Source organism: Tauraco erythrolophus, chromosome 7 (genome assembly GCF_009769465.1).
Source record: "Tauraco erythrolophus isolate bTauEry1 chromosome 7, bTauEry1.pri, whole genome shotgun sequence".
Taxonomy (NCBI): Eukaryota; Metazoa; Chordata; class Aves; order Musophagiformes; family Musophagidae; genus Tauraco; species Tauraco erythrolophus.
The window spans coordinates 33,811,856-33,956,034 of NC_141471.1; the positions used below are offsets into that span (position 1 = coordinate 33,811,856).

General features: G+C 38.5%; 1 protein-coding gene across 1 annotated transcript; it reads right to left on the bottom strand.

Moving 5' to 3' along the window:
* Window positions 1-39,569: 39,569 nt before the first annotated feature.
* Window positions 39,570-106,381, bottom strand: SNX13 (sorting nexin 13). Its single transcript, XM_086614224.1, is given in 33 exon segments — window positions 39,570-43,101; window positions 43,488-43,600; window positions 45,055-45,123; window positions 46,913-47,058; window positions 49,557-49,628; window positions 50,826-50,987; window positions 52,160-52,270; window positions 53,173-53,280; window positions 56,007-56,179; window positions 58,819-58,888; window positions 62,858-62,895; window positions 63,616-63,748; window positions 65,286-65,390; window positions 66,928-67,121; window positions 68,080-68,179; window positions 69,971-70,027; window positions 70,029-70,060; window positions 70,534-70,672; window positions 72,979-73,028; window positions 73,031-73,071; window positions 73,477-73,519; window positions 73,522-73,554; window positions 74,204-74,245; window positions 74,248-74,304; window positions 74,462-74,494; window positions 74,497-74,560; window positions 74,562-74,583; window positions 76,506-76,561; window positions 76,563-76,631; window positions 77,030-77,119; window positions 81,510-81,612; window positions 87,535-87,647; window positions 106,300-106,381. Coding segments are annotated over 33 exon segments (2,898 nt in total). The 5' UTR covers window positions 106,312-106,381; the 3' UTR covers window positions 39,570-42,853.
* Between the last annotated feature and the right edge of the window lie 37,798 nt (window positions 106,382-144,179).

Consider the following 144,179-nt stretch of genomic DNA (forward strand, 5'->3'; position numbering starts at 1 on the left):
GCCTTCCCTTAGCAGCCCAGTGAATCAGAGGGTTGTTTGTCTGGCTTATCGTGGGACCGGCACTAATAGACAAACAGGAGGTAATTTGGCCAGTATACCAGCTCCCAAGTCAGGCGAGACCCTTGGGCCCGACTCCCCCTGCCGCCCCTTGGCAGCTCGGTGAATCGGAGGGTGGTTCGCCCACTTATTAGGGACCGACACTAGTAATACTATGGGCCAAATTCCTTATAACAAGTCAAAAGTTTCCGGAAACATACATATATATTTTATTTGTGACAGAATACGGGTTCAAGGATAGCTGGTGATAGTGACTGACTACGAAAGTAACTTTAATTAAAATACTGCAGTGATAATATAAAACTATTACTGATCAGTGATAATACTAAATAGCTAGCAAGGTGTTAGTAACTAAGTGTGCATAACACAGAGCTCTTACCCAATTGGCGTCCCTATGGGGGGGAGAAGAGAGGTTCAGCCCGTCGACTGATCTCAGACGTTCCGATGGGGGGTTTTGGTTTCTCCCTAGCATCCCCTTTGTCTTTTGCCATTTTATATTTTTTCTTTACTTTTAGGTGGAGCTCGAGTGACTCTAGTCATACATCATTTTATTAGGATTGGTGAAAATTTCTCTCGTGAGGGGTGGAGGTGTGATTTATTAGCTAGTTCGCCATTACTGCTAAGGCAGCAGTTGTGATTTGTCTTTCACCAAGCGCTCCCTCATCCCTGATAACAGGGATGAGCCATGGTACCTCCGTATCACTCTACTCCCCATTTCAAGGATATTGTGTGGACCTTGTTTGTAACAGGGGTTGAGCCGTGATATTTCCATATCACTCTACTCCCCATTTCAAGGATATTGTGTAAGCCTTGATTGTTCCTGGGAGCAGCAGCTGTGTCCAGCAGGCCATGTCCGTCCTGGAAGCAGCAACTGTGTTTCACTTCAAAGTTGCTCTAATATTGCAGCCTTTGAGCTAAGTTTTGCAAAGCCATATTTCTCCAATTTTCCCCAATTTCAGTTATTTTCCCACAGCATTTCTCAGGGCTGACGCGTTTTGTCCGTGCCTGGTCAGTAATAATGCCCATGAGGGGATCTGGGTGTTGGGAGGGAGGGTGTTTGTTTTACATTGTAGACATGGAGATATTTAGTCTTCAGTGGCAAACACATCAACCAATATTCCTAGTCAGGAACTATTTCAAGAATAAAAGCAGACTTAGTCTAGTCAGCCACTTCTATTTTTTGTACCAGGAGAGAGGCACAACATTTTTTAAAGCAGTTATTCTTCATTTCACTTGTCATGGCAAGAAGTGAATAACTTAAACAGGTAAGCAGAAAAGTTCAACTAATTGCTTTTCTCAGTTTGATGACTGATTTGAAGGAAACAAAACAGAGCAGAGTGGTTAGAAATAAAAATGCTGTTCTGCTGAGAGAAAAAAAAATGTTTTAAAAAGAAGGTGTTACAAACTGAAAAGAAAGTTTGATTTAGAGAAAGACTACTTCCTTCAAAGTATCTGTAGTAAGAGCCTCAAAACCAAAAAGTAAATTTAAAGAGAATGATTAACGCTTTCCCCTAATAGCTTGTTCTGGTTTCAGCTGGGACAGAGTTGGTTCTTCTTTTTAACAGCCAGAAGAGCTCCGTGTTTTGGTTTTAGTCTGGGACTCCTTGTGAGAAGAGTATCAATAGCGCACTGATGTTTACAGTTGGCACTGGGACTCAAGGACTTTCAGTTTCCCGTGTTCTCACCAGTGTGCAGGAGCACAACAGGCTGGGGGGGAGCATGGCTGGGACAAAGGGCCCACAACTGCCCTTATGATTTGAATGTAGACTTAGGATAGAGGGACAAATTGGCCAATGGAGTATTCCATATCATGCAGTGTCATGCCCAATATATAGATGAGGTTGATCGGAAAGAAGGGCTTTTGCTTTTCCAGGGGCTCTCACTCTCGGACTCTCGAAGTGCTCTCTCTATCTCACTCTCTTTTTGGGCCTTTTGCTCATCCGGGATTGTGGTGTTGAGACTCCTCTGTTTCAGGACCGTGGGGCTGGGCCAGGCCTTGGTCACTGGGCAGTGAGAAATTACACTGTGCATCACTTGTTTGCATATATTATTATCATTGTACATACGTATATATTCATATATTAGCAATAGTAGTACTAAATTGTTCTTATCTCAACCCAGGTATCTCTTTTCCTTTTCCCCTTTAATTCTCTTCCCCATCCCCGGGGGTTTGGGGAGGCTGTGTGGCATTTAGTTGCCGGCTGGCAACCACGATAGAGCTCAACAAGTAAAATAATGCCCACACCTATAGGGACTTCAGTTCCCTTTATTAAGGACTTTTAAATCTACATCATCTAGTTCCTTAATAACTGTCTGAACAACCAAGCTGCATATGGTATTGGAGAGGGTACCCTCAATTTCTCATTCATTTTCCTCACTTTACGATAAAACACAAGGTAATAATTGGAAATAATCACAGATCGAAAATCTGATTTCTCATCTTCCAAGGCAATGGACCTAATTATTAGGCTGGAAAGTAATTTTTTCTGTACTTCAAAAAATATTTAGGTAACTTGCATAAAGCAAAACACCAATGATAGAAGAGGGCAGTCTGTTTTAGGATACATGAGAGAAGACCACTAGAGCACTCTTCCGAGTGCAGATTAACCACTTTATGTGTACAGCGTTGTTAAAACCCTTTCGAGTTGAAAAGTGCTTAGGATCAGAATCTCCCAGTTTCTGAAAAAGTCTTCTAACATCTGGCTATTATTCAAAAGGCTACTCAATCCCTTTCTCCCAAAAACACACCCACCAGCTTGTTAATATCGATCCTGCAAGATTACTATGTATTAGGAACCCTAGAAATCACACGCCTAGAAAAAAACTTACAAAGAACCAAGGCAAAGGGAAGTTCAATTTCTTGACCGCCCAAACAACATTAGGCAGAAGGCAGGCTACTGACAGGAAATTAGTCAAACCAGACAAGCTTCTGCTGCACACCCAGTCATCATCTCAAGCAATCAAGAATCTCTTTTTGCCAGTCATCGCTGGGAGATGTTGCACCAGGTATGCTCCCAGGGGTTGGATCAGATTTCTACTCTCCGTCCTCTACATGTGCTCCAAAATTGCAGTTCAGCTACTATGGCTAATTTTAGCCTTCATGCATTTATCTAAAGCTTTGCAGTTATCAAAGCAAATTACAGGTTCTGCGTACACAGATGTGTTAAGAAAGGCCCAGTAAAACCATGCAATATTCTCCCAGGCTTCTACTGATTTCCACACACCAGCTGTCCACTGGAGCTCCACCCTACTCTGTGTCTCCATTACTAAGGCCAAGTGCAATGGTTGACCTTCTTCTCTTTCTCCAACACCTACATTATTAACACCAGCTCAGGAGTTGCACTTTACACTGTTCATTTCCATTTAATAGGTATTACCGTCAGGCCTTTAGCTGCCTGGTGAATTATCTTCCTTCCTTAGCAGCTGCATGCTAGATGGTGGTACTAAGGGTCTCAGCTTGTCAGAAAAGAGAAGTAAAAGGATGCTTCTAAACATATTTTGAGGTTCCAGTCACCTCCCCAGTAACAGAGAGTCAGTGTAATTAAGGACAGTAGAGATGATAGCGGAGGGAAGGGAATGGAGACCTCTCATGGTGGAGAGATATAAAGAGCAAAAGAAAACAATATATATGCATATATACATATATATAGTAAATAAAAATGGAAACCAATAAGAAGACAAAATGAACCTCAACTAAACTGAAAACAGAAACAAGATTCAAAGAAATGGTAGTGGAAAAGAAAAAAAAAAAGTGCAACAAAATGTAAGAAACAATCAATCACATTTTTAACAGTCAGGCTGAAATTAGAAGTTAAAAAAAACCTTTTTCAATTAAAAAGCTCTATTTAGAAAATTATTTTTGAGGGGTAAAATGACATTATGAAACCATATATTTTTATTGTCTTTAAAAGCTGTAAGTATCTTTCTTCAATTTTTTTCTTTTGTAAATAAAAAGCACTAACAAAAGGTATTAAGGTTTTTCTTTTGGTGCAGAAAAAAATACTTAGCTCCACTGAAGTGAATGGCAAAACTGGTTATGACCATTTCAGTACAAGAATGTCATCCATGCTTTTACAAAAGGTACAAACAAGACATTTCCAATCTGATCAGGTCACTAAAACTTGAGAAGTTATAATAAAAGAGGGGAAAACAGTATAACAGATTGAAAGAGTTTAATTAGTAGATCCTGATGGATTTTGTCAGTTTTCCTTCTATTTAAAATTGTCTCTGATGTAAATCTGAAGCTGACATGGACAGAATAATAATGATTAGGAGAAAATACAGAATAAATCCCCTTCTCGTTTCATTCTCATTTATGTATAGTTATATGAGTCAGTTGGCTCTCAAACAAATTAGGCAGTGGGAGAGATTTAAAAGAAGTAGCAACTCATCTCAATGGCAGTAGTTTTCTAGAATAAAGAGGAAAATGCATTTTATTTACAAAAACTCAGTTGCCTCAAAGTGGCAGAATATGTCTGCAAGAAAAAAAAACATCTATGGTGAATATATTTGAGATTGAAGCTTTACAATCGAAAAAGCCTCCCCTCTAAATGAATAAGACATATAGGAGATCTCTTTCCTCCACTGGTAATGGGCACAGACAGCGAAGCAGCGTCAGAGCTGCCCCTTCCCCATGTCAGTGACAGTAGTGATGCTGCCGATGAAAATAAGATTTCCCTGAGTGCACATAGTGTCTAAAAAACAAACAAGAAGGGACAGTGTCAATGAAGTTTTTAATAATCATAGAAATGCTGAGGAAGTTGTCGGGGAAATTAAGTTTGTGGGGAGACAGACTGCATTGAAGGCTGAAGGTGATATCCTGAAATTCTGGAGTCAAAGGCAAAACTTCCGCTGGCATCTGCAGGGCCAGGAGCTCATCCTCAACACATAAAACAGTGAATGGAAAACTTACTAAAGAGAGCAAATAATTTCCACATCAGAAAGAATTCTGTCAAAAATCACTTGCACTGATAAACCTACTGTGACATTTAAAAGCAAATCTTCTCATTGCCTACTAATGGGGATGTAAATGAAGCTTAAAATGACCACGAGAAAGAAGCTTCTGAAATTATGGGATGCCTGATATGACAGCATGTTAACTTGTGACAAAAGTCACAAGACTTCTCCCTAAGCTGAATAATTTGAAATAAATTTCAAAGCACAACAGAGGTCAATTCTGGCACCTCAAAGGAGTTACTGTGGAAAAACCACCTATGTACCCAGAGAGCAATATGAGTGAGGGACTTCCTATGATCTAACACAATTGAATAACATTCTTATTCAACATATTCCATAGGAATAACACATTTCTATGATCTAACACAATCCAATAAAATATCTGTAGCTGGCCTTAGTCAGAACACACACATTAATTATCCTATTTCACATAAGGACAGGAGCAAAGCTGCCACTAAAGTAAAATTTGTTAAGATGGCATTTAGGAACACCAGCAACCCAGAAGAGAATTAACTCGGATGAAAAGCTTACACCCCAGTTCCCAAAAGCTAAAATCTACCCCAGCTTCTTCCCTCTCTGCTCATTTTCCTCTGCTGAAAAGTGACAGTGATTGATGTCTTCTCCCACCCAAAATATGCTGCGGTTATTGCTCCTTATGGTTAGAATTAAGCTAACAGCCCAGCTCAAACAGTCACCCATTTAGATGAAGTATTTATTAGCCACGAATCCCTCTGTTCTTACACCACCTCAAAGTTCTTGTGTACGTCACTGAGGAACACAAAGGGAAGGACTCTGGCATTCAGTCAGAGGCTCCAGCACCAAAACCTCTAATAAGGCAAGCAGGCATGGAACGGCTTGGAAGGTCCAGATGTTTAAACCATATGAAGCTGCAGAAGAAAATAAAGAGCAGCTGAATTACAAAAGAGGGAAGGATACAATGTTTGTCTATGGTTAAACTACTGTAAACTTTGAAATCTGTATTATGGAATCCATTAGAAAACCCATAACTTTGATTTAAAAGTAATAGTCGTAAGATTCTTACTTCGCCATTATTTATGGTATAATGAGAAGGTACGTTACTAGAATCCCACAAACTAAATAGATGGATTTCATTAAGACTGTTCTGATGAAGAGTAAAATAGAAGGAAAAAGGAAATAACAATTTTTATTTGATGCCAATTTATTTTCATAGAGTGCTTTGCACAGCAGAAACCTAGGAAGATGAAAAGACAGGGAAAACTTTTCACTTTCTTCCATAGCATAGTGGAGTTTTTAATGGTATTTGAAGGGCGGAAATGACCTACTTCCAGTTGCTTCTATATTAAGAATCTGGCTACATATCCAAGACTTGCCTGAAGAATCAAAGTAATGTACAAATTCAGATCAGGATTGATTTGTCAACACATCGGTTAAATAGAAAATTTGTTGCTAAGAACGTGCTGTAAAAATGAGAACTTGAAAGTCTGCCCTGGTAGGGTCCTTCAGGGACATACCTCAGATGCTCGTGTTGCCTGCCTCCTGCTCTCCCTTCCTCTCTGCACTCTGATGGCTGTCCTGGCGAAGCAGGAATTGCAGAAGAATTATGATTTTGTGCCCCTTTTTCAGGTCAGCTTTTCACTTCAAAGGGCCCACAAACCAAGCTTGCACAAAGTGGAACCAGGACTGCTATGGGCACTGCAAGCTTCACAGGTGTCTGTCTCCCCTCTGGACTCAAGAGAGTCCCATGAGCTCACTCACTTACCCCTGCCCCAAAACTGCTCCTGCCAGAGTGGTTTCTCATAAGACAGCTCTTCTAGGAAGAATACCTTGACCACAGCAAAGAGATTGTCCTATCTTACAAACTCATTTCAAAACAAGCATCAGGCAGTCTGCTAGACTGGCCGAAGCCCAGAGATCTTGTCTCCTTGTTGCTAAACCAGTACTGCACCGATATCCACACAGGGCCTGCAGCAGAAAGGCTGCTCTTCTCTCCCACCTCCTCAAGAACATTATGTGGTAGTTTATACTCGTGGTATCAACACAGATGTTGTGTCACGTAGCACCACTTCTGGGTCTGGGGCCAGTGTTATTTAACATCTTTGTTGGAGACATGTACAGCGGGATCGAGTGCACCCTCAGCAAGTTTGCAGATGACACCAAGCTGTGTGGTGTTGTGGATACGCTGGAGGGAAGGGATGCCGTCCAGAGGGACCTCGACAGGCTTGAGAGGTGGGCCTGTGAGAACCTCACGAAGTTCAACAAGGCCAAGTGCAAGGTCCTGCACGTGGGTTGGGGCAATCCCATGCACAAGTACAGGCTGGGCGGAGAACGGATTGAGAGCAGCCCTGAGGAAAAGGACTTGGGAGTGCTGGTGGATGAGAAGCTCAACATGAGCCGGCAATGGGCAATGGCAGCCCAGAAAGCCAACCGTATCCTGGGCTGTATCAAAAGAAGCATGGCCAGCAGGTCAAGGAGGGTGATTGTGCCCCTCTACTCTGCTCTCATGAGATCCCACCTGGAATACTACGTTCAGCTCTGGAGTCCCCAACACAAGAAGGACATGGAGCTGCTGGAGCCACAAAGATGATCAGAGGGCTGGAACACCTCTCCTGTGAAGACAGAGGGAGTTGAGGCTGTTCAGCCTGGAGAAGAGAAGGCTCCAGGGTGATCTTATAGCAGCCTTCCAGTACCTAAAGGGGGCCTACAGGAAAGCTGGAGAGGGGCTTTTTACAAGGACATGTAGTGATAGGACAAGGGGCAATGGATTTAAATTGAAAGAGGGCAGATTTAGATTAGATCTAAGGAAGAAATTTTTCACTCAGAGGGTGGTGAGGTACTGGAACAGGTTGCCCAGAGAAGTTGTAGATGCCCCATCCCTGGAAGTGTTCAAGGCCAGGTTGGATGAGGCTTTGGGCAACCTGGTGTAGTGGAGGGTGTCCCTGCCCATGGCAGGGGGTTGGAACTAGATGATCTTTGAGGTTCCTTCCAACTCTAACCATTCTATGATTCTGTGATTCATTCTATGGATCCACCCCATGCAGAGTGTGGGTGGGAGAGGAATGGATGATCTAGCATTTGCACATGATTATCTCTTGGAGACAAAGGAAGGACACGAGCTTTCCTGAACTGTTAACTCCAGTCTTGTGTTATAATTAAGGTCATGATATAGTCTATAGATAGTTTTACAGTAAATAAAGGAGGTTTTGTCCCCAGACTCCATCCCTCTACCTTCCAGTTCAAATGTCCACTTCCCCCTACTAGGTCTGTGCTGCCATTTTCTTGCACCTTAGATCATGTTTCTGGCATGCTACAGTTGGCTTCCATGAGCATGCTGGTCCTTTTCCACTTCCAGTCCACACTCACCAACTTTCAAGGCAAAGAACCAGAGCCAGATGCAGCCTTCCAGGTGAGTGCTCATCCGACCTCACCTCAGAGCTGCTAAAGCCCTTCTGGTTTCACTGGAAACAACTCTTCTGTTTTATTCTAGGCCATACTTAACATTTTTCAATGACAGATTGTATCAGCAACTCAGTAACCACCATAATTCAAGTTTTCTTCTCTTCACTTGCTGCCTACCAATGCACTTCTGGCTTACTGACAGGCTGAGAGAGTTGGGGCTGTTCAGCCTAGAGAAGAGGAGGCTCCAGGGTCATCTTATTGCAGCCTTCCAGTACTTAAAAAGGGCCTACAGGAAAGCTGGAGAGGGACTTTTTACAAGGGCATGTAGTGATAGGACAAGGGGCAAAGGATTTAAACTGAAAGAGTGAATATTTAGATTGGATATAAGAAAAAAAATTTTCACTCTGAGGGTGGTGAGGCAGTGGAACAGGTTGCCCAGAGAAGTTGCGGATGCCTCATCCTTGGAAGTGTTCAAGGCCAGGTCAGATGAGGCTTTGGGCAACCTGGTGTGGTGGGGGGTTTCCCTGCCCATGGCAGGGGGGTTGGAACTAGATGATCATTGAGGTCCCTTCCAACCCAAACCATTCCGTGATTCTATAATATTGCATCTAGGTGTGAGCCTCTGCATTTCATTTTAATATGTATATCCTCTTCAGATGGTGAAGCCCTCATGCTCGTCCACCCTTGCAACACTGTTCCAGTTCTTACCCACATCAACATTTCCCAAATTTCTGTCACCCACTCATTTCGTAATGGCTTCCTGTGCATTGTGCTGAGACCCACAGCCCTGTGGAAGATGAAGTCTGCAAACAAACCACATCTCACTGAATATCTGGAAAAACAGGGGGTTTTTTTTGCGGCTTTTCACTATGAAGTTGCACCCACTGGTGCGCACATGTGCTTCTCAGATGTACCCCTGTGCGCACACACAGAGTATGAGCATTAAAAGATCAAGTTTTAAAACTGCTCGTTTGTTTTGGTAATTTCACACTCTTACCTATCAAACTAATGGCCTGAGCAGCTGAATTTTCTTTGGGATTACATGTTCTCAGACAGACTGTAAATTCAAATTACGAAGAAACTTTGATGCTCTCATTTCTTGTTCCTAGTCTAATGTTTCAAACTGTTGATGTTGATTTATTAGGAGTTAAATTATCATTGCAAGAAAATCAGAGCAATGAAGCCCTTTTCACTCATTTTTAAATCTGCAGACTTTTTGACCATCACTGCCTTACAGTGACACCTTCTGGAAAAAGCTAGGAAAGGGGAAAAGCTTCTCCGTAGAGGAACATGTGGAACAAGCATGAATCAGTACAAATCGGCTTTGGGGCACCTATTCCTGACAGACTTCTGGTGTTAAAATACCTGCAAAGTATTGTCATAGCTATAGCTATATTCTCTTTAAAAGAATGAGTCTATTGCTAGGTAATTAATCTGGTCATATCTGTTTTCTTCCTTAAAAGAGTACTCAAGTGTAGGATGGCAGGAGTATCATACCTTGATTCATATTTCACGGATGGGAAAAAAAAAAAAAAAAAGAACGTATTTTTGCTGGATAAAAATTTCTTCTTTTTCAAATCCTCTCTAAGAATATTGCTGTATTTTGAGAGTGACACTTGTGTTAATACTAAAAGTCTTTAAGGGAGAATATACAGACTTCTAGCTTGGTCAGGCAGGTGAAACGGGGGGGAAAAAACCCTCAAAATCCATTAGAGGAGAATAGCAGGAGTGAAAAATACATTTTCTATTTCTAGACAGCAGCTCAGCTGCTGACAATCCACTGTTGTGGCAAAGCTCCCAGTTTCATCTGCAGCTCTCTCAGTGCTTAACTCAGAAGGGAGTTACAACAGCATCAACAGTAGTTTCGGAGGCCGCCTACAATATGCTGTCGCTAGAATGCTCCCTTATGTCTCTCTAGGCTTACAAACAAGAAGGGCTTTGAGATTTGTTGCCATTTAAGCAAATACAAGTTTTACAACTAAGTTCTGGGATCTGAGGATGGCCATGTTTCGTTCATTAGCAGCGCTACGCTGAAGAATAGCTTGTGCAGGAATGGCGTAGGAGTAGAGACAGTTTATTATAAAAAGCTGAAATCTAACTGAAAGCAGAGCCTCAGGCCCCCACAAAGAGTACAGCAGGGTGATTTTCCAAATTCTCAGCTATGGACGTCACGAGTAGGAGCTCCAAAATGTCTCAACGTCCTTACTCACGTTGCCATTGATGACCCTGGTGCCATGAGTATCCATCCATTTGTGCAACAGTGCTAGCTGTAAATTTCCATGTCATTAGTTAGTGTACGTAAGCATGAAATCAGCACAGCCATGATGATTTAAACCAGATGAAGGTCTGACCTTTAGTTTGGACACAAGATCATGTGGGAGAGGAAATTGTATTATATGAGAAAGAGCCATTACAACTATCAAAACACAACACTAGTCAGGTGGGCTCGGTTGTACTTGTAGAGGACTGAAAATTGTGCCCAAGCCCACCAGGCTGGCTGGCACCGACTCAGCCCCGAGCGCAACACAGAGTGCTGCTACCACCAAGCCCTCGCCCCTAAGAGATGGGGCAGGCTGGGCACCACAACGTGGCAAATCCTGGCCTGATCTACTGCTTATGCAGATAGGCTCTGCCCAGATGTATCTGACGTGGGGACATCCCAGATTTTCGATCTCCGGAGCAGTTCAGGCTGCACAATTGGCCTGTCTGGTCTCGACGTGGAACCAGCACATGGCCAAAACCTGCATCCAGTCTCAAGAAACTGAAAATCATCCCAGTGCTGCCAGCAAGAGGGGATTTCAGTCTTTAAGAGTCTGCTAAATTCACAACAGAAATAGTTCTCCCTATGCCGACTAACCCAATTATTCATTTATTTATTTCCTTTATCCTCTGTGTTTTACTAGTTCCTTTTTCCAAAAGAGGACTCTACCAGTCCCAAAAATAAATTGTACTCACATCACAGAAAGGAGCTAGGGACACTTTGCCAGGCAGACATACTTTCCAGAAGACAAGAGGAAATAAAAAAATCAATGGAGCATTAAAAAAGATCTCATATAATAAGGATTGATCACGGAGTTGGTGTAAAATCCATGAAATTTCCAGACTTGTGTTTTCCATTCCTTAGAATTGATTTGGTTAGGTCCTCTAGCCTCATCCAGAAGATCAGGTCCTCAGGTGACAAACACCCAGCAGCTGGGAGTTTCAGAAATATCATGTACTGTAGGATTTGCCTTAAAGCATCAAATAGGCAACTCTGATTTTTATTTTTATATAAATCTAATCTTATTTTAAAGTACTTATATTTGTGTTGTTATTCCCAAGGCTGTGCCCTCTTGTACCAACCCACTGTGAAGGAGGTATATTATGGAGAGCGTAAAATAGAAGGAGACGTAACATGTTCTCACTGGAACAAGGGAAAGAGGGAAAAGCAGCAGGAACGATCTGAGACCAGTGAGGAGAGACCAGCACAGTGATTTAAATAAAAGGGGCTTAGATCTGAAATGCAAGCAGATGGCTAGCTACGAATTAGATTTTCTTTTTTTCAAAAATGATAATCAGATTTGTCACAATAAGCTCAGACCATTTTTTGAAGAATTGCAATGGCTGCCCTTGCTAAGGCTCTAGAAACACCACTGCAGTAGAAGCATTAGCGAAACTGAAAGAAGAAAAGGCTTTTGCAAAGAACAGCTTAAGACAGCAACTATGAGGTTTTCCTTCCCTTGAGATCTGCTGAACATTAAGCAAACATTATTCAAGGTACAAGGGACACACATATTTTTCACTGATAACTATGAGAGACACATGGCTATAACAAGAATTTTATTTCAGCCTAGATGTAAACCTTTGGTCTAGAAATCACAAAATTAAAGAGAAAAAGAGAGAGGGAGCCTGAGACCAAGAGAGAGAGTGAGCCTGTGTATTCGCAAAAGGACACAATGTCCTGGCTGGCATTGCTCAGAGAAGGACAGCAAGCCTTCTGTATGATATATAGATTTACTATAAATTGCCCCTCATAAAACACTTAAATGAAAGTTTCTTTTGAATTCAAGAAGCAGTCTTCAAAAAGGACCCTTTAACTCTAGTAGTAATCCATATTAATTTACTACAAAAATAACAGAAGTCAGTTTGCCAGTTGGTGTTTTTCTTTTACTATAAAGCTTGAAATGGAAACTGTGGCCTTGATGAAAACTGTAAAATTCCAGTAAATGGGATTAGTCATCCTTTTGTGTGTGCCCCAGTTCCACATATCAAGTAACAAGCAGTGACACCCTCAGCTACCAAGTGGAAGCAAACATACTTCAAAAAGAGAAAAAAAAAACACAGAGAGGATGAGTAACATTTGACATTTTCATATCCGGAATTTCTGTAAATGTCTCTCTCCCAGAGGAGAAATATCTTCCAAAATATTTAGCTCATTGTGGTATTTCTCTTTGATAGAGTACTTTGAATTCCAGAGGGGGGGGGGGGGAAGCCTTAATGAAAACATCTTAATGTTTAATTAACTCTTTGCAACCTGGGATGGTTTAAGACGTTTCAGATCAAGATTAGTATAGCAGATGGCAAAGGGGAGTGGATTTCAAGCTAAAAGATTCCTGGCGGTTATAGAGAACGTCACTGCTTGCTCTCTCCCCATCTAATAGTGCCCTGAGGCTTTTAATTTCATCCTCAAGAGAAGAATTCCATCAAAGAATCTATTGATCACACAAATATTGTATGCCTAATCGCTTCGGTTTTGATGGAATATGAATTGAATCAGCCTTTAGAAAGGATTAAAATTTCCACACTAAAGCTCAATGTTCCCAGTGGAAACCCTAAATATTCACATTCTACACATTGGTCACACAGTATGTTGAGTGAAAACCTGATGCATTCTGTTGCTTGTGCAATCCCAAGCAAGGCAACTGGATTGAAAAGGTTGCATATATAAGTTTGAGTTAATCATCTGTTGTTATTGAGTAAAGCACCCAACTTTCATAAGATTTCAGCACACTGAATGGATCTTAAACAGATTTCCAGTACAGACATGCTGCCAAGAACGTTGTATAACAGGGTTTCTTATTCTGATCTGTGGTCAAATTACAGGACAATAAAAATACATTGAAAATATGTAGTTACAAATTTCAACAATTGGCTCAAAATGAAATAAACTGTAGCAAACCCAAATCCCTTCAAGTACTTAGTGCTTTTGTTATTCTAAGTTCATGCCATGGATCAGAAATAAAAATCCCAACATAATACCTCACTAACGTCAGTTAAATCCTCACAAATACTGGTAACTCCACAGCATTGGAAACACCCTAAGTAATTTCTCTTCGTCTTGCAAGAAAGTCATGTTTCACAGCAATCCCGCTCTTCAGAATTTTTTCTCCAGAAAATCAGCCCTGAATGTCTTCCCTTGGTAATGTAGGTATAAAAGTCAGAATGGGAGAGCTCTGACCTCCAGGGTGCCCGTGGCCCATTCCCAAGTGGACAACCGAAGTTCAGAGAGTGGTACCTCTTCTGCGATGGCCATATCCCAGTCTTCCCACCCTGACTAACTGGCCCAACAGAGCAAGGTACAGGCGAAGAACAGACTGAAGCCCTCATAAAAACCACCTCCTCTGCTTCTCTTGAGCACCCACAGACATAGCTGTAGGTTTACACCTCAAAATGTTTTGGTTTAAATAGTAGTGCCAGAAGGGAGATGATCCTGTCTTTATCGCTGATGTAGACATTAGTTGCACCCCATTCCTATCAGCAAGGATGAAAATTTACCTTAACTTTTGAGATGAAGGGGAGAATCCATACTACATATCAAGGTAACTCTTTGCACATTGCATTCAAGTATTTAGCAGGCTTCGGTCCGCAGTATTTCACTGTTTGGTTTTCACAAGTTTATGTCATACATTTGATAGCCACTTTTCCCAAAGGCGAAGCAAGTTAAATGACGAAAATTAAGGTACCTTTAACTGTATTTACTCACAGACCATGACAGGCAATGCCTGTGGACAAAAGGACAGCCAACACAGGCTGGTCAAAGTAGTTTGTACAACAGCAGGAAAAGGCTGTGTTCTCCAGACTCAGAGCGATTGCATCAGAGAGGGCAGTGGGAGCACACACATGCTGCACAAAGCCTGGCAAACCCGAGTGGGGCTGCAGACAGAGCTGGCAGTGATGCCAGCAGAAAAATCTCTAATGCACTCAAAGTTCTCCTTTTAAGCTACAGCTGGCTGCCAACTGTTCAACAGCTGCAGAGAAGAGGAGGAGGAACAGGGAAACTTTACAATTTAAGAGACGATATAGCTTTGGTAGGAATAATTTCAGGGAGAAATGAAAGAAGGAAGAAAATATGTGAAACGTATTGCCTTCTCCTCCAATTTTAAAAGGAAAATGACGTGGTCATTTACAAACACCAGGTTTCTGTACCAGCTGAAAGGCCAGCAATAATGGAACAGCTCAGATTATGCTGTTTGCTAGATGGGACAAGGACTGGAGTTCAACTGCCCTACAGATGTCATAGAATCATAGAATGGTTAGGGTTGGAAGGGGCCTCAAAGATCATCTAGTTCCAACCCCCCTGCCATGAGCAGAGAAATCCTCCACTACACCAGGTTGCCCAAAGCCTCATCCAGCTTGGCCTTGAACACTTCCAGGGATGGGGCATCCACAACTTCTCTGGGCAACCTGTTCCAGTGCCTCACCACCCTCAATGTAAAAAATTTCTTCCTTATATCTAATCGAAATCTCCTCTCTTTCAGTTTAAATCCATTGCCCCTTGTTCTATCGCTACACACCCTTGTAAAAAAAAATATCCAAATTCTACACAATACAAATGCACAAAACTCAGAAATTTTGACATTTAAAGGAAGCAAAGGTGTACGAACACATGACTCAGGACACCTGAATCAGAGTACAATCACCAAATGAGACACAAGACCCATCAGTGCACCGCTCTAGGCTCATAGTATCCACTCATGGGAAGATGTATCACTCATTAAGCTAAATTAAGATACACAAAGGAAGAGTGGATGCTAGGAAAGAATTTCCACTGAAGTCACGCTGGCATGAGTAGAACAGATCACGTAGTCTGACACAGAGCAGACACACCACAGCATAAAAATCAGTATCAGAGCTTCATGGTTTCCCAGGCTTCCTGTTAAATGAGGCCAATAGGTACGGCAAGAAAGAGAAAACCCGGAGCAGCATGATGCTGCTTTTCTAAACATACTGATACGGGAGATTTAAACTCATATGCTGATGATTTCCTCATTAGAACAGTGCTATTGCACTATTTGCAGACTAAGTTACTACTCAGCATGTGCGCTATGTCCCTAATCTAGCCCTTAATAAGAACATATTGATATACACTCCACCAGATGGAATGCATTAGATGTTAAATATAAAAGTTGTTTTTGTTTTTAGAAGTCTATGCAACTTCACATACACACAAAAAAATATCCCACAGACTACATATTAATCATGTTTACTGATCTCTGGAGAGTATTAGTACACTTTGAAGTTAGGCTACTGTGCCAAGCCTCTGTCAGTTGAAATCATAAATTTCCTTCTTTGCTCCTCGTGTAACTTTTTCTTTCTCTCCCCCTCTCCCCCCAAAATGAAGCAAGGTTAAATTGGAGCTAGATACATTTCTACATTAGCCTGCAAGAGCTTACTACATGTGTGAGTGGGTGACTTCTCTTTGAAGGCACGTGTTCTGGTACCCAAGCCATCTTTTCCACCCAGTAAACTTCTCAAACAGGCATCTTTTTTGAATTGTTCTGCAACAGAATGAAAACTTTTCAAGAGTACAAATCTACTCACTAGCACATCATCAGATAGCCAAGCTTCAAACTTAAGGCCGCAAGTTAACTTTACAAAGAAGTGATTATAAATAAAGCATCTGAGATGTGGTTTCTCCCATGTTGTGAGGCATAGCAATAACACACCTCCTTTAACTGAACAGCCATTCTGAATGAGAATACAAAAATTCTGAAAAAAAAAAAAAAGATGCAAAACTTTTTTAAAAAAAGAAATAGCTGCTAGAACATAATGATAAGATGTGCTGATAAAACTGACCACTGAGTCATACAGCATTTCCTTCCTTAAGACACAATGCCATCTAGCAGTGGAAAAAGGCATTCTCTTTCAGCCATCAGCTGGTGTAGGAAGGCATGAACATGGTATCAGCACGGACATGGCATCAGCCAGTCAGCTCATGGCTGATGTTCCCGGCATCTCTCTGCAACTGCTAGTACAGTGGGAGTATCTCTTGAATGCCTCAGCAAGAGTCACTGAGAATTATAACAAATGCCATGTATGAAATGGCACTTACTGGATGCCAAAACATAAGCCCAGATTAGTAAGAGCAGCTCAGGGAAGTCAGTCTAAACTATACATGCTTCCACTGTCAACACCATCTTCAGCAGAGCAAACAAGTAAACGCAACACTCAAAAATATGATCCTGTTCCTTCATTCAGAAAAGAAACATGGACTGCATATAAACAAGAAAGGCACACAGAAATCTCCACTGTAACTAGCACACAAGTCAAAGTTAAGGAAGCAGGATGAATTTTCCTTGCAGCCACGTCAGCGTAAATGTGATTTGTGGCTGTGCGTAGTCAGTGTCTATATCCATCTATATTGCATCGGAAAATTCGGGCTTCTGATTCAGACTGTCTGAACTGTACTGAAGCAAGATGCCTACACTAGCCCAAAATCGGTGATGAACATACACGACCCTCAGTATATTTTTCATAGCAAAGAATGACTGCAGTCACTAGTTGCCATCTGACTTCAGCTGTTTAAGATCAAAGATAGCCATCTCAGCTGGAAAGGTCAAAAAAAAATCAAATAGCCTTGAAAGCTTATTGAGAGTCTTTTTCCTCTCTCTTCCAAAAAGATAGCCTGCCAATGCCTAATCAAACAGAAATTGAAAGACAGAGTGCACAGAAAGCAAAATAAATGCACATTATTCACAAGGGAGTATTATTAAGATAACAACAAGCCACCTGAACTCTGGATTCCCACTTTTTGAATTTTTATCTGAAATTTATCCTGGTAGGATTATGATTTAGTGCATTAAACAGAATGACCTCTTGGAAAAAAATACCCGCCAGCATGCTTATTGTTGCACCAATGTAAGCTCTCTCTCCCTGTTTTTAGCGTGCCAAGAGTGCTGATGCTTTTTCACCCACAGCCCAGTATGGATAAAGATAAAAGATCAGAGACTCTTTTGAAGGTTGTAGAATTTGTTTCTACTTTGAATGGGTTAGTTATCAGGGCTACAATACAATTCAGAGGCCATTTTCTGATGAAGCTGAAACGGCCACTCTTCTGGGCTGGGAAAGGATGTTACTTAAAGGACTGCATTAGTCACCAAAGCATTTTTCTCTTAAATGTGCAAGTTTTCGACCTTGGAGGTCAGTAACAGACTGTGCATCTGTTGTTGGTTGGTTTTCCTGAAGACTTGCATCTAGGTGCTCAGGCTGATGTTTCCCTAATTGCATTTCCTTTCTACAACGATTTGCTGTGGCCCCATTCAAGGAGTTCACCCAGCCTGGAAGTGCTTTTTGAGATGCTTGGAATAGAGTCTGCTCCATTATTTCTGGTGGAGAAAGCCCTGCCAAGCAGAGCAATCACAGACCTTTACATCCCAGTAAATCTAACCGAAGGGATCCATTCAGACTAGGGGAGGGGAAAAAATAGAACAATAATAATATATAACAATAACGTATAATAATAACACACAACTAAATCAGAGCCATCCCACAACAGGGTCCAGTCAGCATGTGTCAGGCCACGAGGGAGCTTTAATTTGCACTCAATTACAGGCAGGGCCTTCCTCACATATGAACAAGGGTATAAGAAGGGGAATGACAGCAATTGCTACCAAAATCAATAAAAACTGCAAGAAAGAAATACAGAAAATATTTTCCTAAATAATTCAAACAAATAGAGTGAAACTACAAAGAATTTCTTCTTTAAGAATCTCTCTCCTTGCAAAAGACAAATACATCAAAGCAGGAATCAAGCAATGTGATGCGTTAAGGTTATTAATGGTAAGTGTTCTCGTTTCCAGTAACTATTTTGATGTCAAATATGTGTTTCAGACTGCTTAAATAGAAGAAAAAGAAAAGAAAGAAAGAAAGAAAGAAAGAAAGAAAGAAAGAACGAAAGAGAGAACGAAAGAGAGAACGAAAGAGAGAACGAAAGAGAGAACGAAAGAGAGAAAGAAAGAGAGAAAGAAAGAGGCAAATATAGAGGCAATCTTTTATTTTCTTGCTTTTCCTTCCATGTTACTTGAATAGCTCTTTTGTGTGTGTGTATGTGCATGTTTTAAAACTAATACCTTCAAAAACCTGTTTGCATTCACCCAAGTTGTGATATACAATAAAGGCAGGACACTGAGCATCCTGTATATATATATTCTGCACGTCTGTAAGACCTAACACTTTACAATGCACTTCTTTGTGCAAAGATACACTATCAGGCTACGATGGAGAAGCTCAGTTTCTGTTTACCCTACAAGCTGAGCATGTCATTAGTAGTGAAGACAGTGCCTGAAATCACTCAGGATTTCATCATGTTAAAAACAGTCCCTCAAGAAACAGAAAGCATTCCTCCAGATCACCTTGAAGATGATAAATACAACATACAGCTTAATATTTTGAATCAAAACCTTAGATCTCAAAGTTTCTTTTTCTTAAAATAAAAAAAAAAAAAAGTCCATCTTCAGTTGATTTCCTCTGGTCGTATTCTTAAACCCTGACAGTGAAAATGTCACTCAGGAACAGCATTAAATGCACATTACTCCTGTGTGCATGTTTAAGCATAAAACAAGTTTGTACAGATACAGAATGAGAAACTTCTCAAAGAAGTCACGAAAAATAACTCATATTGGCTTTACGAGAAATTACACATCTGAAAAAAAAAATCTGTGATGTGATGTATATCACCTTGCAGCAATACTTTGCCACATAGACAAGCCTTTTGACAGCAGTATAAGTACAGTCGGTTATTCAAAGTCCAAGCATTTCAGGCTTGAAATCCAAGGAAAATATATTTACTTCTTAAAGCTACTCTTTTACACTTGACGATATTAATTGTAGAAGTTGTACTTTCCTTCCGCGGAGGGTTATAGAAATTTGTTAATTCTTCCTTATGCACTAGGTGGCACCATGAGTCCGTCAGACCGATGCCGACGATTGTAAAGCTCGTCGGCACTGTCTCGTATAGTTGTTGCAGATGTCTGTCTGAAAAGCAACACTGTTTTTAAGCTTTCTTTAAGAGCTCTTCTGGGTTTTAACTAGGCATGTTTTGTCATCTTGAGTGGGAAAGCACTTTTTCAGAAAGGCTGTGGAAATGAAAGCCACAAAATGCAGCACATGCATAAATCACTTTACATTTATAATGCTCTGAATGGTGATATAGCCACATAAACAAAAGACACAGCAAGGAGAGGGGGGGAAGGAACAACTAATGTGTGTCTGAAACTTCACCTAAACTCTTTATGCTTTGCACAAGTTTCCTGTGAAGAAAATATTGAAGGAGGGGGAAAAAAATATTCTGAAGCAGCAGAAAATTTTACCCATTTCTAAATGTTCGGTTGCAGAGCCTGAGCTGTAATATCGATACATTATACTCATTCTTTTTGTAGCCATTTGGTTATTAATTACTAAAACTTAAAGCAATAGCTCGTGTAGTATAGGTTTGCTGATCTTTGTTGGGAAAACAATGTGAAAATGAGGGGAACTGAAGTTAGAGCCTGAGTTTTCTTAATCTGAAGAGTTCGTAATGGGGGACACAACACCCAGAGCTTTCCACTGAGGATCATACTCTCACAGAGAGGGCAGATGTGCCAGCCCAAGGGTTTTTCAGTAAAGCATGGCATGACTGACCGTGCAGTAAAACGCTCTGACACCTGGTCTTGGCTCTAATGTTAGTCCGGTCAGTAGGGCAACGATTCACAAGGCTGATTAGAGAGAGAAAGGTGGAAAGAAAAAGCTGATTTTGCTTGGATGACAAAGGAAATCAGCAGTCCCTGCTGCATCCCTGCACCATTTCTCCAGCACATTTAGTAGATTACTTCTCCTGGAGACCCTTGCAGGTTGTCCACAGGCTATGGACGTGGTCAGTGCAGCCAGGAGCTGGCACGGTCTGTCCCTAGCACCAGGCCACGGAGAAGGAAAAGGCAAAGGAAAGCAAAAAATAAGAAATAGCTGTAGCACTCTTCAGTCCAAGCGAAGACCTGGTTGTGTTGCCCGTGAAACACCAGTGCCAGCTCCTCTTGGGAGTCTTCTCCTTGATGTAAAAGTCACGGACCGGTTCTGCTATAAAGCTCCTTTCCACTTCCACAGGAGAAAGGGCCTGTATGCACAAGGAACAGTTTTAGGTGGTCTGTGGTCTAGCTACAAAATAGAGCTAATGTTAGAGGCTGCTGTAGGTGATACCTGAAGGGGAGAGGCCAGAGTGTCAGGGCAGATCTGACAGGCACCCAGTAGTGAGGGAGGAGCACAAGCTCTTGCAAGGGCTTATGAAGGCCACAATTCATGTCTGACTGATGCATCACAGAAAAGAAAGGTCTATTCACACGTGTGTCCCGGACTTGCCACAGGACAAACTCTAGCCTTGCTCAGAGAATAAATCATGCACTGGGTTTCTGAATGACCAAGAAGCCTTTAGGATTATGTTTTCAAAGGCACTTACCAGTTTGGCTACTTCTGAAAATCTGAATCTCAGGTGATGAAACAGGAGATGGGCTAAAGCCGACTGAAGGTGTCAGAATCATAGATATTAGAGATGAAAATCCCTCTTAAATCATCCCTTCTATATTAAACATATTTCCAGTATTTCCACACAGGGCCTTTTTCTTTAATCATATATTAATATTCATGGGAATGGGTGCTTCTGAGTAATTCTAGAGGTCCTTTAAAAGTATTTATTTGAATGTTTTTCTTCTTCCAATTTGTCACTTGCTCACATATCAGAAGTTTAGAAAAAGGCACAGAGCACCACTGTGCTCACAACGAGCTCCCTGAATAGTCCTTCCGCAGCTGTAACTCTGCAGGAAAGCTGAGCTGCTTCGATGTGTTAATTAGTTGGCAGCTCTGCTCGAATTTTCAGCACTGATGCTTAGTGCTATAGGTCTGTCTCCAGGCACACACTTTCATTTTGCTGTTTTACCAAGAAAATCCTGTGAAAAGAAGAAAAGCACAGTTTAGTAGGAGTTAGTGCATTACTCTACAAGCTCTTCATGGTTGAGAGTCTAAAGTCTTCTTGTCAGTGATATAACTGAAACAGCTGCAAAACACTAGTAACAACCTCCATTAAATGAGTCAGTCGGTTCAATCCAACTCCCAGCAGATAAATAATGGCAGATATATCTACCCTTTAGCTATTTGACTCGGCTTTGGGAAGGAAACAATGTATGTGAGCCTCATCCTGCTGTATCTCCACACAACCAGCTGTACCCAAGTGAGTCGGTGTGAAGTTAACCCAACAACCAGGACCTTGCAGGCATAGTGTGACTGGATATCCCTGTCCCATAAACCACTGGAGAGCCTTGACAGCCTCCGACGCAGCACCAGCTCATTAAACATGGGACTTGGGCATTGTTTTGTTCTGTTTCTTGCTGCGTCAGGGGCTCATTGCATTGCCTCGACCAAATGCTTGATCACACAAAACTAAGATGAGGATTTTTACTTTTCTAAAAAAATTCAAATATCTGCAATGAAGAGTTAGCTCAACTGATTTTTTTTCAAGGCGAGATTTTTAAAAGTGCTTATTTTATACATTTAGTGAATTAACTTAAACATATTTTAGAGTACCGCGCTCGATCTTCTCAACACTGAGAGTACTTTCAGACAGCACATTACCCAGCACCTTCCACATGTTATATGCACTGCAGGAGGCTATCTCAGTTTTCAGAAACGTTTGGTAAAACCAAAGTCATGTAAGGGTCCAGTTTCCAAAACCTTGGAAATTTTCCTTTTCTCTGTTTCGTCGATAAGCAGCAAGTAGTAAGCACTCTCAGGATTATTTCTACCTCTGTTTTCTGGACATCTGTAACAAAATAGACACTGAAAAAGTTTCTTTCATGAATGGATTTTCTTTTACAGCTTTTCCTTATTGCAGAGTAACATCACGAGAGGACTTCAGTCAGTTGCATATAGTAATGAGTTCAGTTTACTTGAAGTGGCATATTGTAAGCATCACATATAATTATTTGTACTGGTGCAAAATAAACACATGAGGTTAAAACAAAATACAATGTGCTAACATATTCAGAGATCAGTTAAGGTAAACAGAGTCTTCCTGGTTTTTGTTTGGATGATACAGCATTTACCCACTTCTCATATACATTGGATAAGTGGGTTTATCCTTAGTTTGGATGTATGGCTATATAATCTCCATACAGTCTGTCTGCTCCTCCCTTACAGTTGAATAAAGATCAGTGAAGCAACTTCAGCCTTCATAAATAATTTTGCACTATGATGGTATGGCAAAAGTGCGATTTCAAGTGTCATTTGAATGGTAGAAAACAGCTGACAGCAAGTGTGGTCCTTCAAGACGAGAGGTCAGGAAGACCAGTTTATGTTTTATGCAAGACCTACAGAAAGTGCAAAGAGCCAAACATGCTGCTTATCTCTGTTACTAGCGTCCCAGGGGAGAGATCAGTCAGAGTGAGAACCAGCAGCCAAGAAAGAGCACGAATGTCATTCGGCAAGAGGGGAGAGGACCGGACACTGTCACCCACACACATTGCCAAGGCAAAAGCACCCACCAAGGAGAGAAGCCGCAGCGAGGCTCTCCAGGTACACTGATGCCAGCCAAGCAGCTTTGAAAAATATTTCCTTTAAAATTATTAAATAGAGTTTGTTTATAAAATTCTGTGTCATGAAGCCTGTGGCCTCGTTTTCTTCAAACTGTTCAATAGGAGTTAGTGCATTACTCTACAATCTCTTCATGGTTGAGAGTCTAAAGTCTTCTTGTCAGTGATGTAACTGAAACAGCTGCAAAACACTAGTAATGACCTCCACTAAACGAGTCAGTCGGTTCAGTCCAACTCCCAGAAATGGGAGCATTGCTCCCATTTATGCCAACTGTTAATATATATCTTTAAAAAGAGTATCTGCAGGAGAGTAAATGTGGCTTTGCTTGCTCCACTCGAAAAATACTAGACTACCAAATCAGGGAACTGATTCAGTTCTGATGTTGCAGCTTCTGCTTTTTAAGAAAGTCACCTTTGGTTTGGAGTTGAATAGATCTGCAAGTGTTTACCTGTACAGCCATACACCAAACACTGAGATATTATCACAGTGCTTAAACCAATATTTGCTAGATTCATTTCCAGGCATTAATCTGCAGAATTAAAAAGAAATTCTGAAAACGAAGTATAACTGGTAAACATCCACCTTGCTCATCAATTGATTTTCCAAGAGATAGTTTAAAGAGATTGAATATGAAATACATGTCTTTTCTTATTTCCACAGGAATATTTGAGGCAGTACAATTCTTTTTCCATTTTTAAAGTGGCAAAGACAGCTCTAACTGGTTGCACTTCCCACACCTATAATTACCTAATATCTTTAAATTGTTTATTATGTATGCCCCTCTGTATTCCAGGGCTTTCTAGGGTGCTCAGGTCTGCCTAAAGGTGGTGGACATGCTCCCTGTGATTGCAGCATCTTCCCTGCATGTCTCTCCCTGGGGTATCACGGACTCATCACAGCAGGGGAACCCCATCTTCGACTAGTCATGCAGTTAGTTAACACGTGGCTGGAAAAGCAGATACTGATATTTACTGTCATCTTAGATCTGTTAAAAAAATGAACCCCAAACTGCAACGCACCTCATTAAGCTCAGTTTCAAAGACCTTCCCAGAAGGTGGCAATCTTGTTTCATGTTTGTGCCATTCCCAGCCAGACTCCTGCAGCAGGACTGTGACCTATGGAACAAATAAAGAAAAACAACATGATTTTAAACCCAAAGCTACAGGCTTATTATAGGAACAAAATCAAAATAGAAGGAAAAAAAAAAAAAACACACTTACCCCTAGAGACAAAGATATTACAAAGTTGAGCAGTTTGACTGAAGACAACATCATTTTTAAAAAGTTGTTCTTGGTAACGCAGAATTATTTGGAACTGTACTTTTATTTATAATTACTTTTTAGGACTGAGAAACTGATCATAGGCCTATATCTATTTTTATAGGCAGAACTTTTTAAGTGGAAGTACGTTGAATAGAATGCTTTTGTTTCTTTACTGGAAGTGCAATTTGTCTACCTCACAAGGTGAGCACAAGGGAGCTCTGTAAGGGACAGGTGTTGTAACTTTTGCTTCCTGGAAGAACCTGCAGTAATACATAAGAAATAGCTGTCTGAATACACACACAAAAAGGTATTTGGAAAATAAATGAATACACTACAAAGCAATTCAACCCTGGTTTGCAGAGAAAATGGGAATAATTTCCTATGAACAGAGGGGAAGGAGCTATTTCTTGCACAGGATCTAACCCCACCTGAAACACCTTGGTCTCAGGAAAAATCTGTGAAGCAAATGAGAGATTTGCTGAGGCAAATTTTAGGATCCCTTTTGAACTGGAGGAAACTCGAGTCTGAGACTATTTTCACTCCTCAGGGCTACTCTTCTTCCAGTGCTTTTCTGTGCATTTTGGGATAGTTTGACCATTCAGCCCTTCCAAGGTCCTAGATGCAGACAGGGACGCAGCCAGACACAAAAGGGTGTCACAGAAAAGAGTTTTACTGGGGACGTTCACGGGCGTCACAGCCGCAGGCCTGGTTATAATTTTTGCGAGTGAGTGTGCTTTTGGAGAGATTGTATTATGTAAGACGCGCAATACTTCACATAGTTTGGTATTTTGCACCCCAGAAACATTCTCCAGAACAAGGTTCTCTTGAAAAAGAACTCCCTCTTGCAAGCTGTGTGTAAAACCCAGAGATGAATCTATACCGTTGCCTAGTCAGGTAGTAACAAACTACTTCCAATGTTAAAGATTTCAAAATGTTTAAGGCTAAAGGAAGAGCTTGTCCACAAACAGCACCGGAAGCTGAGGGTTCTCAGCAGCGTCCCATAAAGTGCCCGTTGGCAGGATTTCCCATTGTCATACCTTGGACATGTGCTGAGTCAGGCTTTTGGTGCGCTAATGTACATCTGCACCTACAAGGTGGCAGCCAAAACAAGTTGTTTTCTCCGAGACTCAGCAGTGCCTTGCAGCAGACGGTTTTTCATCATCGCATGAATTTTTCAAAGTCTCTCCCTGATACTTTGGGCGGTCATATTTTAAAGGAAATATGAGCACACAAAAGTAAAATAAAAGTATTTCTGGTTCTTTGAGGCATCATCTATTCAAGCCATGCTGTGGCTGCTGAACCACAGAGGTCCTCATCCCCTGGCTCTGAAAATACGTCATTAATTGTTAACGTGTAGAGGACGTGTTTGTGCTAGTGTCTGTGAGAACATCAGTCTCTCCGTCCTCTGTGAGCGGCTGTTTCTCTGGGCATCAGTACAGCACAGTAACTGTAAAGGACGGAAAGTAAGAATTAGGCCAATAAATTATACGTTCCAGAGCACAACAATTATTATGTTGTGCACAGACATTTGCAGTTAGCTTAATGAAGTGAGAGTGAAGACCCCTAGACCAAAGCGTGTGGAAACATTCAATCTCTTGCAGACATGTAATAGCAGCAGCCACCCAACCCAACATAAGGCCAAAATAAATCACTAAGATAAGAGAAGATTTCTCCAGGAGACTGAAAAACACTGGAACATCTGGAAAGGGAAAAAAAAAATATTTAGTTGAATGTGTGTTTTGGATGCTGCGTAGGAAAAATATCTGCAAGAGACTGTCTTGTCTTTAAGCACTGAACACTGAGGAGACCCAGGACATTTCCTGGGGATTAATAACTACCTAGAAGAGTTAATGACCCAGAGAAAAGCCGAGGGTCATTAAAACCAGTCAGTCATCAGCTCATAGGGAAATGCCCTCTGCTGAAGCTTGTTACGGCTGCTGCCAGCACCCCTCCTTCTTGGTAAATACAAGAAAAGAAAAAAGTAGCAGCACACTTATTTTCTGCGTAGCCAGAAAGCCCTGCAGCCATGACTCTGCCAGGGGAAGCACTGGGGGACACCACCATGGTGCTAAGCTTTCCAAAAAAGACAATAAAAATTCTCCCCTTACATTTATTGCATCCCCATTGCATCACATTGATGTTTAAATAAAATAGCACTTTTTAGAAGCATTCTGCTGAGCTATCAAGAAGAGACTGTCACTAACAGCGCAGCACATTAACATGTGACAGAAGCTGTCTCTTTCCTCACTGCTAGAAGAGCGTCATGGGTTACGGGGAAGGGATGGAGAAGAATTTCTGACAGTTTTCTGTGTGTCCCTGAAGCGAACACAGCGTGACTGAAATTATAGAGGAGTTGGAAACGGACCACAAAAACATTTCTAGACTTGAGAACTGTTTCTCCTTCCCTTACTTCTGCTCAGCGAGCCGCTGCCCTGCTCTCTCTTCAAAGTGCTCCCTGTGCCGAGCTGTGCTGCCCAACAGCCCATGTAGGGGGGGAACAAAGGGATGCCCCGAAACCCAGATCACCCCCGGCAGCTCCGTTTCACCCCGGAATTACGGCACATGTGTGAAACATAGACCTGCTGTGATGCAGCAGGCACAGCACCTGCTGAGGCACTGATGGTAACGCTCTCAAACCCTTATAGGCCTTATGAAAAACAGCAAGAAGGAAGAGCAACAGCATGACCTAGACTGTATGGTGACAGTGCACATCTCTCACAAAATTTCGTGTAACCATCACTTTCTTCTCTGCCCCCCTTAACTCTGGAGTGTGGAGATGCACAAGAGAAAAGGCCATTTTATGTCATCAAAGAGAGTGAATACCATGAAGGAGGCAGTCAAGAAAATCTTTGCAAAATCAAGTATTTCATCTGTAAAATGTGGTATGCATGATTACTAAGACATTTTACTCATCTCCAGTTTGGGGTACACACAGTGTCTGCACGTTTCAAACATGAAAAACAGCATCATTATATCATATTTCAGTGCCTTTAGATTAGGTATACTTGCACCTGGAAAGCCTTGGACATTTTTCAGTAAATGCTGGATATGCATTAGCTTAAGTGTTACTTATTTAAGAGGTTCTTTATATAAAATATTAGCTTATTAATAAGTACACTTACAGTTATTAATAGCACTTTTAGCTGAAGAAGGACAGAACGGGTTTCTGTCTTAAGGCACCCAAATGTTGGTTCTTAACTGTCTGATTTGGCAATGAACACTGGGAGAAAAGTGCTTACCTGAACAGATCATTTGTCAGAGAGCTTGCCAGTACCAAGTACAAGTACAAGATCGGCAACAACTACAGTTGCATATTCCCTACCTTGGTTATGCACCATGATACTCTTGCAGGAGACGGCAGCCAAAAGCAAAGTCACAATTGCTCTGGAAAAGATGTTCCTTCAGGGAAAGCTGCATGCATGCTTTAGTTAAGGTAGTCAGCCATAAAAACCTGAGGCAGCAGAGTTTCCTTTAACAAGTAGATTTGGTAGTGAAGCACGTCTAATCTAAACACGCATCTTTACAAACCTTGAACAGTAAGAGGCAGAGGGGGCTCGTTTAACAAAGATAGCTTGAATGGAAATGCTCCCCGCTGTACAGCAGTTGTCAGGTACAGCCAACAAAAGACCTTAAACACTAATTTTAATTTTCAGCCATGCAGAAAGGTCCTGGTGGGCATAGACAGACAGGGAAGGCAGTGAAGTCGCGCAGACACTTCACGGCTGGGGTACTCCATGTTGTCCTTTAAGCAGATAGCAGGGCAAGAACAAACAGGGACTGCCCAGAGAATCTCTTTCAGCAGCAGAGGCTTCAGATAATTTTCAGAGAATCATAGAATCATTTAGGTTGGAAAAGACCTTTAAGATCATCAAGTCCAACTGCAAACTGAACACTGCCAAGTCCACCACTAAACCATGTCCCTGAGCGCCACATCTACACATCTTTTAAATACCTCCAGGGATGGTGACTCCCACCACTTCCCTGGGCAGCCTGTTCCAATGCTTGACAACCCTTTCAGTAAAGAAATTTTTCCTAATATCCAATTTAAATCTCCCATGGCACAACTCGAGGCCATTTCCGCTTGTCCTATCACTTGTTACTTGGGAGAAGAGACCACACCCCACCTCACTGCAACCTCCTTTCAGGTGGTTGTAGAGAGCAATAAGGTCTCTCCTCAGCCTCCTTTTCTCCAGGCTTAATAACCCCAGTTCTCTCAGCTGCTCCTCATAAGACTTGTGCTGCAGACCCTTCACCAGCCTCATTGCCCTTTTTTCACTGCATGGTAAAAGGTCTGCTGCGTTCTTCCCCCACCACGCCGAGATGGGCAGTGGAGCTGTGTATGAGCATTTAAGAAACACAGGACAGGAGTGTTAATCTCAGAAAAATTCATACAGACACTGTGGTATCTATGCAGTAGGGACCTTCTGGAACAGAGAGGCAATTCTTTCAGAAGTCTCATTTTATTGATTTATTCGGGGTAAATTATTCAGAGCTGATAAAATAAATCTCTGTATTTTCTTCTGTACGACTATTGCTGCACTTTCAACTGGGAAACCTTCTTGCTTCTCTTGACTGAACATTTGGCTCCTGTCAAGAGAAATGTTCCACCGAATTCCTCTTCTCCCTATCCCTCGCAGGAAAGGACGCACCGCTTCTTACAGATTTGCATGTTATCCATCATGACTTTTCAGATGTGCTGGGGCTGAAATACACAGAATAGCAACCTCCCCTTTTGCCACAGGAAGGGAGAAGACTTACTTTTAAGTAGTCCTACTTTGGAGCCAAGTGCCTTAATCTTTGGTTTTTATTACAGAATTCTCTGCACTTAGAAAATAAAAGTTCACCAGGAGACACAAGGATCTTAGGAAGCTCAGTCAGCCTGCTCTCACCAGTGCTAATTAGGCAAACGTATTTCCCCAATGTTTACTTTTCTTTCAAGCTTCACTTTTATTTTCTCTGTCTCAGTGTGACAATCTTGAGAAGGATCTTCCTTCACCAGGGAGAATGAAAGAGAAATTCTTCGGCCTCCATAGATTAACCCACACATGCTGGAGTTTTATCTGACATTTCTGTCATCAGCAATAGGCACACAAGTAAAATATTTGCCATATCAGCCCTCTGATACCTTTTTGAAAGGGCAGAGTTCAATGTAAGCGTTAAAATAAACATGGAAAAGCGAGGCAAGGGAGAGGCAAGACTGCCAGCATGTCAGAAATCCCTTCCAGCATTTTATACAAACTTTTCACTTTCTGACTTTAGCTGGAAATCTGTCAAAATAAGGCCTTACCATCAGCATATTTTTGACTGGAAATAGTGGCAACCAGCACAAAACATAAGTAAAAACAGGCAAATGAACCAAAAAACAGCCAACCTTACGGCAAACCTGCAAGACTAGGAGGAAGGAAAAAGAACACATGGAAATTCAAAACATAGAGAAGCTTCCAATTTCACTGGCATAATATTGTCAAATATCAGGGACTACATGGAGAGCTAACATCAGCAAAACGAAGCGTTCTCCTCTGTAGATGGATCTCACACATTGCATGAGGGAGTTAGGAAGGTGATGCCATGGGCAGACCCGGGTCTCCTACCCGTTGCAGCAGCAGCCACTGGACTTCACCTGGGCACTAGCCACTTTGCTCCAGACTTGCTTGAAGAAACATTTGCTGTACACAGAAAGTAGGTCTAAGAGTAGCATAAAGCCGTACAGCTGGGAGAGTTTCTTGGGAAACAAAAAAAGGAGTTTACTGCAAATCAAAACCGGAGGGGAGAGGTAATACCTCATGCTAACAACTGGTAAAGAGCACTTTCAAGACTGTTACGGGATCTCTCTGCAGCTTAATTTTCCTTTTACAATTACTAATTCTATAGGTTCTGGGGAAGTAAAAAGACCATGTACTCTGAAAACAGCTACAGTAGCAAAGCAGAAATTATAATAGCCTAAGTTAAATATATGATCTTTGTGACAGCCCTCTGGAGAGGTAAGATATCACTTACCAAGGCCAGGGGAAAAAGCAAGCTACAATAGCCTGTGGGATGGTAGCCTTGACACGCATTAAGTGTCAAGCTTCAGCAGTAACCAGCTGCGACAAGAGTGACTTTTCTAAAAACTTCCTCTTTAGTCATCATGTGCAAGCAGAGACTAACTAAAAAAATCAAAACCTGAAGACTAAAAGCTGTTTCTTCTCAAATATCAGCCCTACATCCCTGAAATCTGTGCAGAATGAGGGTAACATTTTAATAGATGTCAGCTCTCTTGCCCACCAGGAGCTTTTACAGATACATGGAGTCAAGAAAACCAAATGGAAGGGCAGAGATAACTACTTGCTGAAACTAAGTAGGATATCAGGCCATCCTTAATAGCAACAAGGCAATCATTCTGAGGTTGGGGGAGAGAGTTTCTAGAGCTTCCTATACAGTCCCTGTGAGCTGGCAGGGCTGACAGCTCAGCCACAGCTTCCATCCCGGTCTTTGCCCTTTCCACCTACATCATCATGTGTCTGATGCCTGCTCTGCCAACACCATCTGCAACCACAGACTGCACTGACCAAAATTGTTATTCTGTTAGCCACAAAAAATACCTCATGCACCTCCTCAGTTTAAGACCCATTTTCAAAGTACATTTTCAATTTAACTTATTATTCAAAGACAACTGTTAACATACTCACTCTCTGGAATAACTTACAGAGGGGAAAAGGATAAATATTTAACATATAGAATACAGTACTATACAGGGCTTTTTCCCAATTAAAATGGCAAAATTCGATAACAGCAGTCATATTCTTGCAACAATAATAGCAAACTAGTAATACCGACGTTTCTAAGACCATAAGCTTATCAGCATGGAAGTATCCTGAGCTAACAGGTTTCAGTGATAGTGAGAGCTGGTAATTAAAATAGTTTCTGTATAGCAAATCAACAGCCTATTGAACAATACGTACCACCACATACAAACTCTAATTTTTACAAATTCACAGAGCTGACAGAAGACAAGAAACCATTTGCTCAGAGAGAGAACAGGGCTGGGCAATGTTCTTCTTTCTCAATCTGGAACACTGAGATCCTCTACAAAGGGAAGCTCTGGAGATAACACCGGCTTCTGTATCTTGCAAATTCATCATCTTTCAGTCTGTCTGTTAATTTTGCCAGACAGCCATGCATCTTATTTTTGAAGATAGCTGTTCTAGAGAGGAAGGATTAAGCTATCATAGCTGAGGTCCAAGAAATAAAATTTGCTACTTCTCTGAACGTCACTCTGGGACTGCCTTAAACTTTTCTGGGACACAGGAGTGGGATGTTGGATTTCTCCAGCCCTGCTGCTTTTTGTGTGCTTGCACATGGAGGGAAGGAGAACGCAGGCCTTACACGTGACACAGTCACAGTACAACTGCCAGGCAGCCTACCCTTCTGCAAATACATTAGGAACTTTTCTGTTCAAAAAAACAAACTTAAATCAACATTAGCACTGTAATTATTGCAAAGCTGCTGAATGGGCCACTCTGTTACTTAAAATCCATTTTAATCCCGAAACAACATAGTTAGGATGGGAAAGGACTTTTAAAGGTATTTGAAATATGCATACTCATTTCAGGTCCGGGGAATCAAATTACCAGCCTGTAAGTGAGATAAGGCAGAGAGAGAGCCCCGAGCCCCGGGTGGCTGCGGGGGACTTGGGTAATTTGCTCAGCTCAGTCCTTGGCTGAGCAAAGCCCCTGGTAACACCAGCTGGAACGTGTGCGCTGCAGCCCCGGACAGCTGGGAGGAGAAAAGGCCAGTCACAAATTAAATTAAGAGGTGTAATATGGTGTGAGAAGAAAAACAAATTGAGATTGTGAAAACAGGTGCCAACTGACATTTACTCAATACTCAGTCACACTTCCTTTCTCTCTATGTGATTAGCAGCTAAGCTGAATTAGGATAGATTCATGCTTCTGTGACTTCCAGAACCCCCCTACAGAAAAAGAAAAACACCTGTAGCTAGAAAGGTTTTTTTTTCCAAGAGGTAAAAGTGTCCAACTACTGTGGAACTGGGTTGGTTAGACTGATACACAGTAAGGCAAAATATATGTATATGTTGGGTGACTGTCCATCAGATCAATGGTGGGTTTTTGTTTGGTTTGGTTTGTTTTTTTAATTAGTTCAATAATTAGCACTAACACAGGGCTTTAAAGTAGCACCAGACTGGCAAAATTACAGATTTAGTTATCTGCATAATTCAAGGCTGTCTTAATAGATGTTGTTTAGAGAATAAGCTGAAACCCATGGGCACTATCCTGAAGTTCCTGGGAAGGACTGAAGTGCAATGCAGTGGGCCCAGTTGGTCCCTGCAGAGACTCATGCTGTTACTGTGCAGGACTATGACTTTGTATCAGCTCCATTTGGGGCTCATTGAAAGAGAGGGTTTATCTGGGAGGGCTCAGATCACCCCGATACCACTACAGCTGGACATCGCTCCTCCACGGGAGCTATAGCTGGTCACACTGCATGGTGGGGAAACAAGACTTTTTCCACTCTTTCCAGCACGCTGTCCAGCTCGAATATGGAGGCTCCTGTGCTGAAGGACCTCTTAGCTGAAGGGCTCACCAGAGGTTCTCAAGGCTTCGCCTGCTCAGTGCAAGCTCCACACAACTGGGTCCTACGCTGAGCTTCTCTCCTAGAGGAGAAGCTACTGCAGATTTTCAGAAAATCAACCTGCAAACAAACTGGTCATTTCCCTTGAGCCAATTCAGGTGCCAAGGAGGCCCCCGACACAAACAAAACTCTCTGGTAGAGTAATATGGAATAGAGGATGTGCCAGGTCTAACTGCTAAATCCAGGACAACCTCCTTGTACACCCCAGCCCCGAAAAAACTGCAGAAAAGTCTCATTTCGAGAAAAAGGATCTGCAGGTCTGTTAAGTAGGGTTTGTGGCCACAAGCAGATGTTTCTCTCTTTCCCCCAAATCACCAGAATTAGCAGAACAAACTATTTTGGTGGAGCTTACCACTGGCTATGTAAGGATATACCCATCTGATCACGCTTGGCTGCAGCAAATAATGAGCCTGTCCTGTGGGCTCAGTAACACCTCACCGCTGCCCCCCAAACCTGACTGCGAAACATGAACCACCCCTGAACAACCCAAAATGTGCTACAACACACAGATCCCAAGTGCTTTGGGAGAAAATACTTCAGATACACCTTCTGCTCGTTTTAAGCTCACTGACTTTACATGATAACATGAAGTTTTGGGACTCTGTAAACACAGTGGCACAGAATTAACTTTTTTTTTTTCTTCCTCAAAATTCTCCACAGCTGAACAGATGATGGCAAGCACGTACCATAAGACCACTTGATGAAAATGTCAGGGGCCTTAGAAATAGTTCACATTCTCTGGCCTTCAGTTTCATGATCATTATCATAATAAAATGTTTTTGCTTATTCCCTTGCACACCTGCTGAGTGTCAGTTTTCCCCCATTGCAGCTCCGTTACCGCAGGCACTGCTCATACTGACATATACAATCACTTCCTTTATATCAGGCAGATCTTAGGCACTATTGCCCCATTGCACACTGATAAAAACCACAGCACATAAAACGCTTTGTAAGAGAGAGGAATGTTGACTGGGAATGCGAGTTCAGGGTTAGATTAAATGAGAACAGAGGTCTGGAACTCACTGTCATGAAATTTTGGATCAAAATTCATAATATTTCAAAGTATTTGTTTTCATCTCATACAAACCGACTATTCTTGTGACATGTCAGCAGCAAATCAAGCCAAAAGACAGGCTCCTTGAATTTTGAAGTCATAAACCATAACCAAAACACTCTGCAGGGAGTGGGAAGGATGGACAGGAGGACAGATGGAAAAGGGGTTAGATCCAAGAACTCCACTGCCTGACTTCTTTTTAACCTCTACAATTCAAGGCGGGTTACATTTGGAGTTTCAGGTCCTCTATCCCACTTCTTCTAATTGCTCTCAGTAACATCATTGCCTGTCCATGAGTACTTTACCACAAGTGTCATTCAATGTAACTTGCAGTACGCAATCTCCTTCAAATAAATTTGGTTTAGAAGCGTACTATCCTGGTTATGCTCATAGCAAACTTATCCAAGGAATAGAAAGCTGTAAATATTGACTGCAATCATTCATTGAAGAGTGTTCTAAATAGTGTTTTATCTAGTTTAAATGTATTTGGAAAGGTTTTAAATTTTTTTGTAAGTTCAGGTAGTTTAGCAAAAAAACCAATCTCACATACATACTCCTACACTGAGTAAACACTAACTGCTGCAGCAAAACCTACTAAGAACAAGCAAGACTAGAAATGTCTGTTTTGCTTCAAACACATTAAAAAAACTCAACACTAGAATTGATTTTTTAGCTTGACATGGTACAGTAAGCAAATGTTGAAAATCTCAGGTATTATCATTAGCTGACTAGCCAACAGACATTTAACTAATTTTTTTGTGTGGTCACAAAAGCAGTTTACCAAAGACCATGCAGTTTCTTTCGAGAGTAATTCTTTCAATCTGTGGTAAAATACACAGTTATGGGAAAGGAAACGAGTCTTTCCTTGGGGAAATAGTATTTCTCTGACGTGAAACGCTTAATGTGAAATGCTTCTCTCAGAACCACACATGCACGCAATACTAGAGGTGCACAAAAAGTTAATAGACCAGTAGACAAACTGCCATTCACAATCTGCAAAGTTCAATTATTTACAGTGTAATTGGTGTAAGCAGTGTGAAATCTTAAAGTGTTGGGATAGGAAGGGAGGTTGGTGTGTTTTTTTTTTTGTGTAAGCTTGCAAAATAATCTGAAGGTTGAGGATTATTTCTCACCAATTTTTGTTCTGCACTGCTTTCTTTTCAGTTTATTCAGTCTCTAAGTTAATGGAAACAGCGAAAATATTGTACTTCACACGCTGGTACTAAATGGGTATAAAGTTCTACAGTTTATTTTCTGAACAAACTGGTTAATGGACCCATTATGAGAGCACATCTCTTTCAGTTCAGTAAACGATCACTTGACTCAGCATAAAATATTTCATCAGCACAATAGTTTCCAGTTAAAATAATTTTAAAAATTAAAAGGTGGTTTCTTACAGATTCTCATTGATTCTAGTCCATAACACTAAAAGAAAAAGTGTTATGGTGGCCACAAAAGTGCACACTTCTATTATACGCATTGAAGGACAACTTCTCAACATGGAGAGCTGACTATCATTTTATTTAGATATGAATTAGCAATCCAGTTTTCTTAACTATGGATTTAGTAGATACCTGGCATATAGGATATAACCCAACCACATTTTCTTACACCATTTACAGTGAAGGGTGTAACTGTTGTCTTCTCCCTTTGCATAGAAGACATGACCAGAATGGACAGAGAATGCCGAGGCAGTGCATGGTGTGGTAGGGCGAGGACTGTGCCTTCACTAATACTGCGTCATCTTCTCTTACACAAAGTTTGCAAGAGCTACTCTGGTTCTTCTGTCTCCCCTCAAACAGATCACTGCAGAGAGCAATATTCTAGCTCTGGATTAGAAGCTAAAACTAATGCTGATATGATTTAGCCAGCTGAATTCAGCCATGTTTCTATTTCATTTTCTCTCCAGCAATATTCTAGTGAATTAGAAATGTGACCCCCTAGTATTATATAGAAATGACAGGAATGACACTAGGCCTTGAGTCAAATGACCATGCGTGCAGTACATCTGATACTGACATCATTTTTTGTCGATAACTGCCCAAGGTCAATTCCCTTTTTCAAAAAATTAAAGTAGGCAAAAAGTAAAACAAAGTAATCCCTCCTGCTCCACATTTTCAGACTACAATAAACCTCTGCAATTTGTATTACAACATCCTTTATTACCCAGTATTCTCAATTCAATATTCAAGATAGAATGGAGAGAAGACAACATGGTCTGTCCCAGAGACTTCAGATCACACAAATCCTAGCAACACAAAGACTCAAACTAGCCACATATAAGATCTCACTCTGCTAGTTGCCTCTATCGATTCCCTCAAATTCTTCCCTTGATTACAAGAAACTCGATTATAAAGAAAATTGTAGAATTCATATATAAAACTGTTGTCAATAAATTGTAGTGAATTACATTTTAGAGACGAAATAGTCATGCCATACTCTTCCACCCAGCAAGTAAATAATGAATCGTTTCAACCAGTGCTCAATCAACAGTGGCAGTAAGTGCAGAGAGAAAAACCATATTTTCATACAAGATTAAAGAGTCAGGTTCTTGACAGTGGCATTGCTTTACATACCACTTGAATCAATTTTTCTTTATTCAGTTTCTTTTTTTTTCTGTTGGTGAGTTGGATAAAAATGCAGAAGTTTCACTTTCCCATCACAGTCATAAAAATGTTGACAAATGCTTTCCTGTCTTGTACCCACCTCCACTCTAGTTCATACAAGCTAGTGATGATCTGTTCTGATAACCTGCTGTAATTACTATGTGATTGAGTGTTTGAACCATAGTAGCCACAAGAAAAGTCTTGCCGTATGAAGTACCATGCTACTAAAAATTTTACTTAAGAAATCAAACCACTGCTTAAGTAATTGTCTTTATGTATTCTTACTTCAATAAATTACTGGTTTATTTGGAAAGAATACTACCTAATGTCGTCTATAGCATCAGTATGAACTTTGCTCCTACCTCCAATACTGTCAAGACAGAAGAGTCCACCTGCACAAACAGCCATCTACTGCATATTACTGCATTTCTTATAGCTCAAGACGACACACTCTGAGAGACTTATCAGTAATCAGTACTACAGCAGGGGAAAAAAAAAAAGAAAAAAAAAGGATGGATTCTGTAGCAAGTGAAACAGCAAATGTTTATATGCAGAATGACTTGGAATCATTCAAGGTGCTTCACTGAGTTCTTTCACTGGTGACAGCCCGTGTCTTGGTTCTAAAGAACCCTTGTCAATAAAACCCCACTTTTGCAGGCTGCATTTATCTTATTAGCAGAACAGCAGGCTAATTTAGCCTTAGACATTTAGCGCAATTGTTAACTGGAAGCCTCAGCACCAGTTCGAACCCACATATAAGAAAAATATCTTAGTTTTCTTTTTATACATATTATATACAGCAGAACCTTGGGCCCGTGTTTCCTTTATATGGCACTGCACAAAGTCAGCAACACTAGTGAATTCTCAGTTGCATGACATTCCAGTTTCACTTTGCATTGACACAATCGCGCAAGAGAGCAGACTGTTGACTGAAGTTCCTATCCTTTTGTCCCCAAAATATCTCTTGTGTTTTTACATTAGGTATAATGAGGTGTTGTTTGTTTGCAAGAATGATGTTAGGGATTACTAGCAAGCCAGTGATTTAAATCAACCTAGATGATATAAAACCGAGTAGGTAAGGTGTGAAACCAATCTTCAAAACAGACTATAAAGGAATTATTTTGTTTGAAGTCCTTGAAAACAAAAAGGAAAACGTTGTCTTTGATAATAAAATTCTAACTTCACCTTCAAACTGACAAATAAGAAACCTGTAGCTTGCTAACATGAGACGAGTTGTGCAAAGAAATTACTCTAGTACTAGTTGGCCATTTTGAGAAACAGAACAAGAAAAGTAAGTTTCTTTCAAATACTGGCTATTCTGTGCATGGAATAGCTAGCTAACTCACACAACCATCTTCCTCATGTTCTAAACAACGAAGAGTGTTCTCAATTCTCACAACTTTATCAGAATCTCTTACATAGAACTCCAGTAAGTCAGTTATAGAAAATTCCATCAGTATCTCTCAATTTGATTCAGAATTAGCATGTTTCTAGATCTCAAGCTAAGAAAATTCACAACACAGACTCAAAAGACTACCCAGGACTCACTTTTAAAACTGTTATGGTAAGAAAAAGCAAGTCTGTTTGCGAAAGCTACATTCCGTACTCCCAACAAGTAGCTCTTGATTACAACAAATTGAACATAGTCTAGTTCTCTACTTAAGCCCAACCTCAGAATTAATTGATGTACTACTTCAATGCTAAAATGTCAAAGAAGAAATCCAGTTAGCCCCTTCTGAACCAGATATCAAATAATTTAAGTGACCCATGCAGATTATCCAAACCCCAACATGCCACAGTAATGCAAAGAGACACAGCATGGGAAATGGTTATTTGAGACACTCAAATATGAAAGTATTCAAACGTGTGTGTGCACGCGCGTAGGGGAGAATGCAGTGGCATAGATGTTTCAAATGCCTCATGAAAATAAAGCTTAATTCCTTTCCAAATATGTAACTAAAGTGAATGCATTGTTTTCATTATACAGTCTTCCTCTCTTCCAAGAGATAAATCATGAAATTTGTAGTTAAACCAATGCAGGGTGATGCTGATTATTAACTTTTGCAATCCTCACACATTCACTAGACATCGAAACCAATATAAATCAGATAATGTGATAGACTGGAGAGTTAAATAAGCCACAGACCCATATTACTCTCACTTAGCAAATGGCAGATATTTTTAAGACTTCTTTTAAAATAAGTTTATAATAGAGTGAATTTCTCACCATTAAATTATCCTAGGATAACAGCTTCAACAAATAAGAACTTACAAGCAGCTAGTGAAATTCCTGAGATGTGTCTATATCCTGTAGCAAAAGTGTGTAAGTTGGTATGGTAAACACTTCACCCTAGGGTCAAAGAACTAACATCTCTGTAGCCTGGGACATCTTTTTGATGAATGTGAAACAGCTGGAATAAATATATCAAGGGTAACAATTGTGCTCCCATGGTAGATCCAGCTGCTGCTAAAATAAACCCAGGGGGGAAAAGCCAAAGAGTGAAAAACCACAACAATATTAAAGAAAAAAACTCCTACAGCATACAACCCTACTGTTTCTGCATGTGTCCTTTTAAAATACAGGACACTCTGCAAATACTGGTTGAAGACAAATGTAGAGATTAATTTATTAAAAGCAAAACCAGCTTATAAACTGCTTAAAAAATATTAAGGAATGACTGTTTTATTTAAACAGCACTTAACAACAGTATTTTTATCTTTAGTGATTTCCCCCCCTTCCCCCCCCAGACTTGAGGAACATTTGTATCCGGTAGGGAGAAAGTTATTTTAAAAATAAACAGAGACTCACAATAATCCTGTTAATACTTTATTAGTGTAATTTTTTAGCTTTCTATTGGACAGAACATAAATGCAAACTCCAAAAAAAATTCAGAGTCCTCTGCCATTCAGTAGAAGCGACCACAGCAGCCTGCTTCATGTTCATTCTTTGTTACGGAAACAAGAGGAGGGGGAAGGGAGGGGAAAAAGCATCAATAGAACAATTAGGCACACAGCTGACACTTACTGTACAATGATATGCACAAGTAATTTATAACAGCTATATTCATGAGATGTGCTCTTCAGATTTTTCCCTTGTAATAGATGAGCTTTGCTCAGATGAGCAAGGATCACTGACAACAAGGGAATTAACAAAGGAGTAACAAATAAGACTTCTAAAACAAGTCCTTAAATAAACTAACACAACAACAGAATGCAAAATTGTTCAGCTGAGAAGACATTTTCAACCTAGACTTCAAAACATTAAAAATTCATTTATTTTACAGTTATTCAAATACACATGCATTAAATGAAAATATTGCACAAAATTAAAATTTAGATTGTGGAATTCATATATTTTTATTTTGGTACACATTCTGGTAGCACTTAAAATTTACTGTTTAGTTCTAGCAAACACCAGCAGCACAAGCTTGAGGATGAACCAAATGAAAAATTCAATTGCTCATTTTCTCTTAAAAATAATTAAGGCTAAAACAAGTGCATTTGTTGACAATGGCACAATTTTCAGCGGCCAGTCACAGCACCCAAAGGCCAGAAGATACACTCAGACACTTAAGTGCTGTATATTAACATTCAGTTTTAGAGACTTTCCAGGATAATAGGCTGCATGGGTTGGCAGAGCAGGTATTTGAAATTGTCAACAGGAAAACCATTTAAATAAAGACACGTCCAAACTCTTTTTAACAAAAAATATTCCCTTCTGATTATTCTTGCCAGCCAACAGGCACCACTGAATTACGAAGCCACATTCTGTAATTAAATACAGAAGACAAAACTTCAATACATATATACATATGCACACACAGGTATATAAATGTGTGTATAGGTATATATATGTAATAAATTCAATAAGTAAAACTACTGATAAACATGGTGTATTACGTTCAGTTCACATTCCTAGAGATATTATTTTATTTTTGTACAGAAATGTACCAGATAAAAAAAAAAATCCCAAATTTGCACATGATCATTGTTCTCTTGAAATTTTTCATGGTACCTACAGATCGATAAAAGGTTCCGCAGATTTGACAAAAAAAGCATTTGAACTTTCCACTTTCATATTTGTAATATATTCAGTGATTTAAAAGACATAAATTAGACTTGGTAAGACCAACGATATAGTTACTATATCGCCACAAACAACTGCTGAACTATCTTTCATCAGTCAGATGTCAGGTCTGCTTGAGCATCCTGACATCAGAGGAAGATACAGGCATGTAAACAATAGGAACTGGCTATGGTGATTACTTCACACAGAACTCAAGAATTTCGATAAATTCAACAGCACTTAATCATCACGCTTCTACAGAACCTGCAGAGAGGAAGAGGGAAGGGTTCTTACATATTTACCAACATGTCTTCCTAGGGATTATAAAAGAAAGGGATTTCATTTACAGTATTTAGTTCTGCAATAAAGAAAAAAAACCCAACAAAACAAGTGCACTTGAGCCCATGCATACTGTATGAGAATGTTAACAGTACAATATGATCATCATTAAGTAGTATGATAAAAGGCTACATTGCATTAATAGAGTCCATGAGAAAAAATGATCTATATAGAGGCTTCAGTCAATTTAACTAGGTACTCCGAGAGCCTTCTATCTGCTCTTAGAACGCTTTCATGAAAGGTCTGTGTTCCTCCCTCACATAAAATCATTGTTCCCATTAAGACACAAATTACTGTAAGGATCCTTGATCACCAGCTGTACTTTACCTTGTGTTTAGCGTTCAGAAAAACAAAGCCAACGGACTCTATAGGATTACTTTCTATTCACCTGGATAGTGGTGCTCAAACAGTAGGGGACTATGAAAAAGAAAACACAAACTGAGATATGCTGTGGCCAAACGGGATTATTCAGTTGTTATTTTCTTTTTAATTGAACAGAAATTTATCAATGAAACTAAACAGATGGATGTGGGGCCTTGATGTCAAGTTTTTATTAAAATTTTACACTATGCAAAAAATAAAAAAAATATTTAAAAAAATATTGTAGTTTTATCTCCTTTTTATTTTCATATATACACTGAGATGCATTCAGGAGTTTCCAAGTGTTTGCATATGACTAATGAAATCCTTTACCTGCGAGAAACCAACTAATTCTAATATTTTTCCATATGAGGCTTATACACTAAAAGGTAAGGAATCTTTCAATTAAGTAGTACAGTCTTTTACACCCAAAAAAAGTTTCAAATTTGAATGGGGAGTTGTGTGTAAACTGTCTTAGTGCAATTTCCTCATCTTCTAACATGATGTCTCTCCTCTTTGAAACATGTACCCCCTTCCTTCAAATACGTCAATTGAACATAAATATGATGCCCCTTCTCCACTGAAGTTACAGGCAAAATGTATGCCAGGTGCCATAAGAGCAGAACATGGCCCTTAAAGCTACAGAATAATGGGTTTATTTCTACTGCACCTCTGCCTTTACTGAAACTGCCATTAGATCTAATGTTAGTTTATTTTTCAAAACATGAAAGTTGAAATAAGTGGGGCATACGAGCCACATTACCTCAATTTTCTTGAATAAGTGTACTTTTATGATGGGGCTATAACTATTTCTCCCCTCTCCTATGAACCTGCTGTTCCACAGACCGCGTTTCCTGTTAGCTCAGCCTTTACAGGAATGTTAAAAGAGCCCTACAGAGCCTCAACAGTCATAATGTAAAACAATTCCACCCGATTCTCACACATTGCACACATCTCCCAGTGCCAAAACATCCTTTTCTTCCATTGTATCACCACAGTTGTGCTTTACTTGAACAGTCTGGCACTTTTCATCGCTGGCAAAACATCGACTCAGGAACGGAAGGAATCAGCATTCTTATATATTGGGCCAGTATTCTTCTCAATGTTGCATGAAGACGCACCAAATCATTTAAGACACATAAACCCTTCTGGTAGTGGTTGAATTACAAGTGAAGATGAGAAGATCCACAGGTCTTACAGATGCATTAATAATCTAATATGTGACACTAGAAGACTGGTGCAGAAATAACAGCATGTGAGTTTGAAGCCCCAGAGAATCTGCCCAAGTAATTACTCCTGGACAAACATACACCAGCTTAATACGTTTGAAGTGTCACCTCTTCTGTAAGGAAGGCGCTTGAGAAGAATGTAGTCTCTGCTTATACCTCTGCATCTGCTTTGACCGTGAATGCAGTTTGTTGAAGAGCTCATGGAACTTATTTTGTGGAAACAAGGTTTCTAGGAATCTCTCCAGAAATACATACACCATTCTCTTATTCAGTTGAGTGTGCTGGAACATTTCAAAGACCCGAAGAATGCCTTTCCGTGTTGTCTCAGCACCTATAATGTGCTTCAGTTCATCTACAAAAATGAAAGTTACACAAAAGTTTAAGTTAATTCTGCTTCTGTGTTAAAAACAAATTTAAGCTGAATATTAAGTCTTTCAAATTACACAGCTTGGAATTTGAAGTAACAGTGCCTCTATTATACATAACATGGCTAAACTAAAACTTCTCTCACAGCAGAAATTATTTGTGCTGTCACACATGATTTTGCAAGGTCACAGAACATGTGAAAATGTTCAATGCTTTAATAATTAAATTTAATTTAAATATAAATATTATTTAAATACAGTTCCTATGTCAACATTTCTTTTCAACATTTCAGCAATCGACAAGAATACTGACATTAACTGTGGTAACAATATATGGCAAGGATTATTAGGCTTCAATCCCAGGCTCACTCACCTGGCATTACCTCCAGTAATTTGGTCTTCCCTGCCACTCTTGTTCTCATTCTAATAGCTTTGTCCCTCCGTGGAACAGTCTCTGCTAAAATGCCATTGGGCCAAAAAGCATCTCTGTAACAAAAGCAAATCTGTCAAAATACATTAAAATTTTATCAAGTGAAAGGCTCTTTTTAATCCCTGAAAGCTATCTCATAAAATAAATGGAAGAAGGTAATTCGCACACAACCTAACACACACTTCAAACATCAGAAAATGGAAAAGGTGAAAAAGAAATCAAAAGCAAGAAGTACAATATACTCCATCTATTAGTAACTACCATATACTTTCTTAGTTTAAGAATCAGATGAAAGAAAATTTTAAGAAAATATTACACAACAAAAACATTCAAATACCACAGATACATAAAACGTATCTACGATTTGCTTTTACCAAGCAGCCTTATTGCCACTGAGAGACTCTAGGCTTAGGTCTATTAATTGCTTAATTAGATGTCTGATAGTAGCTAACCTATCAACAAGCTAAAGCTGAGATGAAATAGTTTCAGTGTAGTAAAATGCCCAACACAAAAGTCATGCATCCGAAAAGCTATTTTGCCTCAGTGAATGCCATTTTCTGAGTAAGATGCGCACATTCTTACTCGGTTTTATTGAAGAATAACAATATTCGTTCAGTATGATCTTTTGGCTAATAGGCTATCCTACGTTATTTCTTTCACTCTATAAAAAAAAAAAAGCAAGGATCAGAGAGCTCTTGAAACAATACTGCAGAAGCCATTAAGACTTTTAGGAAATGGAATGACAGAGCCTTTGACATTTTCAAACTGGTACTTCAGTTCTGTTTATCTGCCCACATGTTAAACGTACTAGCTTAGCGCTAGGGGTTTTTTTAGTAATAATTGTTTGCCTTTTAAGGCAAGACTTGTACATGCCTTCATCAAGGTAAACAGGACAATTCATCCAGTAACATGATGAAATTCATAAGTATACCCATACTCTAGCTCTTCTAGACTGGTTAACAAAGAACTTTTTAAGGAAGAGGAGAAAACTCAAATATATTCTTCATTTAACAATTACTTTCTCTCTCTTAATACACGTAAAAAGGAGTGAATGGTTAGGGTTGGAAGGGACCTCAAAGATCACCTAGTTCCAACCCCCCTGCCATGGGCAGGGAAACTCTCCACTACACCAGGTTGCCCAAAGCCTCATCCAACCTGGCCTTGAACACTTCCAGGGATGGGGCATCCACAACTTCTCTGGGCAACCTGTTCCACTGCCTCACCACCCTCATTGTAAAGAATTTCTTTCTTATACCTAATCTAAATCTGCCCTCTTTCAGTTTAAAGCCACTACCCCTTGTCCTATCACTACATGCCCTTATAAAAAGTCCCTCTCCAGCTTTCCTGTAGGCCCCCTTTAGGTACTGGAAGGCTACGATAAGATCACCCCGGAGCCTTCTCTTCTCCAGGCTGAACAGCCCCAACTTCCTCAGCCTGTCTATATAGCAGAGGTGCTCTAGCCCTCAATTGACGAGTACTTCATATTTGACAATTACGATAAAAGACATACCTGAAGCGTTTCACTGCATCTGCTACTTGCTCAGGAGATGTCATCCAATCAACGTGATCAACTATTTTTCTAAAATCAAAGCGATAAGTCTCTCATTTAATATTTAAAACAGAACAAATAATTGTAGCATCTTAAAGAACACTCCAGGGCAAACAGAGCACGATTTCAGCTTTCTCGAATTTCATAAATAGGTTCTACAAAACTGCACTCTAGGAAGGCACACACTGATCCTCAAGATAAAAATCTAAGCTCATTGATCACACTTAAAGCTAAAGCCTTTTTCTTTTTGCGTAAATGTACGACGACTAAGCAGGCTGAAAAATTGATATTGCATCTCCCATCAGCATTAGATAAACGTTCTGCTGGTAAACCACTGCTCTTCATGGAGCACTCTTCAAGTTTGGCTTCCTTAAACAAAGAATTTACTAAAAATCTCAAATTATCATACTTATGTATGTAGTTACATTATAATCTTTAGCATGAGATACAGACTGATCATAAACTTTAACTTTCATTCATAAACACATACGCACAGCTCAATATCCAAATCTAGTATGTTTACAGAAATGATATATGCATCTGGGTATCACCATAATTCCCAGACTACTTCCCTAAACATAATTCGAATTTAGTCGTCTAAGAAACATGAAAACACAATTTTGCTGCAGAATGCCATTAAACCCCAAGAATCTGCTAGGACAAGGTATGACTGACGAAGTCAGACAGCGGAAGCTGTGAGCACCCGGAATAGCTCCAAATGCAGCAGTAGAATAGTTCTGCACACATCTCTGCAATAAGAAAGCAGTAGCCTGTGCACAAAACTCAGCTGGCTATACTAGAATCCGAAAACAGCAAGAAGTATTCAGAGTTGTTCAACAGGGCAGCATGTTTTTGGAAACACAGGTCTAAAGATAATTATCACCGGGCCACGAGAAATTATTTGAAAAAGACATAGTGCTATTATTATTACATGGTGGAATCAGTACTGGTACCACAAGAACTGTTTATACGTTTAACAGTGATGATGAAAACATTAAAAATATACTTGCGAAGGGTAAAAAGTAATGATACAGTGAGGAATATCCTGAAAAGTAATAGGAACCTGCTTCTCACCTGCCAGAAATTAAGTTTTTGATTCATGGCACTAATCTAAAGTGACAATTTAGTGCCAATCCTGTTTCTAGAAATTATTTTGTTCTGTATTTTTATTTACATTTCAGAAACAAATTATTAGAAAGAAAAGCCTGGAAACAGTAGATTTCTAAGCTGAGGGCAAGAAACATTATCCCTTTAGCACCACTAATTTGCTCTGCATTTGCATGAAAAAGGGCATGTGACTTACAGAGAACATGACAGGGGCAGAACAGACTCCGTAACAGTCCTTTCCTTTCCCCACTCTCCATCTTTTAAAGCGTGAGAGCAAAAACTAGACACAGCAACTCAGTACAGTTCACATAATTTGGTAGTGCCAGCATATCATTCATGGCATCAAAGAGATGTAAACAGAAAGAGTGCCGAAAGTAATAAATAGTATTAACAACAAAAAGTATAGTGTAAAACACAGGGTAAAATGCATAGACACCATCAGTATTAAGTTACATTTACAGAAACATGAAATCTTGTTGACATGCAAAAGTTCTTTTGGAAGTTCTCTGGAATATAAGAGTTGCTGGAATTGGTCTTTCAGCAATGTTTTGTGTTTTTATTTCCATTTTACACCACATTTGCCTATTTATTTTCTTCAAAGGGAGATGCATGCAGTTCCAAACCACAGTAATTTAGTAATATCAAAAAACATTTATAGACACAGTCTACATAGTCTCACTCACATGATCGCACTATATAAGAAAAGCAGTACCTATTAATTGTGTCACCATACGTTGCTCTAATAAGTTGCTGAAGTAGATTTTTTATATTTCTTCTTAACCACTGATTTCTTTCCTTTAAATCAAAGACTTCATCCATAAGGAGGAGCATTACTCTCAGCGGAATATTGTCATCCACCTGATCAAGTGAGTGAAAGTATAATCAGTAAGCTTTTATTTCAGTTCAAGAAAGCTACCGTTTTAGTAGCTACTTCACAGGTCAAATGCTTCAGTATAAGCAGAACAATGACAGAAACACCCTCCTCTATGTTTAACTGTAATAAAAAAATGTTCCCAAAATATTCTATAACATCACTAATAGCAAGGAAAGATTGAGAATTAAAAATTAACTAGGCTTAAATCCATTGAATTTTTAAAATAAGACAAAAAGAAACAGTTATTTCACCAAAGTTGAACAAAGGTAACACAAATAAATACGTCCTAAAGAGAGAGCTTGTACTTGACCTCTTCCTTTGGTAGTAGTGCTTCCAACTGCCTAACATGAAAACTCTGGAAGGAGCTTTTCTTTGGCATCTTTTTCTTAAGGTTGCACTGCACCAAATTCAGAACCTCTTGAGAACAATGACACTTCACTGCAATGAACTACCTTTTATTTAGATATCATTCCAATCTGCATGGCTATTGAGTGCTTTTATGCTTGTAGATTAAGAAAAGCACCATCATTTTACTATTTAATAGAAGAAGTTACACAAATCGGCTTACAAAACCCAACTTTTATAGAAATCCTAAAACAGAGGATATAATAGAAGTTTTTAAAGTTTCAGATTCATGTATAAGTTTTTCAAGATGGATGGTGTACACTTGCAGTAACTGTCAGCATTTTTTCAAATATTAAAATTTGAGTTTACTAAATTCTGTAGTATTAAAGTATTATATTTTCATCTTAACTGTTATTAATATTTCTCTTACAGAAATAACAGCAGCTTCTCATGTTCATCTTATATGCCAGAATACAAGCCTACGTATTGTTCAACTACTGCATAAAAAGCTAGCATTCGGAGTCACAGTTGTATTGCACAAGAGACTACAAACATTTATCTCAAATACAACAAATCAAATTGACTTTGATTCATTATTTAAAATTTGTATTTATTATTAAAACTTTATAAAATAGGAAGTTAAAATTAAAATCTTACTATATCTTCAGCACAATTTATTGGAAGACTGAATGCACTTTCTCTGGGTTTTATTTTTATAAGGACTTATACATTCTAAGCATAGTATACAGAATTTTGTTTTGTATTTTAAATCCGATACAGCTCTACCTACAAAAGTAGTAGTTTGCATTATATTGTTAATCCTAAACTGGAAGAAGTAGCAAGATCTCACAGCTATGTGGACCTTTTTTTTAGTGGACTACACAAGTACATCTTCATATAGAACTGAAACACAGATTCATCTTTCAGTTGGGAATTCTATAGATCCATGCCTGACTTTTACAGTACTGCTTCTCCATGTTTCAGAAACAAGGAAAGTAAAATTCCATTCAAACTGCCATATTTTTAGTCTAATTTATTGACTACTTAAAAGACCAGTTGAGAGTTGAAAGGTTTTAAAACATCTGAAATCTGCCTTTCAGAAACACTTGGTATGTTAAATTAGAAGCTATCAAGAATTGTAGCTTCTATTCATTTAACAGAAGATCAATGAAATATTTGCAGAGAAGTTGCTCATATACTTGAACGATATTATTTTGTTTTGCCTGTGCAGAACAGAAGGCTCAGAAGTATCAAAAATATACACTTGTAATTACAAATTTAGATACAGTTTAATATAGTGAAAAATAATGGGGGAAAATAAAACCCAGAAGAACTCAAGGCTATGTTATTTGAGCAAAATACATCTACCAAGCCATCATAGCAGTTATGCACAGGAAGACAAACTGGAAATCTTTGATCTGATCAAAAAATCTGGAACATGAAGGGCAGAACAGGTGCAGAGTTATGACCAAAGCAAATCGCATATAATCACTGGCAATCTTATGGCCTTTCTGTCCTACTTAAAGATAAAAGGTTTTTCCAATTGTTTTCATATGTATGATCAATGTTTCAATGCAAACAATAGCAAAATACCATAGCTTGTGATAATGTCAAGAGCTTAAACTTCGCTTCCGAGTTTATAATATTACTATTTTATATATTTTTAGGTAGCTGCATACTAAAAGTTTATCATTTAGGAATGTATTCTGGAGGTTTTTTCCATAAAAATAATAGCAAACTATTTCTGATCCATTAAACAAACGCCCCGTAGAAGGTTCCATCAAAAATCAGAATTCTTAAAATGTCAACTGGAATGATGCTAACAGTCTGGCACCACACTATCTTTTAACAGGAGGAAAGAGGGGGGAAAAAAAAACAACAGGCCCCTGACTCACAAAACACAGTAGCATGTACGCTGTAAGTTATTCCACTGTTGTGCAAACCGTTTTAGTCCTAACAAAGACATTAATTCTAGAAGGAAGCATGTAAGTTTCTTTTTAAAAAGAACTTAAGAACTGTTTTATAAGTACCTGGTATAATATCAGAAAATAATAAATACATAGTTTAACATAAAATAAGTAATTTATTAATTTGATTTTAGAGGAGTCAACTTTGAAAGAACAAATGTCAGACTCACATTGTCATCAATTGGTGCTGCAACACGGCAATGGTCAGGATCTGAATAGGTTTTCTGTATCAAAGGAGGCACCTACAATGAAAAAAGGTATTGTTTATGAAGGAAAAAAATACTTTAGAACATTGGGTCAAAAGTCAGTTGCATACTACCACAGATAAATATACAGTAGTTCTTTTATCTTACAACAAGTCAAGCCTGTGGGTATTCTCCTACAGCTATCAAAGTTACCAATACCTTTAAGACAATCTATATACATTTTCTCAAGTGTCTAATGCTTCAACTGAAAAACATCTAAATTCATATGGGACTGATATTTCTTCTGATACTTCCTCTTGATCTTAAATCCTGCCTAGTCACAGACTTCCCAGTGAGTATAACTGCAGATGTATTTTTAGCCATACATCAGGGAAGTTACCAGCATGAGAAAGTTCATATCCAGTTATTTTCTCTCACAAGTAATGGAAAAAAAAAAAATAAAAAAAAACACAAAAAAAAGCCCACACCACAGATTTATTATTCGCTTTCATGGTTTAAGGGTTAACTCATCTCAGTTGCTGTTCAACATCTGCCACATATAACTGTTTTGGTAACACAAAATGGAACAATCCCTGGTCACAGACCTTACAGCTACACACAGGAAGATGAGGAGATAAGGGAAAGGAAGGTAAGGTAAGGGAAAGGAAGGTAAGACGGACATGTTGGGAAGATTGCTACTTTCACAGGACTTCTAGATAACATGTCATGCTACGCTACCATTCCCTACCTCTAAGGTATTATATTTTAGGAATGTAAGAGATGAGGAAAGATGGCAGGAAAGATAGAAAGAAAATTTAATTAAAACCAGAATTCAGCAAAGAATAAGCAGAAAAGAGGCCATCTCCTTATTTTAAGTTTTAAAATACATGTGTTTTTTCCTAATGAAAGCAGCAGATGCAGCAAACTAGCTTTATGAGAATGGTTGGTAAAAAAGTAAGTACATCAGTGACTCTCATACTCTTCTCAAGTTGCTGCACCAAATTATGTGCAGAAGGAGCACTGTAACGGTCTGTAGATGCCATCTTAAAACGTTTTACTTAACAGCAAAGAGAACTCCATGTTTGTAGTATGACGACTGCTGAACCTTATTAAAAGCGTGTAGGGAAAAACCAGATTGCTTTCCTGTCTAATGACTTGATTCTTCATTACAGTAGACAATAGAAGTTTAGGGGAGTCGATAGCTAATCTCCTATTCATTCACTAGTATGTATTAACTACCAAATATTTTCTTACCTTGAAAAATGATTGCTTTATGTCTTGTCCCAATCTCTCTGACATTCTACCCATGTTGTCTGACATTTTAGTCATTCCCTCTGCCAGGCTGTCAGGGAGAGACTTGACTGCATTTGATACATTTCTCATAGAGTTACGCAGTGGGTTTACAAATGTGTCCATCTGAAGGGGAAGATGTTTAACCAGAATTGTATAATCTATGAGGACACCAGTATATTAATACACTATGAGAAGTATCACACAGTTTCGAGGAACAATAATATAACAACTCAAATTGCTTAACTTCATTACAGAATGCACAATCAAGTTTTAGCTTCACTTTCATATATATTTCTTGTTCCTTACAGCCCTACTGTAGCTATTTACATCTTTCAACAGATCTTTTTCCTGAGTTATTTCCATTTCCCATTCCTCAGCTTTTCTTATCTTGAATTTATTTTCCTTTTCTTCTCCATTCAATGCCATTTCTCCCTTCCAAGCTTCCTCCTACCAGATGTTTCACTACTGCTTTCAACTCTTCATCTTTTAAACAGCACTGGAGTAATAAGCTTTAACATGGTGGCAATTATAATTAAAAACAAAGTAGTTCTATAGAAACTGTTACAATTTTTCTTTCAGTATTTCCTCTAAATTCAGTTCCAACAGAGGCACAAATAGGCATGTGATGCCTTTAAAAAAGTAAGTTTATGAAGAACCTGGTAAGCAGGAAATCAAATCTTAGTCATTACATAAATCTTGATAAATATTTAACTGTTTCACTGTTAAATATTTAAGGAACAACAACCTGAAGTGACAATACACTTGCAGATGTTTTTTTGTATCAAAATCTCTAAAAGTATAGAAATAGCTATATTTGCAAAGCAGATGCCCAAACTGGTCAACTGAACAAAGAATCACTTGTCTGAAGAGAGTTCTGGTGGCTTAACAAAAAGGATGCACAGCTCAGAGCTTCAAATTTGACCAATGACTGAATGGTTACAATGGCTAAATACAAACAGCTGCTTTTGAAGGGAAATGCATTTCACCTTTTGGGCTGAAGAGTGGAGAGCATGGTAACAGCAGCAAATACAGAGTAAAGAACTGAAAAAAGAAATTGGAAGGAACAAGACTACAAAAAAAAAAATCACAGATATCTGACAAAGCAATTTGCAATAAACACAGTTTTAAAGTAGTCTTGGTGCAATACACTGTGTCTGATTTGAAAATTTTATTTCCTTACCATACAAATAAATTTACTTGTTGTAAACCCAGTAAATTTTCTGTTCCATATGTCCTCGGGTATTTTGCCACTCACAAAGTATCAAAGTTCCCTTGACAGTGCAAAACACTCTTACCTTCCGTGCAAAATCCCCCTTCCCTTTGCTGTAGGCTTTATTCTCCAGGAAGTCATACACATAATGGGCTAATGCTGGAGAAGCTTTCATCACCTCGGGATTTAACAAAAGCTGAATAAAATAATTTTTTAAAAGGTGCTTTTTAATAAATAACGAAAAAGGCCATACCATTCAGCCTAGTAAAAGTTTACCATGCACAAAGACATTACGTCTTGCAATGTATTTTCTCATTCATTCTCTAAATTTTATTCCAACATTAGGCTATTCTCAAGATCAAAACAATGTGCTAATTGGCAATTCCTGTAATTTTAACTAGTACATTAACTAGAGCATCTCACAGAAAAATATACACGTTTATGACTACTTGAACTGCTTCTAAAACTCAAAAAAAACCCCAACATAATAGCTGTGACTGAAAAAAATATTGCTATTAAAAATGGGGCACACATCTCAAAGGAAAATACATTAGCACTCTGAACAGAAGAATCAAATTTCACTTCATTATATATTGTTAATATCTTATTTTAGTATCATATGTTAATATGTTCATTGAGTTGGTCAACACATTTTAGTGCTAAATGATCAGAAAGTCTCTATGACTTAAAAAAAATGAATTCCTTTAGTTGGGCTGATAGAGGCCTTATCTGAACAGAGAAGCTGTGTGGTTGTGCTACACTGCCAGAGTGGGTGCCAGAGCAATCCTTATGCAACAGCACAAGAGAAAGTAACCACAAACATGAGTGTAACAGAAGAAAGTTAAGTGACATAGAGCTTAAAATCAGCACAACTGAAAGCTCACCAGCTCAGAGGAGCTGAGAGAGAACGGGCTGAGAATAAAACAAAATAGTAAAGAAAAGGCAAACTTATTAGATAATATTAAGTTCTTACAGTATAGTATTTAGGATTGTATGCCACCTACAACAGTTGTACAACAACTTCAGGCTAGCAAATTTTATACCTCAGAAAAAAAGAATTCCAACCAAGAACACAACCAAAAAAAATTAACAGCCTACCTGCAAATATGCATTTAAATCTTTTTTCCTTTTTTCCAAAAATTCTCTGTCCATGTTGTTAAATGTCTTTTTGCCAGGAAGTTTCAGTATACTTGCGAGGTTTTCAAACTAGAAAAAAGAGAAGTTTTTTTTTGTTCTGTTTTCAAAAGATTTTCGAATCACCATACAAGCTAAGAAATTATAGAGGTCATTATATTCACCTATTCTTATCTATCATACATCACCTGACAAATAATTTCTGCATCAAGCCTGGAACTCAGATTCCTTGGAGATGCCAAAACAAAACGTATACTGTCAAGAACAAATGCACGAAAATTCTCAGGAGACTGTCAATGACAAAATTTAATTTCTGAACACACACGATACTCACTTTTGAAATGCAGATTAGTATAGTGTGCAAATTACTCCTGTCATCACATCTGCTCAAAAAAGGTTTAGGCTGAATATTTATCTTTATTATTTGGGGAGAAGTTAGTAAGGTTATGAGGCTCAAGAAAACTTGCAAATGTTTCCAAAACATCTTCCCTTTTCCTCTCCTAATCAAACCTACTAAGGAAATGATTAAGTTTTTATCCTTGGAGTGGATGGCAGCCCTCAGTTTACTCGTAGGTTATCATACCACGCTTGATATGCCATCATCTTTGCCTTTTCTTCAGGTAATAACAGTGATTGGCATTGGCTGACATGTCTTCCACTGTTCCAGTTTTACAGAAAGAATTGATGTTCCAGGGAAGCAGCAGGGAAAGAAGAGCCCTAACATATTTGCTACAATGCACAAAAATAAAAAAAGTGACAAGAATAAAACTCAAAGAATCAGGACTATCCACAGATAGAATCCAGGCTTCCTGTAAATAATAAATAATATTCTTAAAGCGGTACAGAGAGAAAAGTATAGTATCTAGGCTTTAAGAAACAAACAGGAAAGAGGCCGTGTCCTTTTCTCTCCAGAGAAGAACAGAAAATGACACATTTAATGAAATATTGATCCCATTCAGGCCCTGCAAAGTATCTTTTTGCAAAGACATCGTAAAACTTTGGAAAGTCACAAAGTTCCTATAACATTTATGGCCTGTAGGAAGCACCAAAGAATAACTATTTCCAACTTTACAAATCCCATTCTCTTGCAAATAGGCCACATGAGAAAATAACTGAACAGAAGAAGGTCTAGTTTTTATTTGGATACTTGTATCTAAACATAAGCAATGTAAGCAAAGAACAGCCTTTATTTTAAATATAGATATCGACTTCAAATTAGATTTATTGCATTACTGACTAAAGAAACTGGTGTGAATCTATTCAGTACTTCAAGGAAAAAAGCTTGTACAGATACTATACACAGCTAACTTCAATTCCATTTTGGATCAAGTACCTATTTTCTCTGAAAAACGTAAAAAATAATCCCTGCCCCTCCTATCAATTCTAAATAAAAGATTCTAACTTTCACCTTAATGTCAACAAAAATATATCAGACAAGCACACAAGAAGGGTGTTCAGTGTATCAGTGACATTCCTATGCCTGAAAACTCAGTAGGAACGTCTATTTTATTGTCAAAACAAAGCAGAATTATTGGGAGCTTTTGAGGTGCTACAATTAAGCACAGGAATTTCTTTACTTCCTTGCAATCTTAGTGTTCTAGGATAAGGTATCCATTCTTTGCAAATCCAACAAACTCACATTTAGCAATAGAAAATTTCTGAACTTTCCTATTTTGAAAATTTTTGCTTCTGCCATTTTTTTCTAGTCATTTACTGCTAGGTCAGTTTTAAATGATTGCCCCATATCAGCAGAACATTAACTCACTATAAGATGCGGGTACTCATACTTGTTTCAACTGGTCAGGGATTCTTCAAAACAGTGACATAATTTAAAAAAAAGCAAACAAAACCAAACAGTTTGAAGAAGAGTAAAACCCCTAGTATTTCAAATTTATTGACAGCACACTAAGATAATCAGAAATTCAAAGGAAAATAAGACTTTGTTTATAATGAATATAAATTTTCAACATGATATTTGCTCTTTTAGTAAAGCCTTTTCCATTTTCACTACTGTTGGGACTTTACAATACTAACCTACCCGCACGAGATTTGTTCTCTATACCTCTCTACTAGCAACAGAGTAAAGGGATACAATCCAACACTTCTCACTAGTTCAAAGGTTATGCAGTCAAACCTGACTTCTCCAAAGGCTTGGTTTAAAAGCATCTCACTCTCCTCTTTTAAAAGCACTGAATTTTCAACACTTTTTCATGTCAGCAGGTTCTACTTTGTACCAGCTGGTGAATTATAAGTCTCTCTTTTTCTTCTTTCATTTTAGGAGGGTAAGAGTCTGAGAATACGAGTAAAGCAATAAAAGGCAGATTGTCTAGCAGTACACTGAACTGCCAACACCTGTCCCTTTTGAGATCCCACCAATCCTTAACATTTCACTTTAAATCTAAATACCCATTTCCCAAGCTCAGTTTTTCTTTCTTAATCTCTGTGACAAATACAACAAATGAAATACGTCACTGTTCAAGACCAATAGCACTTCCATACAAACATTTTAAAGCAAGATTAAGCAAAGAGGAAGGTGGGGGGGAAGCCTTCTAAGTTCCATTTCCTTTTGTTAGAGAAGTTATATCGGGCACTAAACTATCTAAATGTGCACTTGTAAACTGCTCAGTACAAATAACGTATGATATAAACAGTAAAAAAAGTACACTTTAATGAAAGATAACATAGTGCCGTAACTCCACATTTAAGTCACTTTGAGAAAGTCAATGCTCATGCCATACCATCACACAGAAAAAGCACCTTTCAAAGAAATCATAAAAGACTTTTATGAGATTAATTACCTGCTCAGTGATCCTCATGTGAAAGTCATGGAAGTCACTATAGCGTCGATATGTCTTCCATGTCTCTTCGCTGTTTGGATTTCGCCGATGGACTGTGATAGCATACAGTGCGTACGTCTTGCCATGGTCATTACACACTCCTGCCACAGCATATGGGTCACAGTCAGCATAGACTAGTAGTTTAAAAACAAAAACAAAAAAGGAACAAACAAAGGAGGAAGACGAAAGGACACAAACGTGAAGTGAAGAAATGTCTGAAATGACAGACTTGAGACACAAAAATGGACATGCAAAGCAGAAGAGTAAGCCATCCCTTTATCCAAAACACTGTACGAGTGATACCCTCTAGAAAGTTACTATGTAAAGTTAAACAGAGAGATTAAGCAGCCTTGAAGTTAGACAAGTTTCACTGACATGCAAAACAAAGAACAGAAAAGGTTTCAACTTTTAAGAACAGTGAACAGATCTTATAAAAAATAATTTTGACCTAAAGAACTCAAGCTGAAGTGAAAGACAACTGTGAAACCAGAAGAAATTCCAGTCTGCGAAGTACTCTAATCATATTGCAAAAGTTTTTCCATAAAAAAAAAAATCTGCAAATACAAGACAGTGCTAGGAAGCTGCAACCATTAGGTTTTGTTACTAACATCAGCCGATCATTATTAACTGTAAGATAGAAAATAACTCCCCACTATTTAAGTCAACAGAAACTACATATACACACGTATGTATTCTGTATGTGTGTGTTTGTATCTACAGTGCATTGTGTGCGTAAGCACAGGCGCACGCACATGTTTCATGGAGAAGTCAATTTACAAATGGAACGAACACAGACAGCTATCTTAAACAGAAGCAAACATCCTTTTGTTCTCCACTGAGTATTTAAGATGCCTTGGACATTCCTCCATCACAGAATTCTCCCAGTACAGAGTTTGTTTCAAAAACTTTCATCACATCTACAGAATAACTAGAACCAATATTGTTTACACTGCACATTGTTTAAACTGGTAACATGTTGTATCTTTTAAGTATTGAACCAATACGCAGTGATCACAATTTTCCAGTGGCTAGATGAAAATACTTTTAAATCAAATTCTGTGAGTTTTTCAATGCACTCATGCTCCATAAAAATACACTTGTACTGACAAATCATCAGCTCCAACCTCTGTTGTGCTTCCAGCCTTGACTTGTCTCTATTATATCTCTATTCTAATGTCAAGGTCTAAGCATCCAGAGAACACATCTAGGACAGGGTTAGCTGCTGACAATGTAAGAATTACTCACTGGCAAGGTGCACAGTAGGCATGGAGCGTCTTTTCTTTGCCAAGAAGAATTTGAGTGCCAAACCCCAAGAGAAAAGAGTGGGCAGTCAGGATGCTGCCAGAAGACTGTCCAGAGAATGGAGCCGGTGAACCCCAGCCCCACAGATGCTCAGCAAGCCCTACCCTCTAAACTCACATCGACCACTCTGCTGTGCAGCCAACAGACCACATCTCAGGGCCACTGCTGAGCTGCACTTTAGGAGTAATCGCTTCAGAACAGAAGTGGCAGAAAAAGAAAGGTGTTGTCCCCACCACCCCTTATGTCATAACCTCTTCATCAGCATTTATTTTGCAACAGAAGAAAGGCGAATCCTCAAAGAGTAAGGAAAAGATCTTGTATGCACCCCACAAGCACAGTAAAGGGTAGTACTCAGCTGAGGAAAAGAGTCTGCACACAGATGCAAGATGCACCTACTGCCTGTAGCATTCAGAAAGCAGGAACTTGTATTTCTTGTTGAAACATGAGGTGAAGAGGAAGAAGACATCCAGTTTAATCCTATCTTACAACATGAACCTGTACATATCCCCTAGTTCAACTGGAGTATTACAGATTCACAGAGATAAGCTAATAGTTATCAATACACGTTGCCATCAAGATTATAAATTTAACATAATTTGTGTGATTTTAAGTTTACCTTTTTTCTGAGATCAAAAAAAGTATCACATATCATTTTAAAGTAAAATTGTGATACTGAATTTTTAAATTACTACATGACTACATGAGACTTGGATTGCACCATGCTCTCACACTAGGTTGGAGTAACAGAGTTTAATTAAGATGTCAAGTAGTTGAATTCTTGCTCACAGCTCATGTGTCTGCTATATTAAATGCATAGATATTAGTCTATTACATAGTAAAATCCACTAAAAAAAGTATCTGAAGATCAATTAATGATTTAATTACCCAGCACAATCTCATCTAACTAGAATATTTGCAAATAATACCTAAGAAGTTTTCATTATTTACTCTCACATAATAAAAATTCTTAATTTATTACTAGGCGATTTTTTTCAAAAGATAACAAAAAACGCGACTAGTGTAAAGACTGAAGTCACTACTTTAAATTAAGCTAAGTCAATAAGGAAGCACAAAAAATAGGGAAAAATATTATAGCAATAGAAGTAAGCAGTCAAGAATGAGAATTGTGTGACCAGAAAAAGAAGAGATGGCTTTCAGAATTCATTCTTTAAATAACTGTTAAAATAAATGCTACTCAATACTAAGTTTAATGAATGATCTTCCAGAGAGAGAAAAAAAAAACCCCACAACAAAATTTAGATCAGATTTTAAGTATAGATATATAATATACAACCTACAGCACCAAATCTGTAAGGATTTCCATTACAAGGACTTCATGGGAAATATGAATTCAAATGTTTTACGACTTTATAGAAATGAAAGGATTAGGATTTCAAGGGCCTGTAATACTGAAAAACTCAAAATAAATGGCGGAAAAGAAGTAAGTAGCCATCATAACAGATTCACTTACCAGTATCTGAGATGTATGCATGGAGTTGAAATGTCTCATCAGAAGGGACATTTGAAAGGTCATCTAAGGACTGCAGGGTGGAGAAGAGACAGGGGAAGGAAGAAATGGGCAAGAGACAATAAGCATTTGAGAGATGCTTTTTGATTAATCTATTACTATTTTCAAACTTTCAGTTCACTACACTAATAGAATAGCTTAATGCACTGTAACGATGCAAGTATTTGTATTACCTGGTTATTAAAGCCTTCCCAGCCTTCCCTTTACACAGAGCGTAGGGCCCTTCATTTCTCTTACCAGTTCCACACAGTTTTGTGATCCCTCTAACATATTTGCCACATTTCATATCTTAACTCTAATAGAAATACAAGTAAAAATAGTCTTTTACTGAGCATTAAAAAAAACCAAACAAACCCGACACAACTGCAGAGATACAGATGTTGTATAACAAATCTTTTGTATTATCTTTATACCATTCCGTTTTCTTTTAACTGACGTAAAACACTACACAAGTTACAGTGCGGTAAAACTTGAATAACTTCTCTGCTGCATGTAAAAAAAGCAAACACTTTTCTCAGAAACGTTTTACCTCGTAAAAAATGACGGGGCTGACTCATGCCCTGTCTCCATATTCAGTAATTACTGTGATCAAAAGAAGCCTAATAGATCTTTTAAAGAAGCTCTGCAATTACTTAAGAGTAATACATCTGACTACTAAGATTTAACATAATAAAGCTCTGCAAGACTGTTGGGTGAAAAACTTGGATACATAACTGAAAGAAATAGAACATAGGCCACTACAAGTGTGATCCTAATCTTAAATTACTAGGTTAAAAAAAAAGATGGTGCTACTTAAGAAGAACTCATAGGCACTGGGATCCCACATACTTTATGTATTTTACACCCAAATTCTAAAACTCTTCAAAGATACATATTCAGAATCAATATGCAGCTATCAGCTACCTTTTATAATTTAACCAAGCCAGTTTAATAGTGAGCTGCCACAAAAAGTTAACTAGAATTGGACTTACTGGGAAGCAGTGCCAAACCTGTGTCAAATTAAAATCTCAATATAAGCCAATCAAGTTTCTAAACTCCTCTGTTTCTTTAAATATAAGCCAATCCTATGTGATTACAATCAAAAGATAGGTTGGACTTGAAAACGTAAATTATTTAAAGACTCTCCTCTTGCCCCTTCTCATCTGAATCTTTAATGATAAAGATTCTCGACATTCCAACATAATACTCCACTCCTTCCTTCTCAAGCTCTCTAGTGGGAACGTCTCTTCTCTGCCTCAGCCACCTCGATCTGCCTAAATATCCACTATGGAAGATGAGGGAAATAATGTTTCTATTGTAAAGTCTAGATACTGAATAAATAGCATCGCTAAAAAGGTCTAAACACACTTACTATGCTTTAACATGTACTGCAGTGAGGAACCTCTTAAATATCTTACGATAACAGATTGTAGCCTTCCAGTACAAAAGTCCCAGATTTAAAAAAAAGTAGAAGAAAGAAGAGTCCCTTTGGGAAATCTGTTCTGCCACTGCATGTTATAGTGATAAAAGTCTGTATCTGTTCAATGGTAGAACTGACGAATTCATGCAAAAATATCTCTAAGTTACTGGATGCTGGAGAGTATTCTCGTAAAGCACCACTGTAAGTGGACTGTGCCCATAATCTTCATCAGACACTTGCTTTTGGTCATTGTTGGATATAGGCTAGACTTTCTCTGACCTGGTCCGTTCCTAACCAAGTCACCCTTGGACAGCAATAACCCCGTAAGGTGTACTCTACACTGCAGTGTCCAAATTTAAGAGCAGAATATCACATGAGACTGAAGAACAGCAGGAATTTGTGGAATCTTGGATAAGCGCTTGATATTCTGAGAGCTCTAGGATTTGTTTAACAGTATGATGGAAAGGAAATTATTAAAGAAGACAAGTAATAATTAACTGCTCTAATATTTTGTTTGCTATGAAACACTGATATTAAGCTACTGTTATTCCTGCCTCCCTTCACTGCCACCGTTAACAGTTTCGTTTTCTTCATGATCACTGCACGAGGTTCAGACTGACATATACTCATGACTGCCAGAAGTTCAACCCAGCTCTTTCCGCTGCCATTCAAGGTCTTGTAAACGTAACACCTGTGTAACTCCTTTTATTTACTCAGTGCAAAAGCAGTATGTAAAGCTCACATTATGTCACTTGGATGAAATCTACAAGAGTCTATAAATATCCTACAATGGTTTCATACCCTCAAAATACGTCCTACTGGTTTAATATAGTAGACTAATGTCTCAAATTAAAATGCAGAAATTAAGAAGGTATTTTTGGAAAATAACTCTTCCTCCAAAGAGTTTTGAGCCCCTCTTCCACGTAATCCTAAAATGCATTCTTACATTGAAATTATGAACTGCAGGCGATGTATTTTATAATGGAAACACTCAACTGCTACGGCAAGGCATCATACAGCAACAATTAATACAAGTAACTGAAATGGCTGAAACAGATAATACAACGGGCAATTTGTATTTAATATGCACTAATATATTTGAAAAGTTAATTAAAAGGCAAAAACATCACACCACAATTCCATCTTATTTAATGAACTGTCATTAGCTAAAAGTACAGTGCTTGATGAAGGTTTTAAGACTTTCTCGCTTAGTTTGGAAAGGTGACGTGAAACTAAGCAGCAGATAACCACTAGCCAGACGAGCCACTGCAATGGCAAATTCTCAATTATAAAATGCGACTTTATGTCAAAAGATTGTTACAAAAAGTACTTGAGACATTTTAAAAGATTGGCCAATTAAAAGAATCTCTTGTAAAACGTTACTAGAATTTTATGTAAATTTATAAAAAATATGGATAAATTAAGTTTTCTTTCTGTATCTAGCAGGAGTTTGTGTAAATTGTATCAGCTGACCACTTTCCCTTTTCTTTGTATTTAAAAAATGTAAACAAGAGGAAAACAATAGGAAAACAAATTCCAGTTTAGAAAAATACCAAAGCAAACAAATCCCACAAACAAACAACCCCCACAGGGAAACACATTGACATTTACATTAAATGTATTCCTTTACAGAATAAACTCTACTCGTCTGCTTGCAAGCATGATCTAACCAATGCACTGGAACTCTTTAAGGAGCTACAGCATCTTCCATGAATCAGACAGGCCTATGAATCACATAAGCCAGGAAAAGTGCATGCAGACTGCAAACCTTTCTAAAACTAAAAGATTTGGAAAAATACTCTCCTACGTACAATTGAACTTTGCGTATCTTGTGGCTCAGCTACATGTAGTCTGAAGAAGCAAGTAAGAGGGTGGAGAGGAAATACATTAAAAAGGAAAAATCATAAAAATTTTGAATAACTGTGACTTGATTTTCAGTTTAAAACACATTAAATTCAGATTACTTGGAAAAAGTCTGATAGAAGTATACAGTTGTATTCGCACATATGCAAACAATTGTACACACAGAAGCATATATTTAGGTACATTCATGTAACAAAGAAAAGGTTCTGACAAACTGATTCAGTCAAGAATTGCTTAAAAAATATATCAGAAATTGAACTTGAAATTGGTCAGATTAGAAAACAAAGATTTTGAATAGATAAACTCCAGATACTTTTATGTTTCCAAGTCAAGCCCTAATAAAAAAAATCTTCCTATAAAAATCTAATTAAATACCTCATTTACAGTATTTGAATGTAATCCTTCAAGATTTCAAAGGATTTGTTTTCATCTATAATTACCCAACTCCAAAGTATGCTTAGCATAAATTAACTATAGATTATTACTGTGATTGTGAGAAACAATGAGAAATTTCATTAAACACAGGGGAAAGTACAAAAGGGATGGTTTTATCTTAGAGATTGATACCTTATATGTGTTTCAATTTGATTCAAGAACTTTTAAAGAAATTAAACTGCAATGAACTAAAACCTCAAATGTACATAATTTAAACTATTTTATAACTCCATACTCTTGGGAAGAAATAATAATAATAATTTAAAAAAAAATCCAAGCACTTACCAGATTTATGCTGCCAGTAGGAGACCCATTAAAAGATTCTGGGACCAGTGAGGAAGGGAAAAGGAAAAAATAGGTTAGAAGATTTTTCTCCAATGGAGAGCCACAGACAAGAAATAAAAATGGAAAATAATGGACAAATGTGGCATTGGGCAAAATGTTCTGCCCAACATATAAGTACTTCAAGTTTCCAACAGACGCCTAAAGGAAAATGTATGTAAGTTTATACAGCTATAGATATGAAATAAATACTCCAGAAAACATTCCTTTCTAAGCTTGTATCACCACAATTAATTGCTTCATTAGGAAGTCAGTTTAATAGTTAAACGATTTCCATCAGATTTGTACCTCAGCTAACAACAACAATTATTTTAATTGCTTTAAAAAGCCAAATCTCCTATGTACTTTCAATTTCCAGATGAAGAATATAGTTATGTACTAAAACAATCCAACATGTTGAAGAACTTCAAATATTTTTGAATAAAAATGGGAAAGAGTTGCACATTTATTTTAGCAATACACTTGTTACCAAGACTTGACAAAGAAGTACCTGAGATTAATAAAGCTACTATAGAAAAAATTATTTGACTCCCAAAACAATTTACAAAAAAAGCACAAGGAGGAAACATTAACTTAAAAATCACAGATAGTACAGGAGCTTTTTGATTTCTCAAAAACAGTGTGAATAATTTTCTTATTTTCATTTTAAAGTAGAATAAAGAACAGTGCCAGGAAATTCCCCTTACAGGTACAGAGCTCACCTCCTTCACCATCATCCGATCCTCTGAAACTCGGATCCTTCAGCATATCCAGCTCAGCTAACATACGCACATACAACACATTCTGTTTGAACGAGGGGTAGAATCTTTCATCTCGCAGCATCAATTCGTACACCTTATTGAAATAAGGATGCCAATCTTAGAAACACTTATTAAATTTTTTAACTAATCAGACAAGCTTTCATAAACTCTACTTGATCAACATGTATCTGTGCATTCTATTCAAACTGTGCTTCCTTTAAAACCTTAATGCAAGCTTGTGAAATTTCAATTCACGCTTACTCTTAACGGAAAGGTTATGACAATTAATTGTGCTAGAAGTATAATACAGTGTCAGAAAATACTTTTCTAACTAGTGAGACATGCACAGGAAGGGAAGTAGCACGTTAACTGTAAATGTTTCCTTCTTTTCCTCTTAATCCTTCTAATTGCATTATAAACATATTTCTTTACCTATTTCACACCAGGTTATCTCTCAGAGACTTCCTTTGTTGGTAACTACAAAGGTAGACCTGTGAGCACTTAGGGGGAGAGGTGAGAAGAGAGAAAGGAAGGGAGGGAAGACACTACACACTACTTTCTTGAAAATGTCAAGTTCAGCCAATACAGTATAACCCTACTGCACACAGATTAACCACACCACTTCAAAGAGCCATTTATATAGCTTACACAGTCAGAGTATATACATATACACGTATGTACCTATATGTAGTGGGAAATAATTTATGTTTGGATATTCATGTCAACTCTAGAATATTTTAATGATTATTTTCTTTTTTCTTTGAACACTTTGTACAAAGTGCTATCACCTGGTAAGAATGAAAAAAGTCTTCAGGCAGGTCTGAAGAAGTCAATTTCTTTTGTAACACATGAGAAATTTATGCTCTTCTGCAGAAGTCACACACAAGACCCTTGTAACCTACTTTGGGCAATACAGATTTCACAAGGTGTTTTTATTAGTCTTAAATGTGGGCCTCAAGCATAGTGGAGTAATTCTAAGCTCTACAGCTCATATCAGCAATTTTTAGTATGAATGAGAACATTTAGTTAATGATCTAAAATAAAAACCTCTCAGACTGTGTATATAATTTACTGCTAGAATTTAAAATATTTTTTTTTAAAACATGTGCATTAGACTCAAGTAAGAGTCTATATATGCAGGTAGTAAAAAGACTTTTATCTTCAGGACTTGCTGCTTCTGAGTGCTATATTGTTCAGGCTTGCAGAAACAGAATGGTCAATTTGACTTCTGGAAAGAGATACAGAATTTAATACGGTAACATGCTTACGCTCACCTTCGAAAAAGCTAAAACTGGACCAAAATTGTACCACTTAGTTATTCTACACACGCACTTTTCTTAAATTGATACATAAACACAAATAATCCCATAATTCTAAGTTGTGTTTCATAATGAATTTTATACAGGACAGAAATTTTATATTTCTGTCTATTGCTTTGAAAACCATGGGCTATGTATGGCTAAGCAGAAGTTGGCAATTTAAAGAATGATTTTTATAGAATAGGAAAATGGTAAAATAGGTTTTAGGTTTCAGACATTTGAGTTCCTTCCTCTTTTTTCAATGGCTGTAGTGATGTTTAATACTCTACAGCATTAACAGTTCTTATGAAATACAAGATGAATACAGTATACCTTTCTCTGAATGTCATCAAAGATTTCAGGTGTTGGATCCTCATGGTTCAGCGTTTCTGCCAGTTTTGCTACTAAGTTGTCATCAATATTAACTCTCGGAGATGCCTGTCAGAGAGACCTAAATCAACTTTTGCAGCATAAAAATAAAAAAAGCTTTTATTTTCACAAATAAAATCCAATACAATTCTGCAATTCTTTAAGTAAAATAAATTTCTTCTTGATGAGTATTTCAAGAACTGTCTAGAACACACAACAGTCAGACTCCCTCCTCCCCTACAATTAAGTTCAGGGTTTGTATTAAAACTCAGAAGTTTCAGGATTAAATACTCAGAATCACCTCAAAAATGATTCAAGCACGTTATTTTGAAGCAATACTGAAAACAGATTTACTCAGTCTTAAAACCAGATTTTCTTTATTTATGAATAGAAAGATCTAGATTCAGAAATTAAGAAAAAGCCAGTAAGAAAGCAAATGGATGAAGTCCTGAAGCATCTGAGGAAAGGCCAGCAGTTTAACTCTGCCAATTTCTGGAGAGATTACCAGTAGCTGTAATCATGGTAGTTTTTTATGCAGACTCAATTACAGTTACCAGCATACTAACTACATCAGCCGTCAGATTCCCAGTCATCCCTTGGTATGACATATTTCAAACCACTGCCCATTAAGCATTTTTTTAGATGGGCTCAAGTTCACACGCTTTCTCCATTTTCTGCAACAGAGAAAGGGAGCCAGCACAGAACCAAACTCTACATAGCTCACTTGACAGCATAGCTGAGAGGCTGAGTTCATCGGCTTTGGAATAGCTCTGGTGTTAGGTGGCTTCTGACTTCAAACTGGTGAGCATTCAGTCAGCTCAAAAACCCATCAGACCACCACACTAACAGACTATCAAGGTGAAAAACCAAAGTGAAAGAAATGATGCGGAAAGAGAAGCATTGAAAGATATTTGAGGGATAATTTGTTGATGAAAGCTTTTGAATGAGTTGAGAGGTGATTTTTATGCATATATAGATTCGGAACAAAGATGCGTTGTTAACACAAGTTGACAAGTGTTTTCTTTCACAGCAGACTCCATTACTACAAGACTACTGGAAGCATTCAAGCTTAGCCTATTGAAAGATACCCAACAGTGATATTTGAGTGCTTTATAGAGACAATTTGTAGAGAGGCACAAAGTTATTTCGTTTGAAAACTCAATTTTAATCCAAGTTTGTACAAATATTGGGTTGCGCTATTTTAAAAACATTCCTTCTTAACGAGAGGTGAGGGCAGGGTAAAAGGAAGGAAAAGCACAGCATACACAAAGGGACAGAATTTCTTATTCTGTCTTCACATTTTCTCTAGTTTTTGTCTATTCTAGAAAGTCAGCTTCTGAGGAACACATTCAGTGCATCTGACAGCACGGTCAATGCCAGTACGAGCCTTTTTTAAATGGCGAGGGGGAAAAAGGGATAAGAGGAAGACTTTTTCTTACTGCTTGACATAAAGAGAGAGAAGATACATAAGTAACAGCTTAAATCTTAACTTGTAAAACAAGTTGTGCTACATCACACGAATTTCATATTAACATAGCCATAACTACCACAGAAGCATCTGTACAAAGAAAAAATTCCAAACAATGCAGAAAGAAGTTATTCCTACCTTTTCTGATAAATATTGCTCATAAACTCCAAATGCAGCTGCTCTTAATAGACCCTTGGTTTGATTAGTCTGATGTTTTCCATCTTTCTGCCGGCTTTGAAGTACCTCCAGCTGTTGCTGTGCCGTAACCCTGTATCCTTCCACTGTCATCCAGAAAAACAGATGTGCTTGGCCACCAGTCTGCTGCATGTAATCTACAGAAACCAGCCACCAAATAACCATAGTTACTGTTGTGCATCTTAGAATGAGAATTCTCTATGTTAGCTACAAATAGAACTCCAGGATCTCGTTACATATCTGGAATATTTGTCATCTAGAGTCAAAAAATGAAAAATGCTACATACATACTGATGATAATCAGTAAACAAAATCAGGAGCAAAGTCTAGGAACTAAGCACTGAATCCTAAAATACTCATGTAAAAAGTGAATCCATCATTATTGTGTAGATATAACGGGCTTGTACAGCACAATACAAGTTGAGAGGAAGTTCAAACTGAAATTCTAACAAATCACGTGCATCTACCGCAATAAAAGGACTATCATCACCAACAAAACTGATTGATATTCTTCATGATGATAAGCAGCAGCTCAACTAATTCACAGAAAAAAAGACAAGCATTAGGAAGTATTAAAGATTAATTATACTTTAATCCATCTAACACCTGATTATATGATCAACCTAAAATTGTACACAAATTACTGCTGTATTTTAGCTTCACAAACAACTTTCAGTAGCCTTGTAATCTTCTAAACTTCAATCTAACATCCATAGTCATTACCTTCAGTGAGATTAGCAAAAGACTAATGATTATGATAAAAGTTCAGAGTCATTCCAATTATTCTTGCAATCATTCTGTTCTAAACAGAATGAACTTATGAAGTGATAGAGTAAGAAATATTGCGAGATCAGTCTAACAGAGAGATCAGTATTGAAGCAAGCTTGATACAAGCTTTCAGAAGTACTAAGTACAGTGCTCTGAACAGTTAATTACGGACTGATTTGCAAAAAAGGTTTTAGCTCCCTCTGCCAAAGGGCTTATACACATTTAGCCCTCAGCAGACATCTACATTTAGCAATTTCAAGTATGCAGTCTTGTGAGTTAGCATATTCATTATAAAAAAAAATAATAATCAGATAAATTAACACTTACCCATAAAAAACTGTAGTGCAACATTGTCTACCAGAATATGGTCCAGAGGGACTGTGCAAAGTTTTCCAAAGTTTGCTGCCAGTTTCACAGTATCTATTTCCTGTAAGACACAGTTCAGCATGTTCACAGATTTTTTTTTTTAAATTAGCTTTCAAAATTTGTGCTTACCACAAAGTAGACGTCATAAAATGTAATTTACATTATAGATAATAAATCAGCCTCTCACAGGTCAGTTATTTTCGCGATCACTACCAGTGAAGCTCAAGATCATAAGGTTCATGTTCTCCTAACTATTTGCCTTCAAAATGGAATGATTTCTGCTATCTGGAAGCTGGCTTTCAACACTGCCTTTAGTGTAATACGACATAGGTCAAATTAACCCCAAATCACTCAGGAACAGAGGACAGCAGCATGAATAACAAGATTAACTAATTTCAGATTTGATGACATTATGGTACAGGCCAACACAACTGAAATTCATCTCTGCTCACCTTCTTCTGTTGAAAGATGTTTTTGGTATTACAGTAATGCTTATGGATCCAGCTGTAGAATACTTAAACACTTTAATGGTCAATATGCACAAGATAATGTAATCTTGGAGCAACACCTAGGTCCAACTAAGAGAGTAAAGAAACTACTTGATGTACTGAGTCAGTCTTAAAATATAAAACAATATATAAAATAAGGAAACAGAACAACATTAAGTTCTCAAATTTAACATCCAGTTTGCCTTAGGCTTTTCATTGAACTGAAGAGGTAAACATGTCTGACAAGAGGCAATACATGGACTCTACAAGGTACTGCAAAATAATCAGCAAGTGTTAGCTTTATGAACAAGGAAACAGATCTCTCCCAAAGACTAAGCCTGAGGCACACAAGGTATGCACTGAAGCAGCAAAAAAGAACTGAATTTAGGTGTATAAAGGCAAAGATGCTTTTCATCTATGTAATACTTTGGTTTAACTCTTGTGTTGATGTCCTGGTTTCAGCTGGGACAGAGTTAGTTCTTTTTAGCAGCTAGAAGAGCTCTGTGTTCTGGTTTTAGCCTGGAATTTGTTATGAGAAGAATGTTGACAGCACGCTGAAGTTTGTAGTTCGCACTGAGGTTTCAAGGACTTTTCAGCTGCCATGTTTTTGCCAGTGTGCAGGAACACAACAGGCTGGGGGGGAGCATGGCCGGGACAAAGGGTCTACAACTCCCCTTATGGTTTGAACTTAAGACTTAAGATTGAGGGCCAAACTGGCCAATGAACTAGCCTGTCTCATGTTATGTCATGCCCAGTATAAAGATGAGAGCTAACTGGAAAGGACCTTCGCTCTTTTGGGGCTCTCACTCTCAGAGTGCTCTCTCTCATTCTCCTTTCAGGCCTCTCACTCGTCCAGGATTGCAGTGTCGGGACTTACCTGTTTCGGGATCGTCAGTCCAGGACAGGCCTTGGTCAAGGGGTGTGTGCAATTACACTGTGTATCAACTTGTTTGTACATCTTGTTATCATTATACGTATGTATATATTCATATAGTCATAGTAGTAGTAGTAGTATTACATTGAGCTATCTCAACCAGGGATCTTCTTCCCTTTTTCCCCTTTAATCTTCTTTCCATCCCCTGGGGGGGAGTGAGCTGGACGTGTGGAGTGTAGTTGCTGGCCGACAACTGAGAAAGTAAGAATAGTTTTAAAGATGTACGACATCACCTAAACTGCTAAAAGCCGAATCCAAAAACTCTAAACATGTGAACCTTCAAAAGATTTTTTCCATACTCAAACTGCAAATACAAGACTCACTTCCGTCGATTAATGCATAATTCCAGTGGTTGTTTCAAAAGACAAGAATTAAAAAGCTACAAGTTGCAACTTCACTCTTCAGACTAAAATAATTCTAAAATACTTACTTTTCCTGACTGCAATCTCTGAATTCTTGAATCACATACTTTAATAACATATAATCTAACTGTTTATTTGATTTTTTATAGTGTTGATATCTGAAAGTAAAACCAAACAAGATTAAGCAATGCAGATGAGTAATTAACTCTTGTTCTGAAATGCTCTAAAAGTATACAAATGACATACCACATACAAAAAACAACAGCTTAAAGAAAAGGGTTTTTTTTACAGTTTCATATCTTACTGATGAAACTGAACAAGAGATATTTTCTCCTTCCTTTTTCAGATCAACTGGTAACTGACCTACCCACTAATACCTAAAGTATTAATGAAATTTGGAACCCCAGTCAGGCAAGTTTCAATTCAGTGGAAGTATACATCTAACCAATTAGTCTATATTAAAAAAAAAAAAAAAAGGGGAAAAGAACCTGTTTTTCAACACATACGAAGATTCCAGTTTTAACAATTTATTTTTTTTTAATGACAAAGTATCTTCCAAATTTTTTGAATGTTCTTCAGAGATCATGCTGGCAAATGCATTTCATATTTTGTAACACAATACAGTACTAACCATCTCCTGCTGTATCTAGAGATCGAAGATATTGCAGTTCTTCACTTGCTTTATCTTTCACTGCTTCCAACTCTCCTACATTATCACTTAATTTAATAATATTCATAAAGGCCTCATAGTTACAGTTGGAATCACGAATCTGCAATAGAAAATTTTACAGCATCGATAATGCAAAACACATAAAAGCAGATGATGTGATTTTTCATTAAATGACCTCTTTTGACACAGCACTGCAAAGTGGCATTTTGAAAATATTTTGATGCTTCTTAGCCCTCCTCTGGATACTAAAATGGTATGTGGACCAAGGAAGAGGAAGCATGCATGCAGTCAAAACCTATTTCACATCATCATTTTCTGTTTTCAGGAAGCACAAGAAAGCTAACATGGAAAGCGGTGTCAACCTACTTATAAAATCTTGTCCAAACACTCAATTCACCACCTTCTGCTATTACCTTAGCTAAGTAAGCAGAAACTGGGGAGACCCACTGAAAAGGCTTCAGCTTTGCCAAGGTCCCTTGCAAGTGTACATGCTCCAAACGTAATGGCTTCTTAAAATACAGAATTACAAAAAGAATCAAAACATCCTACATGAAATTTAACCTACTTCAGAAAAAAAAAAAATGACTGAAATTAACATCCTCTCTAAAACCCTAATTCAGATACTCCTTGTAAATACTATTAAGCTACTTCATACATACTATTTTCCAGCATTGGCACAGGTTGAACCCGCTGTGGGAGTCAAAGGAATTCGTGCAAGTGAAGCAAGCCTCCTGTGCTGCAGATATCACTGGAAACTGTGTTATGAATGCAGCATGGAGGCTGGCAGCTTACAGAATGTGCATGCAGGTGCAGAGGGTTGAGTTCTAGTGCTGTCTTTACTGTTTGAAGCCAAAAAAACATCACTTCATCCACATCCTCCATAAATGCTCATTTTGATATGCTAATGTAGCACTTGGTCTCTACTGCAGAAGTGCACTGATATGAGTGCACAAGCAGAGAATGAAGAATGGACACCTTCAACCAAAGTTAGTGGGAAATCTTCCTAGAAATCTGCTTTTAAAAAACAAAAGTACTTGAACTTCACAACATTCTGTAAAAATGTGAATTTCACAGTGAAGAGACAAGTTTGAATTAACTTCTAATTTATATTGAAGCTTGCATTTTATTGCAGAGAATAAGAATTGAACTAAGGTGTGCCTAGAAACATGGGAAATACACTTCTCGTTTTCAGAAATCAAGTCTTTTTCATTGAAATCTGATTTTATGTCAAAGGTTTCAAAATGAACGGAATTAGAGTCATCGCTACTTTGACCTTAATTTCTGCAACAATCTTCATTTCATAAGACTTGGTGTTAAATTTTTGAAGGCATTTATTCTTCCTTATCTTTCCCCCAGCACATTTACTTCCTCATCTCAGAAAGGCAATTACGAAAATTAATATTTGGGACATCACCATCATAACAGAAAGCTTTACCAAGAAACCTCAGAATTCTATCTTTGGATGCAGTCGGGGGCCAGTGCTCAGTAAATAAAGAATGAGGCCAAGTTACAAATAAAGAACACCGCGTAGGAGGAAAGGGGAAACAAAAATTGAAAAGCTGGTCCATATGAGCAGCAGTACTTTCTCATATCAAAGCCAGGCTCCTGTAGAAAAGCAGCATGCAAAGCTTTTACATAAAATGGAGGTGGCTGGAGTGACTGAAACATTGTACAGGTACACTTGAGTTCATTCCATACATAAGAATCTTTACTGTTTAACTCTGAGGGTGTTTTCAGCGTAGTACTAAATGTAGACTCTGACACTAAAATATATGGAAGTGCAGAGAGAATGTGGGGAAAGGAAAAAAAAAAAAACTTGACTCATGACCTACAAAGGACTATAAGAGTAAGTTTCAACTTGTTTTGCAAAAATACTGAAGTAAAGACTTGGTTTCTTCCCACTCAGTTAAATTATTAAGAGATTACCACAAATATCCCTAAAAACCCACCCTGAGCTTCCTAAGCAGAGGGGAAAAAAAAAAAAAATCTTACTACTTTTAATTCTGGAGGCCTCTTAAGCTTAAAGGACACTGAAAAAGGGTCAAGGAAAAAAAAACTTCCGAGGTTACTGCCATACTTCCTAACAGCTAAGTAAACAGCGAGAGGACTCGCTTTACACTTTGCCATACACCTGTCCTTAGCCAGCCAACTTTTGCTGAATAACCACATCACAGAGTAAAGATAATACAGATAAGAGTGTGTATGCGTGTGTGTATACACATATATATTTATTATATAAAAAAAAAAATTTGGTACAGCAGCAAGAAGTTCACTATCTCTGCCAATACATTCATTGGTAACTTTTCTACTAGATACCTATCTGTCGCGATTACAGGAAACCACGACTAAAGCTTTATATGAACATATTCTGGAAATATCATTCCTTTTAAACATAATAAGTCTTACCATCCATATGACATACTGATTAATATAATCAGGATCACTGAGCTGGTTATTAATGGAAGAAGAATTCCTCGGGAGAGGATTTCCTGAAAAACAAATATAATAAATAATTTTATACATTTATCCATAAAGCTAATACAACTGCAACAATTTAAAAATCACAAATAAAAAACGTGTAACTACAAGAAAACATTCAAAAGGCACTAGCACATTCCCTTCCAATTAAAAGTATAAGATATTAATATCTCAAGAAAAAACGACCTCCATTATATCATGCTTTCTAATGTTGCTAGAGTTAAAAGAAACTTCAAAAACGTTTCACACAACTGTTCTCTGCTATTAAATAGTTTTCAAGATTGTATTGAATTTTAAATAACCTAATATTAAATGAGATTAGTTTACAAAATAAAGTAAGAAGAGCAGCTCAGATCTAAAATTTTTGATGGCACTAAACCAAAGAATGGGATAGCTTCTAGAGTCCACACCTACCCTGAACAAAGTTATCGCATGATCTTGTTCTGGAAGTCTCCAGGAGGTAGCATATATACAGTAAAACCTCACACAGATCCCTTAGGAATCCTAGGGAGGGAGAACAAAATAAAGAGAACGAAATACATCAAAAACCTCACAAAACCCAAAAAAACCCTCAGCACAATTTCCTATTATGTTGTTTCACATCTTATACCATAAAAACCAACCGATAAATCCTTAAATGAAATTCAATATATAGTCATATATATTCTTATAGTCCAAGTATCACGCTAACACCTTTCAGACCAATATAGCAGCATTGATGTAAACTTGAGACACATCTAGGGTCTCAAAACCAAGACAAAAGAAAGTCAAATTCCAAGAACCCAAAAAACTCCAATGTATTTTCCACATTTAACACATACAAGGGCTTTTTCCTCCTCCTTCACATTTGTTTGCCCAAAAAGATAATTTATTTTTATAATGAAGACTATGGATTAGCAATAAGGAAGTCAGCTCTAACAAAAAAAGCAGTAACAATCTGCAAAGCCATCCCTGCCCCTCAGAAAATATATTTCTACCTTAAAAATCTTCCAGTGAAAAGACGAATAGCTACATTTGTACCTAATGATAGCACACCTTTAAAAGTCGCGGTGCTAAGATTTCAGTGTATTTCATATTGTTAACACAATTGTTAGTATTTTAATTTAGTCTGCTATATATACTGAAATAACTTCAGAAGATAATATTGAGAGACCTTCTTCATCTTTGGGAGAAGTGCAGACTAGATCACGACAGCTTCTTTTTCCATTTCAACTTCAACCTCAAAGAATGTATCTACAAGTTCCTCAGCTTGATCTATACAAAAGAAAATAAAAAATAAACATACTTTTTTGTAAAGATCAGAAACTTGAGAGTAAACTTGAATTATAAAATAAAGCTAATTATATTCACACATGTAAGATACCTGCCGTACTCAGAGTTAAAGTAAAAAATATTTAGATCATTAGATTACCTTTCATCTGATCGCCTTTCTCTGCTATCTTTGCTGAGCTTTTCTGAAAACTCGAAGATGAGTGCCAAAGTCATCAACAAGTCGTGTTGTGAAATAAGGCCTGCCAGTCTGTTTCCGTTGACCTATCAGAAAGAATATCCATGAAAATTAATTATTTTAGCCTGAATACAAGGAGCAATAATAAATTTCTACTTCTCCTTCATCGCTGCCAAGAAACACACTGATAGTAAACATGGCAAAGCAAAGAAGTAATCAGTCTCCTAACCACCGAGTCACTGAAACAAAAAAATATTGTAAAACACCCCTCTCGTACACACATTAATATTTATGCTTTATTTACTTTAAGGTCAACATTAATATCTGGAAATAGTGTTCGATTCATGGAGATTGTCAAATATCTGTAAAAACCCTGATATAAACAGTTATTGAGCATCTACAACCTAAAACTAAAATACTCCCCAGGTCTCTTCCAGTCATACTTTCTGTCCTTCTGGAAGGCACCTAAATAGAAGAATTTTCGTCTGAACTTGCAGTATATGCATGAGTGAGAAAACATACGTTTTCTTTGAACTACAAGCAATCTCGTATTATCAACAACTGATTCCAGAGCCTATATGAGAGGTTGGTAGTGCGAATCTCAACAATGCACATAGATTTGCGTCAGAAAATAGTCACTGTTAGATTTGCATAAAACCATTTCATTAGTCGTATGAAAAAGATATACTTTGCTATAGCAGAACCCTTCTACACCAGTTCATTTTTGTGTTATTCCCTCACCTGCTCTTATTTCCCCTCAAAAGAGATAAAAGAATAAGGAACTCAGAGAGGGAAGTCTGCAAATCTTTGTGTGGAAATAAGTGAGCTGCACTTCACCATCTGCCACAATCAACAAATCCCAGAAATACACTAGGTGGCAGCCTTACATCATTATTTCAAACACACAACATTCAAGCCGGGAGGGGGAAAGGGGGGGAAACCACACACACCAAACCCTGTGCTTGATTCTGTTCAATGAAGTAGCTTCACCAAATTGACAAAACCACCACAGCTGGCAGCCAGGTCCATTTCATGTAAGTAACAGGATTCCTTGCTGTCATGTTTTCAGTATTTCCAACACTGTTTCCTAGGAATTCTGTATTTCACAATCAATTAAGATTTCCTTATAATGAATTTTTCTTAAGATTAAACCTAGCTCTCCATCTTTGACCTTTCTTGCCAGAAAAGCACACCGACTTGCATTTTCAAGTCAAAAGAGCAAAGGGATAACACACCTCAAAACCACAAAGAATTTTATCATACTGAGGTGACCCACAATCTCTTCTGAAACGGGTAACAACAGCACAGTGAGATAAATATCTGAAATCATTACTTAATAAAGAAGCTGGATATAAAGGTACGTGGTATCTTGGCTAAGAAATCCACATACTAAGAAGATAAGAATTTCCCAGCCAAGTTCCCTGATTTCCTGCTACTTGATTAAGCAACAGCAGAAAAACATGGGACCATTACAAACTATCCATTTGTTCTGAACCAAATAACTATTTTTTAAAAAGGATTACATGTGACATCATTTTGTTCCCTAGATTACTACTCCTTTGAAAATGTTCATGTGTTCTTACATACTGAAGAGCAAGACCACTTTTAAAAGTGATCTGATCTGATACAGATACTTGAGTGGAAGGCTTTCAAGATTGACTTACGTTGGGAAACATAAAAGCCCTGCATATGAGGTGGTGATGATTCATGCAGCTCAATGCTTAAGTTGCAGAAAACAGCTACTCAGTAATTTTAGACATTAATCAAAATTTTGAAAAGGCTATTTTGCAAAAGACCATGACTACAAGCATTATCTCTGATCATTCCTTAAGGATCAGCAAAAGACTGTAGTTCTTAGATTATGATCCCCAAATTTTACATGTTCTTTCTGCAGATGCAAAGAATTAGGCCAATAGATAAACTTTATCATTTATCTACTACCACACAACCCACAGAGGTATCTGTACTTGCTTAGACAGTGTATTGATGTAAACACAAATAATCCTACCTGGCAGAAAACTGAACAAGTGCATACTGCAGAGCCTGCCTGATTTCCAGCAAGAAACGATTCATCATCACTTAGTGTGTAATACCAATACTGCACATAGTCTTCTCCGGTAGGAAACTGGATTACCTGAAATTGGAAAAGAAGAAAATGAAAGCTGAACTAAAGACAACAAAAATATAAACAGCTTTTTGTGGCTGATAATGCAACAGTAGTCTTCTAAAGGTTAACACAGTGAACCATACTTGCCCTACCATCATGAACTGTGAGTGAAACAACATAATACACATACTGAACCTCTCTCTCATATTGGTTTACATGCATTCACACCACGATGGTTGAGAAACTTTAATACCAGAAAACAGACTCAAACATTGCCAAATATCCTGGGCCTCCTCAATGTTTTTTTCACTTACCACTCTCAAATATGAAAAATTCCTCAACTTCTATTTATCTCTCAACTACTTAGATATTACAGTCAGTACTTGCAAAAATGAAATAACTTAGAGTCCCTGGTTAGAACTTACCTGTTGCAAAGGCTCATCAATTATATTTGCACCTGTCAGTCTTCTGTCAATCTTAATAGGTCTGGCTTCACGTTTCATTTCTTCTATGCACTTCAAAAAGAATAGGAAGTATAACTTTGCAGGTTTGGCTAAAATTAAAATCAGCTCTAGTGTTCATGATATCTGTGTACTTCCAGTAACAAATTTACACAACATTTTCCCTGTTATTCTACAGTAGATAAAATATAATCTTAGAATTATAGAATGGTTCGGATTAGAAGGGACTGTTAATGGTCATCTTAGTTCAACCCTCCTACAATGAGCTGGGACATCTTTAACTAGATCAGGTTGCTCTGAGTCCTGTCTAACCTGACCTTGAACGCTTCCAGGGATGGAGCATCTACAACCTCTCTGGGCAACAATAATATCTGTAATTTTCACTATATAGTAAATAATGAGGTGAGGAACTAACCTGAAAACCTACTTCTTGCTTACTGTAAAGGAGCAAGGTTGCTAAAATACTAGATCAGAAGGAAATAAAACTCAAATAGTTATAAAAGGAGGGAGGTGAGACAACAGCAGCACAAGGTAGTCTGTGGGCAGAACTCCAGTTCCATATTTGATCATAAACTTTTTGTGCAACCTCAGGCAGGTAACTGTTCAGCTGGTTTGTTTTGTTTTTTTTTTCTTCTCAGTTTCTTTATCCATCTGATGACACCAAGTTGTGTGGTGTTGTGGACACGCTGGAGGGAAGGGATGCCATCCAGAGGGACCTTGACAGGCTGGAGAGATGGGCCTGTGAGAACCTCATGAAGTTCACAAGGCCAAGTGCAAGGTCCTGCACGTGGGTCGGGGCAATACCAAGCACAAGCACAGGCTGGGAGGAGAATGGATTGAGAGCAGCCCTGAGGAAAAGGACTTGGGAGTGCTGGTGAATGAAAAACTCAACATGAGCCGGCAAGGTGCGCCGGCAGCCCAGAAAGCCAACCATATCCTGGGCTGTATCAAAAGGAGCGTGGCCAGCAGGTTGAGGGAAGTGATTCTGCCCCTCTACTCAGCTCTCGTGAGACCCCACCTGAAATACTGTGTTCAGCTCTGGAGTCCCCAACACAAGAAGGACATGGAGCTACTAGAACGAGTCCAGAGGAGGGCCACGAAGATGATAAGAGGGCTGGAGCACCTCTGCTACGAAGACAGTCTGAGAGAGGTTGGGGCTGTTCAGCCTGGAGAAGAGAAGGCTCCGGGGTGATATTATAGCAGCTTTCCAGTACCTAAAGGGGGCCTACAGGAAAGCTGGAGAGGGACTTTTTACAAGGGTGTGTAGCGATAGGACAAGGGGCAATGGATTTAAACTGAAAGAGGGCAGATTAGGTTAGATACAACAAAGAAATTCTTTACATTGAGGGTGGTGAGGTACTGGAACAGGTTGCTCAGAGAAGTTGTGGATGCCCCATCCCTGGAGGTGTTCAAGGCCAGGTTGGATGAGGCTTTGGGCAACCTGGTGTAGTGGAGGATTTCCCTGCCCATGGCAGGGGGTTGGAACTAGAAGATCTTTGAGGTCCCTTCCAACCCTAACCATTCTATGATTCTATGATCTTGGTTTATTCAATATGCCAGAAGAGAAATCACTCTTTTTCACCATTGCTACTTGACAGATGAGTCTTTAAAAGTAATTGATGAGGGGGTAAAAAATTGTTTTATAGGACTTGCAACTCAGAGCCATTAACTCCAGGAATTAAGCAACATACTGAAAAAGAATACCCCTTATCAGTGCTTCTCTCAATGGACTAATATAGTGTCTTTCTACAAACTTAGGATGAAATCTGGAATAACCCCTTTATTTCACAGAAAGAATAATGCAACAGTCTACACTATTGTTCAAAAAAAAAAATCCAGTTATTTTACTCTTCTATCTAGTGAGAAAGTTATGACTAGCAGAAACACAGAACTGCCAAAAACCATAACGAAAAAACTATAAACTCATGTTCAGTGTTTGCATTCTACATGACTGTCCTTAAGTATCTCTCATACACTTAACGATACACAGCTGTGTTATCTTACAGAGCCAGTACATTATGGCATCATCAAGTACATTCCTGACACCGAAGTTTTATAAAACAGACTTCCAAAAGGAAAAGCAAGTCTAATCCTAATTTGTAAACGTCCCTGTATGTACGCAAGCAAAAAAAAATAGCAGAAAGGTAAATAATCTTCCATCAAACTTACATAATTATTTCTCCTTAATGTGAAGCATTCAATATATATTTACTAATAAGTATAATAAGTAGCAACCAAGGAAACCTATCTGCACCAAATCCTGTGTCGCAACTTAGAGTCTCATACATTCTACACATTATTGTCATCCACAATTTTGGTGCTCTGAATTATAACTAATTTCTTAAAAAGTCAAGCATCTGAACATTCATCTTGGCCTAAAAAAAAAAAAATCCCCAAACAACAACAATAAAAAAAACAAACAAACAAACAAAAAAAAAAACCAATAAAACTCTGATTGCCTTTGGAGAAGAGTTTCTTAAAAAGAACCTAAATCATCAGATTTCTTCTCAAAATACAGTATCACAAAGAATTTAATACTGAGGTTAATTCAGTTTGTACTTGGTTCATGGAAGAAGCATAACCTATACACTTAGCCACTTGAAACAACATTCATTGTTCAAGACCACTTAGGGCCACAATGGTTTCAAACATGAAAACAACTTCGAGTTAAAAATACTACTTTTTAGTAAAGATCAAGTCAGCCAGAAATTTAATACAGAAACGGCAATACAACCCCAAGCCAACCACACATTTGTTTTGATTAGGATTCATTTCTCATCTCTTCTTGCACTACTACTGAAAAAGCTCAGCTAAACTAGTTAATGTTATTTTAATGCAGCAGCAAAAAAAAAAATACAAAATACTATTGTAGAAGATACACAGATTTTAGATGGAGAACAACTTCACACAGCATTTGGTAAGCCAGATAAAAATAATACTTTCATACTACAAAAATTAAATCCAGAGGTTAGTCAGACAGGTCAGTTGAGAAAAGTGATGTGTCAATAAACCAAGCTCAAATTGGAAGTCAAACTAGTGAATTTGCAAGAATTATGGAAAAAAAATCCCCCATTTTATTCTTTTAGAAAGCAAACAGAGAGCATACATATGTAATGAGCTCGAAGTAGTAACATTAACATAAAAAAAGCTTCAGCAATGTAGAATTTAAAAGACAGAAAAACTTCTTGTAAATCTGCTCTCAAAACACAACACACCAGCAACATTCCACAATACACATATTATAAACACTAAAGTCTATTGCACCAAGAACCTTAGTCCCCTGAAATGAGGTTTCGTTAATGGAACAGAATCATTATTTGATTGCTGACTTGCCATTTTCCGGCCTTAAACTTCACATTTTTTATTTGGACCAATGACTTGACTTTACGGTTTAGAACACACTGAAGTGGCAGATTTATCTCAACAGAGGACAAAGAGACTTAAGCGAAAAGACCACTTAAACAACTGAGAACCAGTCACACAGTAAGTTCTGTGATTAGAAACACACCGCTGAATCACAAAATAAATTTCTTTTTATGTGCTACTGATAAGAAAGTTGAACGCATCCCTTTTCAAAGACATCATGAAGTGTAGTGACCTGACAGCTAAGAAAGGGCAGGATGTTTCAGTCAAAGTTTTCATTCCTATGAGCACAAACACTCAGGCCAAGATACATCTAAATTTCTGAGCTGCCAAGATATATTAGTTCATAAACCAGGAATTCCTAGAAATTCTACCTCTTGGCTATTAGAATTTCTTCTGTACTACACAGATGTAGATTTATCCAATTAGGAACTCTGAATTTAGGCTCATCAACCAAATGCTGTGTCTGTTAACAATTCAGAAAAAAAAGAAAAGAGTGAAAAGGGGATTCCCACTGCTGCTCCACATTTATGTATGCATTTCCAGTGTTATTGCTGGTCTTAAAGACAGTCAAAGATAACTCCTCCATCCCTGAAGTACTGTAAGTTATAGACTTTATTAACAGTTTAATCTTCTTAGGCAAGCAACTTTCTGACCACAAACAATCAAAAGTATCATATCTGGAGAGACTACAGATCCAGTGACAGAAGATCCTAAACAGTCATGCCAATCTTCCAAGAAAAAGCAAGAAGGAGCTACACTACCTCCGAACAAAAAAAACACCACCACAAGGAGTCTAGAAGAAATGTTTAGTACTTCTGTCACAGATAATATTAGCCAGTTACGTCTACCTCCTTTCTCAAAATAAAGCCAGAAAACAATACTTGAAACGAACTTTCCATAAATGCTTAAAAAGCTTGTATTTCAAAAAGGAAAAATCTTGCATTTCACTTCCACATTGCAGCTGACTCAAAACATAAGAACAGGCTCTCTAACCTTGAAAAACTGATTGTTAGTGTTACTCTAATTTTCAAAGTTATAAAACCTGATCTAGAAGTTAAGACCAGTAAACTCTCCTTACCTTAGGGATCCCAACTGATGTACAAGGAAGAAACGAATGTTCACACTGCTCAAGGTATTTTTCTGAGTTGCTTTTTCCAAATAAAAGAGTAACCACGAAACCCCTAAAATGGAAAAAGACAGACCAGTTAGAACAATAGTCATCTTTTCCTCTTCTTCTAGAAAATATTTCACAGTAAGTTATAAAATGACAATATATGCTAATTCTCACTGTTCACTCTCCTAGTACAGTGCTCTTTCACAGTGTAGCATGCTGCCCAAAATAACTGCCACAATACTGAGTATGAAGTTTCTCAGTCTTCTCTTATCAGTCTTGCTGTATTCCTATCACACAGTGGATCTATATAGCACAGTCTATACCACACAGTCTACTGCATGAGAAGAACCTGTGAAAGAGGGGTACATAGATAAGCTGCTCTGGCAGTACTGATACAAAGATTCTTTTACTTCAACACTATGAAGAAATATACTCTGTAGACATACATTTAGGCCACTGCATTGTGGCATAAGCCACAAAAACACAAAACAGGAAGAAACTGATGTAGTAAGTGTAGTACGTAACTACCAACTGCTTATGTTTAAACAAGAAGTAAAAAAATTTCAACTGGGAACTCATTTTAAGCTGGAACGAAAAAAAAAAAAAAAACAAAAAAAAAAAACCCACAGTAGTCCTGACAAGCTGCATAAGAACAGAGTCCAGGAAAAAGTCTAGGGGGTAAGTGAAGTCAAACACAAGGTGTTGGGATTTTTTGGGGTTGTGATTTTTCTTTAGGGTGTTAATTTTTGGGTTTTTTTGGGGGGGTTTGCTGTTATTTTGTTTTTAATTAATTCAGCATATAAAATCTAAATAGATGCACTCCTGGACCATTTAGTGCATTATATAAGAAATTCATTATCTTCTTCCCCCACAATTCTACAATGATATTTAAATTATGACTTACAGTTAAGCAGAACAGCAGTTAATTTTATTATTATTTTCTTTATATAATGAAGGCATAAGGGAAAAACCAACCATTACTTACATTACCAACCTTGCTACAACAGCAATAATTTACTTACAGCTTATGACATAAGGGCACAAAAACACATAAAGCTGGTTTTACTAAGTAATAGATGAAAACCTAAAGGCTGTGCCAATTACAGCATAACCAAAGTATGTGGCCTTTGAAAAGTCAAGCATTAAAACAAGCATTAAAAAAAAGAGAACATGAAGTTACTGCTGCTCAGACTAGCCTTGGCATGACTAAGCACGCGTAGCTTTTAACATAAATTTCAAAGCATTCATTCTAAAGGCCAGCTGGCCAATATTTGTGACCACAGGAAGTCACTATTAATATAGATTGCTGTTGCTTTTATATGATTAGAATAAAATTCTTAACCAAAGTAAAATACGCCATTTGAAGGTCTTAATTCCCAAACTGGGAACCATTCTTTTTAAGTACTCCAGAGGCTCAGTAATTCAGAAGCAGAGATCCGGTCATTTATACTTGAACAACTCCAAAAAAAAAAAGCACTACACAAAATTATTATCAATAACTTGATAATGCCTAAGAAAATTTCACTTGATAATTCGGTTCTCTTACAGCCATCTTTACATGTACTTTCTCCATATAAGGACAAAAAATAAAAGCAGGTTTAATTACTCTTCTGTTCCAGAAATTTCCAGACAGCTTTAAAATCATAACAACAATGGTTCTAGTAGCATCATAATTCAGTTTAAGGACCAAAACTTGCTTAGAAAAAAATTCAGTATTAGTTTCACATTGCCTAAAAGTTAACTAACGTTTTGGTTTGGGAAGGGAGGTGTTTTGCTGGGGTTTTTTTTAATTATTAAACAGTTTGGGGTTTCTTTTTATTACCTACCACTTTCCTATTAGAAACCTCAGTCTTCATTTAAAGAAAACAGTATCCCCAAACTGTGGGGTTTTTTTTGTCAAAAACCAGTTTTAATGTCAAACATGTATTAGCAACTTGGCAGGGGTGGGTCGGGAGGGAAGAGGTCCTTCCTTTCTTTTATTCAAAAGGATTGATATTTTGTAAATAACTAGCTATAGATTATACTTCTGTTTTCTCTCAAATGTTTTGACATTTCTAAAGTTAATGACTTATTAAAAATACTAATATGCTACCAAAATAATTGAAGTATATGCTCCTTTTCCTAGATGCCTCTAAGGATTTTCATTTTTAAGCTAGAAATGCTAGAAGCTTCTGCCTCTACAGCAGAAACAGATTTTAATCTCTAATTTAAAATCTTGTGCGCATTAGAGAGGTATAGATTGCCTGATCATTTGATGCAAATGCTCATCTAATTCATCAAGAGGATATTCAGCACAGTAAGTGAGAAATCATTTTAGTCTTTTCTCTAAATGAATAGAGCAGGAAAAGATTGTATTTTACTTAATTTTTTGTTGTTAAGTTTTTCCAAAAGCTATTGGAAGACCAACTTTTCAGAGGGACAGATTTAACAACAGAACAAAGGTGACAGAAAAATGAAGTCTACAGATTTACCATTCTATCCAGTCTGAAAAGTAACAGCCTTAGCTAAATGCTTCATGAAAGTCAAAAAGCAGCTTCAGAACAGTTCCTGATTTGGTCAGCAGTCAGAATCATCAGTGTAGGCAGCCAGTCACATACGTATGGATGCGATAAACTATCAATAATTACATTTTTTTGACAATACAGCAAATTCCTTTAAACAGCAAAGCAACTGACAGTCCAAGAAATTTCAGTTCTCACAGCTCTGGAAGCCTAAGGCTGTTGGCAGAGCCACAATTCACATTGTTTCTAGTCTACTTCCTTAAGATTGAAAAAGGTAAAGAAGAGAGTAATACAAGAAATATACATGGTACAAAGAACAAGCAGACAGTAAGACAGGTCCAGCATTGAGGTTAAGGGGTTTGCACCAATATTTGAAGTAGAGGCAAAAAATATTTCATTAACACCTTATAATAGTCTTGGCTACAGAGGTTAAAAACAAGGTATCTTTTGCCTCCTGCTTTTGGTGGAAAGCGCTCAGTTCCCTAAGCCATGTGTTACCAGTTCTCAAATTGAAGACGCATGTACTATAAAACAGAAAAAAGCTACTATTTTATAAATCAGCCTTGAAGCAAAACAAATCTAAATGAAGACAGCTTCTGATTTAAAGCTTTTATTCACACACACAACTGGTTTCAGTATCCTTCCATGCACACAGCAGTACACTTACTTCAAGCTATCTGTGCGAGAAAAACAGTTAAGAGTAAATCAAAAAGAAATTATTAAATAGCATGTAACGGAAGTGAAACTGATGACCAGATCAGTTATGTTGATACAGCCATGGTATCCACATTGTCTTCCTTCACAACTCACTGGCACATACTTTAAACATTTAGGTCAATACTAAGGGTGCAACCGGCTACGATTCAACACTTTCTTTTGTTAGAAGTGCAAAACAGGACAGAAGTGAACTCCGGGCTAATGGAAGTCAGAAACTATGGATACAGGTCACTGTTTGTGAGCAAGTATAAAAAGTTTGAAAACTGCGTGACAAATTGGGCAAGAACTCCAATTTTCAACATAAAGTTCTACCACAAAAATCCATGTCCAAAACTGTTATTTTGCTCCGGATAAGGGTACAGTAAGTATTAAGGAAAATATTATAATCATGAACCAAAACTACATTTTATATTCTTAATTTACGTAAATGATCTTATGACATATAATTGCACTCACAAATCTGTATGCTGAATGTTAAAATTTAAACTAGGTGTGTGCCTACGTTTAGCCTGTATCTGGGGCTAAAAAATAGCCAGCTGTTCTATTACCTAATGATCTCTGCTCACTCGGAGTGGAATCAGGACAAGGAAGGAAGACCTATGGGTTACCTATTTAGTAATTAAAATAAAATTAAAAGGAAAATAGTAATGATAGTAATAATATATATAGACAAGTGATGCACAGTGCAGCTGCTCACCAACCCTTGACCAATGTCTAGCCCATTCCTGGCCAGCAATCCCAGAGTGCGAAAGTCCCAAAACTGCAATCCCGGGGCAGGGGCGGGGAGAGGGAGAGAGAGAGAAGACCTTGGGAGCAGAATGACAGGTGAAACTCTCCAGGGACAGTGACCGTCAAGGAAGAGAGGAAAGCAAGAGCAAGCCCGTCTCCCACAAAGTTTCCAATTTATAGTGAGCATGACATTACATAGTATGGAATACCCATTTGCCAATTTAGGTGTCAGTCACCCTGGCCATGCTCCCTCAGGTTCTTGGACATCTGGGTCATTATCAAAAATAAGTTGAAAAGTTCTTGAGCACTACAGATACCTGCTGGCTACATAATAAAACAAAGTGTCTTATCAATTTTGTTATCACTGAATTGGGTGCTGCAGCCTTTTTAAAAATGCAGCTTACTTTAGAAATGTAGCTTCTCTGAACAGAAAATTGATTCTGTGATTCCATCCCAGTGAAATCAAGACAGTTTCAGATTAACAGTGTAAAAAAGGGCTAGATCACAGCTTTAGCCAAGAAGATGTATATGTTAAAGTAATGAAGTAAATGACATTCTAGCTGGCAAGGCTGAGACTTCATATCTATCTACGTAAGTAAACACACAACAGGAAGACGTATATAAATTCTGCTTTAACAGATACACTCCACAAGATTAATTTTTTCTTAAGTAGATCAATGTTCACAGACTAGCTACAAAATGAACCAAGCAGCAAAAGAATCACAGCAAAGAGGTATCAGAGCTGACTTGAGAACCAGTGAGCTCAGGCGTCAGAGGCAGCCTCACAGAGGCAAACTGTAGCTGACCTCAGACACACTCCATGAGAGACTGCTTCGACTGTTAGCTTTGAAAGCCAAGCAAACTGAAATTGAGCAAGAAGGAAGGATCATCTTTTAAGAATATTATATCCCACATTATTTTTCATACTGCAAACACTAAGGAAGTGGTAATTACAAACGGTAAATGGACAAACTCTTGCCCTTTGGACGAACTCTGTCTTTTGCCCTGGACAAACAACCAGCAAAATATAAATGTATCAAGACAAAAGCATTCACTTAAATGTTAGTTTTACTGTAACTGAATCCTCGTTCTAGTAGACTGACTATTCTGCTTTCTCAGAGATGGAATTCCAAGTTTAATACAGCTAAAACCCATGCGTAGCCACTCTAATTCTAGCCACTAACTCTATTCATTTTTTGATGAGACATACAGGAATATACACACATTCTGCACTGTATCCAATAAGAAATATAAAGGGTGTTTCAAAGGAAGGCAAAAAAGTATTAAAGATAGCCCAAGCACCCCATTAGAAGCCAAGCAGGTCTTGGAGAGCCTAGAAATGGTTACTGTCCTGTAGATTAATCTCATGAATGAGAAATATCCCACTAACACATTCAGACTTCACATTAACATAGAAGTTTTAATGATTACAAGGCAGACATCATAATCTACAATGTAATAATGGTGCTAACATACTATAAAAACTTCACCTGTTTGCTCCTTCCTGTCTACAGATAAGTATGAAACATCCTACAGCTGCTGAACCGATCTACTTGTTCAAGATGTAGCAAGATGTATAACATTTCCACACACCCAGGAAAACACCCACTCACTTTCCTCATGAATGAAGAATCTTGGACAGGAAAATTAGACTGTGATAAGGAAAGGGGACATAATTACTTAGAAAGTACCTACCAAAAGAATAGACAAGGGAATAGAAAGTATGAACTCAAGTTAACACTGGTTTTATGTGAGTATTTGTCCTCCACTCATTATAAATAGCTACTTTTTTTTTTAAATCAGAAATTATTTTTTTTTTGCTTAGGCAAAGGTAGCACAGGCACTATTCAATAGCAGAAAAAAAATATTTTGACAAAATTGAGATTTCAAGAAAAAAAACTTGGCTCAAAGAGCTGCTCAAATGTGGAAATATTCATTACATACAAGTCGCTTTAGATTTTCAGAGCAAACGATTTGCTAATATACACATTAAAATTTTCCTTCCATAGTAAATTATACACAACATTAAGTAGTATACTTACCCACCCACAAAGCAGAGGATATAAAATGCAAAGTAAAATATAGCGAAGGGTCCAAAAGTTACTAGAAAAAGCACAACGCCAAGACTTCCCCATCCCCATATGGAAAGACTGGTCTGTAAACAAGAACACATAGAAAAGGAATAATTAATACGATATTTGTACAACTTTAAGTCTCCAAAGCAATATTTTTAGCTTTCTACAAAGCTTGATACATTTTAACTAGATACAAAGTAAGTTTTCCTTAATGAAATAAAAGTTATCTTAATTTTTTAAAAGTTATATTGTGGGCTAGTAGTCCAGTTTACCCAACATCAGAGCATTTTTCTTTCAAATATTATTACTCATATCTCACTTCAGATGCAGCTATCATCCCTTAAAGTGTCATTTCTTTTCTTCTCTATTCTTATTTCGTGCTTTTCTGTTTCTTGAGTTCTCCTTTTCCCCCCCTGTGAAATTCTCCACTACTTCCAAGAAAAATGCAGGTTTTGTAGCAGAACAGGGAGAGATTAATATAACCTCATTTTACACAACTAGATGTGTAATTTTCCACAGCAAGCAACACCATATCTTCCCTACATCAAAGCGGCTGCAAGACCAAAAAAGCATCCCTTTCTCCAGTCATCACACACAAGTCAGCAGGTGCACCAAATATTTGGTGCAAGTTTATGTTTACTCTTCCCTTTAAATAAAAGACAGGGAAACTTAAGAAACTAATTACTTCTTCCAACCATTCTTACCACAGAAATCATGAACACTCAAACAATTTTTTGAAAAATCTAAATACAATTCTGTTTTAAAATCAGGAAATTTAATATATAAAAAGAGAGAACCCAGATTAACGTTTTCTCCAGGCAGGCATTATCATGTTCCTAGAAGAGATCTGGCTTAGCAGGCAGGACTCACACTTCAGCAGTGGAGGGAGACAAGGGTTGTTTGGAAAGCCCATGGTGCAGCTAAAGTCAACCTCAAAAGCATCTGTGGGGCTGGTGGGATTTGGGGGCTGATGGCTTACACAGTGCAGCAGGAAAAACTTCACGTCTGCTGGTGGATTCCCCTGGAGTATGACTCATGTTATTGTGCCCATGCAGGTTACAGTATAAGCGCGTTCATATACACATATATACACACACACTTGATCTATCTAGATGGGTAGATGTGTGTATGTACATATATGTACATATATGCAGAGTAATCTAAAAAGCAAGGCAGTGGAAACCTGATTGAACTGACCTACAACAGTTTTAGACCTTCACAATACTGCAATGCAGTCAACAAAGATTATATAAATTTAATTCAATCTAGTCTCCAGTTCTATATGGAAAGCATGTTTCAGCCAAGTCTCAGGAGTGGGAAACCAATGCTGACAAGTATTTATAGGTCACCACAACTGTTCTAGCTCTAAGGTTCTCAACTTTTCTTTTTTATTGTCTAATTTACACCTTTCCTACCAGTGATCAAATGACACCCTGATGGTAACTCAGACAACTGCTATGTCAACAAGTAACACTAAGAAAGTATTTAAATAAACTCGTCTTGCAGTTTGACATTAGAAAACAAGCAGAGATCGAACACCATATTTGCACAGAGCCCTTTTTTAGCTTTTAATACAGAGGACAGGGGAAGCTTGCCTACAGCTCTTATTTCTCTAAAGGGACTAATTAGATTTCAACTTTCCATCTTAGGCATAGGATTCAGAAAAATCAACTTCCTGACAAAAAATTTCTAAAATTCCTATAAACAATAATATAAAATAAGGCGCCTACATAAAGCAGCTTCTTTTCTTTTCTGAGCAAGACATCAGTCTGCCCAAAAGCAAAATCAGAGCTCTAAGGAGAGACTGTTTCATAGATGCAAATTGTAATCAGAATAATTTAATTCTTCCTATTTTATTACAAGTTTAATGGAACATAGAGATGAAATCCTACTTTCTTCCTCATTAAAGTTTCTTAGCAATGGTTGAAGAAGCTATACTGGTTTTTCTCTTGGTGTTTGAGGCTGGAAAAAATTACACTTGTCCACATACTTATGTTTAATTAAAGTGCTGCAATTCAAAAAACTAGATTGCAAGTGATTCATTTCTCTTTAAGCTGAGGAAGCACTTTATTAGATGATATTAACCATACAATCCACACAGCTAAAACACTGAAGAACAGTGCTATAATTAAAAAAAAAAAATATTGGCCACAGCTGAGTACAAGACTGTTGATTTATTATAAGTAAATGCAGTAGATAAACTGCTTGGGAGTGGGGAGGAGACAGACAAGGAGGGGGACAACCAATCTAAAAAAAACTGGCACAAATACAACAATTAACTAAAAAAGAGACAAGCTCTCATTATACATTTACATTTCAATACACAAAGATTCCTCATATTCATGCCCTCAGAAATACATTTAACACTTCTGCAGAGCACTAAAAGCAACAGGAAGATACGCACACAGATCACATTTAATCACTGTCTTTTTCTGTCAAAAAATCAGTACGCTTAATAGCATTATTCAAAAAAGTTTAAGCTTCAAATATAAGTGCACTAAATGACTTAACAAAACTTAATTAAACTAGATAGCAGGATGCATATTCAGAGTTGGATGAATGCATAATTAACAAAGAAAGTTCTATAACTCTAATAGATAAACAATGACCTTTTGTCCTATGCTCTAGTTTTGCAATTTAGCATATGGCTACAGAGATTCAAATCTCATCTGGTATTTTAATAGGATTTCTTAAAACTCGTACAACTTGGTACACTGCAGTAAGTACAACAGATACTGGTCCAATTCTTGTACACTTTAGATGAGTGGTTTATAATCTTACAGACTTTGAGTCATTCAAAGAGATCTGATCACCAGCAAGGTTCCATTTAGGCTGACTGTAAATAAAGCTTCCCGTAACTTGACACTTTTCAAAAGGACTTCAGCAGTATGACTCCCAGACAAAATTGAAAACTTTGTTTAAAGTTGCTTTACCATGTCAAAAATCAACTATAAAAAGCAAAAAAAAGTCCAAATGTTACACAAATATATGACCATGCAGCTGGTCAGTACTGCGGAACTAGCTCAGGTATTTAAATTCAAACCTCATTACTTACAAATAAGTTTTATTTCTAACAGTATTTTTTAGAATAGCCACAGATTTACTGAAGCTCTGTGTCTAGCCTTACTAAATTTAACTGCAGGGTGAATGCTTGTCACTTGACAGAAAGAACAAGTCAGTCTTCTGAAGAGATGGTATAATGCTGGTATTTAAGTAGCAGCTATCCAAACCCTTTAAAAGAAGCTGACATGCCCTGTGCTGGGAGGGCAAACTTCCAAACTGAACTGTCATCGTACTATTCACTGAATTTCAAGTAACTAGGAACAGTTACCTAAATGCTAAAAAAGAATATAGGCCTCAATCCTGCGGTAGGCACATATGGGTATATATCGTGTCCATACACACATCTGGAAGATGAATCACCATTCCACCTCATCAGTTTTAACCACTTTTGCTTACCATCACTACAGATGCCGTATTTTCACCCTACCATCACCACTTCTTATCTTTTCATGTCTCGAGTCTTCAAAAAGAGTTCTGCAGTGTATTAGTAAGGTCATATTATTAGTATTAGTAAGGGGCTGATGTAGAATCATGTTCACACACAATAATTTTCTCCCCACAGTATGGAACTGCTTTAGCAAAATAAACTGCAATTGCAGCAAAGGGCTGCCTGTTGGCCCAAAGAGCACAATGAAGAGCCTCATCAGGTAGAAGAGACACATCAAGGTGAATATTCACATGAGCTTGATTCGGCTGTTACAGATAATAAGACTTCTCAATGACACCCGTTTGGTTGGGGTTTTTTGACTAGGTTTTGTCTCCTTTTCCCACTGAATATTTTTTCCACAGTATACAGCCAAATACTAGAATTAGTACATAAAGAATTTGCTTTCTTATGTACATCTGCTTTTCCTTTCTTTGGCTTCTGCTTTCTAATTAATGCAGCATTTTGATGATCCCTGTTGCACACTGTCATGGCTAACAATGCTGAGCTAAGACTGACTACACAACTTAAGCTCCTGTATGAACGGTCACATCATGTAAATTCACGAGATTCACTGCCTAGAAACTGTACTAAGGCCACGCAGTCTTAAATCAAAAGTTTAAAGGAAGAAAAATACCACTGTAATTTAGTATGCATGCAATTATGCATAATATAATTTACTAGTTATGAATTAGCTGAAGTATTTTGCAGACAAATCAATGGGAGCGTGGCAAGGATTTAATGTACCAACCACAACAGCAATAATTTACTCCAGTAACAAACACAACTATGTCTTACTATACTTTCAAGTAGCTTCAATAGTTTTTTTTTTTTTTGCTTGATCTATCTGACAAGCTTTCAGAACTTTGCCTCCATCCCGTCTTTAAGACAAATCTTCACCCACACGCTCAGAGTAATTCTGCTTTCAAGTTTGAAGACGGGGCAGGAGGGGAAACCAGGACCATTCCCACAGGAAGGCTGGTCTCTAGAAGCATCCAGTTATCAATTTTAAAGCTTCAGCAGAATACTACTTAAATCTTACATCTGTAGCATTCAAAAGGCCCATACCACTTCTGAGGGTTGCTATTTGTAATTGTTCTCAAATTCAGTAGCTGCAAGAGAATAATCTGAACATTGAAATAAGTGTCATTTAAAAACAAAAACATGCTTCTTCACCCACAATTCCTTCCCTGTGTATGTCCAGTTACATTTGTCCATTAATATTTTTTAAATGACAGTAGGTGACCTGTCCCTAACTATACAGTGATAAGCAAACTATTCTTTGTCATTTTGGTAGTTTAAACTGTTGTGGGTTTTTTAAATATGTTTTGTCAAATATATTTAATGACATCTCAGGGCTCACATTAAAAAAAAAAATTGTCAAGGATTACATATACAGTAGATATCAAGTTTAATTTTGTTAATTCTACAATCTACCTTTTAATTTGGCTTTCATTTTGAGTGTCAACGGAATGTGTTCACGTGGAAACCTTTCTATAATTAAGGTGAGTGTCATTTTTGTCAAGTGATTAAAAACATTATTTCAGGATTCAAATTACTGTCTTTTCACTAGCATGACAAGTAAAATTGGAAAGCTGCATCAACTGGAGTGCCAATTTCATCTGCAGTGAAATTGTTATGTTACACTACTAGGAGAAATATTTAACAATTGTGAAATAAACCATTAACATCTTTGTAGTTACATTCTCCTATCTGCCAAAGTTACAGCAATCAAGTGAAAGACTGTCAAGCCAGGTTTTGAAAAGAGTTCTGCATATCCTTGTTTCCTAACATCACTAAAGGTCTCTTTTTAACCTCTTCCTTCTTATCTTTTTGCCTTTTTCCTTCCTTAGCCCAAGGAAGGGCTTTTTCTTTCTTAGGCAAGAAAAAGCAAAACCCTAAGCTCCATTCCTACTTCAGACAATGTAAAAACAGTTTTAGTGAATCTGCACAACAAATTACTGCAGTACTCAAGAAAACTCTTGGGATTTTCTTTTTTTTAAAGACACTTTATATAGTCTATTTTGGTTTTATTGTTCTAAGTTTAGATTTTATTTTCCAAAGCAAGCCTAAAATATTAAAGTATACAAATATAGACTAATAATCTTTTAAATAATAAAAATAAATAATCACACAATTAATTTTTAAGTTTTAAGAAGCCAAGTCAATGAAGTTTCTTCTGGGTAAGTGCAGTATACCTGCTGATCCCTCCTGGTTACAGAGGCCTGAAACTCCTCTGCTAAGCAAAAGTCCATCTGTCCCCTCCCTCTCTCACCTCCTTCTCTTCCACCCAACGCACACTGTATGTCAAATGGCTTAATTGGTTAACAGCTGGATTAATTCAAGCGCAATCACATCTAACTATATTTATCTTGGATTTTCCTGCTGCTTCTCACACTGCATGAGACAGAAAAGCTTTTGGGATCACTTTCCCCTCCCCTCCCCCACAGTTACATAAGGTGCTCTAACAAAGCTCTTATGGACAGGCAATAACTTTTCATTTATATTCTAAATCCACAATCACTGCACTGTTTCAACAATTCATGAAGTTCATTTATAAAAGTGTAAACCTTTAAACGAAAATATACGCTAACATTTTCTTAAAGTACATAACATTAAAGCACTGTAACCAAAAAGTTTAAAAGCTATTGTGCACACATTACTTCAGTTTCTGTATTTATCCAAAGAATAACAAAATCCACTACTAAAATAAAACCTGCTTGTTTGCTATAGTCAGAGTATTACTACTGAAATAAAAATAGAAAAATTATGTTGCATATTTTGCTACAATTGGTTTGTGCAATAAAGCTGATGAAGAAAAATAAGTCTTCTGATTAACACTGATAATTGTTCTACCAGAAATGGCAAATATGTTCAACACCAAAACCTTTATTTTCAAGTGAAAAAACAGAGTAAAATTCAGCCTGTAAAATTCAGAGTCAAGATATTTTTTTTTCTCCTCTCTCACACCTGTTCTGCGAGCACTGCTGATCACAACATGAAATTAGGAAGTGGATTTTTTAATTTTAAACCGACCTTCATTTTACTAACATTTATTCTCAGCACTAAAAGCTATTTCATTATACAGTAGAACTATCAGCAAGGGACAGGAAGCCTCTTTTTATGTAACCTTATTTTGAAAGTGGAATAAGTTATTTATCTTACTATTAAAAACAAGAGGCCACCTTCACAAACACACACAATCCTTCTGATCACATGCTTGCACTAAAACCCACTCTGAATTGTATTCTAGTTTAAAAGATAAGGAGTTTTGGTCAAGTTTAAAAGAAGCACTTGAGCAATGATGAGAAACAGGAGATGCAAGCTCACTTCCAGCTACTTTCTTAAATACAGAAGTGAAAGACTCAAACTCATTTCTAATATAATTTCAAAGAAAGACATCCTTTTCCTTTGTAACAATCCATATTGACTTGCATCTAAGCTAGTTTAGCCATGTGGACAGAAAACGGACAAAAAGGATCAAAGCATTTTGGATCACCTTAGGTCCAAATAGGGCCAGGCTTATTGCTTGACAGGATCACCTAAGGTGACCCAAAAGGAGAAAATAAAATAATCCCTCTAACTCTAGCTTGAACTGAAGCCAATAAGATAATCTAGACTGTTTCTATGTTCAGCCTCTGGATAAACAGATTACACCTATTTCAAGTTTTGCTAATGTGAAACACTGGCAAAGAGAAGAGAGGAGGAAGACCCCAGAATCTTTATCAAGAAAAAAAAGTCTGTTCTCCTAAATGGCCTAAAAACAATGAATTCACACATTCTTTAGTTAAGAAACTGTTATTGCATATTTCATTTGTGATTACCAGCTCAAGTAGCATTTTAAATTTTTTTACTTTCTTGCCTAAAACTGCAAGCAAGGAGTTATTTAAAAGTTTCTTTTACCAATGTTTTCATTCTTTCACTGTTCAAGAAGTTTGGTCTCACTAAATTAATTTAAAGAATCATAAAATTTGCTTCTAGATCAATTTCTATCACTTAAGATTTCTAATATTTATCTTGACAGAAATACATTAAATCAGTCTCTTTCCATAAGAGTCGGATCTAGTAGGCTGACTCTATGTTGTCTAATTAAAAACTTGTAGGCAGAGCTCAGGGCTTCTGCAAACAGTTGCACAAGACACTTTTTAAAAAAGATATCTTCATAACTTAACAGTTATGCTTTTTGAAGGTAGAAAAGAATTTCTTAGTTTTAAGACAAAAACTTAAAGCTGTTCCATGCAAGTGGTAACTTCAACTGAGCATCATTTTCTGCCAAGAAATAAGCAGCTGCCTATGCCTTGAACTCAAATCTCTACTATACTGCCCAATTTATGCCATTACCTAGATCAGCTCACACTTACTAAGAAAATATATATAAAGATTATATATACATACATATATAAAAATGGTTTGGCACATAGAATTCTGTTCAAAGACAACCCATTCTGTCAATTTTCTTTAAAGGGAGAAGAAAATGGAAAAAGATAGGTTATAAGACGTCTGATGAAAAATGATTACTTTCATAAAATAAATCCATTACTACTTCTATGGAGATACCACACAATTTCAAAGCTGCTGCTGCGTGCAAAATAGTTTGCATAATCTTAAACTGATTGAATTAGCTAAAAAAGAAATAGAGGAAGAGGGGAAAACACACACATGATATAGTATCTATTTTAGGAAATCTCAGAAAACTTCAAACAGTAAGCGTCTCACAAAAATAAAAAGTGAAACAAGTCAAAGTGCTTAGTGCTTGCAAATAAAGAGCTGTCACGACATGAAGGTATAACATAAGATAAATTCCACAGAATTAACGAACATTTTAGAACTGTACACTGCAGCAGCAGTTATTGGGCTTTTTCTTGTCATATCCTGGGCTGCATCAAAAGAAGCGTGACCAACAGGTCAAGGGAGGTGATTCTGCCCCTCTACTCCACTCTAACAAGACGCCATCTGAAGTACCGTGTTCAGCTCTGGGGCCTCCAACAAAAGAAGGACACGGAGCTGTTGGAGCAGGTCCAGAGGAGGGCCATGAAGATGATCCGAGGGCTGGAGCACCTCTGCTACGAAGATAGGCTGAGAGAGTTGGGGGTTGTTCAGCCTGGAGAAGAGAAGGCTCCGGGGTGATCTTATAGCAGTCTTCCAGTACCTAAAAGCAGCCTACAAGAAAGCTGGAGAGGAGATTTTTACAAGAGAGTGTAGCGATAGGAACAAGGGGCAATGGCTTAAACTGAAAGAGGGAAGATTTAGATTAGATATAAGAAATAAATTCTTTACAATGAGGGTGGTGAGGCACTGGAACAGGTTGCCAGAGAAGTTATGGATGCCCATCCACAGAAGTGTTCAAGGCCAGGTTGGATGAGGCTTTAGGCAACCTGGTAGAGTGGAGGGTGTCCTGCCCATGGCAGGGGGGTTGGGACTAGATGATCTTTGAGGTCCCTTCCAATCCTAACCATGCATGATTATTTTTTGCTTTTTCCATAAACAACTCATCGTGTGTGAAACAGCAGACAAATTACCTTCAAATTTATACCAGAAAAGATAAAATTTTTGTTTCTACCACTCGATGACTTGCTTAGAAGTATCTATAAGCAAATAATTATTCTTAAGCAATTCCTTAAAAACCAGTAGTTTCTTCTAAAAAGACTGATTAAACCATGTTTCAATGACATATCTACAGGATGTGTGTGATTTTTTTACTTAGAATTAAACTTATTACATGTGTTTATATATATTTCATATATACACAAATATTATGTATACACACACAAAAGACAGATTTAGTCATTAACTTCTGAATAATCTTTTAGTACCCTGGTTTCCTCAGGCTATAAAATTAGTCACCTGAGATATTTGTTTATTTCTTTAATCTACTGGTAATATTGTATCTGTTATCGGCTACTTGCAGCAGAATTTTCAGAGCCCTCTGAACTACAAAGCTATCTCAATTTTAAAATGAAACTGCTTTGGATGCAGTATAGTATTTTACTGCAGTATTTTATTATTTTATAAGTACACACCACAATCTAAAAGTTCCCAAATAAGCAATACTCCTCATCCAGATGAAAAAGTTACTTCAAGAATATTAAGTTAGCAACATAACTTTAGAATATTTTTATCCAAAACTGGACTAAATATAAAGAGAGATTCTAATTTCCTTATTAGGTCAGGTCACAAATGTGAAGGAATACAAGTGGAAGAAGCAAAATTCACATTATCTATCAGAGCTGCCAGAAGGAGTCCTTCAGTAAAAGACATGCCCAACAAAACTAAAAATTAATTTCTACATTGGAAATCAATGTACAATATCCAATTCCACCACAAGGGATTTTGTGCCCAAACAAAATACGACCATATATTGAAGACACATACTGGCTACATTGGCCACCAAGGGAAGAGTACATTTAAAAACTTTATTGGTGTTCCCAATTAATATTCTGACTGGGAAGTAACACAACTTTTACAAGTATCACCCCTCTCCTCCACTCTTGCCCATCTTTATCCCCAAAAATAAGCAAGAGCAATAGTCTCCTATACAGCTACCACTAACTAATATAATAAAGGGCATCTGCTGCCTAAACACTGGAATCTGAAGAAACATCTACCAACATTATTCATTGATTTTAATACTTTGGGAGATTGTTTTGTTCTTCTAATTCCAAGACCTCAATCACTGCCAGCACCATGAATCTAGTTTCAGTTTGGACTCCTACTTGCAATGATCATCCCTTCACGATATCTAATTTCTCTTCTCAAAAATTTACTGATAGTTCCCCAATCTTTTCAAAAGGTGTAGTACTTTTTAACCAGCATCATAATTAACAAACTGCAAAAATGAAACGGAGGTAAAAATAGAGAAACCTCAGAGTACGCATCGCAAAGAAGCAGCTTCCAGGAGCCAAACAACAAATAGATCTCAAGTTGCAAATACAGTGCATTTTCAAGAAGAAACTTAAATCCACTGACAGAATACTGGCACCTTCCTCTGAAGATTGTGATGTTACTCCACTGTTTGCTTCTTAAGTTTAAACTTGCTGCAGTTCTTTAAGTGCCACAAGTTTTCTCCAGTTACAAAACACAGAGAAACTGATACAAGCACTATTTCACTACAAATTCCCAGTAGTCTCTGAGAGTACATCTCAACTCTTACAAGGCCAAATTTCCTATGAAGCGTGCTTACAGGATGAAGGCAAAATAACCATTAAAACAGATGTTACACAAAATGACTAAAACCTTCATAAAGCTAGAGTAAGCCTCAAAACTTTCAGTTCCTTGCAACTGTTTTTTCTGGACACAATATCATTCAACTGCACAAAATAAAGCAAGAGAAAGAGATTAGTTCTGTGTCTCTGAATTATTCAGTAGTCCACGATACCAAAGACTGCAATTTCTTTAATGAACGTTGATGCCTAACTCTTGGCAGAATGGACAATGCCAACAAAAAAAGCACTTAGGGTATGGCAAAAAATGCCTTTACTTAGGAGGAGAAAAAAAAAAGTGTTTAAATATTGCCTTTTTCCAGTGTGATAAATGCAATGGGAATATTAATAAAAGCATTCCAAATCTTTCCCTTTCCCATGTTTAATATCCCCTTTCCCAATGTGTCCTTCAGTCCTTATAACTTGTCTGCTTTACCCACTCACTTCCAAGAGATCTTTGGCTCACCTTTCCTTTTGGAAAGCATGGTTACTCTGCATCTCTTTCATGGTCCCCTGTGCCCTTTTGCCTTCTCTGGCATACTGTTACTAAGAAAACCATTCTGCCTGCTGTCTCTGCAAGCCCTTAGAAACTTCACAAGTTTTATCCAAGTGGTTTTCTATGCAACGCTGCTGACAGGGGCTGCAGTGCATAGCTCAGAAGCAAACAGACGTCTAAGCAGAGTGGAGCCTCCTACAATTTCTTCCAAGTCTCTGCTCCATAACTTCTGTCCATCCGGCTTCTCTACAGAAGTCACAAGCCTGTTGAGGCTAAAAGATTCATCTCGGATACTCAAGTAGTCTTCCACTCCTTCCTCACAAAAAGCCTGAGCCCAGAGTTACTGTGCCAACTACTTGCTTGGATACCTCCCAGATGCATATACTACCTCCTGCCCACTGTGAGGCTGAAGAGGGAAAGCAAGTGTGAACATCCCAAATAAAGTTTACACAGAGGGACAGTTCTATGAACTTGGTGGAACACTTCAGTCTCAAACATCAAGGCATGAAATATTTCCAAGACATTTCAATGAATTTGGAGGGGGAAGGAGGAGGTGAGAAAGAAACCACAGAAGTGGTGCATCAATTCTTGCCACTAATACTTCAAGATTATAGGCTGAAACTAATTATAGAGGAAACTAAGTCATTTGAGTATCCAGCTCTCAGGGCAAGTTTGCAGAAGATATCTAAAAACCTCAATCCTTGCCACTTGCTCAAGAACATCAAGAACAAAAAAGAAACTTAACCGAAGTGGAGCTAGCAAACCTTACTTGTAAGTTTTCCTGGAGGAACAGATGCATTCACAGATCACAGCAGGAATGATCAAGTAAGATGTATCGTTATAAAATACTAACACATTTGGGAAAACTGAAAATAAGCAAAGTTTTGAGATATTAAAAAGGACATGGAATGCAAAGGTTTAAGTGAAGAGGTGCCAGGCCTTGCACAGAAGAAAGGACCTGAAACTCACCAGAGACATCTCTCCTCAGCCTGCAGCAGCAGTTGTTAGAATAGCAGCATGGCAACAAGCAAGGCTTCATCGTGTCTCCAAGTCAAACAGTTCCAAGATTATTCTGATCATCAGCAAAACTTCAAAGCAATCACTCTTTCTACAGTTACATCGGTTGGGTATTTATTTCTTAAAGCACGTACACCATCGGATTTTTAACTCATGCGTGCAGTCTGGAATGACAAATCCTCAACACAGGATGACTGGGAACATCAGGTACATTCTTTCCCATTGCTTCTGGTACCGATTAAGGGCTATGAGAAAAATTATCCCAAGTCTGAGGCGCTGTTGCATAATCAGTTGGTTAAATACGGCAAGAATTTCACAGTGAACTTCCAGAGTATTTTTTACTTGGCCTTGTCTGACAGCACCGACAGGAAGAGTGGAAATGCAGAGCATCCTACAGGATATGTAGCAATTCAAACTTCCTGCTCAAGTTCATCCCCTTAGGTCACAAGAGATAGCCTAACCTACACTCCCTCAGAGGCAGTAGCACAAGGGCTGAGAAAAGTTATTTCTTAGAATTGCAAAAATATACTGAAGAATAGGAATATTTGATCTGAAAATAGCAATAGTTATGAAATAATAGCATTCTGAGAAGAACAGATTTGATTGAAATAGAACTGGGATCACCTCGTTTCTCCCAGAAGCATGGGACTTAGTGAAGAAGGGCAGAGGAACAGACATGAAAAAGAAAATTAACAAAACCACAGCTGCATTTAAGCAGCTAATACTCTTTCAAAGTAAGACCCCGAATTAATGAATGTTCTTGGAAATAAAATGTGTAAAGCTCATCTTCCTACCCAAAACTTCAACTGCAATGGTATACTGAATTAAGCATTTCAGACATCAGTGTTACAGACAACAGGTACCTGTGAACTTTTAATTAGGTCATATCACCTCTCACTTGAATAAACATTGCACCATTTCCACCTGTGAAATTAAAACCAGTTCTTAATATTTGCTATTCCTGATTATCAAAAATGCTTTCAACCAAATCAAGGCACAGATAGGACATCAAAAAGGTCATTAGATGCACAAAGGGACTTAAGCAAGCGTAGATGGGTTTTCTCCTCCTCCTGCTGGGAACTGGTGGCCTGAGTAACTGAGGAGGTTAAAATCAAACTGGTCTTAGCAGATCTTGTACTTATTGTCCAAGAAAATACGCAGAGCTGCAGGACTCAAGAAGATTAAGGGCCACTGCTGAAACAGCTTCAAAATAACTACTGAACTAACTGCAGTGGTCAAACTCTGTATTTTGTTCTGGGAAATCCCTGGATTTTCAGAGAATCCCGCTTGCACAAAACCAGTTAAAAATTTGTGGGGCTTTTTAAATGTTTGTAAAATGCCAATGTTAAAATACAAGAATAAATTTGACTAACTGCAACACTGAGATCACACCCTCTTCCACATAGAAACAGAAAGCAAATCAACACTGTAACTTCTGAAATCTGCCTTCCCTCTCTGACGATTTTACAGCTGCTTCTGCTTCAGAGCAAGAATAAAATCTTTGACAGATATTCCCAAACCAGGATAGGAATCGATTTCTTTTCCAGAACGAATGGCAGTTAGAAAAGGAGTTCCCTAGTTGAACATACCTATAATCTATGGTTACTCACATTAAAAACAAATGCCTGTTTCACCTCATACCTATGGTCACAATCACGCAGTCATCATTTTAAGGTGTAATACTACAGAAATTCTGTAAACAAGGTTAGGGTACTCGTGTTAAAACATTTCAATATGTTTGCATCATGAAATGTCTCATTTTTTCCAATTCAGAAATCAGACTTTACTTACCGGGGAAAGGAGAAGAGAAGAACAAACAATTAAGCCCAAGATCACGATGCCTTGTACTTCTTGAAGTTTCTCTCTCATGTAGCTGCAAGTGCCAACTGCAATTGATTTTTCCTATTATTCCAGCCTTGGTACTCTCAGCCAAGCAGTGGTGAAAAGTGCTAATGGGACTTCAAAATATTGTCACCAGTAACTTACATGCAACACAAATGGTTTCTTGTTTCTAATAACAGCAACGCTCCTAATGCTAGTTCAAATGCTTTGTCATCTTTGTAAGGGTGGGGAAAAAGGGACAAACATATTTCAAACAGAGATAATTCCATCGAGTGCAACCAGACAGAGGAAATCAACATTTGGAGCTCCTTCAGCTATCTAACCAGACAACCTATTACATTTTATTGAACTAGGGAACTTAACACTCTTCCTTTTTCACACTGTTTTGGGGAACGGTCCAGGCTGACATTTTAGAGCTGTTGCAGAGCTCTGCATTCAGCCTCAGCACTTCAGGCACAACTGTACACTCCAAGAATAGTCCTGAGCGTTTAGGCTCTAGCTTTTACTAATAGCAAGCAAGCATTTCAAAACAAACACTAGGAACACATGATATCGGTTCTTTGTAAAAGGTTAATTTTCCTAATTTTTCCATTCCTCACACAATTTAGTTGACATGCACAGAATATGGAGTTAGTAAAAGAGCTGTCATAGTAACAATTAGGAACACAAAGTACACCAGCGATAGCATGGACTTTGTTAACAGAATACATGGAAGGAGAAAGAGAGCTTTTTACCTCCCAAGGGCTTGCAACTGATCCTCCAGCTAGGTCTCATCTGGCAGAACACTGGCACCAAGGCAAAGCCCCAGCATACAAGTTCCACAAAAGGACAGAACACTAATTTCTCTCCACCCTCTGAATAACTGTCTACATGCTTGAAGCTCTATCAGCAAACATAGTGCAGCCACATGAAGCATCAGAGCAATCTTCCACAGTCATGTATCAACAGAAAAAATTAACAATGCTATAGTATATCAAGCAGTTAACTGGGTCCTGCATCTTTCAAAGCTGGACTATCATATACATTACAACGTGCTACTGTTTCAGTAAGTCTAATTCATTATTATTCTAAAGCAAGTTAAACAAGCTGCTGAGTCAACCTTTATTCTTAAAAATCAGGCTAATTTGCTTGGTTTTGCTCAAAACCAGTTCTAAATAGGTTAGTAGCTACAGAAGTTTAACAAAAAAGTTTGTAAAACGTCCCTTATAAATCAATAGTAGCACATATAACAGAAAGGAATACTACATGTAGTTAGTGAATTGGTTGCAATAACAAGAAATACCAACACATCAGAGCTCATTCTGTATGGTTCATTTTCAGTTGCGGACAAGGAAAAAAAGCTTTCCTACTTTGTCAGATTTCAAAAACTTTCTCAACTGTCACTAGCTGCAACAAAGTACTCTTGCTAAGCTGACAGCTGTCAAAATTTAGCTGCTGATAAATTCAGAAGCGTCTTACTACGCATTTCAAAGCATTTAATGAGCAACTGGAGGAAAAAAAATTGGAAAAAGAAATCTACTTTTCACTTTTTCTAAAGCGCCTTCTTTGGAGACAACACAGGCTGCAAATGCAGACAGTACAGGCCATCAATCTGAAAGACATTCTAAAACTTCTTGTAAACTAAGTCCCACTGAAATCCTATTTAATGTTTGATCCCATCAGAATTTAAGACACTATTGACCAGCAAGAGCCAGAGTTGTAAAACACCAGCTGCCTCGCTGTGGTCAAAGCATTACAGTTGCTACCACTAAGAGTCAAGAATGGCGAAGACAGTTGTCTGAAAACGCAAGAGAGGGACTACTGCAACTTGTGTCCATCACAGCCTCATCAGACGAGAAGTGCTGAAACAGTACGTAACACGGAAAGAGGCTGCACTGGGTCTTGAAAAGCAAAGGAGACATCTGATGAACAAGAAAAGGGGAACAAGTGAAAAGACACAGAAAGGCCAATCCAACAGACTAAGGAAATGCTCACTGCAGCAGGACTCTGCACACGTGCAGACAGAACGTATTCAACATGACCACAGAAACAAGTTCCGAAGACCAAGATAATGAAAATCTGGGGAACAGCGTTTGCTAAGTTGGTAAATCAGTACGTGTGCTTGGCATTCAACAACATGATTTCTGATGCAACTAAAATAAGACGACCTGCAGTGAGGGCTAAACAAAAACACACTCGGTATTTTTTCCTGACGGGAAGCACGATCTTCCCCTGAAATTACTGATTATGAGGTCCTAATCCTAACTGCATCCACACAAAACTGTACTGAATCTGCTGGGGTCTGCATATATGGATACGGTCAAAGGATGCAGGAAACTGAACTTGAGAAACTGTAAGTTATGTTTTAACTGCATGATAAAAATACACGTAGAACCAGATTCTGCCTTTCCTTCATGCTTAAATATTTTTAAGAATAATATTGACTACATTGTTAAATTATATAAGTAACAGTTACAGTGGGGGAAACATTTCTAAATTTTTAATGGATCAAAAAGAAATGACAGTGATCTTGGCCATTCTAGATCAAAGAAAACCACACAAGTCCACAAATACCCAGCAAATTTTTTATCTTATTTCACTAAATGTTCTTAAATAAAATAGTTATTTTGAGAGAGGAAAAATACCAACAGACTTACTGGCTGTCTGGTGTTCCCCTTCCTCAAAGTTATTAAAATAAATTTAGGCAGCCTACAAACGTGGAGTTTTCACTACTGCCCTACTCTAATGTCAGTCTGCCACACAAAAAAAAAAAAAAGATTTGATTGTTTAAAGCATGCTATACATGTATAAGTAGGCTTGAGGCAATATGCATCTTCCTACAAAGTGTGGAAAGGGTTCATGGGTGTGACTGCATGCAGTTTTCACAAGGTGTTTTAGCTATCAAGTCACCATCGGAACACCCAAAAAAGCACACTGGAAAGGACTGCTTTCAGTTCACATGTCAGCTGGGTCCTCCAACAGCGAAGAGCTGTCTAGTTGTTTGAAGAACGCTCCACAACTGCTTCTCAGGCAGGCAAGCAAAGCCTGGCAACTTTGCTAGATGCCCCTAAAAACTTTAAGTTATCTCCTTGGCAGAGATCAACCCTGAAATACTTCACTCCGAAGCATCTTGTCTACAAATATTTTACATACAGGAAATAAAAGCAAAGGACATCAGAACCCAGTCCTCTACACACCAAGGCTAAGTATCATAACCGGTCATCATACACATAAATGCTAGGGAAAAAAAGGCAACAGAGCAAGTATCATCCATGCTGCTACACTAGTGCTATTAGAAAAAAAAAAAATTCAATTCCAAGACATTAAAGCGTCCTGGATAGGCACACACAGCTATCATCAAGCAGAACAAACAGCCATGAGGCACTGACCCAGAACATTCTACACCACCCTTAAAATAATCTAAATTACTATGGTTAATACTTACGCAGCACACTCGCCAACACTATTTAATACAGATTATTAAGCCTGACCACCCACCAGATACCCTTCACACAAAAACAGGTCATGTATTTTTTCCAAGTTTAACTCACTCGGCAAGTTTTACCCTCCCAGGGAAATCTAAGAGCTCATGGCAGTACAGAACCACTTTCCTAACGCCCTGAAACTTTGAACTGATGCAAACTGAAAGCTGCAAGATACTTTTTTAGCTATCTCAGGAAAGCATAGCTAAATTTTTTCAGGTGTCAAAAAGGAAGCCTTCAACTTCAAGATGCTTACGATTTAAGACAATTTAGTTTTCGACAAATAACCTTCACCACAGGATAAAACGGTAAACTATAAAACACTTATCACAGGTAACGCAATCATCATGTTGGAGAAGTAACTGCACGCCAGACACCTTGTCGTACATACTAAAAATAGAAAATCAATCAGTCTTTGTAGGGTGGAAAGTCTAATTTCCAGCAACTAGAAAACACTGTCCGATCCCCCCCTGAGAGCGCGTTTCGACACAGTGGCCATTTCCAGCCCACACTGATCCCGAAATACCCCTCGCCTCACAGCCTGGCCGTGCCGCTGCTCCGGGACACAAACCCCCCGCCAAGGAGGGGCGAACCGAGGCAGCTGGCTTCTACCAATGACCTATAACCACAAACTCCTGCAACAGCGAAGCTATTCGGTTTACGCCGTTTAGGAAAGCAACACGGAGCCTTTAGGAAGCTACCGCAGAGGAGGAGGCCGGCGGGGCTGGAGTCGGCGCCCGCGTTCGGGGCCCGGGCGCGGACATCTCCCCGGCGGGCCTAGGGCCCGGGCAGGCCTCGCTCCTCACCAGGTGCGCTCCGCCAGAAACGGGCCCGCCGCGGCGCAGCGGCCCCGAGACCCCTCGCCGGGCGGGAAAGCCCCACCGCCGGCAGATTGAGGGGGACGGTGGGCGCGCCCCGGCCGGCTGCCGCACGGAGCGGGCAAGGCGGGCCGGGCTCCGCCACGGCGGTGCAGCGGCCCCGTCACGTAACGCCCTGCCGGCCCCCGACGGGGAAAGAGCGGCGGGCCGGGCAGGAGGGCCGGGTGATAAGGGGGGCCCGGCGCGCTGCCCTCCTCGGCCCCTACCTCGGCAGCTCGGAGGCGCCGGCGGAGGGCAGAGCCTCGTCTCCAGCGCGGGTGGCGGCGCGCAGCCGCTCGCTCAGGCGGACGGAGAGCTGCTCGCTCCGCTCCTCTCCCCTGCCGCACGCCAGCAGCCGCGGCAGGGCTCTTACCTCTGCTAACATTATTACCCCGCTGCGCTGCGGCGCCTCGGCGGCTCTAGCCCCGCAGCATGGTGAAGACTCGCGGCCGCGCGGAAAGCTCCCCCGGCCCTGCGGGGCAGCGCGGCGAGGCGAGGCGAGCGCCGCCAGCCCCCTGCCGCCCTCCTCAGCGGCCGCCCGCCGCCCCCGGCCCCGCAGCCGCCCTCGCAGCTCGCTCCAAAGCGGCCGCCATCTTGGGAAAGCTACGTGCAGCGCCGCCGCCGGTCCCCGCCCGCCGCGCCCGCCCATTGGGGCTGCGGACGCGGGGCCGCCCCTGCCGGGGCCGGTCACTCCGCTCCCCGCCCCGCCCCGCCGTGACATGGCCTGCTCTGCTCTGACGCGCCGCCCCGGGTCGCGCCGCTGCCTACCTGGGCTGGGTGGGCCATACCGAGCGCGGGCGGCCCGCCGCCGCCGCCCGGCCCCAGGGCTGCAGCGTGGCGGCTGCGGAGTCGCCGGGGCCCCGCGGCCTGCTGAATCCGGAGGCCGAGCGCGTTCCGCGGTGTCAGCGGCCCTGAAACACTGCGCAGCCCGAAGGAAGAAGTCGAGGGTAGCAGAACTTAAAATGTTGTCAAAGCCTCTCTGCTGCGGGTCTGGGTTTTTTCAGCCCCGGCTGCCTTGAGACGCTGGGCGCCGTCTCTGAGCTGGTCGGTGCAGGCAGCTCTTCTCATGGTGATAACTGAAGTATTTTAAATTTCTGCCCAAGCAGCATGCCTCTCATCCACCAGCAACATATGCAGCACTGCATGTCTTTCCCTGCTTGAGATGTTAATAAAGAGGCATCTATAAGCCTGTTACCTGCAGCGTGGTTAAGCCGCGATGTAAATTGTGGAACCAAAACACATCTGGGAACCGGAGCCGTGTCTCACGAGGCAACGTACTCCCACGGCTCAGTATTTGAATACACTGAAAGTTCCTGTCTGAAACTTGTTGCTTTTCTTTTAAACACCGTTCTGTGGGGTTTCTCTTCTGTTTGCTTGCTTTTTAAATAGTCTTTAAAGTTACAAAGTTAACCTTAGGTGCGCTAGGAGAGTAGAAACAAAGTGGTATTTTTTCTGCATTGCCAATAACACAAAACGCACACCAAAGAAGTAGTAATGGTTAGCAGTGAAAATGGAGGAAAAGCAACACACCTACAACGTGAAGAAAAACAACCTTCAATTACAGTGTATTTTCTCCCGAGTAAAAGCAAAGACCCTTATCTTGTAGAGGTGCAAAGGACATTAGGCAGCTCCACAGCTGGTGGTTTTGTTGAAGTTCTCTAATTTTCCCAGGGATGGTTAAATACTTAGCACTTCAGGGTTGCCCACTTCTTAGTTTTATTTGTGAGTGTTACTGAGTTTCGGTTTTACTCATAAAACTGTTTTTCCCCTGTCAGAGACCCAGCTGTTAGTCATGTGAATCAAAAAAAAGCAGACTCTGAATATTCATAACCATTTATTTGACTTTTCTAAATAATCCAGAATTTCAACTTTTTAAAGTATCTGTTAAACTCTGTACTTCTGAGTCTGTATTTTTGAATGTTTCATGTTAGCATTACTCTTTCCTCCAAGTTGATCCCTCAGAGAAAATCCAAATCTCACAGCACACACAACTCTATTTTAAATATTATTAAACCTAGTATAATAGGTTTAACAATTCCAGAACAATGCATTGGTCTTGCACATGGTATTTCACCATCTCGATAAATTAAAAATTGTTCAAAAACATTGAGCAATGGGTTGTGAAATATTATTGTATTGCTCTGGTTCCTTAACTTTTATTTACAGCATTCTGTAGATGCTTATTTGGAAGACAGTAATATATACACACCACTGTGGTTCTCTGTTTGTGACTTTCGTCACACTTAAATTCAGCCAAATAATGCCCTGTGCTCAGGTCTGTGGTAGAAGAAACCCTGAAGGGACCCATAAGGTAGCAGAATGATCAGGAAATCATCAGTTGTGTAATTATGCAAAAACCTCAACACTTACTTAGCTAGGTAGGAAACAGAATCAAAATACTTAAAACGCTTACTGTTTGCCATGTCACTTAGTCATAAATACATTCTCTAGGCAAGGCACAGTATCATGAACTGATAAGATAAATTACCCAGCTTATAAAATACAAAGGGTAAACAGGAAGTAAAAGTCTCATGATATTTATGAATATATATAGATGATTGTATATATATATAACACCCAAGATGATGCTCTAGCAAAGAAGCTGTCTCTTGACATGCTGTTTCTTTACCTTGCATGTTTAGACGCATAACGTAAGGTTTTCAAAAAAAGTAATCACCTTTGAAAACTTGAAGAGCAAATCTTATGCAAATCTCACAGCAAGATGAAGTCACAATTAATACTTTGTACTTGAACTTGAATTTACCTCTACTTCTGCTTGGGATTTGGCAGCCCAACAGCATACTAGTCTGGGAAGCTGGAATTGTACTGTTCTTGTACTGCTGGAATAAACCTATCAATACTTTTACTGAAAAATGTTCTGTGGTTTTACACCTGTCATCATAGCCTTAATATGGTTTCAAAAGTTATTAATGTTGTGATCTGTTGTTCTATTTTTTGGTTAATACCATCTCAACTTCAAAAGGGAAAGGTAGTGTAATTGCAAGAGCAGGAATGAGGCTGTGAGGAAGGACGGAACCACACAGAGACTCAAGGCAGAAGAGGAGCAGCATCATAAAGGAGAGGTGAGAAGAGGCAGCAGCTTGGAAAAAGATGCTAGGGACTTCTTGAAAAAACTAGTCTACTGGGAGTGGCATGAAGGAGGAAGAGAAAAGAAAGCTGCCCATTGCGGAAGAATTAAACAGTTTTGTTGTCTGTTCCCATTCTTGTAATAAACTGAAAAATTGTATGTACAATTTTTTTTTTCCTGGGGAGGAGAGTGTTTCTAAATTAGTGTAAGCAGGTCCGGAAACAAAGCTTCAACTGTGATTGAAAGGATTATCAATGGTAGGCCAGAAGCACTTGAACACTTATTTGTTTCCCTGAGCCCATCTTCAAGTGACACTAATGCTATTAGACTCGATGAGTCATCCGTAAGAGAGTCATATTCCTTACATTTTATCTTTGCGCGTTCGTTACACATACAGCTTGGGACTGGCAGCGCAATGAGCCAGTGCACTTAACGGAAGCGGTGCAGCCGTGTTAGCACCGTGCTCATCCAGGCAGAGCAGCATGCTCGTTATTTTTCTTGTCACTTCCACAAACTCACAAGCACTCTGCGAAGAACTGTGTTTGGGCAAGTGCATATATCTGTAGTCAAATGCAAACCTGGCAGAAAGTTTTTGGACCCTGTCCTTAAAATATTCAGATAATTTTCTTTCCCATAGGCCTAGACAAATGCTTAATTCAACTAGAAGGAGTACCTGAACACTGATGGCTGCAAATACCTTCATATTTGTAAGACATCTCCTACCTGTTGCCAAACATCTTAGTATTCTTTGAAATTATTACAGTTTTCAGTGGCTATAAGCAAAGAAACTTGTCTCATGGTCTAGAACCACATTTTGAAATCCCACTGTGGACAATGGAAGCTGCCAAAGGTATCTAATGAAATTAGGGGTGAATGCAGCATTAAAATCTTAAATAGAGCAGGAGGAGATAGGGATAGCACCAACGGGCTCTCCGTCCAGAAGTAACATAAAGCATAGTGAGCGCACTAAGTTGGGAGGCAGGCTCAGAGACAAAAATACAGTTGTGAGGGGGCAGACACAGCACACACGGAAGAAGGGCATAGGCAAGATTTAGCAATAAAAGAGCAACTGTGCCAACTTGCAGCGACACACAAAAGAGCACACATTATTTTTCAGCACTGAAAGGAGGGCAGCCCCACAACCTAAATAACTGTTAACTCACCAGCTTATGAAAAATGAAATTGGTGACCTAATTGCCATCAGGATAACTTCTGAATTAGCAGTAGCCTGCATTTGGAGGGGAAAAGGATATGTGCTCTTGACGTATACAAGAAGAAAAATGAAGACTAAGGAAAGGGGAAACAACAGGCAGGGTTGGGGGAGGAACAGACTGACCGAACAACAGACTGATTTTTCTTTACTAAGCAGTTTCACTAGAATGGCTACTAGACTGTTTGTAACTTCGTCAACAAGCCTGAATTTTTATACCTTTCTCTACAGTCTAGAAAAGATCTTTTACAAAATTGTTTCTATATACTATAAATTAGCTCTGATTGTCCTTAACCAACCAACACAAAGCAGAGTTTGGCTTCTATTCTTTTGTTGTTTAAGTTGTTCATAGCTCAGACTGGCAGTATGGTTGGAGTTTGCTTAGGGTTGTTTGATTTGGGATTTTTTTTTAGGGGAAAGAAGGTGGGGGGAGGAGGTCTGAACAATGTGTAGTCATTAAATGTTTCAAATGTTCAGTCTCACTGTTTAAAAGCAATTCTCTATATTTATGTTTGAATTCGATATAAGGAAGAATCTTTGACTAGAGTTAAAGAAGAAGTTTTTTATGATGAGGGTGATGAAACACTGGAACAGTTTGCCTAGAGCCCCATACCTGGAAACATTCAAGGTCAGGTTGAATGGGGCTCTGAGCAACCTGATGTAGGTGAATATATCTCTGCTTATTGCAGGGGGTTTGGACTAGCTGACCTTTAAAGATCCCTTCCAACCCAAACCATTCTATGAATCTATGATTCTACGACTCTGATTCTGTGAATTCCATTGCATTTCAAGTAAGGTCAGGTAACCCAAAAAGTCTGTGCAGCAACATGATTGAAAGGGGAACTCAGAGTGGTTTTCATGTGTGAAATTTCAATATTGTCTTATTTCGGAATGTTGCCTATTTCAAGATCTTTGTTGTGAACTGCCTGATCAGAAGTTTTGCTTCTCATCAGGATCACAGCTCTATAATTTCCAATTCAAGAACCTTTCACTTTCTGATTTCTCAGCATTCACCTGAGATGCAGCACAGACAGAAAATGCAAGAGTGTATGTGAAAGGGCCACTCTAGACAATATGACGTCAATATAGGGCATTAGATAAATAATTACTGAAGAAGCATCAGGTGTAATTCCTGCTTCAGCCTTCACAATCAGGATGTAATATCTGCCCATTGTTCATGTTCTCAGAATTGTTTATTGGAGGGTGAAATTTCTTTTAAAGCTTTTGCCAGCTTACTGTTCTTCGCTGTAGTGAACTTTCTGCTCTTCAAACAGCTGTTTCCAGCAAGGACAGACACTGTTTGCCTTAGCAAATTCTAGTTGTCTAAGCAAGTGTCAGAATAAAGATAAACTATGTTTCTTAATACAAAGGAAACTGTCTCAAAATTATGATGATGTCTCTTTCAGAAGTCTATAACAACATGACTAGAGTAATATCAGAATTGTAAAACAGATGTTAGCCATCAGCTGCCTTAGCTTCTGGGCATGGATTTTGTGTGACTATAATGAACACAAACAGAAGGCTTCCTATGCTATTTGCACACTGCTGCTACAGAGGGGAGCAAGATAGAATACAAAACTCTATTCGAATAGAGTCACCATAATTCTTAAAATTCATTTGGAAGCAACCAATGCAATTCTTTATCTGTATCATACACTAATTTGAAGACAAAACTGTTAAATGGAATGCTTGTTCTGCAGTATACCCAATGATCCCATTCCCTCCTTCCGAGTGGGTCAGGAGTCATAAGAATGTATCTCTGGTTTGAAGATATTTCTGTTGCTCTTCAGAGTATTTTCTGTTACCCATGCTTGGCCTGAATACAGCAACTACTTGTTGCAAAAGCGTTTGGATGGTTTCTCTTCTGAGATTTGAACTTCTGAGTGCGTCTGGCAGGTAGATCAGCCTAAGTGATGGGCCCACAGATCTGAAAAGTACCTCCTTTTGGTATCTTCTTGAGCATACATATGGCTGTTTTTAGAACATATTGCAAACAATTTGAGTGTGTGAGTTGTAGTTTTGTTCAGTGATAGAGACCCAGAGGACTCAGTTTACTTTTCGGTAAGAAGAATGTGTTTGTGTCATTATATCATGGTTATCCTTCCAGGCATTAGGTGTGTCACGAGCAGGTGAAGTGTGGGCCTGAATTTTCAGGTTACATACTGCTTTGATAGTGATTACAGTGATACTGATACTGTGATAAATGTTATGATGGTACTGAACTTTGCCGGTGACTTAAGACCAAAGTGAAGATATCCAATGACACAGAGAATGCAAATGGGTTATATCCAAAACATTAATCCAAACTTAATAAGACTTACAGCTAGCAAAAGGAAGATAAGTAGGAAGCAAAACTATTCACTATTCATTAAAAAATTAGCTGCAATTACCATATTTGTATTCTGCAAAATTGGGATTGATGGTGTCCTCTTTACATAAACCCAGATGCAGATTTCATCCTGAAAAGTCTGAAAAATCTGACTAACTATTGAGTTTAACACATGATGAGAGGTTCTTTAGTTAGGAAATGTATTTAAAAACCAAAAGCTGAGCATAGGATAAATATTCTTGTAGTTCAATGCATTATCTTGGGAGAGTGAGGGAAATTAGAAGTGATTCTAAAACTTTTTTCTCTTTTTTTTTTTCTTTAAGTGATGTTTTCCACTGAATCCTAAATGCGTAATCCATAATTAACAAGTTTTCTAAGACAGTTAATCTGCTTATGGGGGCAGACAGGGAGGGAGAAAATGAGACAAATGGAATAGCTAAGAGTAAAATAAATTCTGTCTGCAGTATTAGCAACCCCAGGTGTTCAGAGCCATTAGCCAAGCTCTAAAAATCATGACATTGGAAATGAAAGTTGTTTACATTTTCCCTGTTTCCTGAACCTCTAAGAAGCACTCAAGTCATATTTTTAGGCTTTCTTTTGCAATCGTAAAGGCTACAAACTCTTTTTTCTTGTTTCTTCTTGCATTTAATGGCATGGCTCCAGAAACTTTAAGAAAGAAGCTAAATATTGTAAATTACAATAAATTTGTAGGACTTGGCAAAAACTGTGAGAATACTGGAGGGCTTATTACACTTTTCTTCCATTGTGTCACTGCTGTTTGTGTCTTCTCTCTGGGTGAAGGCGTTTATTAGTATTATATATGCTCTCAAAGCTCTCGCTGCTTAGACCTTTGAGGTCACTTTGCAAATTGCCTTCATTCTTCTCGTCGCTTATTTTGCTGCCCACTTATAACAGTTTGTTCATAACAAAGACTGATGAAAAAAAAAAACCTACAAAGTGTAGAGATTTAATTTAATCATGAAAAAAGCCATGGGAAATCCAAACTCCTGAAATGAAATGCTGCTTGTAATGCATTAGGAAGAGGACAATATAGAGGAATACAAAAATCATTGCATAGTTGAATGATGATATTTGCCCTAGTTTTGTTGAAAACAGACCCAGAATACTCTCTCCTATGTACTTCAACACAAGTCAGTTGCTGTTCCCCTGAAGGAGGGTTAAAAACTGGTCTTATGTCAACTCCAAATTGTTTGTCATGTATTACAAGGACTACCAGGTTCCTCCTTCACCAGAAAAACCTGTTCCTCAGGCACTCCTTTTCCTCATAGTTAGGAGCATAGTCAGAGGCGCAATTATGAAGAATCTTTAACTGGGTGGATTTTATATATGAAATTTTTCCTTGACTAAAGATTTGATACCTCTTTCTATGGTTTGTTTGGTTTATCATTGAGATTCTGTTTTTCTCCTCAAGTTTTTCACAAGTTTTGTTTTTAATGTTACTTTTTGAGAAAATATATTTTTCTGATTGTAACACTCCCTCTAGGTAGGATACCTTCTGCAAGACCATTGCAAAGCGTTTAGGATTAAATTAAGGATCATTACACTCTAAACTTCAACTCCTGCTGATGTGTTGCCAGCACTCCCCTTTCCCTAATGCACAAGAGCATCTCATCTATCAACCTGTGCCACCTAGACACACCTAGGGAGGTGTGAGGTGGAGCCCGGCTTTCCTCTGTGGGTTCTTCCTTCACTTTACCAGCAGCACTAATTGCCACTTGTCTGTTCTCGTAATTACATGCAGTTTCCAGAAGACAGGAGGTTTCTCAACAGTTTATTGTGAAAGAATTGGAACAACGTATGCCACTGCTGCTGACATGAGGACACCAGAAATACATCTAAGGTTATGAAGGGATCAGTAAGGCATACGCTTAGATAGGCTTTGCAGAGTAACTCAAATACCTGAGTATTAATCCTTGCAGCAAAAGCATATCATAAAGTAGGACGTTGAAATTCTCCATATTAAATCCCATATTTCCTGATAATCCCGTTCCTCTTGAATAATTCCGCTTTGAATGCCAACTTGAAAAAGGATTTCTAAGCCTAAAATGCATGTTTGTTGTCTTTCTGTTCCTCCTTGATGTCAATGGATTTAACAGAGTGTATCACTTTTTCTTCAGGCTGAACATACAGTACTTCAGGCTTATTCATGCCTCATATTATAAGCAGTATAGATGCTGCAGTCAAATTATGTCCTCACATTAAACCAACAATACAATCACATAGATTTTATTTGGAAACACTGAATATAAACATCACTTGACCCAGACTACTCTGGAGTCAAAGTTGAGATTGCAAATTACAGACTAAGCTAAATTCTCTTAAACAGCTATGCACAGGATCTGCAATGCATTTGAAGTTGAAATTTAGATCTGCTTAGTCATCATACCGATAAGAGGTGTTGGACTTACGCAGATTGATCAACAGACTTTTATAAACCTATTCTTGCTAGATTCCCACAAGGATCACCATTTCATTTTTGATATACAAAATAACAACTGGAAAAAGCCTGATTTACTCCAAACTCACCAGTGCTTTGAAGGTGAAAAAAGAAAAGGAGAAAGATTGTGTTCTGTCCAACTCTGATACATGACTGCTTTTAACATTGTTATTTTGAATTTTTGTTCATACCATTCAATTATAAACTTGCCAGTTGATAACAATGTTAGCTACCTCAAGTTCTTCCTCAATACAAGATGCAATTAAAATCTTATTTAATATCTTCAAGTGTTTCAGAGTTAAAACCCAAACAGCAGCTAGTTCTCTAATTTAAGCTCCAAATTATCTGACAACAGTGACAAAGAGTGAGGTTGGAACTGAGATTTTCCAGTTACAAAACATAATCAACTGCACTAGATCTTTCTTGCACCTTCCTGGAACAGTCCAATAAACAGGCAGTTAGAAAATTTATTGGGAAAGAAATAGAACCAAGTTAGAACAGTATACTTGTTGTGCAATTATTTTTTTTAAATCACAGCCCGATCGACATCCAGCTGTGGAAAGTAAACATCTGCCCTTCAAAATCCCCTCGTATTCAGCTTCATCCATCTGTACTGTTTCTGCTCACTCAGTGCCTTTTTTTTCTTTGCTTCGCCTTGCAATATCTGGACTTAATACTTCTTTACTTCTGTTCCTCCTCTTCATACTGGGAATATGCTTCCCTCCTTCTTTCTGCTCCTAGGCCCCTAGTGTGGCAACATCTCCACATTCCTTACAGAAATGCCTTTGTTTCTCACAGCTGAGCATGAATATATGGGCTGATGTCTTCTACTTTGCACCTGGAGAGGATACAGTCCCAGGGGAGAGAGCAAGCTGCCAGGCCTCGTCCATCTTCTCCCTTAAGCCAAAGAGCTTCTGTCTCCGACAGGAAAGGCGCTCTGGGATAAGGCTGATGGTAGCTACCAAAAGCACTTCTGGATCTAATATATCAGTCATTCTCACTAATGGGGAAAGGAAATGTCTGCTCTGTAACTTTAAACTGTATAGCTTTTCAATAAATATGAAATAGCTTTAAATAAGCATATCGAATATACATTGAAGTTCATCATTATAGCAGGTCCTGTGGTTGGTTTTGCTGTTTGACCTAAAGATGCCATCTGTGGACTCATGTGTCCGAGCCATGTGATGATGAAAGATTCTGCTCTAGGGAAGCAAATTTAATCCTTCCTCTTGACACAGAATTGCTTACATATGTGAATCCTAAAGCCTTAGAAAACCAGGGAAGTACAGAAGATGCATTTCTGGTTTGTGATACAGACACCTCTTGGTTCAAAAACCTCCATCTTTGCTGCTCCTAAAGATTAAATACTTCAAAAAACTTTTTTATCTGTTAACTTCGCTACTGGAATAACTGTTATAATCACTCTATGCACAGAACTAAAGGCAAACATGTTTAAGTGTCTGTAGGATTGTGACCAAAATACATTTACACATCTTCTGACACTTGCCAGCTGATTGGAATTTGGTAGCTTTATTCCAAACAGTGCTTAACAAGCAGATTAATATTTCAAAGGACAAGTCATCAGCATTCTGCTTCCAAAATCTGGAGATTTCCAGAGCTCAGAATACCTCTTTATCACTTTAGCATCAGTACCCAAAAATAACTATAAAGAGACAGAACTTTGCTCCCAAGGACATTTATTTCTTGGATAATAAGAAAAAATACCTTTCTTCTCTTATCTTAGGTAAGAGCTGTGAGTAGAATTGCGTTAATTCATTGGGATGTACATAGCCAGGACTGGGCTAGTTACATAGAATCTGTCATAGCTTTGTAAACGCCTTCTTAAATCTTTATATTATGTCCAAGAAAGATCAATTGTGGAATGAATTACAATGAATTGGAATGAATCCAGAATGGATTCGATTGCTGCACTGGAGCTAGAGAAAGCAAAATTACATCTATTTTCACAGAACATTTTCTTTTTTTTTTTCTTTGTAGTTAACATTCTCGTATGTATGTAAAGTACACAGCTACTGATTAAAAGATTGCAAAAGGAATGTGGAAAAAAAAAATCTTTTTAAACATACAGAATGAAATCATTTGAGTGGCACTTTGTGATTTGTTTTCCAATTAGGAATGACATTTGATTTTAAGAGTTGAGCTGTTTTTAAGATAACATTTGTTGGTTCAGGTGCATAGGCCTACTACTGTGATTGCCAACTGTAATTTTTAGGATTTAGGCACAGAGTAGGCTACATGCTCCCTTGTATATTTTCCAGTAGTCTCAGTTTAATATGTAGGCTATACTTACTGTTGCGAGTGACATAAACCCAAAATTACTTATGGTTCCAGTTTTTATGTATTTCTAGATTATTAAGGATGCTGTAGGTTTCAGCTCTTCACTCACTCACAAGTGTTTGGGGTATGCCTTTCCAAGAAGAACAAGGGAAAACACAGCTTGTCATGCAGATCATAAATTCTAATGTCAGTTTGAGGTTTGTAGGCATTTGCATTGATTGACAGGTTTCACATTAAAATCCAATGGTCAAACTAATAAAATGTACTGTTTTCATAACAAACATTTGTAAGTTATTTAGTTAAAAATGACAACAGTTACAAGGAAACGCTTGTCTTAAGTATCTCAACTGTCTGAAATGCTTCTCAGAAATAAGTCAAACTGCATCCCTACTGCAAACTTGCAAGTAAGAGGCCAGCAGCAATGGCTACACGCTCGCGTTAACCTGACATAAATTGGCTCTGTCCTCCTGTGCACCCAGTTGTTCACTCTCAGCATCTTTCTTGTGCTGGTGCAAGCACTGAGGCTTTCAAGCAGGCACAGTCAGGCAAATTCAAGAGCGCATGCCACCCATTTGGCAGCAGTATTTAATCAGCAGGGTTTAATCACATTAAACTGACTGTATAATCGTGACCTGATTCTGCAAAAGAGTAAGTTTGAGTTTTGCATCTTAAAAGACTGCACATTTTAATCATGTTATAACTTATATGATACTAAGCACAAAGCAGGAGACCTATAGAAAAGAAATCTCTTTCCACTTCAACATGATACAGCTGACAGTAGTACTCAAGGAAAACTGTGATGAGGGAATTAGTAGGTTGAATATGTGCTTTTTATATAACATCAAAAATAAGTGTGCCACAAAGTAAAACGAGGAAGGATTGGGATCTGAATTATTTCCTGTTTTCTTTTCAGAAAATTGTTTACTTTGAAATGCTTGCGTGTTTTTAAAAAATGTTTTAAAAAAAATGCCTGGATAATATCAAAATAGTAATTATGATTCCATGAGTTATTCTGTGTCTTTTAGGATTGAGCCTTTGATTTCTGACGTGCTATATCATATTAGTGTTTATTACAGACCACTGTGATGTTACTTGACAAATAGGGAATCTTTCATTATGCTAGGACTTGCATATAGTTAAAGTATCTTGCTGGGACTATAAAAATAATCTTTTTCCTATATAAGCTTAATACTGTATTTCAGTTTTATTTTCATGAGTGATAGGGAAATTTTCCAAGCCAAATAAATAGTCAGCTGTTCTTACGTATCTGCTGTTGTACCTGCAGATTAATGCTGAAGGGTTTTTTTTAAATTGTATTTTCAGATTGATTTTTATGAGATAACAGAGTTGCGTGTGTGGCCGCATATGCGTATGTGTGAGTGTGCATGCATCCACACATGCATGTTTCTCTGTCTGTTTTCCATTAATACCTTTGAGCCCTTTGGCTAATTCCAACCAAATTAATGTAGGACCAGAGTTCTAAAAACAATATGTTCCTACAAGGCTTGGAAGATGGCCAAGTAAAACAAGGAAATCTTAACAGTGTCCTGATTAAAGGAAAGGTGGTAGTGTAAGTGCATACATTATTAGACACTAGAGAATCTACCTTGAGGACACCCGGTATAAATATCTCAGATGTGGAAAAGAGGGACTTTCTTTGGCCTGTGCCTAAACTGGATGGTGCATGTTGTGGTACATTCAACATGCATTGCTGCCTGGGTTTAGGTCTTCTTTATTTACCAACCTGGGAGTATTTCCAAGTCCTATTCATGTGTAGCCTTTGATGTTGCAGGCCTAAGACCCTAGAATACCCGCTTCATGAAACTACTTGAAGAGTTTTAAAGGATACCCAATGCCTCCACCCAGCCTGTGCAGATATTTGTTGCCTGCAGACAGCAGCACCAAGCAGGCAGAACCTGCTACATGGACGTACCTCCAGCCCTGCTACCCTGTCTTCCACCCTCTGGATTCCCCTATGTTTTTTGGAAATCAGATAGCTAACTGAAATGTCTAAAGATAGGTTTGCAAAAGCTTCTCACTCCATTTTCACCTGTGAAATCACAGTCCAATCTTCACAGACTAGTGGAGACTTAGTGCTGCCAGCCACCTTCAAAGGTGCCCCACTTGACACTTTACAACTGTTGTTTTTTTTGTGTTTTGTTTTTTTTTTTTTCCATTTGTCTGATACTTCCAAGCAAAATACTAATGGAAGTACAAAAGTTTATCCTTTCTCATAAGTCTTACATATGTTTCAGGTACTTTTGTCAAGGCTCTTAACTTACTTATTCTTACGTGATCTTGATTTTCTTTAAAAAAACATACACACACACAAAAGATAAGTTTCTTAATTTTGTGAAAACTTGAAGAAGTGATGTAATGTCAAAAAAGCAAATCAAAAGAAATGAAAAACCTCACAACCCTGCACTTACAAAAATAGTCTCAGGTTTTTGTAGACCGATCTCAGGATTTGACTCATGATTTTGAATGTCCTTGTATTGTCCTTGTATATTAATAGTGTATCTTAACTGGACAAAGAAGTCAAAGGGAACATAAAGAACACCCATAGCACAGCATACTACAGTTTCATACTACTTCTAGATTTTCTTGTTTGCTGTAGCCTAGAAAAGGCATTCTCCATTTGGCATAGGATGTAACTCTACTATGAAAATGTGTTGTAAGTTGTAATTTGGTCTTTTCTGCTTATTCTATATGCAAATATATTCAAATGTTGATGAAGAACTAAAGTTTTCTTCTCTGTGAAACGGCATTTAGTATAGAAAGTGGGAGGAGAAGAGATTGGTTTATTGTTACTTTTATTTTAATTGATGGGCGTTGATTTGGCAATAGATTTTCCAGGTTCTAAGAGACTAAGAAAATATAAGGACAACTATTTATTTCTTTTAATTAATTATGGAGTACAGTTTGGGAAATAATCATCATCTCTGCATGAAACTATTGCTTTAAAAGGCCACAGCAGCCAAAAAAAAAGTGTATTATGTAGCTTTTTCGTATAGTGGTGTACATATATAGTAAGAATTCAGAAGCTTTATGGAGTTTATGATCTTTTATGCAGCTTTTGGGGAATGTTGGTTTATTTAGAAATTTAGAATATAAATGTTTATTTAGAAATTTAGAAAATTTCTAAAATATTTTGCTATAGAAAATCATATGGAAGACCACTAATGATATATAAAACAGAGTCTAATTAAAAACTTTAAGTATCTGTGAATGCGTTCCATAGTTCAATCATAAAAACATATTTGTAGGCAAGCTGTTTTATAACTAAATTTATATTTACTTAATCCAGAGACTAAAATGCACAATGGAGAAAAGTTATCTTATTAAAGATGCAGCTTCTTGCTATTTCAGTTAAGGTATGAGATTTCAAAATAAAATGGTTGAGGCTCCTGTCTTTCCACAAGACCTCGAATTACAAAACTTAACATTCTTGAGTTAAAAAAAATACTTTCAAGCCCCAGTTATGAATGATAAGTAGCAAAATAAGCTATCTTAAAAACTGGAAACTAATTTTAAAGTTTGGTTTCATATGGATTTATGACTTAGTCCTGCATATACACTCGCAATGATCCTATGTTGCCCCAGGCCCATGTAGCACACCCACTGCAGAACCCTAGTCTTCTCCAAGACCTTTGCCAACCTCCTCCCTAGCAATATCTCCAATGTCCACTGTGATTTGCAAATATACCCAAATACTCCAGCACTCAGCATATCCTAAGTCTATCTTTATTCACTTGCTCGCTGTATAAGACAAAGCACATGGTTGACTAGCTCCGTTACGCATGTGCTGGCCAGCTGGCCAGTGTATGTAGATCAGCCAAACACTTCTATTTATAGGATGTAAAATGTCTGCATTCTTCATGTCTTTCTTTAATGAATATTAGTAGCAGCTCTTTTCTCTCCTAGGTGTCATTTTTTTTTCACTGAACTTGAGAACGTATACGAACCATGAAACTTCAGTGCTTTTGTTGTCACTGATGCTACTAGGTCCCAAGTTAGCAGAAGGGGAATTTGTGGAAGCAGAACCATTTCATAACCCTCATTTTATGAGGAAAGCACACAAAAAAGCGCCAAATTCAGTTTAAAAACGTCACATTACCTTCTCTCTTCCACATTTTTTCATAGTGATTTAATATAAAAAACCATGAGCAGTTATTATATGCAAGTAATTCTTAGCATGTTCTTTTTGAAGCCCATGCGCTTCAGCATAGTGCCTTGGCTCCTAAAGTGATATGGGGTTAATTTTATGATCTGAGCTGCTATAAAAGTAGAAGACCAACAATGCTGAAGAAGAATGAGCCTCGTGTTAAGTCAGATCGTATTCTCTGGATATGTGTTCAGGGATGACCCTTTAATGTGTGGCTCCAAGAATACTTAGATTTTGAGTACATGGTGTCACTGATGAGCATGTTCAGTTGTGAGGCTTGTTCTATATTGTCTCCGTCAACCCATTATAATTATGTTTATTCATGAAAATCTGTAGTAGTTTCAGATGCTCTCCCAAGATTCCAACATTAGTGCAGGAATACCTTAAGATTCTTTATTTTGCCAACTTTATAACAATCTGTCTGAATTTTCTCTTAATCACATTATCTTCTTTCTTTTTCCAGATAAGCCCTGAGAGACCTAAGTTAGTGCATTATATCTTCCACAGTGATGGCTCTACCTTTATGCTTAGCTGAAGAACTGACTAAAAATTAGAAATAAAAACCTCTACAATCAAATGAGGAAGCTATTAATAGGTGTATAAATTAACAAAATTATTTAAAAATCAGAAAATAAATCTAAGACATTTGCTATCTGTCAAACAGACAACAATGCCAAAAAGCACACTTCTTATAAAATTCATGATAAAAATGTGTTCAGAATTACCATCTTTTATTCATCACAATTGCTTGGTACAAAGTCTCTTGAAGACTAAAAAACTGCATTGTCTGCTGTAATGCAGATCATAACTAATGGGAAATAAGTGAGTATTTCCTCCACTGTTGCGTCCCAGCTGATGTTGCTAATGTTTATAAACCTATATCTATGTTCAATTATCTTTTTAGGACAATGCTCTTCTGAGAGGATGTCAGGGGCTATCCAGTTGTTTAACTGTATCAGTTGAGGCCATTCAAGGCATATTTTTTAGTTGTTTTTTTTTTCAGCAGGGTAACTAATTCTGTAACTAGAGGAATTCTCCTGATGAATGAAGACAGATGGTTCACATCAGGGGCCCTCAGTGCATAAAGAGGCTGCATCTGCTGTGAGAAGCCTCACCTGGGACCTTCCGCCCACACAGCTGCTGTCACTGGGCCCAAGACCTCCTATTTAAGCTCTGGTGCAGGCCATCAATACTCTGTTTAAGCTCTGTTGTTAAAATGTACTTCTTTTCAGCCCTGTTTGTTGGGGTGTTGTTTTGTTTAGGTTTTGTGGGTTAAACTTGGAGTTGTTACTTGCCTGATGATGGCTGGATAGTTGGTGGGACCTGTTGTCATTGCTGTCCCTGCTCTTGCCATACTGTAATTGGACTGTGACCTGTTCGTGAGGTCCTGCTCATGCTGTGTCCATCCTCAGCTCCCCTTCTTTTGTGAGGCAGCCCTGCTTATGCTGCTCCTTAACAACTTCTGACTCAGCCTGTTGACTACCTTGACTTTCCCAGCTTGGATTTCTTCCATTTCTTCAAACACAAAGTCTATCTATAAAAAGATAATATGGTGAGTTTTCATGTTAGATTTCATTATACCAATTAAAAATGGGAAGAGGGATGTGCTCCTAATTTGGAAGAGTATTGGGAGATCTCTTCCTAATCAGAAAAGCAAACTTAGCCAATTACTTTTCTTTCCTGGCTGTTACTGTTAGTCATTTATGTACTTAAGCATTGGCTTAATATACTGACTGTTGGTCTTTCAAGCCTATTACTGTATCTTAAACAAAGTGGAAAATGTTTTGTTGTGGAGGATTGTATAATGTGGTATTTCTATATGCCAGAGACAACAAATGTTCATTTTGGACCTTGTTGTGGGTTAGGCTGAACCTCCCCACACAGCTGGTTACTCCCCTCCCCCACCCCCAGGAATGAGGGAGAGAATTAAAGGATAAACAGGAAACCCGTGGGTTGAGATAAGAACAATTTAATACAGATGACTTAATACACAGGGTAGGTGCTCACCACCCCCTCGTATGCGAAGCCTGTCTCGTCCTGAAGCTGCAATCCCGGACGAACGCGAGGCCCCGAAATAGAGAGGGAGAGAGAGTACTCTGAGAGTGGGAGTACTGGGAGAGAGAGAAAAAGAAAAACAATAGAGCAAAAGAGCCGAAGCGCAAAAGCCCTTCTTTCCAGCTGACCCTCACTTTTATACTGGGCATGACGCTGCATGATATGGAATACTAATTGGCCAGTTTGCCCTCAATCTTAAGTTTCACCACAAATCACAAGGGGAATCGTGTTCCCCTTGTCCCAGCTATGCTCCCCCCTCATCCCGCCGTGTTTCTGCACTCCGGCACACTGCAAAGTCCTTGGAGTCTCAAACATCAGCTTGGTATCAGTATTCTCTCAGAGTGAGCCTCTGAGTAAAACCAAAACACGGAGCTCTTCTAGCTGTTAAAAACTCTGTCACAGCTAAAACTAGGACAGACCTGCTGAGTTTTATTAAGAATATAACACTGAAGAAAACTTAGTGTAACCTTGTCTTGTCTCTTATTTGAAACTTAAGGCCCTTACCATTGACCGTAATGGATGCAGAACTATGCCAAAACTATCAGTTTTCCCTGTGTACTACCAGCCTATTTCTTCGGAATCTTTCTTGCTTGACGCTTCAGAATAGAGCTAACAAAACAAGTTCCCTGTCTAAAATCTGCAACTGATTTATTGCTTGATCTAAGTTTTTACAGTAGCATGCGAGAAAATGGAGGAAGGAGAGGTGGGGAAAGCAGTATGAGCAAAATAAGCAAGAATATGCTTTGCTAGAAGAATCAAAGGTACTGGATGCTTTGTTATATTTTAAGAAGTCTTGGGTGTTTTTTCACTTATCTGACACATGATGTTGGTTTTATACTGGAGCTATGAATTGTCATGCTGATCTATTTACCATGTGTAATTCTGCAAGTGTTGGAAAATGTAGTGCATGTTTTATTTTGGATTATACTAGGACATAAGATGAATTTTCCACTTCAGTAGAGCAAGTCAAATCATGGAACATAATTATCTATTCTGAGAGTAGGGCTCTACTTCCTGCAGAAGTGCTTTGTAGATGCCAAAGGTATTCTGGGTTAGTGAACTAATTTCTGTCAATGAGGGATCATTTCAGCAGGAAACCTAAAGGTTACAAGAAAAGTGTGGAAGGAATGCTGTCAGGGGAGCAGCTGAGAACTACAGCTGCATATCCAAGAAATATAATGATACATCGTTTATCCATTGACAGGTGTAACTCCAGATCAATGCTCTGTTTTTTTTTTTTGCTCTGTGCAGTTGTAAACAGCATGTCTGAATCTATGAAGTGCCAGACAAGGGCAGAAAAACACGGTTGCTGTTTCTAGGACTTCTAGTTGAAGGTATTGGTAAGGACTCTTTCTAAGACCCGTTTCTCTCCTCCTGCCACACACACCAGAGCTGCGGTCTCTGCCAGCACCCTGTGGTGATGCTCGGCAGGGCCAGCAGTGCCCGAGTGTGGCTGCAGGGTGGGAAACGAGGCTGCAACTCAGCCTACACCTTCCAGTCTTCTTTATACCCCAATTCAGTGCCAGCTCAGGCAGACTTTGAGATTATTTTTTTAGCTTTGAGCTGCTTTTTGTCAGAAGATACAATTTTTACCAAATGAAACCATAAGCTATTAACTAATAACGCTTTACTGATCGGTACTTGCAGAAACAGGACTTGGCTTAGCTTGTGAAATTTAGACATAAGATCTTTCCTCAAGTAAGGACTTGATCCAAACTAATCCTACATCTCTATCAGTACTTGGTGTATGCATTAAAAGTATTAGAATTTCTGAGGAAGGACTGTAAGGAAAACTTAGTGTGTGTTTAGGTACTGTGTGTTCTTCATTGTGAACTTATCTTTATCTATTAGCTTATTCAGTGACAACAGAAATAAGAGCAGGTTATTAACTGGTGCTTTTAGTTAAGCTCTGCAATTTGACTTCGAAATTGCAATACAGAGGGTTTCTGCAGCTAGAGGCAGATTGAGAGGGAAGCAGCATCTCTTCTTCAGTGCAGCCCTATCTCCAAGGTTGCTTGTGTGATTTTGGTGATCCTAGATGAAGTTGGCAAAGTAGGTGACTTGTGAATCAACTCAACTGCAGCAAAGCAATAGTGTTTGATAGGTAGAGACATGGTTATTTCACCCCTTCTCTTGCTTTCCAAGATGGGACTGAGGTTCAAAATTCCAGACTCTGGAGGTGGCAGGTTGTGTTCATTCACATTAGAAGTGGGTCTTTACAGTTATTTTTATGCCTCATATTGCTTATCTTGCAAGCATTCAGGCTGCTTATTGAACAAAGGCTGCCTGAGCTACTAATAGAGTTAGAGCCCAGGCTCTGCACAGATTAAAAAAAAAAAAAAGGTGAGGTTGTGGTTTAGCACAGCTGCTTACTCACTCACTTCTCCCGCTGAGGTGGGATGGGGAGGAGAAAATATAACAGAAGGCTAGAGGGTTGAGACAAGGACAGGGAGGGATCTCCCACCAACCACAGTTACAGGCAAAACAGACTCAACTTGGGGAGAAGTCATTTAATTTATTACCAATCAAATCAGAGAGGATGACAAGAAACAAAGCCAGATCTGAAAAACACCTTTGCCTACCCCTCCCTTCTTCCCAGCTCTACCTCCTCCCCCCAACAGTGCAGAGGAATGTGGGTTGTGTCAGTTCATCACATGCTGTTTCTGCTGCTCCTTCCTCTGCAGGGGAGGGGTCCTCACACTCTTCCCTGTTCCAACATGGGCTTCTTCCCACAGGAGATAGTTCTTCATAAACTTCTCTGGTGCAAGTGCCTCCCACAGGGTGCAGTCCTTCACCAACAAACTGTCTCAGCATGGGCTTTCCATGGAGTCACAGTCTTCTCTGGGTGCAGCCACTTGCTCCAGCATGGACTGCTCCACTGTTAACCTCCATGGCTGCAGGGGAGCAGCCTGCCGTCTCACCATATGCTGTAAGGGAATCTTGGCTCCGGCACACCTCCTCCCTCTTCTTCGCTGACCTTGGTGTCTGCAGAGTTGTTTCACATCTCACTCCTCTTTCCACTACAGCTGTGGTGGCCTCGGTGAGACAAGCTCTGCCCAGCAGGTGCTCCAGGAGTGGGGAGCTCCAGAGACCTCCAAGCTCTGGCTGCTGCCCCCTGCCCCAACCAGGTGAGGGCAGCCCAGGGCAGACAACTGCATGCACCTTCCCCCTCTCTCAGCTGCATGTTCCATATGGCACAGGTTTCTTAAATATGTTATTCACAGAGGTGCTGATGGGCTCAGCCTTGGCCAGAGGTGGGTCCAACTTGGAGCCAGGGAAGCTTCTAGCAGCTTGTCACAGAAGCCACTCCTGTAGCCCATCCCCTGCTACCAGAACCCTGCCACATCAACCCAAGAAAGGTTATCAGCTAGAAACCTAGATTTTGAAGGAATTCAGTTGTCTGAAGAAAAAGTATGCTTTTCCATAATGCTTTTCAATACTTTGGTAGTTGTCTGTCATTGAACTTAAGCACAGAAATGTACAAGTACTTGAAGAAACTTGTTTGTAAATACTGTAGATGAAAGCAGTTGAAAAAAATTTATAATGCCCTGCTTCCAGGGAAGAATCATGAGTTTATGGACAGTTCAGGTATGCACACTGTTTGTCATAGGTATCTGAGGCCTTCAAGACTGATTGCTATGATAAATGTCACTTTTGGTTGCTGAGTAAAGTACTGTCTGGAACCTGATGATGTGGATAATCTACGAAGATAAATGTACTTTGAATACGAAATATGTATTTGTAAGTTTTTGGAAAATATCACATACCATGCCCCTTTCAAATAACACTAAATGATGCTATGATTCTGAATATTCCAGGTATACTCAGAATGAAGAACGGAATCTTTTAAATGCTGCAGACAAGAAATATCTGTTATAATGTTGCCTCTTCTGTATTTAAAGAATGTGAGTGATAATGAAACTAAACAAACATTGCCTAATGTGTGAAATGGCTTATCTGTTGTTACTATGTGTCCAAATCTGCTTTTCAAAGTCACTGGACTTATACAAAATAAGAGGATGGGAAGGAAAGGAATTGCTGTGCATGAGGGAGGCAGGAAAATCTTAAAAGCTGAGCAGACTTACAAAGTAGGGAAGCAGTCGTTTATTACTGCATAACTATAGCTTGATAACAATTATTTGACATATGCTGAACTGCAGTTTCCCTGTGTTGTGAGAACTCAGTACTTCAACTGCAAGAAGACAGTATTGACAACTGTGAATAGACACAACCTTTTGAATATCTAATAGACTGTCATGATCTTTGTGCAAACTTTTTACTACTTCAATATTTGTGATGTGACAAGTCTTCACAAACCATGATCATGAGATAGCAACAATAATAGCATGGCTTCTATGAATGCTTCTAAAGTGCTAGTGACAGACTTAATGCTGCACAACAGCTCTGTAGTGGGAAGTACATGGTTATAATGTGTCCGCTACTGTCTGAAATAGAATTTACTGGTGGATTTGAGTCTTGCTGTAAGCTATTACAGAGGAGAGAGACGTGCTCCCAGCATATAGTGACAATACAGTGAATACGCACAAAGAACCTACTTTAGTTAATAGCTGTTGCTATCCAACTATAGAAACAAACTCCCTGTGGTTTAATTCCCCATGTTGAGAGGAGGAGCATAGAATTACGGCCTACAAATACTTGAGAAGGGATGGTGGGGAGGTGGGGGAAGGGCTCTTTACATTAGTGATGGGTGATAGGACAAGAGGAAATGGGTATAAGCTTAGTCAGGGGAGGTACAGGTTGGATGTTAGAAAGTATTTCTTCTCTGAAAGGGTTGTCAGCCACTGGAATAGGCTGCCCAGGGAGGTGGTTGAGTCCCCATCGCTGGATGTGTTTAAGAAAAGGGTGGATGAACTACTTAAGGATATGGTTTAATGGGAGATTAGGGACGGTTGGACTGGATGACCTCTAAGGTCTTTTCCAACCTAGAAATCTATGAATCTATGAATTCTGGTCAGAATGACAGACATGGCTAAGGAGATGGGTATTGACAGTCAAAGAGAATTTAGCACACTTCAGAAGAAGCTGGAGGAAAAAAAATGCTGATGTATTTGAGAAAGGGACTACATTATCCTGTCTCTGTATCCTACACCTAGTGGCAATTTAGAGTGAAGCTGCTAGGTGCTTCTGCAATACAATGTGAAAGTTTCTAATTAAATATATGTTACTGATTATTTTTTTAAAGGAAAAATACATGTCTTCTATAGTGATGCGTTAGACTGATATACATTTTATACAAATAAAAAGAGTTTTCACTTTTGTGAAATGTTTCTTGCATTTCACTTTGGACTAGAAAGTCAAATTTCAAAGACAGTAAGTTTGAGTATAAAATTCATTCCAGAGAGGTCAGATCCAGAAGATCTTAAATATTATTCTTACTGAAACAAAGGAAACCTTGAACCCTTGTGTTTGAGTCAGATGTGCAAGTTTGCTGGTATGTGATTTTTTTTTTCTTTTTACCATAAGATAACTTGCTCAAATGTAATTTTTTAGACACAAACACTGAAAAAATGCAAAAAAAGTACAACTTACTAATGAGGACAGGATGACATAATTATTTTGGATCCTCTGTATCTGACTATGGTAAGTATACTAGACAGGCTTATTAATGGGATTGTTGTTAAAATTAATGCAGTATCTTGTATTTACCAATAAGATAGACCAAGCCCTCAAAGCTAAGATTTCTTTACTATATTTCCCAACAGCTCTGCCTCTGCAGTTCACTCATCATTTAGATGTCAATTAACACTTAGTCAATTAGACTTCCATCTTTATCAAGTAAAATGTGTTTAACTAGGATAGTCATTTGTCCCATTATTCCATTAAAAAGGAGTAGATGCTGATAAAATAGTCCGGAGCTTTCTCTTCTCCAGGTTGAACAGTCACAGCTCTGTCTCTCATATGAGAGGTGCTCCAGTCTCTTCATTTTTGTGGCCCTCCACTGGACTTGCCCCACTGTGACCATGTCTTTTTTTTTTTTTTTCTGGGGAGCTTTATCCTCAGAACTGGACATCAGATGTGCCTGCTTCACCAGTGCAGAGCAAAGAGTAAGGATCACCTCCCTCAACATTGTCCAGCTACCTCAGTGCTCCCAGATGCATTCCATCAGGTCTCATGGACTTCCGTATGCCCAATTTGCTGAAATGTTCCCTAACATGATCCTCTATGGACGTATCAGTCCTCATGGACGTAGATGTTCCCACTGGCCTCAGGGGGCCAGGAATTTCTCTAAACAAGTCTTACCAGTGAAGAAGGCATTTAGTATCTTGGTCTTTTGTATGTCCTTCAATATTAGGTCCCCATTTCATTCAGCAAGAGGCCCACACTTTCAAATTTTACTTTTGTGGCTGATATATCAGCAGGAGCTCTTCTGGTTGCCCTTCATGTGCTATGTCAGATTCAACTCCAGATGGGCTTTGACTTTCTTAACCCCATCTGTGTGTGCTTAGATAGTGTCTCTGTATTGCTCCAGGGTCTCCTATCTCTACTTCTACCCGTTTTACTTCCTTTTTATGTTTACATTTTGTCAGGAGCTCCCTGTTCATCCGTGCAGGCCTTTGCTTGACCTCCTAACTTTCAGCTAGAGGAATTCTTGAAAATCAATCAGCTCTCTTGGACCCCTCTTTCCTCTTGGGACTATCTCATGGGATTCTTTCAGCCAACCCCAGGAACAGGCCAAAGTATCTTCTTCTGAAGCTTATTTGCCTGGTTCCCTCCTCTCAGGATCCTGAACTCCACAATGTCACGGTCACTGCAGCCAAAGCAACCCACAGTCTTCGTTTTCCCCAACCAGTTCTTGTTTGTCCAGCAGAGCACTTGCTTTGCTCATTCTGCTTGTGTCACAAAGCGACCACCTGTGCCCTCCAGAAGCCTCCTGGATTGCTTGTGCCCTGCTTTGTTGTCTGTTCAGCAGATAACAGCTGGTTCAAGTCCTTCCTGTTGAACATTAGGGACTGCAAATGTGAAGCTGCTTCTGTTGTCTTAAGAGGCATCATCTACTCATTCCTGATCAGTCAGTCTGTAGCAGGCACCCACTGCAACATTGCCCATGCTGGCCTGCCCTCCCATCCTGGCCCATAAGCTTTCAGATGGACTCATTGTCCATCCCAGGGCAGAGCTCCAGGCATCCCTGCTGCTCTTCCACATGAAGAGCAGTTCCCTCTCCTTGTTCTCCTGAGCCTGTCCTTCCTAAAAGCCTGTATCTACCCATGACAGTTCTCCAGCCATGTGAGCTCTCCTACTGTATCTCTCTGGTCCTGATGAGACAGACTTTAGTCCTGCAGTTGTGCACAGGCTTCTACTTCCTCCTCTTCATTCCTCATGCTGTGGTGAATGGAGAATGGGTCAGGTGAACCTAATCTCTTTCTACCCATCCTCAAAGAGGCTCCCGTCATAAAAGCTCAATCCCTGTCATCAACACCAGCTGCATAAACCTGGAGGTGTACCCACCTTTATTTGCCAGGAATGAGCTCTCAGAGGAGATCCTTAGGATATGAACACAATCTTTGCTGTCTTTTCAGCCTTGATTACATGCTTGCTGCTAAGAGCACTTCAGCTTCTGTTGAAACTTACTGCTTTCTGGTACAAAGTTTCTGGATTCTTCTCTGCTGGAGTGCATTTCTTATAGATAACTATTTTTTATTGGGTATTTATTCATTTGAAAAAACAATGTGCACATTGGACTTTTCAAAGCGCATATATTGTGTAATAACTTACAGCTGAGTATTTCTTGATTGGATTTAATTTTAATAGGTCATTTCAGTGGTCACAATCTCTTAATTAAAAAAAAGGCAAGGATTAGGAAATAATTAGCAGACAAATTTCTGAGGGCAAATGTAATGCTTCCTAGTTTCTTATGGATTTGCCTTAATTGACTTAATTTTGTTAGCCTTTTCTTTATAGGTGGCTATTAATTTAGGTTTATCCCCTGTACTCAATCATAGATTTCTTCAAAGCTTGTAGGAATTGAAATCTTCTTTCCAGTTTGGTTTTTAGGGGCTAGTGCATTAAAATCTCATTGGGGACAGGCTTCCAGACTTGTGAATATACAGCATGATTTGGTCAATCTCATTGTATTGGAAAACTAGCTGGAAAAGGATATGCAATAAGCCTGTCCTACATGAAAGGAGAGACAGGTGTTAGTGTAAGGGAAGGTATCAGTGATTTAAATTCCTTTTCCCTTTCTGCTGTAGACTTGTATGCATCTGTAATGTACTACTTGTTGTATCTCTAGTAGGATACTAGAGAGAGGATTTTTAAGAAGTGTAAACTGTTATAGGAAATCAAATTACAGAAACCATCATTGTCTGGAGAAGCTAGATGTTCACAGGACTCTGTTTGGGCAATGACCACCTGCAGGATCCACTGCTGTCCTTGGCTGTCACAACTGCCTTAACACAGGCATTACTCTTCTACAAGACAACACAGGATTTCTCCACATTTTAAAGTTACTTGTGATATTGAAAATTTGGAATAGTACTCTTTTTGTATATGTCCATCTCTATTCTTTTTATATCTAAACAATAGATTATTCAAGAATGCTAATAAGCAGAAAACTAATCACTTTGAACTCAGAAAACTGATCACTTTGAGCTAAATATGGACCAGATGGACCTTGAATAATAGGCAGAACTGGTTAACTATTAGAATCAAAATAAAGGACAACTAGATTCTTCCTCAGACCACAAGCTCCAAAGAAAGTTCAACTAAAGGACATTTAAAAAACAACCACCAGAGGGTCCTGAAGACCCCAAAGGACCCTCACAGAAGGCTTCAAAGGACTTAGGGCTCATTTGTAATCAGGATGCAAATATTATCAGTTTTTGGAAATGGGATGAATATGTATAATCATTCCTTGAAATCTAATACAGAGGTACACAACTGACTTGTATCAACTCTACTAATTTCAACCAAAAGCAGACATGTTTGGAGGAATTATCCTGTCTCTAGTGTTGCGATAAAGAATGCCTGCTTTCTAAAACTTCAAAACGAGTCTTAGAGGGTTTTTCTCTACTGACTTTTATGGTATCACTTGTTGTACCAGGTCTGGCTGGGATGGAACTAACTTCCCCATAGCAACCCCCATAGTTCTGTGCTTTGTATTTGTAGCTAGAATGGTGTTGATAACACACCAATATTTTGGCTATTGCTGAGCAGTGCTTGTGCAGCATCAAGGCTGTGTCTTCAACCCCACCCTGTCAAAAGGCCAGCAGGCTGGGGATGGGCAAGGGGTTGGGAGACTGGAACAGCTGTCCCAAACTGACCAAAGGGACATTCCGTACTATATGACATCATGCACAGCAGTGAAAGCTAAGGGATGGGGGTGATGGAAATGGAGCACTTGCTATTAAGGTATTTGTCTTCTGCAGGAACTGCTGTGCATACTGAGGGCCTGCTTCCTGAGAAGTGGCTGGACATTGCCTGCTGATGGGAAGTAGAGAGTAAGTCTCTTTTTTGCTTTGCTTCCATGTGCAGCCTTTGCTTCTTTCAGGTCTTATGAGGAGCAGCTGAGGGAACTGGGGTCGTTTAGCCTGGAAAAAAGGAGGCTGAGGGGAGACCTTATTGCTCCCTGCAACAAGCTGAAAGGAGGTTGTAGTGAGGAGGATGTTAGTCTCTTCTCCCAAATAACAAGACCATTTCCTGTTGTCCTGTCACGTAAGTTGAACATGGGGAGGTTTAGATTGGATATTAGGAAATATTTCTTCACTGAAAGCATTGGAACAGGCTCCCCAGGGAAGTGTTTGAGTCACCATCCCTGGAGGTATTTGAAACGTGGATGTGGCACTTAGGGACATGGTTTAGTGGTGGACTTGGCAGTGTTAGGTTTACAGTTGGATTCAATGATCTTAAAGGTCTTTTCTAACCTAAATGATTCTATGATTAAAGTGCCTTTTGTCTTCACCTACAAATTTTTCATCTTTTTCCCCTATGTCTTGTTGAGGAGGAGAAGTGAGAGAGCAGCTTGGTAGGTACCTGGAAGCCACCACACTTGTTTAAGTAATAATATTTTAGTTTAAATACAAATGTGAAAATAAAATGCAGAATTCTTACAGCAGGTATAGAGAACAGTAGACATTTACTGGCTTTAAAATGTGTCTATGATGAAACAAACCAGCTAATGAATTTGTGGAGACTTGCTAATACATATGCAGTCCCAATGGACTGAAAGTGATTTTCAAGAAAAAAAAAAAGCACTTTGTTTTCAATAATACTTGCTCAGTCTATTGATCATGATTATTAGGCTGAGAATAACATATGCTAGTAATGATCTCTAGTTCCTTAGTGATTTTTAAACAGATTGATACCTGTCAAGAAATTAAGCATGTAATCAGAATCGATTTGTAATCTATGACAAATCTCTACTCTCATTTTACCAATGTTCAAAGTCTATGCTCACTAGTGATAATTGGGTCCTGAATATTGTAATACTAAAGTTGTCTGACTTGAATGTAAATATAACTGATACTAACCTCAAGGATTTAACTCTAGGTGGCAGCTTATTCCATCTTTTTAAAAAAAAAAAGCAGGCTTAGCAGCAGCATATTGATCACCCAGCTTTTGTAAATGCAACGTTATAAATGCTGAAAGAGAAAGCAAATCAGGCTGTGATAACAGCTATTCTGTTTTTTAAAATATATTTCTTCCTAGAGTCAGGTGACTGAGCAAATGGGTTTTAGAGGTTACTTTCCTGAAGATGAGTCTTTATAAATTGGGGATGGTTCAGAAGGGTCTGATCCTGACTCCTGAAACCCTCGGCCAGTTCTTCCAAATTTGGGATCTAACCAGTCAGTAGCTACCGAATAAATTGTCTCTATTCTTGCTATTGCTACCTCAAGTACTTGATGTTGGTTGTGGTTCCTAAGCAGCCTGCATTTGTGTTTGCAGCCCCTTGCTGGAGTATGTAATGTTGCAATGTGACATTTTGTTCTGGGTTTCTGCAAGCCATTCGCACCAATCCTGTGGGATCACAGTAAACTGTTTTGTCTGGTTGCACTTGCTGAACTCATTGTAAAACTCCTTCCTTTTTAAGACACAGGAATTATAAACAATTTCTTTAGAGGGAATGAATAATCACTAAGTGATGGAATAATAACACTGCATTGGTGTCAAGTCCAGGTGGAGCAGTTCTGGAGGGACTCTGATGAGATCACTGATATCTTGAAGCAAAAATAAAATAAATAAAAACAAGATTGGAGCAGCAAGGAGTGGTCCCAATATATAGGCATTATGATGAAAAGTTATTGGCAGATTGCTCTGTTTGCAAAAGGTAAAGTGCTTTCAGCATCATTTTGTCTCTCTTTGACTTGGCTCTCTGCCTTTTGCAGTGGTGGATGTTTGTCATGTAACAGGCGGAGTCCCCACAGCTCGTGTACACCCCCCCTTGAGGATGATATCATCAGATAAGCAGTACTACACTGACATAGTAGATGAAAGCTATACTTCAGTTTGTTCTAGAGGTCAGATTTACTACAGATACCACTAAATGCAGTTACATATTTGGGAGGGGGGCAATCTGCCTGGTCTACATAATGGAAGTAAGTCTTGTTCTAAGCGAAGTATATTTTCTACTGAGCTCCACAACCCTTCACACATTGCTATGCTCAGCCCATTCTCATAGAGGTTTGCCACAAAAGTGGTTTTAGATGGGCATGATGAGATGAAAACAAATACAAGCACCAGTGGATTGATGGTTGTAAAAAGGATTTTTTTCATGTGAAGAAGAAAATCATAGGACCATAACATAACTCAGGCTGTAAGGGAGAAGAGCCCCGGAGGGTTCTAGTCCTACCTCCTGTGCAAAGCAGAGTCCTCTGAGAGTCAAGCCAGGTAACTCCGCTCTCTGCTGAGAGGTTCATTTTGCAGACTGACTCTGATGTTGGGTTACAAATGCAAAGAAAGCCAAGGGAAAGGAATGAACATCCCTCATTAACAGGAAGTAATGTCTGAGACTGACAGTATAACTCATAATTGAGAGATTCAGTGGATATTATTAGGTGTTACTTACAAGGAAAACTTTCCCTCTTAACAGATTTTCACTTTCCTCCTACTTACACCTGAGCTGTGTGGAAAAATCTTAATAAGTCTCAAATGATATACCATAATACTTCAGGTATGTACATTTGCAATGCAGTAATGAACAAGAATTGTGATTTGCAGTTGGAAAATTAAAATTTAAAACCAATGAGCTGGGAATGTCACTACAAAGCTTCTTTGCAAAACCATCTACATTGGGAAACATCAATAAAAAATGTAAAGACAGGCAGGTGCAGAGACAGGGCATAACCTCTCATAAACAAGACACCAATAGTTATTGCTGATGGACCAAACTCTGGTCTGTCTGCTAAGCTAGACATTTAATATATGAACCAAAAAAAAATTTAGGCCGAGAGACTACCTGCTTACAGAAAGTGTGTCTTGTGACACACAGCTAAGACCAGACTAGATGATCTAATGTTCCCTTCTGAGTAGAAAAAAATAAATTGGTGAATGCTTCAGATTTCATCTGCTCATTGTGGGAGGGAAGTCAACACACGGTATGATACATTCTCAAACACTAAGCATTTGGTAACTGGAAGAGATATAGATCAGTCTGGTCAATTCATTTTTGTGTGAAGCTGTAGATGATTAAACACTACTTTGACAGAAATTACTATATAAATAAAGTCTTAGTATGCTATGGTTCACCAAAGGAAATAATCTAAATAGATGTTACCCGAGGAAAAATGAGAAATGCATAGCATGGACCTTAGAATGAATTGGAAGGCAAGAAGTAGAATTAAAAAAAATGTTCGAAGTTAAGGAGTATTCACTTGATACACTTTGAAAGTAGAAGCTGGTGAAGGAATTAAAAATGTCAAGAAGAAAACAGTGTCTAATTTTTTTTTGTTTTGCTTTTAATTGACTCAATAGCAAACACACCCATTCTGCTATAATTTATGCCAGTGACAAACTATTTAGTGACATCAGCTGTGACCAAATTAGCTTCACTAAAACTAGCACCTTTAACTAAGGTTGGAAGAAATGTGTGTATACTCTACCTAGTCTGTATGCAGAGTGTATCATATGCTAGCTGTTCAGTTTAGAGTCGATTGCGAACAGTCCGCAGCTTAGAGTGAAATGTTATTTTCTTGCTTGTCATAAATTCTTGTGGGACAGTAATTCAGGCCTAATATACTTTGGATGGTGTTCGGTATTGCTAAAATTAGCTAACTATTCAAAAGCTAAATCATAGAATCATAGAATCATAGAATCGTTAGGGCTGGAAGGGACCTTCAAAGGTCATCTAGTCCAATCCCCCCGGAACAAACAGGGATATCTCCAACTAGATCAGGTTGCTCAGGGCCTCATCCAACCGGGCCTTGAACGTCTCCAGGGATGGAGCATCCACCACCTCTCTGGGCAACCTGTTCCAGTGTTCTACAACTCTCGTGGTAAAATATTGCTTTCAAAATGACTAAACATTTAGGGGTTAGCGGAGAGTCTAAGGAACCATGTCCCTGTCTGCATTGCAGCTGATCCAATCCCGTTACATAACATGGGTTCTGCTGATAAGACTGACAGTTTCTAATTTATAACTTAAATAGCTTTATGAAGATAACAAGTTTTGGGGAAGCTGTATCTCTTGTTTCAAAATGCAGTGTTATATGTTCATAGATATTCAACCCCAAACCCTTGTCTAATTGAGATGAGTGTGATGACTAAGGAATATAATAGATTGCTGCAAAAGAATATGGGAAGTAGTCCCAGCCATTTCACATATCTGTTTTTCATTTTACAAGTCAAACTCTGACAATTGAAACCCTTGCACACAAGTGCTTTATTTAAAGTAAGGAAATCTTCTATTAAAGAAGTTTGTACAGTAATATGTGTTCATTTCAAGTATTACACTATTTGAAGGCATACTATACTGTACACAATCTAGATGGACTAGAGAGACAAGGGCACCAAACAGTCATATTAGTTAGATACCTGCAAAGTCCAGTCAGTGGAGGCTTGATAACTAAATCCTGATGGATCTGCAAACCATGCTTTACTCTTCCCAAACATGGCCTAAGAAATCTAGTTCAGATGTTTACAGAATATTCCCATTCATTAGCTTCTTTCTCCGAAGGTTCTCACCCCCACAGCAGATGAGAACATGCTTTGCTACCCAATGTGACACTGCTGACCATAATGGTTTAAGCTACACTGATGGACTTTGGACAGAAGCAGCTAAGACCCACGTGCAAGTGCTGCACTCTGATGGTTCCACTGTGGGAGCAGAGCGGAAGGACACAAGTCTGTGATAGACACCTGAAGGAGCAGCGATGTCTCCATTTTCACAGCCTTTGCTAAGCAAAAATATGTCACTGTTTAAATTACAGCTGTGAATGTTTAAAAGTCTTTCCCTATTCTTTACGAGCACATATAAATTATTCAGAATGCATGTAAGTTATGTAAAAAGGCATCCTCCAAGACACGAGGGTCTTCCACCACTTCTGCCTAAAATGAGCTCTAACAAGCCTAAAGCAAGCTTTTCTATCTTTTTTTCTCACTGAAGAATTTAAGTCAAGACAAGATACACAATCTGCTTTTATCACAAACTCCTTATGTGCAATCATTAATTATCTCCCTTCTCAAAATCCCCATTCTCTTTCATTACAACCAACTGAAATATCAGACGTCGAGAACAATCAGCATGGCCATGGAGGCCTGCTCTTGTGCCTCCTGAGCACTGACAGCACCACGGGCTCTTCTAATGGTGCCATTAAAAAAGGCTGGCAGTTTGGTTCCAATGGTTTTAAAAGCTTTCCATATGGTATAGCACTCTCCTGAGGTTCGGAGACTGCTCCTTTTTTCTCTTCTTATTTTTGTTGTGGAAATATAAAAATCCTGAACTCACAGGCTTCTGGATCAAAACAACTTTGTTACCAGGGCTTCTCCCATCTCTTTTTCCAGATTCAGAAATTCAGTTAACTCCCTTAGATGAATGCCTTCTTACATAGGTATACATACTGTCATCTAATATTTTTCCTCAAAAAGACATGTTGTGAAAAGACTATGGGACAGTTTAGGCTGCTGAGTGCAAGCTCTAGGTGGTACTTTTTCAGTTTTGGCAGGTGTGTGTCTACATGGGAACATGCTAGAAACTTCATCCCTGTAGCAGAAAGCATGATGGTAAAGCATGATTTACCATGGACTGGATTTTCCTACCATTCTCTTCATAGAGAAGTTAAGGGGCCAAGAGCTGGTTTTGTTTAACGCACTCTCATTTTGAAGCAGTTAGTTACAGGTCACAACCAGTCTAAATATTAATATTAATTACAATAATTTTATGGTTTTATCACTATTATGACTTGTCAAAACAATGTGAAATTCAACTTCTGAAACTGCAGTATTTCCATTACTAAATGAAGAACAGAGTGAATTTTTTAAAAATGAAGCTTGCTAGGCAAGGCAATTATCTTTAAAGTAACTTGGTTATTTTTATATTCTTCTACATTTTAAACTGTCTTGCTTTTCCCCTAGGTCTCATATTCTGTTAACACGGGAACTCCCTGACTTCACACTACTATATAAGCCCATGTTAGGAACTTATCATCAATACCCAGAAATAGTCAGAAAGGTAAACTCAGCTCAAATCAACAAAATGAGTCTCCCTGTTTCTCCCCTTGTACTTAACATATTTACTATAGCTGCCATGTTACCTTTTCCTATGCTGCAGAATTCTTCCAGAGGTGCACATCCTCAAATAGATTTCCAGATGTGCTATTAAGAAAACTCATTCTTTGAGCAGACTCATTTTTCATGGCTCTGAAATTTAGAAAAAAAATTAGTCTGTATTCTAAAAATACCTACTGAAGTGTATAGCCTGAGACAGCTTTCTCTCTTGTTTAAACTTCAGGATAGAAACACTATACTATGGAATGGTTATCTTCTGTCCTGATCGCAGCTCTTAGCATTAGGAATGTAATCCCATGTTCTCTATGATGAAAATAAGAAACTGTAATAGTTTCTGTCTACTAGATGAAAATATTCTATGTAAGAATAAAGCCTGTCATAGCAACCCAGAAAAGCCAACTGTATCCTGGGCTGTATCCAAAGAAGTGTGGCCAGCAGGTCAAGGGAGGTAATTCTGCCCCTCTACTCTGCTCTCGTAAGACCCCACCTGGAATACTGCGTTCAGCTCTGGGGCCTCCAATGTAAGAAGGACAAGGAGCTGTTGGAGCGGGTCCAGAGGAGGGTCACAAAGACAATCCAAGGGCTGGAGCACCTCTCCTATGAAGACAGGCTTAGAGACTTGGGATTGTTCAGCCTGGAGAAGAGAAGGCTCTGGGGAGACCTTCTAGCAGTTTTCCAGTACCTAAAGGGGGCTGACAAGAAAGCTGGAGAGGGACTTTTTACAAGGGCGTGTAGTAATAGGACAAGGGGCAATGGCTTTAAACTGAAAGAGGGGAGATTTAGATTAGATATTAGGAAGAAATTCTTAATTCTGGGGGTGGTGAAGCACTGGAACAGGTTGTTCACAGAATTTGTGGCTGCCCCATCCCTGGAAGTGTTCAAGGCCGGATTGGAAGATGTCCCTGCCCATGGCAAGGGGATTGGAAATAGATGATCTTTAAGATCCCTTCCAACCCAAGCCATTCTATAGTTTCCTGGATTAATTATCTTTTTTTTTTTCCTGACTATGGTTTCTAATATCAATTAATAACTTGTATTTAATAATTGTTATGGAATGTGACTATTTTCTTCCCAAGTTTAAGCTCTTACTGGTCTCAGGGCTATTTTGAAGATACACAAGTTCCTGATACATAAAAACTCAAATAATTTTGCTTTTAAAAAGGGGTTAATTCCAGAATATTCTTTTTTCAACAATAATATTCTAAAAAACAAGACATTAAGTTACTTAATAAGGATGGCCTTGAGCATTTCCAAACCCCTGTTACAGATACAGAAGATAAAAAGAATGAAATGTCTCCCTGAAGCAGTGGGAACTATTGGAGAAACACAGGCTTTAAGCAAAGAAAAATCTGAACAAAATGTAGTTGTTATCCTTACAGAAAAGAAAATGTGGATTCCCAAAAGAAAAGAGTCTGGGCTGTGAATTAAGGTAATTAAGAAAAAATACCTGAGCTAATTCAAGTATTAGTTATCAAAACATTTTGACTTACTTTTAAAAATTACTTTCTTTTTCTGGAATCATGCGCCCACTAGGTTCTCAAGCATTCCAGGAACTGCTCAGTAATCATCGACATTCAAACCTTTTTGAATTCTGTAGTAGATGGGTACTTAGGCCTTTTTGAAAATTTCAGCCTTAAATCAACATCTCAAAGATGTAAATGGAAATTATTGTCCTGAAATAAAGCGAATATTGTAGCAGTGCACCTGGCAGTATTTTAAAGAGGAATAGAGGCAACCTTGGGAACTAATTTAATCAATCTATCTGATCAGAGCAGGAGTATTATGCCAGGTTTCCTGCAGTCTCTATAGCTGTTAATTGATTCCAGTGTGATGTTTGACTTTTTCACAGCAGCATGAAACCGCTAACTCATGCTTGCCTTCTAATAGGATAAATCTCTTTAGCTCTTGTTTCAAAGTAACTTTACCTAGACATCGTATGTTTTTGCAACCTTCTTGCCCAAGCATAGTATTTTCACTTTTGTACTTTTATTTCATCTTTTTCCAAGCTTGCCTGCTAATTTCTCAATATGATTTTGAGTTCTGCTCTTCTCCTCGAGTGTACTTATGGTTCCTTCTAGGTCTGTCCTTTCCTCAGATACAACAACTGTACTCTCTATCCCACCATCCAGACAGGGAAAGACATAGACTAGAGGCATGAGACAGGCCACCTTTACGTCCACTATGTCCCTTCATTTTGCAGTGACAAATACATTTTTAAGTATTTTACCAAAACAGTTTGCACCAGTTTTTGGCAGTTTCATCAGGGGACCACGTTTCCCCTGATTTGAAAATTTTGAAAATTATTTCTCATTACCTTTGGCTTCTGTTTTTAGTTGCATCTACTTTGTGTTCCTTTTACCCTGAATATCTCTGTTCTTTTATTCTGATAACTACAAATTAGCCTAGTTTCCATTTTCTCGCTTTCTTAAATTTGTATTTAATACCAGTTATCTGAGAAAACACTTGTTTTGCTTAAGTGTTAATTTGTGGGATTTTTTTCCTTTCCTTAGATTTTTCTTAGATTGGTCTTTTTTTCTTAAGATTGATCTTTTTTTTTCTTAGATATCCTTAGGTCACTGTGATTTCATCAACCAAATCTCTGGGTCTATGACACTACCCTAAAATAACCTCTAAAATGCCTCATTCTTGTGAATATGAATAACAGCTTATCTGTATCACAGCAGTAGTTATATTTCCATGAAGGTAATTGCATGTTAGATTCCTTCATGAGAAGTGTTATTATCATTAAAAAAATACATTTGCAAACTTTTCTGTCCAGTGATTTGAGTTTGTTTCACTCCAATGTGCAACTTGACTTACTTCTGGGCAAAAGACTTGCAATAATGTTTTTTAAAAGACACTGGTGTTATGTCTGTGTGGAAAAAAATCCCCCACCCAACTCATTTTACTCCTTATTTAAAAAGCCTTCGCCACAAGAACTGAACAGCTAGCTTACTTCTCACTGCATCACTTATTCATGTGCGTGAAATACAATCTTTAGACACATCTAATGGCTTGTGGAAAATGAGCATTGAATTACTGGGCAGTGCTGCTGCATTAGTGTAGTGTTCATTTCAGAACATGTTTTACTTCAGGTAAACTTGCATAACCTGAGCAATTTTGTTCATGGAGCTGAACATTACAGAGGCAGCCTTATGAGAAAACAACAATGAATGGCACCATTTAGGCAAATGGTTCATTTTATCTTTGTTTTGCCAAGTCACAATTCATTGTCCTTCTTGATGGTGCAAAACTAATTGGCTCTTATCACAGTTACATTATCTCCAAAGGCAGATAAAATTAATGCAAAGTAAACATCATCATGATCGGAGACTGACTGATTAAAGGGAAATAGACTTGCATGAAGTTGATGCCAAAACCCACAACAGACTCTCAGAATTATAAATCAAGAAGTTCTCCAGGTTATCAGCTACTGCTCCAGTTCATTATTTTGTATCCTTTCCGTTAACCTTGGGTCACCCTTAATACATCTGCTCTGCAGTGATTAATATGACTGATGAAAATAAACTATGGAAGAGCAATGCTGTATTGCATGACTAATTAGTCTATAAGGTTACTTGTTTCCAGCTTTTAAAAAATGTTTTTGTTCATATAAATAAATCAAAGCCTGCTAGTCTCTGTGCTGTGTGTGAAACACTATCATAGCTGGCTGTGGAACTTCTAAAGGGAGTCCTTCACTTTCAAGGAATTATACTTTGAATTGCAAAATCTCCAGCCTTTTATTTTCTTCCATTCAATCCCCTTAATATTTTCCATGTTTGCAGGAAAGTACTATTTGAGTCTGGGAACCATCTTATTTCTTAGAGAGTTCACACTGCTGAGAAATCTCAAATAAGTTTGGCAACAGCAATTGCTATTGAGTCTGAATGGATGAAGCAGTATAGAGCTTGACCACTGAGGGGTCAGGATTGTCATTTGCCTTTTTAAATTTTAAAATGAAAATGCCAGTGACTTTATTTAATCCCAGTCTTCAAAAGAGAGTGTAGAAACATTCTCAGAAAGACAGGAATTTCAACTCAAGGAGAACATGTTATATTTAATTAAAAGTTGTAGTTACAGAGTTTTGTATGAGACAAGTAGAATTCTAGAAAGATGATGGAAGATTTATATTTACATGGGATTTGTATTTGAAGACTCGATAGTTACTCTGTACAAGATATCTGATTTTATGGAATATGATTCTTAATTAAATTGAATGGCTCAGAGACTTTTATCGGAAAAAAATGTCTAAGAGTTGTTAAAACCCACATCGAAGTAGGAAAAGTCAGAAATCGTTGTGGTCTGCAAGCTCATGGTATTGGGTTTGTGTGGTGGGGTTTTGGTAGTGGGGAGGGGCTACAGAGGTGGCTCCTGTGAGAAGCTGCTAGAAGCTTCCCTGGCTCTTATCAACTGGACAAATACATAAAAGACTATTGCAAAGAGGAAAGAAATTATTCTCTATGTGCACAGGTGATGGGACAAGAAGTCTGGGGCTTAAACTGTAAGAGAAGGGGCTCGCATGATGGTGTACATACCTGGAGGACAGGTGAAAGAGGAGCTTCTCTTCAAATTATTGCTGGACAAGACAAAGTCTAGCACTTTTTCTCATAACCTTCATGACAGAGAATCCAAACAAGATATGTTCTCCAGCAAAGAATGCACCGGAGATAACACGCTTAATTAGATGTATCTGTAATTAATATTTTCTATTATGTTTAATAGGTGGAATATTAAATACCTCAAAGAGAATGTATTGGGGCATTGATGTGGGAGCCTGAGTGAATCCAAAATATTAGGCAAAATGGGAATTGGGAGCCTCCTTTCTATATGTGAATATATGGAGCAACAGAGAGAAAGAGAATCTAGAGCATGAGGAAGTTACTTGAGGAACACAATGAAAAATCCATATGGAGCTTTCCAAAGGAACAGTATGTAATGATTGTAAGTGATGCTTTGTTTATTTTACATGCAA